The sequence below is a fragment of the Schistocerca cancellata genome, chromosome 5 (genome assembly GCF_023864275.1).
Source record: "Schistocerca cancellata isolate TAMUIC-IGC-003103 chromosome 5, iqSchCanc2.1, whole genome shotgun sequence".
Taxonomy (NCBI): Eukaryota; Metazoa; Arthropoda; class Insecta; order Orthoptera; family Acrididae; genus Schistocerca; species Schistocerca cancellata.
Window position 1 is genome coordinate 275,392,333 of NC_064630.1, and position 144,179 is coordinate 275,536,511.

At 41.6% G+C, this 144,179-nt stretch overlaps 1 protein-coding gene across 1 annotated transcript; it reads right to left on the reverse strand.

Annotated features, from left to right (window-relative positions):
• Positions 1-7,592: 7,592 nt before the first annotated feature.
• LOC126188491 (ovochymase-2-like) lies at positions 7,593-119,993 on the reverse strand. Its single transcript, XM_049930095.1, has 5 exons — positions 119,759-119,993; positions 52,877-53,078; positions 38,711-38,879; positions 28,196-28,350; positions 7,593-7,605 (listed from the first exon to the last, which is right to left on the reverse strand). Exons 1-5 carry the CDS (start codon positions 119,991-119,993, stop codon positions 7,593-7,595), a joined length of 774 nt encoding a protein of 257 aa, XP_049786052.1.
• Positions 119,994-144,179: the final 24,186 nt, after the last annotated feature.

The following is a 144,179-nucleotide window of genomic DNA, read 5'->3' on the forward strand; positions in this document are numbered from 1 at the left end:
TCCATGTCAGTGCACGCTCCGCTGCAGAGTAGAACTTTCATTCTGTCAGTTTAATAAGTATTATATGCTTATTTTATTTTTTATTTTTAAATAACACTCTAAAATATTCCTTTTATTGAAGTGTATTTTACCGTTAGAATGCAGGACCGAATATGAAACACAATGTTGATTATATCCATATTCTGAGCATTGATATTACAATTAACCTTCTGTTCTAATTTGATGTGTCGTCCGATTAACATTCCGGTTATAAAAATCTATCACTCTCTAGTATCTTTAGTGAAAGACAAAAACGGTTTTCCTGTACCTATGATTCTAGTTCTTTCTCGATAGACCTCACACAGCTTTTATCACTGTTTTTATGTCTTGATTGGATCAATCTTTAAATCTGAAACTTTTTTATTATTAGTCTTATGACTGGTTCACACTGCACAACAATATCTCACTAAATGTAGTACTTAATGATGTGTCGTCCGATTAACATTCTGGTTATAACAATCTAACAGTCTCTAGTATCTTTAGTGAAAGACAAAAACCGTTTTCCTGTACCTATGATTCTAGTTCTTTCTCGATAGACCTCACACAGCTTTTATCACTGTTTTTATGTCTTGATTGGATCAATCTTTAAATCTGAAACTTTTTTATTATTAGTCTTATGACTGGTTCACACTGCACAACAATATCTCACTAAATGTAGTACTTAATGATGTGTCGTCCGATTAACATTCTGGTTATAACAATCTATCAGTCTCTAGTATCTTTAGTGAAAGACAAAAACTGTTTTCCTGTACCTATGATTCTAGTTCTTTCTCAATAGACTTCACAAAGCTTTTATCACTGTTCTTATGTCTTGATTGGATCAATCTTTAAATCTGAAACTTTTTTTTATTATTAGTCTTATGACTGGTTTGATGTGGCCCGCCATGAATTCCTCTCTTGAGCAATTCTTTTCATCTCAAAGTAGCACTTGCACGTTACGTCCTGAATTATTTGTTGCTTGTATTTCAGTCTCTGTCTTCCCTTATGGTTTATACTCTCTATGGCTTCCTCTAGAATCATGAAAGTTATTCCCTGATATCTTAACACGCGTCTTATCATATTGTCCCTTTTTCTTGTCAATATTTTCCATATTTTCAATCCTTATATTATCAATCCACTTAATTTTCAACATCTTTCTACTGCTCAACGTCTCAAACACTTAGATTCTCTTCTTTTTCATGTTTTCTCACAGTCCATGATTCACTAACAACAATATCGTGCTCCAGAAGTATATTCTCAGACGTGTTTGATGCCAATGGCCTTTTCTTGTCCAGGAAAGCCTTCTTTGCCTGAGCTAGTCTGCTTTTTAATCCTCTTCTTGCTTCTTCCATCATGTATTATTTTACTCAGAAGACTTCGTGGTCACCTAATTTGATCTTTAGTTTATGCTTATGTCACTTCCGCTATTATCATCTTTCTTCGGTTTTCTCTATGGCCATAGTGTGTGTTCGTTAGACGATTCATTCCATCATTCCATTCTGGACGTCCTGCCAGTCTTCCCCCCCCCCCCCCCCCCCTCACAAAGGATAATGTCCTCTGCAAATTTTACCACCGGTAATATATCATCGTGAATTTTAATACCACTTTCAGTCTGTCTTTTGTTTTCGTCTCTGCTTCTCCGGTATACTTGTATACATTGAACAATAGGAGCAAAAGACCCCTGTCTTCCACCCACTATACTCCGAGAACTTTCTCTGTCCTCCATTCTTATTGCTCCCTCGTGATTCTTATATATACGAGTATTGGATATAAACTCTCTTTTCCTAAACCTGACACCTATTTTTCTTAGAATTTCGAGCATCTTATACCATCTTACATTGTCTGACAGTTTCCAGGTCCAAAAATCCTATAATCTTGTTGATTTTTCATAAGGTTTGCTTCCATTATCAAATACAACGTCAGAATTGTCTATCTTGTGTCTTTATCTTTCCTGAAGCCAAACTGATTGTCATCTTACAGATAATCAGTTTGATTCTCCATTTTTCCGTATGTTATTCTATTCATCAACTCAGATGCATGAGCTGTTAAGCTGACTGTTCTCACACTTATCTCCCCTTGCTATCTTTGGAATTGTGTGGACGACATTTTCAGAAACTCTGGCGGTATGTCTCCAGTCTCGAGATTTTACAAACCAATCTGAATAGTCGTTTTGCTGCCGTTTCCTGCATGATTTTAGAAACTGAGGAGCAATGTTATCAATCCATTGTGCCTTATTTGATTGCAAGTCTCCCAAAACTCTTCCATACCGATTCCCATTACTTCTTCTGTCGCGTTATTAAACAAGTACTTTCCCTTGCAGAGGCCTTCAGCGCAGTCTTTCCACTTATTTGCTCTCTTCACTGCGTTTAACTGTGGAATTCTCATCCCACTCTTCATGTTGTCGTCTTTACTTTTCATTTTTTACCGGAGGTTCTTTTAACTTTTGTATATGCTGAATCAGACCTTCTGTCGACTATTTATTTTTCTGTTTCTTCAATTTTTTCCTGTAGCCATTTTGCTTGGCTTACCTGCACTTCCTAATTATATCATTTCTAAGTGACCTATATTTCTGTATTGCTACCTTCCCTTCATCAGTTTTATACCTCCATCTTTCATTGAACAGCTGAAGTATTCCTTCCGTTACCCAAGGTTTCTTTCCTGTTACCATCATTGTACCTATTGTAGCGGCACCACCGTTTAAGATGAGAAAATGTTAGCTTTGGTGCAACATTTCTGAGTGCACAAGTGCACAAGTTAAAGCCAGGCACGGTCCTGTTGACAGCAAGTTTTGTTACCAGCGGTTGCGAAATAGAATGGAGGCCACAGGGTCGTAGACCTGCTGAAAAGAGTAAACGCAGTGATGTGCATTGCTCAAGTTACAGGCAGAAGGGGCCCTCTGGCCCAAGCCAGATGTTATGAGTACATGACTCTGAGTGTTGTGTTAGCAAAACAGAGGCACGCAGTTGCGTTTAAATAGGCGTCAGTTCACTAACAAGGCATTCAAGTGTGACAGCTCTCTTGGACAGCGGGGTGTGTCACACCACAAGCTATACGCAGCAGCAGATGGAGTGCCAGCGTTCCAGTCCATGGCAGGCTGCTGGTTCGACCCTCTGAGGCCAATGTTGGGTCTGCAGCCAGCCAATGGCGGGCCACGCCACAGTGCACTACTGCAGACAGTCTTGTTGGCTCCCAACACAGCCACAGCTGTACTGGCCAGAAGCAACTTTAGAGTTTTTGCCAAGGCAGAATCTAACCCTGTTAAATCAAACCCTGGCGTCAGGTCTGTTGAGATCTGTAAACAAGTTCATTTTAGAGCAAGAGGGGCGCATATCAGCCAAACAGCTTGTGCAGCATGTTGCTCAATATAGGGAAAGGCAACGACAAGTAACGATCATTTTGAGCACATCTGTGCCAAGTGTCATTGGAGCCTTAACTTTATTGTGTGTTGTTTTCATTCTGATCAGGTGGAGAGTCAGTTGCAAGAGGGAACCAACGGTAGTCCAAATCCCAGTGGATTGGATACTGAGGGCGGAAGGTGGGTAGGTAAGGAGTTGATCGAGCATTAAGTGGAGTGGTAATCCAGTAAGAAGTTTTTGCGTTTTGTCTCATGTCATGTGTTTAAGAGGACTAGCCCACATCTAAGTTTTCTAATAGTTGTAGTAAATATGTCATAAGTATGTGCTGAGCCAAACAGGTTTAAGAGTAGTTAGAGGTCAACCCGGGGACTGAGTCCTTCCAAAGGGGGGATAATGTAGTGGCACCACCGTTTAAAATGGGAAAAGGTTAGCTTCTGTGCAACATTTCTGAGCGCACAAGTTACAGCCAGGCACAGGCCTATTGACAGTATGTTACGCTACCAGCAGTTGCAAAGTAGAATGGAGTCCAGGGGGCTGTAGACCTGATGAAAAGAGTAAATGCAGCAGTGTGCATGGTGCAAGTTACAGGCAGAAGGGGCCCACTGGCCCAACCCATGTGTTATGATTACATGAATTGGAGCAGTGCGTTAGCAAAACTAGGCACACAACCGCATATAAATAGGCGCCAGTTCACTAACAAGGCATTCAAGTGTGACAGCTCTCCTGGACGGCAGGGCGTGTCACAGCACCAGCTACACACAGCAGCAGATGGGGCTCCAGCGTTTCAGTCCACAGCAGGTCGCTGGTTCGACCCTCTGAGGCCATCACGGGGTCTGCAGCCAGCCAGTGGCGGGCCACGCCATGGTGTGCTGCTTCGGGCAGTCCTGTTGGCTCCCAACACACGCCGGAGGCATCCTGAGGTAAAGGCCACAGATTCGGATGCCAGATCGTGGGCGCCTGTTGTCTCTGCGATATTAGCCATGCTGACGAGGAAGCATGCCACGGGCTGCCATGCAGCTCCTAGTGGGGGCGCTGAGGCGGCAGGAGTGAAGACCACTGAGTCGACTGCCGGTGCATCCTGACTTCGTCACAACTTGGTGGCCGTACAAGGCCGATACACAGCAGTGTGCTGCACTGCTCGCTGGTGCAGCCATTCCACACCAAGCCGTTTTGCAGATAACGACGTGGTGTCCTCAGCATTGTGGCACCCAGTGATGCAAACTGAGAGGAACAGCGGCACTGTAGCTAGAAATAATAAATCACATGGGAAACTCGGACGAGTTTTAATACGGCGCATCCTGGCAATTTCCATCCTCATCCAACATACCCTCTACACTATGTTTGTCCGGCCAACTTCTAGGATTCCCATTCCTGGAGATGTCCATTTCTTTTCATCTGAAATATCTACCGTGGTATTCATTGTCGCTATATCTACAGCCTTAGACAACTTCATAGCGACCTCGTTATTGCTCAATACTTCAGCATTCCACTTCTTTCAAGAGTGATTTTTCCGGATGATTCCCTTCAACTTCAGTCTACATTTTCATCATTGCTAAGTGGTGATCCTCTGTATCTGCTCCCGAGTACCTCTTGCAATCGAATGTCTGCTTTCAAAATTTCTGTCTAACCATAATGTAATCCAGCTGGAATCTTTCTGTATCTGAGGGCCTTTACCAAGTATGCCTCTTGAACAATGTATTCAGTAATACTAGCTGAAATTCATTGCAGAACTCTTTTAGTCTTTCTCCTCTTTCATTCCTATTACCAAGCCCACATTCTCCCTCAACCGTTTTTCTGTTTCTTTCCCTGCTACCACGTTACAACCCCCCCCCCCCCTCCCGTGTTTGTCCGATTATTATGTCCCTTTACATAGCAAATTACACGGCTAATAGCCTATTCTAGTGTCTCTAACTCTTGATCTACCGCTTGTTTCGTCAGTATCTATACCTTTGCTGTTGTTGTTGGCGGTGGTTTGTTGTTGATTCTGATGAAAACAACTCGGTCACGGAATTGTTTACAGTACCTCTCTCTCTGCCTTACCTTCCTATTCATAGTGAGTCCTCTCCTCATAGTACGAGATACTGCTGCTGTCAATATTACCCTGTATTTGTCTGACCAGAAATCACGATCTCCTTCTCTTTCACTTCACTGCACCCCCTATGTATCTACGAGGGCTATCCACGAAGTACATTACGTTTTGGAATTAAAAATAAATAAAGTATTGGAAATTTTTTTTATTAGATACAGATGAAAGCCACACTTAAATACTACTTTTCTACATAGTTGCCATTTAAATTAAGGCACTTATCGTAGCGATGGACGAGCTTGGATATTCCTTCGTCGTAAAATTCGGCCGCCTGCGCCTTCAACCACGTGGTTACCTCTTCTTGAAGCTGTGCGTCGTCATCAAAACGCTGGATAGCCAACCACTTCTTCATTGCTGGGAATAAGTGGAAGTCGCTCGGTGCCAGGTCGGGACTGTACGGCGGATGAGGAAACAACTCCCACTTAAAAGATTCGAGAACTTCACGAGTGGCATTTGCCGTGTGGGCCCGGGCGTTGTCGTGAATCAGCAAGATCTTTGAGCCCAACTTTCCCCTGGGCTTGTTTTGTATTGCTCTTCTTTGAGGTTGTCCAGAGTTTGGCAATACCTTTGAGAGTTTATTGTAGTGCCTCTTTCCAGGAAATCCACAAAAATCACACCTTTTCTGTCCCAAAAGACAGTCGCCATCAGCTTCCTTGCCGACATTGTCTGCATGCATTTCTTGGGTTTTTGGGGGGAATTTGTGTGCTCCCACTGCATTGACTGCAATTTTGTCTCGCAGTTCACATGCTTAACCCATGTTTCGTCACCAGTAACGATGCGATCGAGTAATGAGTCGCCATCTTTCTCGTAAGCGTCCAAAAACGTTAACGCTGCAGCAATTCGCTGATTTTTGTGAATCTCTGTCAAGATTTTTGGTATCCATCTTGCACAAAACCTGTGGTAACCAAGCTTTTCGGTAATGATTTCGTGCAACAAACTTCGTGAAATTTGTGGAAAACTCATAGAGAGTTCCGTTATCGTGAAATTACGGTTTTCACGGACCGCGGCATCGACTTTTTCGACAAGTTCGGCAGTCACTATGCTGGGTCTTCCACTTCACTCTTCGTCGTGAACGTTAGTTCGGCCATTTTTAAATTTTATGACCCATTGACGCACTCCACCTTCAGTGATTATGTTGTCCCCATACACTTCACAAAGCTGCCGATAGATTTCTATCGGTGTACAGTTTTTTGCAGTCAGAAACCTTATTACAGCACGCACTTCACACTTCGCGGCATTTTCAATTAACGCTGACATTTCAAACTGTCACAGCAACTCAACGGAGTACAGCACGAACCTCTCACTAGCACGGCAGGATGCCGACTGAGCGGCGGAATGCCATGACACCAAGATGTCCGCGCTAGCCCCGTCCCCAACGGACACAAACGAAAACGTAATGTACTTCGTGGATAGCCCTCGTATATTGAGTCTTTGCATTTCTCTTTTCAGGTTTTGTAGCTTCCATACCATGTTCAAACTTTTGATATTTAATGCTCCGACGCGTAGAATGTTAACGTTTTGTTGGTTTATGAATCTTTTTCTTGTGGTGACGCCCTGCCCCCTCTTGGCAGGGGGGAGGGCGGACTAATCCGAAGTCTTTTGCCAATGGAGAGATCATAATGCTAATTTTTTCAATTAGAGGCCACATGTTCTGTGGATATACCTCATGCGTCTTTAATGGAGTGTTTTTCGTTCCTCTGCCTTTTGCATCCATACACCGTCGATCACTGCAGGTTCTTCCTCCTTTCGTTTCAGTTTCCCAGTTCAAGGGCAAGAGGTTGTTTTGAAACTCTGCCCTCTCCTCAACCCTTTCTATAGAAGCTGCTGGTGAAAGAGAATGACTCATTACACTGGAATTCTTCGAACGTCTTCGCTGATGATTTTTAGCCATAATTTAAGCAGTGGCTGGGATCAAACTTGGGACCCTGGACGTTTGATTGATAACCAAAGACGCTATTCCTAGACCACTATTTTTCCCTTTTTTTCTTTAGCTAATCTTGTTTTAAAAACATAATAATTTTCCAGAAAAATGGAAGAAAATAAGTGGCGTAACAATTTCCTTTTGTGCGGAACTTCATTGCTTCTATGTTTTTATTTATTTAGATTGAAAATTAAATCAAAAGGAAAATTATTCATTTCTTGGGCCTGAAAAAAAACAGTAATAAAATATTTAAAACCCTTTTATTGCAGTATACTTCTTCAGACTTAAATTTTAACGTAATTTTTCCTTCTTCTGAAATACTTTACCTCACTGTCTCTCTCTGTTCAAAAATGATATTTGGCGTCTTTGTAAATGCAATATACTGTGAATGGAGTAAATGATTGCTAATATGAACTCCGCCCATGTTGTGTTGTGGTCTTCAGTCCTGAGACTGGTTTGATGCAGCTTTCCATGCTACTCTATCCTGTGCAAGCTTCTTCATCTCCCAGTACCTACTGCAACCTACATCCTTTTGAATCTGCTTAGTGTATTCATCTCTTGGTCTCCCCTTACGATTTTTACCCTCCACGCTGCCCTCCAATACTAAATTGGTGATCCCTTGATGCCTCAGAACATGTCCTACCAACCGATCCCTTCTTCTGCTCAAGTTGTGCCACAAACTTCTCTTCTCCCCAATCCTATTCAATACTTCCTCATTAGTTATGTGATCTACCCATCTAATCTTCAGCATTCTTCTGTAGCATCACATTTCGAAAGCTTCTATTCTCTTCTTGTCCAAACTATTCACCGTCCATGTTTCACTTCCATACATTTCTACACTCCATACAAGTACTTTCAGAAATGACTTCCTGACACTTAAATCTATACTCGATGTTAACAAATTTCTCTTCTTCAGAAACGCTTTCCTTGCCATTGCCAGTCTACATTTTATATCCTCTCTACTTCGACCATCATCAGTTATTTTGCTCCCCAAATAGCAAAACTCCTTTACTACTTTAAGTGTCTCATTTCCTAATCTAATACCCTCAACATCACCCGACTTAATTCGACTACATTCCATTATCCTCGTTTTGCTTTTGTTGATGTTCATCTTATATCCTCCCTTCAAGACACCATCCATTCCGTTCAACTGCTCTTCCAAGTCCTTTGCTGTCTCTGACAGAATTACAATGTCATCGGCGAACCTCAAAGTTTTTATTTCTTCTCCATGGATTTTAATACCTACTCCGAATTTTTCTTTTGTTTCCTTCACTGCTTGCTCAATATACAGATTGATTAACATCGGGGAGAGGCTACAACCCTGTCTCACTCCCTTCCCAACCACTGCTTCCCTTTCATGCCCCTCGACTCTTATAACTGCCATTTGGTTTCAATACAAATTGTAAATAGTCTTTCGCTCCCTATATTTTACCCCTGCCACCTTCAGAATTTGAAAGAGAGTATTCCAGTCAACATTGTCAAAAGCTTTCTCTAAGTCTACAAATGCTAGAAACGTAGGTTTGCCTTTCCTTAGTCTAGCTTCTAAGATAAGCCGTAGGGTCAGTATTGCCTCACGTGTTTCAATATTTCTACGGAATCCAAACTGATCTTCCCCTAGGTCGGCTTCTACTAGTTTTTCCATTCTTCTGTAAAGAATTTGAGTTAGTATTTTGCAGCTGTGACTTATTAAACTGATTGTTCGGTAATTTTCACACCTGTCAACACCTGCTTTCTTTGGGACGGGATTATTATATTCTTCTGGAAGTCTGAGGGTATTTCGCCTGTCTCATACATCTTGCTCACCAGATGGTAGAGTTTTGTCAGGACTGGCTCTCCCAAGGCCGTCAGTAGTTCTAATGGAATGTTGTCTACTCCCGAGGCCTTGTTTCGACTCAGGTCTCTCCGCCCAAACATTCAGAATAGCAGAAAAGTGTTCCAGTGCTATAATTCCTTAAGGGTAACCGATTGTACGTTTGCTATTTAAACACTTGTTTGACCTGGCGGCACTTTAAAGGAAGTGGGGTAATAAATCAGAAATAGCAAATAATATATGAGTATGTTGAAAAATGGGACTTAACTTTGGTACAATTTTATGCAAGGTACTTGATGCTCTAAGCCTAATACAATGAAATTTAAATAATTATTGCTCTCACTTGGCAGTCAGTGATACAGTCACTGTAACTGATAGTAGTGATCACAGACTATCTTAGTAGTTCAGTTACTCCGTAAACAGCGACTCTTACGTCGGAAAGTAGTCACAGTACTGTGCTGAGCTGGCTGCAGGCATTGAAATGAAGTGTATAACTGCTGGTTCAGTACTACGTGAGTGTCCACGGCGCGTCATGATTTGGTACCTGTCGTCGAAAGAATTTCCGTGTCTGTCGGTGCAAGTCGGAAGCAATTTAGTCCACGCTTGACAACACTTACTGTTGAGGCTGTCTACACTATCGGCAGATGTACATGATGCGCTGCGGAAACGGGAAGAAATCCAGGTTTATTAGTGCCGTCTGGAGGGTGTTGTGCAGAACTGAGAGGTGCCAGGCGATCGACTATGCCTGTGCGGTGGCGGCTTCTCGTGGTATTTGTTGTGTAGCGCTTATTTGGTACAAAACATTCCCTCCCCTGTGGATGGAAGGGAGATGATGAAGCCGGTTGGTTTCATTAGTTCATGCTTCCTCGCCGTTGTGCCTATTTGGTAGGTTCACAAACGCTGTTCATCACAGTATTCGCCCATAGTACTGTGGGAAACCCACACAATACCATGGTGAGGGAGTGGCCGATAAAACTTTTGCCATTTCGACTTCCGTAAGCTGGTCTGAAGTGGGAGGCATGACGTCCTCTTTCAATGGCGCATCGCAGGCTGAATGCAGCCGGGGGCCCGCATCTCGTGATCGTGCGGTAGCGTTCTCGCTTCCCACGCCCGGGTTCCCGGGTTTGATTCCCGGCGGGGTCAGGGATTTTCTCTGCCTCGTGATGGCTGGGTGTTGTGTGCTGTCCTTAGGTTAGTTAGGTTTAAGTAGTTCTAAGTTCTAGGGGACTGATGACCATAGATGTTAAGTCCCATAGTGCTCAGAGCCATTTGAACCATTTTTTGCAGCCGGGGGCATTTGCTCTAGGCATTGGTGGGGCATCTTTCGACTGCATCGTAAGATCCCTCAAATGGCTGGCTGCATATAGGTCTTCTGAGTTTGTAAAAGAAAACAACCTAAAAGTTCTGCCTGACCGTGATGTGGGATGATTTGCTTTTTATGTTGTGTTGCGAATCCATGTGAACATATAATCTTAAACTTAACATTGGCAAGGTGCTCTATGACTATGTCTGGTACCAATGGTTTTTTTTTCCACGCGTCTTGTACATTTAAATGTGGAGTGGACCATTCATATGAAAAAATTTTTGTTTCGACTGTTGTTAAAGATCGACTTCTGGATGCATGAGTGGGTTTTAAATTGACATTAATGTTGGATGCGGTCTTCCATGGAGCTTCTCCAGCGCAGTTTGTACATCATGAGGAGTGGCTCTTACAGTTGGACCAGTCCAGTCGTGTGCGACTTCAAAGTTCGAACGAATCTTTCAGCGAGTACATTGGCCTCAGGATGAAACGATGCAGTGCTGATGTGTGAAATGTTGTTGGGTTCACAGAATAGTTTAAAATCTGAAAAGAAAATTGTGTGTCATTTTCAGTGACATTAGATTTCGGCAGTCCTTCAATAGACAAGGCCTTAGACAAAGCCTGAATGGTCTTTTGTTGAGGATATTCCTGACATCTGTATCACAAATTGAAAATTGAAGAGAACATCGATGAAGATGAGCCATTGGCTTCCGAGAAACGGTTATGCAAAATGAATATGCAGACGTGGCCACGGTTCTAATGCCTGTGGCCACGGAAGATATTGTTGAGGCGTAGGTGAGTGGTATTTTTTGACATTAGCGGCATTTAGACAAAGCGTTTGAATGAATTTGTCAATATTTTCCAAGTAACTTTTCTCTCTATCAATGCGTTTGGTACAAACTACGCCCCAATGGCATTCATGTAGCATCTGTAGTCCCTCAGATTTAAGCACCTGATTTCATATATAGTACAACGACACCTTTTTACATTCTAAGTGCATCCCTCAAATGCCATTAAGATTTAATATCTTGTTGATTAAGTAACTTCTTATCATCAGGCCACTCCGTGTGAATATACAGTTTCAAGTGGTTCAAATGGCTCTAAGTACTATGAGACTTAACATCTGAGGTTATCAGTCACCTAGACTTAGAACTACTTAAACCTAACTAGCACATATCCTTGCCCGAGGCAGGATTCGAACCTGCGACCGTAGCAGCAGCGCGGTTCCGGACTGAAGCGCCTAGAACCACTCGGTCACAACGACCGGCGAATATACAGTTTGATCTTAACAAAACAGAATCTGTAGGCACAAGTTTGGCAGATAAATTCGTGTTTACTGGGAAATTTTCCGCAGTGTCTTGACTGCTGATACCTACTGCAAACAGACATCAGCTGATGTGTCAAACTTTTTGATTCGACCTACTGGCAGAGGTGACAGCAAACTTAGGTTCGAGTGTTGTGCTGTGGACTTGGATGCAATTTCATAGTCGTAGTTCGACAGAAGAGCCCAGTGCTGCAAACTTTGAGCTGTCCGTATAAGAACGGTATTGTTCCGTACAAATACAGCCACTAAAGGTTTGTGTCGGTGAGGAGTGCGAATTTACGTCCATAACTATAATCATGGGATTTCTTGAGTGGAAGTACAACTGCGAGAGTCTTCTTCTTGACAGGATTGTAATTTCTTTGTGCCATTGTCAAAGTATTTGACACGAACGCTTTGAACCCAAAGCCGTGATGGCGATGTGATAGTACGGTGCCTATACCACAGTCTGAAGCATCTTCAGCAAATGTGAGCATTTTACTTGGATCACACGTCGTAAGACAATTTGCGTCAAGCAAACACAGTTTTAATATGTTGGCATTCACTGTTACAGTTCCATTTGGCGCTCTTACGTACATCTTGTACGGGGCTCACTGATGGAAGCTACTTGAGGGAGTAACTTTCGATAATAATCTATTTGGCCTAACATCGAACGTAATTGCTAGACGTCCTGGGGAGCGGAAGGATTCAACGGCCTCAGAGTGTTGCAGCGTCGTCTTCCTGCCGTGTGCAGAGGTATTGCACTCCACGCTGAAACAACATACACTTGTCTTTGCTGCATTTCAAAGTTTCGATTGTAGAATTCTGAAAATAGATTCCAAATTCTGTAAAAGAACATGTGACGTTGAGCTTGAGACAATTATGTCGTCAAGGTAATTTACAGAGTTCAGAGTTTTCTGAAATAATTGTTCTAAATACCGCTGGAACCAACTTGGCAGCCTGGTTGTTCCAAAGGATAATCATTTGTTAATGATAAAGACCAAATGGAGTATTTATCTCCATAAATCCCAGCGTATCTTTCTCCACAGACATTTGCAAATATGCTTCTTTGAGATCCAACTTGAAAAAGTACACATCACCAGCTTGACATCCGTTCTTCTGGCTTGGGAATAGGATAAGAATCAATAATGGAATTAGAATTAACCGTCGCTTTGTAATCTCTGCAAATGCGAAGTGAGCCGTTCGGTTTCTGGACAACTGTGATCAGCTCTGCCCACTGGCCACTAGTTATGTCTTCAACAACCTCACTCTGTTCAAGACGGTTGAGTTCATGCTTCACTTTATCTTTTAATCCAAAAGGAATGTTGCTTGACTTGTAAAGTTTCGATCCCGCGTTCTACTTCAGCGTAATGCGTACTCTGTAACCTTTGAGACTGCTTTTTGCTTTGGAAAAAATCTTATCACATTTTGTAGCAGCTGATTTAACTTTCCATTCGCATTATCACTTTGAATCTGATTTGGTCCCTCGTGAACAGTGAAACCCAAAGCGTTGAAGAGATCCAGTTCTAATAAATTCGTTGCTTTATTGGCATTTACAACCACGAATGTAGCCTGTTTCGTAAACATCCGAAATTGTCCTTTCACTGGAATCTTCAGACTGTTGGAACCGAACAGCGAGATTTGAAAGTCTGTTAACTTTGGCATACCTTAGTTTTGGGACAGTTTGCAGGTTAACGATTGAAATTGACCCAGTGTCAATTTGAAAACTGATTGGCATTTTGTGAACTCTATGAATTACAGCTGATGATCTGTTATGGCCAGCAAATTGGCATTAATGTGACTTTTGTCCGTCTGATGTGTGAACTATCCTGCTCCAGACGCTGGATATAGTTCCAGGACTCAGTTTCCGATCAAATGCTGGAACGGGTGGCAGCGGTATTTTGAACTGCGGAGCTTGTGTTTGGTCTTCGAATTTGTTTCTTTCAAGTCGGGCCAAGCCCGCTACTGTGAGCTCCTGGATCGCTTAAGGTCGTTCCTATAAGTTTAGCGTTGGCTGAAGAACGAGTTTCAGCTCGGCCATGTCTGAAAAATCTGCTCAGAACAGTTTATAAATAAATAAATAAATAAATAAATCTTCCTGGAAATCAAACTGGGTAGCTACCATAGAATGTACCATGAACACAAATATTTTAAGCCATGCAGTGGTGCCACAAAAATCAATGAAAATAATCATGCGCTCCAAGTCGAGTAAAAATAAAATTTGTCCTGCTTAGTAATTTTTCTCTTTTTGTCGAGTACTGTTTCTTTTACTCGTTTCGCCGGCCGGTGTGGCCGTGCGGTTCTAGGCGCTTCAGACTGGAACCGCGTGACCGCTACGGTCGCAGGTTCGAATCCTGCCTCGGGCATGGATGTGTGTGATGTCCTTAGGTTAGTTAGGTTTAAGTAGTTCTAAGTTCTAGGGGACTGATGACCACAGATGTTAAGTCCCATGGCGCTCAGAGTCATTTGAACCATTTTTTTACTCGTTTTCTAGTGTTGAGAATACTGTGAGTTTGCATTGACGAAATTCGTAATCCAGGTTTTCTCGTCGCCAAAATGTTGAGACTTGGCGAAAAGAACGAACAGTCGTTAAAGTTTTTCCGTTGTTGCCAAAATGTTGACTGGAAAAAATTGTAAGCAATTTTTAAAGTTTTTCTTGACACCAAAACGTTGTGAATTTAGTAACTGAACGCTATTATTAATTCAACCCAAACATCCAAGGTAGTAGGAAAGTGTTTCCTTGCTAGAGTTCCTTAAAGCTAACTGCTTACAACCTTGCTAGTCAAACACTTGTTTGACGGAGTGGCACTATAACAGAAATGTGGCAAAGCGGTAAGAGAAAACAAGCAACATTTATTTAGAGATGTTAGAAAATGGTACCTAACTTTGGTACAATTTGATATGCAGCATGTGATGTCCTAAACCTAACAGTAATACAATGAAATCCAAATAATTCTTAGCCACTGCTAAGTCGGAAGCTAGTCGTCAGAGTATTGTACTGACAAGGGAACCATCGCACCCCCTCAGATTTAGTTATAAGTTGGAACAGTGGATAGCCCTTGAGAAACTAAACACAGATCAATCGAGAAAACAGGAAGAAGTTGTGTGGAACTATGAAAAAATAAGCAAAATATACAAACTGAGTAGTCCATGTGCAAGATATACAACATCAAGGAGAGTGTGAACTCAGGAGCGCCGTGGTCCCGTGGTTAGGACGAGCAGCTGCGGAATGAGAGGTCCTTGGTTCAATTCTTCCCTCATGTGAAAAGTTTACTTTCTTTATTTTTGCAAAGTTATGATCTGTCCGTTCGTTCATTGACGTCTCTGTTCACTGTAATAAGTTTAGGGTCTGTGTTTTGCGACCGCACCGCAAAACCGTGCGATTAGTAGACGAAAAGACGTGGCTCTCCAATGGGAACCGAAAACATTTGATCGCAACGTCATAGGTCAACCGATTCCTCCACAGGAAAACACGTCTGATATATTCTATACAACACAGGTGACGGCATGTGCGTCACATGACAGGAATATGTTGTCAACCCACCTATCTTGTACACTTGGCGAATGGGTAAAAAGATTCTTCTACCTTGCCCGATTTAGGTTTTCTTGTGGATGTGATAATCACTCCCAAAAAAGTGATGAAAACATAAGCGTTTGTCACATAAACTGAAAAAAAGTTAAACTTTTCACCCGACGGCAGACTTGAACCCAGGACCGCTCTGTCCGCAGCTGTTCACGCTAACCACATGACCAAGGCACTCCTGAGCTTGCTGTTTCCTTGTTGTTGGTTATCTTGCGCATGGACTACTCAGTTTGTACGTATATATTTCCACACATCTTCTTCCTGTTTTCTCGATTGATCTGTGTTTAGTTTTACAAGGCCTATCCACTGTGCCAACTTATAACTAAATCTGAGGGGGATGCGACGGGGTGGTTCCCTTGTGAGCTGGCTACGGGCGCTGAAGTGAACTAATTGCTGGTTAGGAACTGTGTGAGTGACCTCAGCGCTTCATGTTAAGCTGATTATCGGCGGAAGGATTTCTATGTTCGCAGTAGACGTCGGAAGCAATGTAGTTCCTTTCAACATGGGATGATCACGGTGGGGTGGGACTGTTACACTGCAGAGAGCTAAACAGAGATCATGTAGGCCAAGAAACACACATGCAGGTTGAAAAAATCATAAACAAGTAAAAAATATAAGGCTCTAACAGGAAATTTCTGTGGTAAGGATACACTTTTGCAATACTTAAAGGTATGATAATTTAGAAATTAACAAAGTTTAGTAAAAAGTTTCATCTCTGGTGCTTGGACGTGCGAGATCTCAGCGATGTGATACGTAAATATGACGTGATATACATACTGTAAGTAGGTACTTGAAAAGCGTAAAAATCGCAACAAAGTACATACTTAGTAAGTACTGTGAAGTAATGACACTGCCATGTCCAGTTCTATAACCTGTCGGGCAGAATCCCTACTCGCGAAAGTTTGGAAGTTAGAAAGGATAGGGAGGGGTTGAAGAGGATCTCACCAGTGCAACTACAGCCATAATTTGATCAAACTTACAGCATATGAAGATGGGCTAAAACATCTTGAAACTTATTGGAGTCTGGTGGGAAAAGAGTACAGCAAATTCTTTCTGTGCCTAACGCACCGTTTTAGCTCACCACCATAGATGTACGTTGCCTGAGAAAGAAAGTGAAGTGCCTAGAAGACATTGTCCATTGTCAATGTAACTTCGTTCATGTACACATCTTCAGTGGGTACATAAATGATTGAGGATGCAGTTTTCTGTCGCAGGTGTCAAAGTTAGCGTAAGGAGGGCTATGCGTGAAGCGTTCAGTGAATTCGAAAGTAAAATACTAGGTACCGACTTGACAGAAAATCCTAGGAAGTTCTGGTCTTACGTTAAATCAGTAAGTGGCTCGAAACATCATGTCCAGACACTCCGGGATGATGATGGCATTGAAACAGAGGATGACAAGCGTAAAGCTGAAATACTAAACACCTTTTTCCAAAGCTGTTTCACAGAGGAAGACCGCACTGCAGTTCCTTCTCTAAATCCTCGCACCAACGAAAAAATGGCTGACATTGAAATAAGTGTCCAAGGAATAGAAAAGCAACTGGAATCACTCAACAGAGGAAAGTCCACTGGACCTGACGGGATACCAATTCGATTCTACACAGAGTACGCGAAAGAACTTGCCCCCCTTCTAACAGCCGTGTACCGCAAGTCTCTAGAGGAACGGAAGGTTCCAAATGATTGGAAAAGAGCACAGGTAGTCCCAGTCTTCAAGAAGGGTCGTCGAGCAGATGCGCAAAACTATAGACCTATCTCTCTGACGTCGATCTGTTGTAGAATTTTAGAACATGTCTTTTGCTCGAGTATCATGTCGTTTTTGGAAACTCAGAATCTACTATGTAGGAATCAACATGGATTCCGGAAACAGCGATCGTGTGAAACCCAACTCGCTTTATTTGTTCATGAGACCCAGAAAATATTAGATACAGGCTCCCAGGTAGATGCCATTTTCCTTGACTTCCGGAAGGCGTTCGATACAGTTCCGCACTGTCGCCTGATAAACAAAGTAAGAGCCTACGGAATATCAGACCAGCTGTGTGGCTGGATTGAAGAGTTTTTAGCAAACAGAACACAGCATGTTGTTCTCAATGGAGAGACATCTACAGACGTTAAAGTAACCTCTGGCGTGCCACAGGGGAGTGTTATGGGACCATTGCTTTTCACAATATATATAAATGACCCAGTAGATAGTGTCGGAATTTCCATGCGGCTTTTCGCGGATGATGCTGTAGTATACAGAGAAGTTGCAGCATTAGAAAATTGTAGCGAAATGCAGGAAGATCTGCAGCGGATAGGCACTTGGTGCAGGGAGTGGCAACTGACCCTTAACATAGACAAATGTAATGTATTGCGAATACATAGAAAGAAGGATCCTTTATTGTATGATTATATGATAGCGGAACAAACACTGGTAGCAGTTACTTCTGTAAAATATCTGGGAGTATGCGTGCGGAACGATTTGAAGTGGAATGATCATATAAAATTAATTGTTGGTAAGGCGGGTACCAGGTTGAGATTCATTGGGAGAGTCCTTAGAAAATGTAGTCCATCAACAAAGGAGGTGGCTTACAAAACACTCGTTCGACCTATACTTGAGTATTGCTCATCAGTGTGGGATCCGTACCAGATCGGGTTGACGGAGGAGATAGAGAAGATCCAAAGAAGAGCGGCTCGTTTCGTCACAGGGTTATTTGGTAACCGTGATAGCGTTACGGACATGTTTAGCAAACTCAAGTGGCAGACTCTGCAAGAGAGGCGCTCTGCATCGCGGTGTAGCTTGCTCGCCAGGTTTCGAGAGGGTGCGTTTCTGGATGAGGTATCGAATATATTGCTTCCCCCTACTTATACCTCCCGAGGAGATCACGAATGTAAAATTAGAGAGATTAGAGCGCGCACAGAGGCTTTCAGACAGTCGTTCTTCCCGCGAACCATACGCGACTGGAACAGGAAAGGGAGATAATGACAGTGGCACGTAAAGTGCCCTCCGCCACACACCGTTGGGTGGCTTGCGGAGTATAAATGTAGATGTAGATGTAGATGTAGGTAAAACTGTCACCAGTGTGCCTTAGTGATTTTCGGGTTTAGTGTTGTTACCAGAGCTGGTAGGGTACATAAAGAGTGTGAACAGTCTCAGATGTTGAGTATCACTGTGAAGGACACGGAAATACTGCTTACTCATGTGAGGCAGCGTTTCAGCACCTGACATAGTCTCAAAGGGGGCCTCGTTGTGGGTCTGCATTTGACTGGCTGTGCAATATCCAGATTTTTAGGACACTCAGATGTGAAAGTGGACCGATGTGGGACTGCAAGGGACCTTTAGGGCAGGCATACTCGGCGTCAAGGCTCCAGTCGAAGTTTGACCACCATTGAGGGAGCATCGCTGTTCTGTGCATCAAGCACACTGTAACTCCTTCGCATCTGCACCTGTCATCCAAGAACAAGTAACGGGCTCCCTGCAACATTCTGTGTCATGTCATACCATTGGATAGAGATTAGCTGCAGCCAGAACCACAACACAAACGGCTGCGTTTGGACTTGTGCCGTGACTGGAAGCATGGACCGCTAATGAATGGCGTCGCATTGTGTTCAGTGATTAATTGTGGCTTTTCACTAATCCAGATGACCATTGTATGGCGGCGACTTAGGGAGAGTTCGCATACTTACAATGTTTTGGAGAGCATAGTAGTGTTATTCCCAGCGTCATGGTAAGGAAATCCGTGGTGTATGACTTTGTTAAGTCAAGACTGGTAGTAACTCAGGGATCTCTGACGACACAGTGGAGCGTTAAAGACATCGTGCATCCTCATCTGATACATCTCATTTGACAGTACCATGACGTTATTTTCCAACACGACAATGCTCGTCCACACATGGGACGTATCTCTATGAAATATCTGCTTTATGAAAAGGCACTCCCGTGGCGAACACTATCCCCGATCTGCCCCCCACGGAACATATATCAGACCATCTCGGTCGTTAATTTCGTCCCACTGCCAGTATCCAGGACGTCAAGGACCAGTTACAACAGATGTGGGTCGGTTTGATTCAGTAGAGTATACGACAGCTTTTTGACATCGCTCCTAACCGAAGCAGTTCATACATCCAGGCCAGAGGGACTGTAGTGTCATACGAATAAGTGGGTTCATATTGCCGACTTCTTTATACATTTGATTCAATTTTGTAATCATTGAAATGGCACAATACACCCTCTCAACCAGTGAAGCTTCATTTCGTTTCCTCCTCCGCCTCTGGGCGCTTCACGTTTTTGCCAGACAGTGTATTTTTTAAGTACTCACCTTGTTACTGTCTAAAGTATTTGATCTATTTCTACCATCTTGAATTTTCATGCAGAAAACTTGGCTACTTCTGGAGTCTTGGATGTTTTCAGCATGTTTCACTAGGACCATTGTCACGGTGCCCATGTATAGGGCATATATATGACTGTAGGTGAGAAGTATGTCGTGGCAGCCGCCTTGAATTGATAAACCTAAACGATACTTGTGACTGCGCCAAACTGAAGACTACCTCACTGCTGTATATCGTCTATTCTTGTGTTTCTGTGGCACACACCCTTACAGCCAACTGTCTTCACCTCTTGTTTGTTACAAACGTTTTCGCTCACTTGATCCTTGAAAAACACTGAAATTAAAAGAAAACAACCTGTTGTGAGATCATGAATATAGGCAGGTATTTTTCAGAATGTACCAACGAGAACTTAAGAAACGGCCGTTTGCATGCCTCGTCAGGCCGAGTAGACTACACTGAGGTGATAAAAATCATGAGATACCGATATGCACAGATACAGATGGCGTACAGGAGGTATAAAAGAGCAGCGCATTGGTGGAGCTGCCATTTGCACACGGGTAATGCATGTGAAAAAGTTTCTGACGTGATTATGGCGTCATGACGGGAATTAGCAGTCTCTGAACGCCGAATTGTTGGAGCTAGACGCAAGGGACATTCCATTTCGGAAATCTTTAGGGAATTAAATGTTCCCAGATCCATAGCACCAAGAGTGTGCCGAGAAAAGCAAATTTCAAACATTACCTCTCACCATGGACAATACAGTGGTCGACGGCCTTCACTTAACGACCGAGAACGGCGGCGTTTGCATATAGTTGACAGTGCTAACAGACAAGCAACACTGCGTGAAATAACCGCAGGAATCAATGTGAAACGTACGGCGAACGTATCCGTTAGGACAACGCGGCGAAATTTGGCGTAATTGGGCTGTGGAAGCAGACGACCGATGCGAGTGCCTTTGTTTAGAGCACGACCACGTCCCTTTGTTTAAAGCACGACGTCTTACGCAGAGCCTTTGCTGGGCTCGTGACCATATAGGTTGGACCCTAGGCACTGGAAAACGTGGCCTGGTCAGTTGAGTACCGATTTCAGATGGTAAGCGCCGATGGTAGTGTTCGAGTGTGGCGTCGCCGCCACGAAGCCATGGACCCAAGTTATCAGCAAGGCAATGTACAAGCTGGTTGTGGACCCATAACTGTATTTACTTGGAATGGGTTGCGCCCTTTGGTTCAACTGAACCGATTATTGACTGGAAGTGGTTACGTTCGGCTTCTTCGAGCAGTTATTCATGTACTTCATCTTCGCAAACAACGATGGAATTTTTATGGAAGACAATGCTCCATCTCACCAGGCCACAACTGTTCACAACTGGTTTGAAGAACATTCTGGACAATTCGGGCGGCCGACTTGAATCCCACCGAACATTTATGGGACATATTCAAGACGTCAGTTTGTGCACAAAATACTGCACCGGGAACATTTTCGCAGTAATAGACGGCTATGGAGACAGCATGGCTCAATATTTCTGCAGGGGACTTCCAACAATTTATTACGTCCATGCCACGTCGGGTTGCTGCACTACGCAGCGTAAGAGGAGGCCCGACACAATATTTGTGACTTTGTCACCTCTTTATATAATAGTGCAATAAATATGCCCTCATCGACAACCGCTCTCTTCTCTTGTTTTAATGGCTCGATGAAGCTTCTTGATGCCACAAGAGTGCCTACTGGCATTTATACAGCGAGCTGAGTAAAAAACGATGACGGATAAAATTCCCTCTAGATTAAAAGAGGATATTAGGCTCTTTTGGGAGTGATAGTGAAATTTGCTAATCAATTTTTCACAGATCTTTTTCCATTAGAGGCCCAGTAGGCACCAACTGCATGGATATGGTTCCTGTGTGTAGCCTGAACGCAGGTTCAATTCTAACCTTTATAAAGTCGGGTAGTTGGTCACTGTTCGGCTGAAACAATAGAGAAACACCTGTGCCACATCAATGCGATTTTCTTTACGTTGATGTATTACAACACTCAGTTGACACACAACTAAAATCATCGGATCTCGTGAGGGGATGATAAGAATGGTATATCCAGTGTTTTCTTTGATTTCAAATTTAGTGCCCTTACAGATCGGTGCTTGCTTTCTGGAAGCCCATTTACGTTGGTGATCGCCATGAAGTCCTGCGAGCGCTATGTATGCAGACTGGCCAGTAGAAGCAGAAACCATTGCTCGTTAATCTATGGTTTGTCTCTTTTGCGATTTGAACTGCTAGGATAACTAAACTCCAAGACTTGATGCTTTTAGAGTTCATCCCTTATTTGTCTTACGCACATTCATTTTCAAAACAGTTTTTGTGAGCGGCTGTGCCAGTGGAAGGACTACTTTAACGAATGGTCTGAAATCGACATCCAAGTCATTTTTCTGCCGCAGCCGTAACTTCCTACGACGGCAAGAAAGGTCAGCTTATGCTATATCAATCACTCAGCGGAATCGGTTGTAACTGTGACGGCCCGGGCTCTTGTTTAACCTACTCGTAGCCATGTTTCGAAATACAGACTTGCCCCATCGTATATTTTTCTTCGACATTATCTTATCTCCTTTGTTGTAGGAACAGGTGAGCACCAGGATGTTTAGATACGTTCCCGCCTACGACAAATGTTTGTCGTTGCAGACGTTAACGTGCAATTTCCGTACACCTAATCCTAAATTCCTTGCAGCTCTTACATTGTTCCATTGCGACCCTTCCACATTACTTTGGAAGAAGAATGACATGAGAGGAACGTCCCATCCGATATGAGTTTCGAAAATTGTAACTTGACGATCACCTGAGACTGCTGCTTGTACCTGTACGCGTAATTCGATCGTACCGTTAACGGCCGAACCAAATGAAAACTCGTTGTGACGATGATAGAAACCGTACTGGTCGCTTGTTAAGAGAAATGAAAAGCGTACTGGCACTAGCACTTGTACGTATGGGCATAGAGTTTTTGCCTTTTCCACAATACGGAAAAAGGCAACTCATTGCAGTAGAAAGAGAAGGTAAAATTCGAGGGGAGCAGGAAATATGTTCTGAATATACAAGAGAATTTTTCAGTTCGCTACAAAACTGCAAAATATTCTAGAGGCCACTTCAGAATAAGTATGTTAAAAAGTGAACTAAAAGTGAAAGCAACTCGAATGCGATTTTATCAAAAGAACGAGCAAGAAAAAAAATGACCAGGTGGTGGAGCGATGCTTCTATTAGTGGAAAGCTCATAAAAACACCGATATTTCTCCCCAAGGTTCCATCATCATTCACATCCCGACCCATCATGTCATACTGAATTCTCTTTCAATTCCGACTTCCAGTCTCACAGAGTTCGTAGCCCTCATAATTCCTTGAGAAACGGTTTAAAACTGTCGTGATCTTTTGATGCTAATTCGTCATTTGACATCATGCTCTTCTATTGTCGTGCAAAGTGCGTTGTACTACTGCAGTCGAAAGTGGCATTCAGTTTCGTGATAACAGATTTATGGATTGCGGTCCTCTTACTGAAACACACTGCACGCGTCTCTTGATGAAAATCACCTTCAGATTCCAACCACAAGTCAGTTTAAAATAGAATTCAAGACGGTGACACAGTAACATGTCGACATCGACGCTTGTCGTGTTTCAAACCTTTTTACTTCCCCATCCGATACTATTAAGAGCTCAAGTTAATTTATCGATCTTTACTTTTCTCACAATCGATTTCTCTAGAACTGTAAAAGTCTTTCGACCTGAGCTTAGACACGTGGCCCGCTTCACATTGTAACCTGGAAGGAGACGTCATCTTCCGTCGTCGAAAAGTCACGTACGAGCTTTGTGAGAACGACTACTCCACTGATCGCTGTGGTGGAAGGAAAGCTCGTCAGATGGGCCGCATTGTGCCGCCGCGGACATTCATTACTACGCCTTTACCCAACCTTTTCTTTTAACAAGAGAGTGCAAATATTTCGTCTGCTCACGTTATAATCTTCCAGCCATTCGAGATTTATTTGAGCCGTTTCCTAGTATGTACATAGGCTTATACTGAGGAGCTAGCATATGATACGTGTAATCAGTATCTTCCACATTTATCCTTATTGCTCATGCTGATTACAGAAAGAAACGAAAGCTACAGCTTGGCAGATCATAACTGAGGATTTGCAATTAACAGGCATTCGCTTCGTAACGTGTTTAACGGCCGACTAGTAATTCAAGGCATGAACAGGCCAATATGAACATCCTGTTTTTCGTGTTCTTTGTCTATATTATGTCTTATACTCCTCCCACCTTATGTTTTCTTGGTGCTTTTAGTAGTTCCAACAGATGCAAAATATTGTGTATATTGTACCTCTGCAACACAGGGTCATGCATTTTGAGCTTCCAGCTGTTAGCTACGTTATTAATGCCTGTAATTGGAACTTTATATCTTTGCTATTTTTATTTAAAGTATCAATACAGAGTGATTAGAAAAGTTGCACACAACATTGAAGAAGTTGATAGAGGAGTCGAAATATAATAACTTTGGAACTGGAACTTATGATCTTGGAAGTAACCCTGAGCCTGTGAAAGCTTTGGAATGTCAAGAACAACAGGAAAAATTAATGCACACGCACCGTAAGTTCAGCAGAGATAATGTACTTTTTCTCGGTACGTGCAACTGCTCGACATTTAAGTGCATTCTGTCTGTCGTCATGCTGTTAAGGTCTTGTGTATCATTTGCTGTGTACGTACATCAGTTTCTGATTCTTGCGCTCTGAAATAGGGCTGTTTACATTGCAGTACTGCTGTGGATCGGTAGTGTACACTGCGTGGTAAGTGCAGTGTTTGTGATGTATGTACACTAGGGCTACTCTGCGAAATGGAAGAGCACACGTCTGCAGAACTGGGAGACGTACATTACGGCTATGGTTGAGCTACTGGCAATGCACACAAAGCTTAACACCAGTACCGTGCTCAATATCCAAGCAGTCCTAAATTACAGCCTCGAACATCTAACCGTCCACCACCATCTCGGGGATACAGGTGCTTCAGGGTTCGGATATGGGTGATTTCCGACAATGCGTTCAGTTTTATGAATTAATTCTTTGGCGTTGTAAGAATGAGCCCAACTTTATAAGCAACGTGTTGTTCACAGATGAGGCACGGCTCGCCGGAGATGGGTTCTCTAATTGTCCTAACAGCCACATCTGGGCACAGCACCACCAGCAATAGCAAATTGTTCAATTGTTCAAATGCCTCTGACAAGGGAGCCTCCCCATCGCACCCCCCTCAGATTTAGTTATAAGTTGGCACAGTGGATAGACCTTGAAAAACTGAACACAGATCAATCGAGGAAACAGGAAGAAGTTGTGTGGAACTATAAAAAAAAAAAAGGAAAATATACAAACTGAGTAGTCCATGCGTAAGATAGACAACATCAATGAGAATGTGAGCTCAGGAGCGCCCTGGTCTCGTGGTTTGCGTGAGCGACTGTGGAACTAGAGGCCCTTGGTTCAAGTCTTCCATCGAGAGAAAATTTTAATTTTTTATTTTCAGACTATTATTATCTGACAAACTCTTATATTTTCATCGCTTTTTTGGGGGTGATTATCACATCCACAAGAAAACCTAAATCGGCAAAGGCAGAAGAATCTTTTTACCCATTCGCCAAGTGTACAAGTTAGGTGGGTGACAACATATTCCTGTCATGTGACGCACATGCCGTCACCAGTGTCGTATAGAATATATCAGACGTGTTTTCCTGTGAAGGAATCGGTTGACCTATGACCTTGCGATCAAATGTTTTCGGTTCCCATTGGAAAGGCACGTCCTTTCGTCTACTAATCGCACGGTTTTGCGGTGCGGTCGCAAAACAGTGACACTAAACTTATTACAGTGAACAGAGACGTCAATGAACGAACGGACAGATCATAACTTTGCGAAAATAAAAAAAGTAAACTTTTCACATGAGGGAAGACTTGAACCAAGGACCTCTCATTCCGCAGCTGCTTACGCTAGCCACGGGACCACGGCGCTCCTGAGCCCACACTCTCCTTGATGTTGCTGATCTTGCCCATGGACTACTCAGTTCGTATATTTTCTTATTTTTTTCATAGTTCCACACAACTTCTTCCTGTTTTCTCGATTGATCTGTGTTCAGTTTTTCAAGGCCTATCCACTGCGCCAACTTACAACTAAATCTGAGTGGGGTGCGATGGGGAGATTCCCTTGTGAGCACTATGGGACTTGACATCTGAGGTCATCATCCCCTAGAACTTGGAACTACTTAAACCTAACTAACCTAAGGACGTAAAAAACATCCATGCCCGAGGCAGGATTCGAAACTGCGACCGTAGCAGTCGTGCGGTTTTTTTTTTGTTCGTTATTGATCGTTGTGTTTGGTCGTTGCGGACGTCGCAAGACATCCTGTTCAAGTTCGGGGGTTGATCCTTCCACTCAGTTTTTTACTATAGAGGCCAACCGGCTCTCTGACCGAACACGCTGAGCTACCGTGCCGGCTATACTGTAGAAGAAAATTATATACTCAGTGCCACATATCCCAAGCACTGAATTGGAAGGGGAGTTCCAATTGCATGGCCACCTCGCTCCCCTCATCTGACAGCTCTTGAATCTTTTTATTTGTTTGTGGAACATATCAAAATTCTTGTGTATATGACACCCATTTTCTGACTAGGCAACATGCTAGGATACTTACAGCGTCTGATGAGGTTCGTGCAATACTTGGTGTCCTTGGCAGAGTGCAGCAGAATTTTCTGTGAAGATGTTAGGCCCATACTGAATGTCGTGGATGCCATTTTTAACATCTTTTGCAACGTGCAACATTGCTGAGGAAAATGTCCGTTATTTTTGTTGAAACTAAAGTGCTTGTGCAATGATTGTTCTTGTTGTTCCTGATATTACAGACCTCTCATTTACTCAGGATGACTTCCAAGACCATAAGTTACAATTCCAAATTTGTTGTATTTCGACTCCATCACCTCCTTCAATTGCATGCATCCTTTTGAAACACTCAATACATTCAAAGTTGCTAGAAATGTTTTGCACACGTCGAGCATAACTTTCCATAGTTGTATCAGCGTTCTTCCCAACATCGTAATCATGTCCTTCCACATATGTGAAGCCGCTTATTTGCGTATAACGAGGTACATCAATGTATTTTCTTACAGATGACAAAGTAGGTTTCCCATTGTACGAGTCCAAGCGATGCAGAACAGGAGCAAAGAGAAATTCCGTTGCGGTAGTGTCACGTGTCAAGCGTGCAAGTCATCCCGCTTTCAGGACATAATTTAAAGGGATTAAACTGTTGATACGGCTTAGGTATGTATAAATTCTTTGCTAGAGTTCAGGATTTTCAGTGGCTAACATTCTTAGATTTGACTAATTTCCGATAGCAGTTCAGAACTTTTCTAGGGATGAGCTCACTGCATCTTCATAACTCTTAGTACAGTTCAGAGCAGTACATAACTGACATTCATTGAATTAGTTTCATGATTGCAGTTCAGAGAGTTTACATGACCTATGTTTCGTCACGTAACATTAAATAGCATAAGCATTCCTTTAGACAACGTTTAAACTCCCTGGTGTTATTATTACTGCGTAACTGGAGTTTTATCACGTAGCCTAAGACATTATGGAAAAGAAAGAATAAAAAGAAAAAGAAGAAAGAATTTAATTTTAATATCAATCATGCGTGCAAGAAAAACAAAAAGTAATGCCAAAATCTAAAGATAATCTAAGATAATATAAAAATAATACAGGGCCGATCAGAAAGTTTCCGTCTGAGGGCGTTACTGCAGCATTTGTGCAACGAAGCACGATTCCAATGCGGGTATATAAGCATCGACATGTAGGCAAGGAATTAGTGCGGAATTCGTGTCTGTCCGACGTGCGTGTGGTAAATGTGGAAACGCCAGCTATGGCTACGTCATAATCTAATGCGTCCAAACAGGACCTACGTGCTGTTATTCCTTTCTTGACTACCGAGGACAAATACCGATAGGCATCTATCAGGGAATAATGAATGTGTATGGTGCAGGAGGTCTGTTAAAAACCACTGTTGTGGAACGATGCGCCAAGTTCATGATAATGCACGTCCCCAAATTGCACATGTTGTAACACATACGTTACGCCAACTCAAGTGGGAGACATTTCAGGACCTGCCCTATGGTCCTGATTTCTCCTCATGCTATTAATACGCCTTTGGTCCCTTAAAACGGCCTTGAAGGTTTGACGATTCCCTTTGAACAAGAATTGCAGCAGGCAGTCACAGACTTTTCCACGAAGCAGGACGCCCTGTTTTATCAAACGGGTATCTTAAACCTGGTGGTAAGATAATTACCTAAATGCTCACAGTGATTTAGCCAGATTGACCTACCGATTTTGGAATATATGGCCTTCGAACGGAAACTTTTTGATAGCCCTTTATATTAGGGAAAACGAAGCACTTGTAAGTAATGAGAAACAAAAGAAAAAACTATCACACGCCGAACAGCAGGAATGATACAACATACTGACCGGAAGAATCCGAGGAAGGTGACTAAGTTCCACGCTACCGGCGTCTCACAACACTCCTCTTCTGGCGCAGAGCTAGCCGACAGCAGGCCGAATAGCTGGAGACGCCGGTTGACAAGGCACACCACTGGCCCTCCCGCGTCGCCGCTGCACATCGTCTGCCGACAAACATATAAAAAAATCTGAACACAAATCTCTGATTTTCTCTGTTACTGGAATTCCTAGCATTTCTAGTTCCATTACAAAGAATGCTGTGATTGATAGTGTTGTCTGTTTTATGTGTAAATTAACAAAAATACGTTAAAATGTGAATAGTTAATCTGGACATCCTATATTACTTAAATATACACAAAAAGAGTATTCTAGTCTACAGACTGCCACCAACAATGTCCGCAACAGTGTTCCAAATCCAACGTTTATACGGGTACTCTACTATCTGAGTATCCACTCCTGACCTGGTATGTACACTGTGTGATCAAAAGTATCCGGGCACCTGGCTGAAAATGACGTACAAGTTCGTGGGACCCTCCATCGGTAATGCTGGTATTCAATATGGTGTTGGCCCACTCTTAGCATTGCTACCAGCTTCTACTCTCGCAGGCCTACGTTCAATCAGGTGGTGGAAAGTTTCTTGGGGAATGGCAGCCCATTCTTCACGGATTGCTGCATTGAGGAGAGGTATCGATGTCGGTCGGTGAGGCCTGGCACGAAGTCGGCGTTCAAAAACATCCCAAAGGTGTTCTATAGGATTCAGGACAGGACTCTGTGCAGGCCAGCCCATTACAGGGATGTTATTGTCGTGTGACTACTCCGCCACAGGCCATGCACTATGAACAGGTGCTCGATCGGTCGAAAGATGCAATCGCCATCCCCGAATTGCTCTTCAACATTGGGAAGCAAGAAGGGGCTTAAAACATCAATGTAGGCCTGTGCTGTGATAGTGCCACGCAAAACAACAAGGGGTGCAAGCCCCCTTCATGGAAAACATGACCACACCATAACACCACCGACTCCGATTTTACTGTTGTCACCACACACGCTGGGAGATGACATACACCGGGCATTAGCCATACTCCTCCCCGCCATCGGATCGCCACATTATATACCTGATTCGTCACTCCACACAACGTTTTCCACTGTTCAATCGTCCAATGTTTACGCTCCTTACACCAAGCGAGGCGTCGGTTGGCATTTGCCGGCGTGATGTGTTGCTTATGAGCAGCCGCTCCACCATGAAATCCAAGTTTTCTCACCTCCCGCCTGTCATAGTACTTGCAGTGGATCCTGATGAAGTTTGGAATTCCTGTGTGATGGTCTGGATAGATGTTTGCCCATTACACGTTACCACCTTCTTCAACTATCGGCGGTCTCTGTAAATGAACAGACGAGGTCGGTCTGCACGCTTTTGTGCTGTACGTGGCCCTTCACGTTACCAGTTCATTATCACATCGGAAACAGTGGACCTAGGGATGTTTAGGAGTGTGGAAATGTTGCGTACAGACGTATAACACAAGTGACACCAGTCATACGGCCACGTTCGAAGTCCGTCAGTTCCGCGGAGCGCCCGATTCTGCTTTCTCACGATGTCTAATGACTACTGAGGTCGCTGATATGGAGTACCTGGCAGTAGGTGGCAGCACAATTCACCTAATATGAAAAAGTATGTTTTTGGGGGTGTCCGCATACTTTTAATCACATAGTGTATTTGTTCCAACCTTCTATTAGTCCGACCCCCTCCCCCTCTCTCTGTCGGTCTTCACCTTCCCCCTCTCCCTGTACATCTCCTCCTTCATCCCCCCATCTGTCCATCCCCTCCTCCATCCTCTCTCTGTCCCTCTCATCGTCTTCCCTCCCTCTGATGATTTCCTCCTGCTCCTTCTTTCACTACATTATCATCCCTATCCTAATAGGAAGTTGCTCATTCTTACCCCCACGGTATTTCTTTCCAGATAGTAAGTAATATGTGTACCAAGTTTGGTTGAAATTTAATCCAAGGGCTTAGGAGGAATTTTTTACTGGCGGCTTTGCCGGTGTGCACACTTGTCACATATATTTCACATATTTCACTCACCTTTCTACACATAGTCCACATGTATCTCTGGCGAATTTCGCCTTGCAAGTTTGTTTTCACGCATCTCAGTGTTTATGACTTCGTATCTCCTGAGCTATGTATCGTGCAATGATATAATTTTGCTGGTAAATTTATAGGTATATGTGAATACTGTCTGAAAAATGTGGTGCGAATGTACTCAATAGTGAAGAAATAATAAATTAAAACGTCACGTTCCATACGGCTTCCAACATTTTGTTGTGTGTTTCAGCGAGAAGAAGTCTTGTAAAGGCTTGAAATTGTGTCTAAAGTTTGTTGTAAGTCACTAAGAGCCATCTTCTCAAATATTGGATGAATTTATTCTGGCTATTTGCGCGTCGTGTGCTTTTATACGTTTCATCCTCACCCTTTTCAGAGGGAGGTGGCTGTTATCCTGCTGTGGTTCTTTCCTGACAGTAACTGATATGTGTGCGAAGTTTGGTTGAAATCGCTCCAGTGGCTTAGGTGGTATTGTGGAATATCTGTAGACTGGTATGATGTACACTGTCTTGTAGCTGTAAAGAGCGGCCTCAGTGTTGACCTTTTGACATGGTTAGTCCAGTTGAGACTATCTATATAAGTGGTTTTAATCTTTTAACTTCAGCTTACTGGTATATATTTTATCATTGTCTCACATTTATAGCTTATACAACTGTACACATTATAAGGCATGCGTGCTACCTTGTTGTTAACTGATTCTTTATATACTTTTTAGCACCGATGACCGAAATCTAAATTTGTAACAAACATTATTTGTGATTCATTGCAGCAACCTTCACTACCTATGAATGACGTTTTCCGGACCATGTTGCTTTGGTGTGCTGTAAAGTGGAATCTTCGAACTGTACGTCGGAACATCCTAAGTTTTTCTCTTGTCTTTAGATCAAACACATTGCTTTCTAAACTCACGTTTTATGAGTTCATTTTACTGAGAACCATATGATTTTTTGTATTTAATCTATTTGAAGGTCCCACGCCTGCTGGCGGCTGTATTCTTGCCTTATGGAAGCTGAATAGGTTCGTCACAGACACTCTGATAAACAGTCGCTCAACTAAAGAGAATTATAAATAATAACAAGTATAATTTCTGGCTCTTGTAGTTAGGCTCCACATGCTGGTGAAAGGTAGGTCACCGTCTGCTTAACTGCTGACTGCTGCTACGACACATCGTGTGGTGTCGTCTCATTTATCTATAATAAAATGCTATGTATGAAGGAAAACAGGATAGCAATTCATTATTTTGATAATTAAGTATTTTCTGCGTTCTGAGGTCATGTATACACAAAAGGTGAGACGGCTGGACGCTATGTGTAAAGTAATCTATTGCATTTATGAACGTGCTCTGCTACTTACACCCATTAGCCTACGTATACAGGCTAATTTTCTTTCGTTGCGCTGAATTTACAAAAGTGTGCTGCGTGACTGTTTTCTACTTGCTTTCGAATCAGATCGCATTAAGAAGTTGTTCTTTTGGGCATTAATTTCAGTCTGTCGATTTGGACCTGTAAAAAAGAAAAGAAAGAAAGAAAGAAACATGTTGAGTTGTTTCTGATAATAAGTCCTGAATTCAGTCAGAAATATGGTGCAATACTTGGTAATCTCGTATTTTGTTCACGTAAAGACAGGGCTGAACTATCCAAGCGTCAAGTAACACATCAGTTTCGACATCTTTGTTCATAATGCATTGGATCTCATGTACAAACATATGGGGCAGAGTTTCTAAGAATCCATGTTGATTTTTGTGGAGATTTTCGTTCTCCCAAAAGGTCGGAAGACATGAAAATAGAATATGTTCTGTAATTCTACAACATTCTGACAGCAGCGATGTAGCCCGCATCTCGTGGTCGTGCGGTAGCGTTCTCGCTTTCCACGCCCGGGTTCCCGGGTTCGATTCCCGGCGGGGTCAGGGAATTTCTCTGCCTCGTGATGGCTGGGTGTTGTTTGCTGTCCTTAGGTTAGTTAAGTTTAAGTAGTTCAAGTTCTAGGGGACTGATGACCATAGATGTTAAGTCCCATAGTGCTCAGAGCCATTTGAACCATTTTTGAGCAGCGATATGGGTCCACAATTATACTGATCAGTGAGAACATTATGACCGCCTGCCTAATAGCTGGTATATCCACTTTGGCATGGATAACTGAGGCGACACGTCGTGCCTTGATAGGTCGCTGGAGATAGTTGGAACCAGATCTGCACACACAAGTCACCTAATTCCCGAAAATTCCGGGGATGGGGGCGTGACACTAGCCCAATCACATCCCAGATGTGTTCGATCAGGTTCAGATCTGGTGAGTTGGGGGAGGGGAGCAGCATATCAATTGGAACTCGCCACTGCGTTCCTTGGCACGGTGGCATAGCGCATTATCTTGTGTAAAAGGCCACACTGTCAGGAAACATAATCGTTAGGGTGTATGTGGTCTGCAACCAGTGCATGGTACTCCTTGGGCGTCACGATGCCTTGCATACGCTCCATTGGACCCATGGACCCTCATGTGAATGTTCTCCAGAGCATTATGGAGCCGCCACCAGCTTGTCTCTGTCCCACAGTATAGGTATCAAGGAGCCATTCCCGTGGAAGACGACTGATTTGCACCCTCCCATTGGTATGATGAAGAAAGTTGAGAGGTGGCATCCTACAATACTGTCAGTCAAATTAATATTCATATGTTAGGTCATCATCTCGGTGTCCTCCCCGTACTACATTTGGTATGTATGGTATATGAATTTTTACATGAGAAAATTGTGGGTAGAATGTTCATATAACTGCAGGTGTAGCCTGTAGAAACTTGTTCCCAAGGGTCCATAGTGGAGGCGACAGAGAACAGGGAGAGTGATTGATTGCAGGCCATAAATACTGAGTCCAGTGACTTGGCTGTACGAGTCATTCTGGGAAGCAATGTTCTATGGCTTGTAACCTGCAGAGGGACATCGGGCTGAAGCACTCCCCTGTTTCCACTTAAGGTCAGAGCAGGCGGGCGCCGGTTCGCAAACATTATATCTACGCTAGGTGACAGTCTGTCACAGAGGTGGCCAGTTGGCAGAAAGTTGGTGGAGGAAGCCATTTAAGAGAGACTGCTGTAATCCGAGATTCTGTGCAAACGGTGGACAGGTCATACAACTCAGAGCATTCTTATGTTAGAAGCGGGGATGATACGGACAGAGGGGCTGGGGAACATGTTTAGTGGAGGCAAGACTGTAACTCCCCTGACGCCAGGTTCTTTTAGAGAGCGGCAAAAACATATACGTCATGAACACGACTGTCTGGGAAGCTTAACAGCCATCTCTCGGAAACTGGAACCGTTTGGCCTTGAAAGATTAGGATCTCTCCATAAATGAGGGACTGTGGTCGCTGAATGATTCCTCTCAGTATATGCAAAGCAGAGGCTTGCTCCTCCAGTGTGGGAACGCTGGTGCTGTGTCTGGATTGCCTACCAGCCTAACAGAACTGTCAGGACGGGAGATTCAGTGAGTAGAGGACAGTTTGACTGGTTTGTACAATGGGGAGGGGGTTTCGTTTTTGCTGATTCAGCTATGGTACCGAGGCTTGGTGGAAGGTGGTTGTGTTTCTTTGTGTTCTTCATCGTCTGTTTCTCCCCTGGTGGAGAACATTAGGTGTTTCCCTAGTGGGTGAGACTCATGGTCTGTAACTTGTAGTGAACTAAGAGCCAGTGGCAATTCCCAACTGTACCAACAGTGGAACTTCATATCATCTTGAACATATTGCATGTCACGAGGGTGAATTTATTTGTCCTGAGTCGGCCGTTCCAGCAAGCACCGTCGTGACTGTGAGTCAAACTGGTTTGGCCAGACCAGCGAATGGGTGCACCTCACACTGAAATCTGCTGAGATTTCAGGACTCTGATAGGAAACTTTCCCACGTTCTACTAATCACAACGCCAGCCCGTGTAGTTCGCAAATTTTCGCGAATGCGTCAGCATTACAGCTCCGCTGCACGCCACTCCTCGCCTGCAGCGCACTGTTTTCTGCTGTCGATTGAATCAAGGTGGGATGATAAAGTATTGCTGCACCTGTGTAGGGTTGTTAAATGATATTTACAGCTCTATGTTCTCCGTGAACCATAGTTAGTGAATAGAATTGGGCCTCACAGTGGATTCAAGTAAGTAAAGTCAGACTGCGTTGTAAAAGTGATTAATTCAGGGGAGAATTTGTATAGCTTCCACCCCAATAAATGCTCTTCCAGTCAAGCACAGCCCCTTTTCTGATTTGTGCTTGACATTTTTTACTGAACAATTTATCATCTTGTTGTAGTTATAAAAGGATTAATAAAAGCTTGTCATTATTTTTCTAAATTTAAATACTTCATTGGTCATTCATGCTCCCTCAACTATTCACTGTTTTTATTTTATTATGGTGATGCATGGGAACATCAGCAATTCAAGGTTCACTCTTATTAAATTATTTAACTTTATTATTAATTTGAGTTCTGAAAGTGATCGCAGACATAGGCAACAAAAGTGTCACTAATTTCGTATATAAAAATTAAGGGTTCAGGTCACAATTTTAAGTTTCTTGAGAAGATAATACTTTTGTTTATGAAAAGATAATAACATTTAGCATCACTCGGACATATATCTGTGACTAAAGCACAGCTTGCAAGGTATCGGGATTCATCAGACCATGTAACGCTCTGCCACTGTGGCAACATCCTGTGCCAGTGGTCAAGTGCCCATGTCAATCATAGTGGCCGATGTCATGGTATTAACATTGGCACATGCATGGGTCATCGGCGACAGAGGTCCATCGTAAGGAGTGTTGGATGCACTGTGTGTTCAGATACACTTGTACTCTGTTCAGTATTAAATTCTGATGTTAGTTCCGCCACTGTTTGCAGTCTGTCCAGTTTTACCAGTCTGCCCACCCTTCGATAACCGACATCTGCAGTGAGGGGTGGCCACACTCATTCCATGACAAGTGACGCTGTTATCTCCTGGATGGGTTTATACTGATAGTAGGTCGGTGGTCAAAATGTGCTGACTGAGCAGTGTTTGTGTATCTACCAACTGATCCTTCTTGAGTAGGGAATGATCAGCGCTTTTTTTCCAATCGCCTGGTATCCATCGGTGCTCCAGCAACTTATGATGGAAGGGGAGTAAGCTCTTTCACATAACCAGTGCAAAGTCTCAAGGATGCCTCATCCAGTCACATGTCTTTCTACTGTTTAAAGATTTTTATTAGTTTGCTACTCCATGATCACTTAGCTCAACACCTGACATCCCAGTGTTCGTGCTGTGATTGAGAGGAGGAATCATATTTTGATCGTCCTCAGTGAAAACATTTTGGAAGACCAAAAGACTGAGCAGCTGTGTAGATAACTAGCTTTATCTGAGGCTTCCCCTCTTATGTGCATGCAACATACACTGAAGAGCCAAAGAAACTGGTAAACCTGCCTAATATCATGTAGGGACCCTGTGAACACGCAGAAGTGCTGCAACACGATGCGGCATGGACTCAACTAATGTCTGAAGTAGTGCTGGAGGGAACTGGCACTATGAATCCTGCAGGGCTGCCCTTAAATCCGTACGAATACGAGGGGGTGGAGATCTCTTCTGAACAGCACGTTGTAAGGCCAGCGGAAGTGTTTAAACTCAGAAGAATTTTCCTGGAGCCACTCTGTAGCAATTCTGAACGTGTGGGGTGTCGCATGGTCCTATTGCAATTGTCCAAGTCTGTCGGAATAAGCAATGGACATGAATGGATACAGGTGATCAGGAAGGATGCTTAGTACGTGTCACTTGTCAGAGTCGTATCTGGACGTATCAGGGGTCCCATATCACTCCAACTGCACATGCCCCACACCATTACAGAGTCTCCACAGCTTGAACAGTCCCTCGCTGACATGCAGGGACCATGGATTCATGAGATTGTCTCCATACCTGTACACATAAATCCACTCAATACGACCAGGCAACATTTTCCCAGTCATTAACAGTTCAATGTCGGTGTTGATGGGCTCAGCCGTGGTGTAAAGCTTTTGTGTCGTGCAGTCATCAAGGGTACAAGAGTGGGCATTCGGCTCCAAAAGCCCATATCTATGATGTTTCGTTGTATGGTTCGCATGCTGACACTTGGTGATGGCCCAGTATTGAAATCTGCAGCAATTTGCGGAAGGTTTGCACTTCAGTCACATTGAACGATTCTCTTCAGTCATCGTTGGTCCCGTTCTTGTGGGATCTTTTTCCGGCCACAGCGATGCCAGAGATTTGATGTTTTACCGGATTCCTGATATTCACAGTGCACTCGTGAAATGATCGTACGGGAAAATCGCCACTTTGTCGCTGCCTCGGAGATGCTGTGCCCCTTCGCTCGTGCGCCGACTATAACACCACTTTCAAACACACGTAAATCTTGATAACCTGTCATTGCAGCAGCAGTAACCGATCTATCAACTGCGCCAGACCTTGTCTTATATAGGCGTTGCCGACAGCAGAACCGTATTCTGCCTGTTTACATACCTCTGTATTTTAATACAAATGTCTATGTCAATTTCTTTGGTACTTTAGTGTATATTGCACTCATATTTGCGTGATTCTCTGCTGTTTTACACCGTATGACTCCAGACAGAATGTTAAATTCACCGTGGTGTTCAGGCATGCGGCATGATCTTAGCTCCTACAACCCATCGACAACATTATTGGTTCACTGCAGTGCTCATTCTCGCAAACTGACTAACACAGGGAATAGCACGAATAAGGCACAAATTGAATTTCATACTTTAAAAGTATTGCAAGGGAACTACATACAGGACACAAATATTAACAGATAGTTTTAGAAAATTTTTAAATATCACCCCATTCTCAACCCCTTATTCACCATCATCCTTTGGAATAGTAAGGATATCTTACTGCCACAATACTTTTATACAAATAATGAGTCATATTTGTACCCAGTTTGCTTGAAAATGCTCCTGTTTTTATGTCAACACCTCTGTACCTCCCACCTCCTCCCCACAGCTGAAGTGAGTCTTGCCGTCACAGTAATTTTTTTGTAGGTTGCAAGTGATACGTGTGCCTAGTTTGATAGAAATTGCTTCAGGCGTTACAAAGGTGAACCTCTCAGCCAAATGAGTTGTCGCAGTCTCATTCTGCAGCAGGTAATTTACGCACACTGGAGCTGTAGGGGATGTCACGCAATCTGCCAAGCACAGCTGTCGTGTATGAACTCCAATTCGACTGCATTATGCTTCTTTGTCACCCAGGTTTCACTCTCACCCCTACCCGCATGGGAAGTCAATGGTTCTTACCCCAACAGTTCACCTTTGCAGAAAGTGGATGATATGTTTACCAAGTTTGGCTGAAATCGTTCAAGTGGTTTAGGAGTATATATATATATATATATATATATATATATATATATATATATATATATATAGTGTTTTAAAGTCTTGGCGACAAACGTCTACCGGTGATAGATTACGTCACGTGGAGGAGCGTCTTTTATTAGAGATAAAATGTTTGCTGGAGGTTACAGACGCTGTAGCATTGTATGCAATGTGGTTGCCTGTCCTCCAGTCACATGCTCAGCGTAAAAGACGTCTAAGATATCTGCCTTGGCTTCGAGACACTAAATGTCAAGGTTTTCTTATTGAAAAGCACTCTATCAATTTAATGGGACCTGCTAGTTCAGTGAAATCTGGTCATCCCAGGGCCAACCAATACTAAAGGACGACTGGCATCGCCGGGAAATGTCAGCGAATATTTTATCTATGAAAAACGTTGTTACCCATGACATGATCTGTCACCCCTAGACGTTTGTCGTGAAGACATTGAAACACTTTGCATGTAGATTTTGACCTGCTTATTGATTTTACATTAGTCACAAACTTGTTACGATTTCTGTCACATGGGAAAGCAAAATTTTACTACCTAATCCAGTGAATGCTTCTCACATTGCTCTCCTTACGCTCACGTTGGCTTCTTCAAGCATTTGTTTGCCAGCAAGGCTTTTACTTTACTTACATATGTGATGCAGCTGCTTTTTCTTTCATCGCAGATTTCTGTCACGGTTATTGAATGCCAGCAGATCTTTCCTATCGTTCATATACTTGAATGAAATTTTCACTCTACAGCGGAGTGTGCGCTGATATGAAACTTCCTGGCAGATTAAAACTGTGTGCCGGACCGAGACTCGAACTTGGGACCTTTGCCTTTCGCGGGCAAGTGCTCTACCGACTGAGCTACCCAAGCACGACTCACGCCCCGTCCTCACAGCTTTAATTCCGCCAGTACCTCGTCTCCTACCTTCCAAACTTTACAGAAGCTCTCCTGCAAACCTTGCAAGTGAAAATTTCATTCTAGACTAGACAATTGCGACTGTGCCTGCTCACTAGCCAATTCAGAGTGTCTTGTGTCCTAAAAATTCTTCTCATACACCTGAAAACATGTATGGACTGAAGTGAGTCTGGCAACGATACCTTGTTGCTAGTGTCTGTGGTACACATGAACTGCTCGCTGGCAAAGTCCCGGCAGGCCCTCCAGGTCTCCATGACCTGCCGGTAGGCATGCAGGTAGCCCACCGCGAGGCCGGTCTCCTTCCTCCCAAAGCCGGCCACCTGGCACCTCAGCTTGAAACCAGGGTTCAACCTGCAACAGCGACATCCATATTCACAGCCGTGTTTGCCTTCCGACCACCTAGACTGTGATGGAACAGGAACAGGATGTAAAACATGTAACAAGAAACGATACTTCCATCGTAACATTACGGTTGTATTTGCTGTCTAGCATCCCATATTTAACTTCTGGACTGATGACCATAGATGTTAAGTCCCATAGTGCTCAGAGCCGTTTAACTTCTCGAATACGTAGAAAAACGCGTAACAAGATACGGTGGTTAATATCTCTATTGCTATATTTTGGCTGTGTTTGTTATCTGACCACCTGCGTTATGATATTTCACTTCTTGAGTGCGACGAAAAATATGTAACAAAAAAAAAAAAACATTGACATCTTGGGTTGTCGGGTGTTCTGCCGGATATCAGCGTCGTACTTGCACGATATTTCGGTCACGTAGCTCGAGACCTTCATCAGGTGCGACCTGAGACTGTCTCAGGTCGCACCTGATGAAGGTCTCGAGCTACGTGACCGAAATATCGTGCAAGTACGACGCTGATATCCGGCAGAACAACCGACAACCCAAGATGTCATTAGATCGCCGGGAAAGCCTGAAGAGTTACAAAAAAAAACATTAATACCTCCACTGCAATATTATAGCTCTGTTTGCGCCATCGCCACCATGATACTTCACTCCTTGAATAGGATGAAAAACGCGTACCAAGAAACTTTTAATACCGCCATTGTAATATTACGAGGGGCGTTTAATAAGTAATGCAACACTTTCTTTCTCGGCCAGTTTAGGTTGTAAAAACGCGAAATTTGTTGTGCGATATCGTGGAATATTTCCGCTTCAGCGCCTATAGTTTCAGGAAGTTACGATAGCTGGCGGCACCATATGTAGCCTTCAAAGTGACGTCTGTAACGAAGGTGCATTCCAGGCAGACAGCTGTCATTGAGTTTCTTTTGGAGGAAAACCACAGCATCGTAGATACTCATGGGCGTTTTCAGAATGTCTACGAACACTTACCAGTAAAATAAAAGCACCGTGAGTCGTTGGGCGAAGCGTCTGTCGTCATCGCAGAAAGGTCGCGCAAACCTGTCTCATCTCCCATGTGCTGACCAGCTGCACACAGCTGTACCAACTGCAATGTTGGAATGTGCGGACACTCTCATTTGAGGTGATCGACAGATCACAATCAAACAACTCGCTGCACAATTAGATGTCTCTGTTGGTAGTGCTGGTACATTCATCCACCAGTTGGGGTGCTCTAAGGTGTGACCCCGCTGGGATCCAACCTACAGCCCAGATCTCACACCTGCCTACTTCCATATGTTTGGCTCAGTGAAGGATGCACTGTGCAGAATGCACTACTTGGATGATGGGGGAGGGGGTTAACGATGCAGTAAGGCGTTGGCTCCGACGTCTGCTAGTAGAGTTGTACCATGCATGCATATGGACCGTCCCAGCAAGGTGGCGTAAAGTCATCGCACTGAAAGAAGATTGTGTTGAAAAATAGGGTTTTATAGCCAAAAATGTGTGGAACAATATGATGTATTGGAATACATCATACTGGAATAAAACCAACCTGCTTTCAGAAAAAAACATGTGTTGCATTATTTATTAAATGCCCCTCATATATCTTTTGCTTGCGCCTCATAAATCCTTAGGACAGCAAGCTGATGAGTGGTTGCCGTGCCTTTGTCACTTGTTCAGTTCTCAATCTCTCTCTCCCTATGGAACTGTTTTTCCTTGGCACAAACTACAGATACACACACACACACACACACACACACACACAGAGAGAGAGAGAGAGAGAGAGAGAGAGAGAGAGAGAGAGAGAGAGAGAGAGAGACTCTACAGAAGGATGCTCAAGAGCACGTATTGGATTGAACTGGGCAAAAAATTAATTTATGGCTCAACTGTACTAAATGAAGGATATGTTGATGTGAAACATTCTCAAGCACCAAGGAATAGTCAATATGGTAATGGAGGGAAGTGTGTGGGAGGAGTGGGTAAAAATTGTAGAGAAGGACCTAAGCAACAATATAGCAATGATATAAACAGTTGCAGTTAGTCAGAGATGAAGAGTCTTGCACGGGATGGACTAGCGCAGAGACCTGCATCAAACCAATCTTTGATTTAAGACCACAATAACATGAACCGTCTACAAATTACTTAGAAGATAGTGTTGACCAACATTTTCACTATCTTATTCCCAATTTTCAGAATTTTTTCCTTATCTGAATTTGACAAATTCAAGTCAGATTGCCATGGACCTTCTCTAAATTTTTTCCACGCGTTTCAGTCTTCTGGTGTTAAATATTACCGAATACTACACACATAAATTGAAAATCCAATAGGAAAAGATAAAGTAACATCCAGCATCATTGCTAATATCAATATCAATCAAAAAGTATAGAAGAGCACAGTCCATAGTTTCAGAACGTAGAAGTGCATGCTCAAACAGTGTCAGATGTTTGTTCAATCTTGTTTTCCCTAATCGATAAAAAAGATACAAAATATTACAATTTGGGCCTGTGAATGAGATTTTCAGTTTAAAAATACTTAACTGCAAATGTGAAAATGGTATTTTATCACAGGGTATTAAGGAAGAGGGACTACAGCTAACTAAATGAGAGGAAAGGGGTACATCAACTTACACATGCGATCCTAAGTTCGTGGTAGAATATGACTGATGACTTGTGTGTTATGCGCAAGCTATGCGTTCGATAAACGATACTGGAAAATAAAACAGAGGAATTGTTCTGCTTTCATCACTGCACACTACTTAACCGCTGAATGCCATAAATATCTCAAACGTTATGTGACCAAAAGTCTCTGAACGCCGTCCGTAACACGTTGTGGCTGTGTCTAACCAAGCACCTGATAGTACGTCCAGTGTAGTCGTGCCAGAAAGAGCCCTCAGAGGGAAATGAGAGAGTTCGGATAGGGCACGATTGAGAGAAATTACTGTCTAGTGAAGAAAATGACTCCTTAGTGAAACGAAACTAAGCCATAATATGCGGTTACCTAGTCCTGTCACGAACTGAACCACATATGAAAAAAGGTTTCTCAGAGATCTACATTGCGTAATTTTGACGGTGAAATTCGATTACTGAAACTCAAAAGAAACCCGTTTTACTTCCAAAATTAACGGAAGTAACCATATCAGAGTTTAGCAACAAAGACAAAAAGAACATATAACACGAAAACTCTCGTAAATAATTAAATAAATGACACTAATTTTTTAAATTAAAATTGTAAGAGGCAAATAAACTCTCAGTTGGTAATGAGAATGCCGTACTATGACTTCTTATTGACTGTAAACACAGTTCACCTAGTTGACATCTGTCAGATTCAAAGTTCCCACCCATAATGTGCTTTTCACCAATAGTGAACGAGCAGCTTGGCTAGGATTGGTCGGCGATCGGATTCTAATGGCTGATGCCGCAACTTACAAGGGATAACACCTAGCACAAGAAACACGTAAATTCAACCAATAAAAACACTGCACATATGCATGAAAACATGTTCCTCCAAAAGAATACGTAAAAACATAGGCAATAACTGCTACAATATAATAAAGAAGAAAGGTAGAGATAGCAAATAGCAATAACTACAGTTTTGATAGATCAACAATGTCAACTCAGACTGTAATACATTTCCCTGAAATTACATTACTTTTTAAAGAAAGCAAATATAAAGAAGAGTTTGTCACAGGAAAAAAAGAAATTTATTTAAAACTTCACGAAATGCCTTGAGTCTTTAAAGAAATAGAGTTTGGCGTTGCAGCTTATCTGTATACTAACGGTATTCACAGTCTAAGATTTTGTTTTATAACGTACACGACGAAATTTAGTTTATATCGTGACCAAATTATAAGAACGCGGCCTTTAATTTTCGTATGCTTTTGTCTGGAGCGAATACAAAGCGCAAACCTCTCGTACCCTACATTACCAAGCACACTCACCACGTTGACATGAGGCTCCCAAAACCGGATTTCGTAAACCTATTTCCCAATACCGCTTCTGGATGATCATGTAAACACTTCAAAATCGATTCTGGAAATCCATTTCTAGTTTCCCGTTTTCAAACTTCGAAATCGATTTACGTGTTTTGAAACGTGTTTGGACTGTCAGGTTTCGGCATGTTGTCAAAAATTTTCAGCTAATGTGGACGGAGTGACTTTTCATGAAGTGAAGGATAAGTAGAAATATTAGACTGAAGATATTTACATATCGCCTAATTGAAGAGAAATAGTAGTTGTGCTGACTGCATCATAAACTGTAACAGCTGTTTCCCAGGCGCCATATGTAACTGAGCTAGCAAATCAGCTTCAGACTTTAACATGCAAACAAGATAGCGAAAAACGGTTTCCGAAATCCGGTATTCGCCTTTAGGAAGATGTGCCGCATGTAAACGTGGTGAGTTTTACACAGCGCATTGCACATTAGCATTACAGAAAAAATGTAATATGCACTGAAATTTTTGCATACTCATTGAAAAGTAGATTCATGTATCAGTACAAATAAAGCAAAACATAGTAACGTTTCATATTACAGAACAAAACAAAAAAGTATTGTAGACCATCAAAGGTACATGTGCAGAGTAAATGAAGCAGAAGAAAAGAAATAGGAAAAGGAAAAAAAATATCTCTCATAATTAACAATATTTTCGCATGTGCCCCCCATTTTATAATGAGATGTTCACAAGAACATTTAAGATAAACTGATTTTGAAACATACGAGACATCTGACTTCATAAGACTTATTTTTTTATTTTTTTTCTGTGCACCAATTTTAAATATTGAACCTGAAATTCATGATGACAAACGTTATTCATGAAATATGTCATGGATAATGTGAAATTCATCTAATAAGAATGAAAAGTCGTATCATACAGAGTAATGGTGCTCAGGAATTCAACAAATGTAGAAATAATATTGTGTTCTCAAAATTAGCAATAAGTAACGTGTTCTCAAAATTAACAATAAGTAATGTATAAACTGCCACAGTTAAGAAACTGAAGGCAATGTTTAGTTCCTACCTGCAGTAAATACCACTTTTCATTACGCACTACCAATGGCCTTTATAATTTGTCCATATATGGTTCCATAATCCCTGAGAAAAAGTCATAATGATTTTCTGTACTTTAATGTATCTACATAATAAATTCCCTTAAAATTTGTTATTGCGTGTATCTTCTCATTTTATCTCATATCTGTTTGGAGGTTAATGCTCATCATCGTGCCTTAAAAATTCAAATCTGATTATCAAAGTTATGAATAAAATGTCTCATCATATTACCAAGGGGAGCACTCATCCTCGTGATGCCAACTGAGGAGCTACTCGACCGAATAGTAGCGGCTTCGGTCAAGAATACCATCATAACGACCGGGAGAGCGGTATGCTGACCCCACGCCCCTCCTATCCGCATCCTCCACAGAGGATGACACGACGGTCGGATGGTCTCGGTAGGCCACTCGTGGCCCGAAGACGGAGTGTTTTTTTTATCATATTACCAAACCTCTCACACCATGAGGCAGCTTTCCTTTCCGCTACCAAATCGATTTTTTAGTCCAACATCTCATAAAATGTTTTGTACAAGAACTTATCTATAAATATCTCCCTCAATACCAATATTGGAAATGGGATAACATCCGGAGTGAAAAATAAAAAAAAATTAAAATGGAGCTAACATAATTCAAGTCTCTATATCTTTGTTGGATTCTTTCTCGAAGAAGGGCTTTGCTCGCCCTTTGGTAGATATTCCTGGCTTTCATTGTCCGCATATGGTGACTGATTCTGGCGAATTTGGGGATAACATCAGTATCATGACACAGAGAGAAAAGCCAGATAACTAAGTAATTTACCTCTTCCTCTGCGCAGGTCCTCCTGTCTTCTGAGGCTGGTATAAAAGGATGCAACTGATTACCTCCACACTATGGGCTTTTATGAAAAGATGTGTGGCTGCAGCAAAGTGAATGTGGGCGAAAGGAGAAGGAATGTTAAAGAACGTGTAAACGAAGTATGAAATCAGCGGCAGAGGAACAGTACGATAACTGTGGCTTTGATGTCGACTGCAAAAACATATGTACTGCCTAAGGAAACCAAAATTTATAGAACAAAAGTCCAAGAAGCGACTGAAATTTCTAAGAACGCATCTAACATCAATAGAGAGGACAGCTTATAGGCTTCTGGCATGATGGCTCCCCGCAATCAAGGATGTGAATACGTGGCTGCGGCGTGTGAACAACGCAAATATCTCACTGGGAGCCACCTCTATGGACTATAATATTTTGGATAAACATTGCTCCTCTCTTTCTCTGCCCATTTCGCTTCTAGCCACTGATGATGCCCAGTATTATGGTGGATGAACGGAGGAGGCATGGGAGGCTGGGTCTCTCGCTTTTCTATTGTATCAGTAGTGATACTACCAGTAGCAGTATTTGCAATAATTATTTTTACAATAAACCTCTATGCAATAATGTCAGTGAGTGTGAAGCAATTAACTTGTGTTATTTCCTCTAAACCACCAGCACTAGAAGCAAGACAAAGTGCGAAATCGTCGCCCTAAAAGAAAGCAGACGGAGGTGTGAAGCATATAGTGAGGAGGCCACATGCACACTCTCGGTTGCCATAGTAACCATTATATCACTGCTGGAAACAAGAGACAGGGTACAGGCTGCCTTAACGGTGCTGCCACGCGCCTCTGTGCTATGGAAGGACAGTTGCCAAGGTGCCGCCTCTCTTGATTTCCCTTGCATTAGCTGTCCCACGTGCAGTGAATATGGATGAAGCCCAACCTTCTAAAAGTACTGATGTAACGCTTTTGAGTGAGGACATCACTACTTCCCTGAACAGCTTTCGCTTAAAGACATGAAATTTTGAAGAAAGGACGTCCCAACACCGGCATTACAGCTTCCTTAGAAAGATAAGTTGAAAAAATGTGCATTCAGAACTTCATGGCACAAACAGCACAAGTGGTTATGTGCTAGCCCTAAGGCAAATTATTCTGCTCACGATGTTGGCTCTTATACACGAGAAAAATCTTGTGGTCTGCTGAGGGTTTCGACGATCTGAAGAATCTGTCTAGAGGCTTAGCTTGGCATGTTTCTTCTAAAGATTATCTAAGTAATTTTATTCCAGTTAAAGAATTATCCAAAGAGATGTTTAATATTTTAGACCTACTTAATGAACATCAGAAAACAATGACAATCAGACGCAACAATGAAGAGAAGGCTAACAGCGAGTTCATGAAAATTCTGATTGACGTACAAGTCTTTTGTGTAAGAAGGAGCTAGCTTTCAGAGGTCATATGAGACAGAAGATTTCCCGAATCCCAGAAATTCCAGAGCCATTGTTAAACATGTGACAAGCAGTAACGAAGATTTAAAAGTATACTTGAAGAAAATAGGCGATATCTGGCGTTTTCAAAAAATAAGCAAATAAATTGATTGAACGTATAAATGAGTCCATTTGTGAATGCATATATTCAAGTTTCAGTAGAACCTCATGTTATGGTTCAAATGGTTCAAATGGCTCTGAGCACTATGCGATTTAACTTCTGAGGTCATCAGTCGCCTAGAACATAGAACTAATTAAACCTAACTAACCTAAGGACATCACACACATCCATCCCCGAGGCAGGATTCGAACCTGCGACCATAGCGGTCGCTCGGCTCCAGACTGTAGCGCCTAGAACCGCACGGCCACTCCGGCCGGCCTCATTTTATGCCTGCACTGTAGACAAAGCAACAATCGTTTTGGACAAGTCACTATCTTCTGTTGTTGTGAGGCTGACGGAATGCAACGGTGAAATTGAAGAACATTTTCTTGGTTTTCGTGATGTTAGCCAAGCTATAACTGCTGTTGTTTTATTCGCTGTGCTGAGTGAAGTGTTTTAGAACTTTGTAACTAAAAGTCTAAGAAGCCGACCTTGCCTAGGGTATTGGATGGGTCACAGGTGGTGGATAGTGAACGTTCCACCAGATACTGTGGACAGTGCGAATAAAGAATAAGCAGTGCCGTCCTAGGCAAAATAAAACCAAATCCACTTTGCGTCTGTATTGTAGCAAGCGGAAGAGTGGGCAGTGTCTGTTCATCAATGGTGCGGCTGAAATTTATATTCTGGATGTTGTGGCGTAGCAAGACAGCCACGCCACTCGGAGGTAGCCGAAAGGCACGCGTACACACACGCCGGCTGGCGTGAGTGCTGGAACAGGATACTTGTGAATGCTATAAGAAAAGAATGCAGCTTAGGTTATACTTAACTTTAATGCATCCTTGTGGTACATCGCTATTGACGATACAAATGAGACTCTCTCCAGATACGGTTAATTACAATCACTGTAAGGCTAATGGCGCCTTGCTAGGTCGTAGTCCTGGACTTAGCTGAAGGCTATTCTAACTGTATCTCGGCAAATGAGAGTAAGGCTTCGTCAGTGTAGTCGCTAGCAAAGTCGTCGTACAACTGGGGCGAGTGCTAGTCCGTCTTTCTAGACCTGCCATGTGGTGGCGCTAGGTCTGCAAGTACTGACAGTGGCGACACGCGGGTCCAACATGTACTAATGGACCGCGGCCGATTTAAGCTACCACCTAGCAAGTGTGGTGTCTGGCGGTGACACCACACTGGAACTAATCCTTTCAATCTTAACACTCTGAATTCACTCAATGAGTCTACTCAACCTCACCTGATTCCAGGTACAATCATCATGGATCATTTTGATAATCACGATATTACACCAGGTGGTCAATCCACCGCCAGTACTAATGGCGCTACTGGTCTTTCGGCCAAGTTAAAATACAGTGTGATTCAACAGAGGAAGTCGGAGTTCTCTAGCCAGCTTAAAACCAAAACAAATACATTTTTTGCAACACTTAACATACAAACACTTCTGCAGCCAGGTAAATTTCATAAATCGGGAGATACATAAAAGAACAGAAGATTCAAATTTTGGCACTTCAAGAAACGCAAATGACGGACAATAACACTATGGATTTCGTAATTATCGTCTTTTAAAAAGTAAAACTGATAAAAGAATAGTTAATAATACACCACATTTAGGAGCTTATTTTGCCGTCTCCAAAAGTATTGTAAGTCCAATAACGGAGGTAAAATCCATTAACGCTAGACTAATGCCAATTTCTCTAAAATGCGCAAATAAGGCATACACTTTAATTAATGCCTTTATGCCAGTTAATGAGGATAACTGTAAAAAAACCTGAATAAGTTAATGAAACTTGAGAAATATTAGAAGCATCATCTCGGAAATTCCCTCAAACCACGTTAAAATTTCAATGGGTGATTTTAATGCTCAATTAGGTAAAGAGAAAGAACATAAGAAAACGGTGGGTGGATTTCCTGCGCGTAAATGGACAAACCAAAATGGCCATAGACTTGTTGAAACGTGCAAAAATTTTAACCTTAAAATCATGTTAATACATATTCAAAATAACCCTTCTAAACAAAAAAAGAAGCTTGTTGGTCACCCAATACTTTTATTGGGAAATTTAAAACAGATCATGTACACACTTCGTACCCTAACTACAAAGAAATTTTAATTGTCCAAGTTAGGAAAGGGACTAATATAGATTCTGATCATTATTTAATGCGAATAAAAGTAAAACTTCAACCTCAAAAATTTTTCAAAACAAAAAGTTTTCATACTAAAATTTTACATTGCTAAAATAACCCCAACTCTAACAAACGAACTAGACAAAATACAAATCAACAGTTGGCGAAGCCTAAGAGAAAAGTTCATCACAACAGCACAAAATTCAATTCCGCTTCGAAAGAAACAGAAACACCCCTGGTGGAAAGCGGATTGTGAAACAGCACTTAAGTCTAGGCATGTGGCATTCAAAAATTGGAATAGTGGCAAAGCTGAAAATACGTACACCTTTCTAATTGTAAAAAAAGAGACATCTAAATTAATCTGACGGATTAAAGAAACTGCGAAAATGCTCAACTTTTTAGAAATCGAAAAGGCTTTCAAAAGAACAATACAAGAAACTTTTATAAAACATTCAAAACAAAACTAACTGGTTACCAACCACAAAGTCGTTGCTTAAAAATGAAAATGGCTTTTAACAACCAGGAAAATTGTAAGGCACTTTCCACTTATTTTGAAAAACTATAAGACTGTCCAGAACCAACGAATAAATTCCAACCACAGCAAACTAATAACACGAAGCTTAACTCTAAAGAACCTGACGAAATCGAAATAATTAAACAAATTAAGAGACTTAAAAACAATAAAGCATCCGGAGAAGATGGTATAATTCCAGCCAGAACTACTAAAATAAGGTGACCCTAAAACTATGAAAGATATTACTCGACTAACACGACACATCTGGCAAACTGTCTGAGAACTAGAAAACTGCCCTAATTAATCCATTGCATACAAAAGGGGACAGAACCGATGTTAATACGTAATTACCGGGGAATCTCTATTGTCGCGGTCACATACAAAATTCTTTCTCATTGTTCACTAGATCGGGCCCAAGAACAGTTAGAACCGAAAATTGGCGAATACCAAGGAGGCTTTGGATCAAATTCTTAATTTAGAACTAATCCTTAGGCACCAAAGAATTTATGGTAACGATAATGTGTGTACATTTGTAGATTTTGAAAAGGCCTATGACTCAGTTGAACGTGAATCTCTTTTCCAAATTTTAAGGGAGCAAGGGCTAGATAATAAAACTGTAACACTGATTTAAGAAACGTTAACTGACAGTAGCTCTAAAGTTAAATTCGTGGGAGAAATTTCTGAACCATTTGATATAAGGACTAGTGTTAGACAGGGAGATGGATTCTCCACATTAGCGGTTAACTGTGTTTTGGAAAAGGTGATTACAGAATGGCGAGAGCAAAAGACGAATCAAAACATAGATCAATCACTCAAGTTAGGCAGAAGTAATATTAGAGTAGACTGGCTCTTCCTTGCAGATGATCAGGCAGTTTTAACTCGGAATATTACCACAGCTCAAAAACAAATTGAAATTCTTAAAGAAATTGCGGAAAAAGTAGGACTACAAATATCATTCGGAAACGTGGAATATATGACAGACAACAAACAAGCACCAAAGTTTTTACACACAAAATATGGAAAAATAGAAAGCGTTTCTCAGTTTAAATACTTGAGGGGAAATCATACAATAAAACGGTATGGAAAAAGCTGCAAAAGAAGATCGCTGTCAAAAAATAGCAACTGCATTCAGATTAACACAAAATATTTATAATAAAAAACTACTTTCTAAATTCAGTAGACTTAGGCATTACAGCACTGTAATCAAACCTGAATGTATTTATGGAGCAGAAACTTTATTTTTAAATAGAAAGAGGGCTATTGAAGAAATTCAAAAGAAAAAGAGAAAGGTTATTAGGAAAATATTAGGTCCCAAAATTACTGACCGAGAAACTTATAGGCTGAGAAGTAATAAGAAAATAGATGAATACACAGACGTACACGGTGACAAGAAAAACAAATACTTAAATTTTATTCGCACATTAAAACAATGGCACCCACAAATAGTAGAATTCTACGAAAACAGAAGTAAGGCCAAAACTGGGCCAATTAAATGGATCGCTGCGATTAAGGAGGATCTTAAAGTAGCCGATATAATTCAGGCAGAAGTTACTGATAGAAAAAAATTAAGGCAAAAGATATTTCCTTGGAAAGTTCGTCAGAAGGAAATTAGAAAACGGACTGGAATACCGTGGTCTGATAAAAAAAAAAAAAGATACTTCTGTCTGAAAGGATGAAACAAATTTCGACAGAAACGAAGGCCAACCATCAAAAGTGACATTGATGGATTGTACCTCGCGTGGTCCTATTGGGACCATACGTGAATAATAATAATACGAAGAACCAATTAGTGGTCCAAAACTATGATGGTGCTTCTGTTCTGGCAGAATAATTAAATGACCTGAAATCTAAGGTCTGTGGAATTGCCTCCCAAGCTGTTTTTACTCACTGTTTAGCACATCGTTTCAATTTAGTCTTGCAGCAGAGCTGTTCTTGTACAAAACCAGTAAGGCTTTCTTTCTTCTCGCTTCAGGGTATTCCTGCTTTCTTCCACCGGTCTTCCAACCAGACAGCAGTTCTGAGTACTGGACAGTACTTTTGGTTAATGCACTCCTTCCAACAATAAAACGAGATGGAACAATAACACCAGTGCAACACTGTCATTATCCGGAGCTAACTAATGTTTTTAAATTAAATAATTGACAGTCCAGTGTCCAGTGCAACAACTACAAGAGACGTCTGTGGTTTCAATAATACCCTCCTAGACTTTTAATTTGTTTTTATTCTCTCTGTTTTCAAAAGAATATTTTTAAAAACTTGACTGCTTTTCAACACACTTCAGAAAAAACCAGTGAGGCACAGTTTTGCAACAATGCTGTCTCAGAATGCAGCTCACACGAAAAAATTTAGGAAATGAAGATAAATTGATCGACTTTTTAAGTCCATGCAATGTTTGACTAATTCACAACCGGAATAGAGCTGAAATGATGGATAAACATATTGGCAATCCTTTTCTGTCAAAATACTAACAGGTGTACTTCGAGGTATTGGATAATATTGTAACACAACTGGAATAAAATTTACATTGTGATAAACTGTTCTTACTTAAATTAGGTAATGCTACTCTTTTCTTCAATTATGCTCAGTAGTTCCCTGTAGACGGTGTGGATTCATTACTGCAAACGTATGGTACGTCTTCAGGCGCTCACATTTGCGTGTGGAACTGGAGACCGTATTTTCTTCCCAGTTCAAATAAACATTTCACTCTGGCAGTTTAGGAGACGTAATAAAACACAAATGACTCAGGATGAAGCGGACCAAATCCTTCCAGAAGCTTTCAAAATATTTTATCTTTTTTATCATGTTTGCAATAAGTTCTTCAGCTCAAAGCAGTTTTTGTTGTCTGAAACACGTAAAAACATATTTGAGGGTCAGTATGACCCAGGATCGCGTATTAACTCTTTGCTCTTGCTTGCACCCCAATTGAAAAACGAGTACGCGAATACCTGAAAACCGAGACGCGTGGTATGTACAATTCGTATTAGCAGTAGCACTGGTAGTTGTAGTTGTCGTCTTAGTACTAATAATAATAGTGGTGCTGGTCGTTAGGAACGCTAGGTATGCGTACATTAACAGGGAAGGAAAGGGGAATTTCCACTATGTTTCCTGGATTCCCCAGAATTTAAGCCCATGATTCACCACTGGCCCACAAATAGCAGTAGGAGGAATTGTAACCAATAACTCATCTCCTGCATAATTGCATTTTTCGACTTCAGCGTGAGAATACTTCTCTTACCACGCAGTGACGATGGCCCACCAGTGGTAGCCCACTTCCCCAGCACAAGGGCGGGGAAGGCTCCCTTTGTAATAGAACGCGACACTGGTCTCTGACAGTGATCAGTCTACAGCGGACACCACAAGATCCTGAAGTAGATCTCGGCAGAGGAGCCGAAACGTCAGTTGTTTAGAAGAGGTTTTTAACTTGCATTTAGAACACATCATCCCCCCTTACACACACACACACACACACACACACACACACACACAATACGAAAAATATACACACACAGACAGAGGAACAGCAGACACTTCCACAACGACAAAAACAAAACAAAAGGCGATCACATCCAACATCAAAACAATTTACAAGAGTTGTATGTGGAGCTACGCAACATGGAAACGAAAATATACGCTATCTCAGCGAAGTGCAGTGTGCTACTAAAATCGAATACTAACAATTTAATACTGTTTAATAATAGTAAATCAAAACAAGAGAACTGTTTAATGTCTTCAGAGATTTGGAAGAAAAACCACATTGTTAGAGTGACTATTTAAGACGATTTAAAATAATGCGGAACGGGTAAGATCTAAATACGGCTTTTATTACATTCGCAAAAAACGGTATATAATCTAAGTTACTTGTAAAACTGCCACTTCAGGAAAGAGACCTAAAAACAAAAAATACAAGCTGTACTTGAAACGCCTTGGACTTCGTACCTCTCAGTGAACATGAAGATCTGCACAGGTGACACGAAGTACTTGTCAAAGTTCCACGGTTGCTCGTGGCGGCAGATCATGATGTCAAACTCGCGGACGGCCAGTGCATTGTAACTTCGGCACAACTTCAGTCGTCGGGTCTGCGTCGGCGGCTCGAAGTCCTCCTTGTTTCTGAACCACACGTTGCCCGCGAATACGTATGCTGCCAGGCAGAAAGTCAACTTTTAAGTTACCTTGTCAGTCAAGGAATCGTGACTGAGGGGGCAGGGGGTGGACACGGATGAGCGTGTTGCAACATTAGTATTTCGTCGCAACGTAGCAGCCAAAGAAGTGAGACTAGTGCGTTGTAGCGTCAAGAAACTTATTTGATGAAGAGTTTTCGTTGTTTATTTAGTTTTTTAGTTGTTGCTAGTGCAGCAAATAAAGTAGCATACTAGGTTATACCATGTCTTGCTATTCTGCATTGAAGGAGGCACTTACATAACGGTACACCTTATCACCGGAACTCGGAGGGCATTTAACGATGAACTAAACTAAACTCCACCCGAACAGGCCATGAAGGCTCAACGGAACCGACCGACCGCCGTGTTATCCTCACCGACAGGCGTCCCAGAGATGGAGGGCATGTGGTCAGATTTGTTGCCTGGACAGTCATTACGCATGCTTCAGCTAAGGAAGTTGCCTGTAAACATTCGCGCAGCAATAGCAACACATCAAAGTTTGTTTTCTGAGAAGCTGCGGAAAAAGCAGGCGGTATAGGGAATAGCTTGGTGGAAGTCTCCCGAAGCACCGCCATCGGAAACAAGAGTAATAATTTATAGGAAGAGGCACGGAAGTTCCAAAGGTAGAGGCACGGAAGTTGCACAAACTGTCAACGAGTTATGCGGACACCCAACGGAGGGGACGACGCAAGAATAAAGGGTGGATCAGTTGGGCACACATGAATCTAAAATAGCAGCGCAAGGTACTACGCCATTATAAACGTACTCTGGAGAAGCAGACCGATGGATCAGTGGTGCTCCTATCACAGACGTTTTGGGGAAGTCGCATGTTACTATACTACTACCCGCGGTTACCCGAATGCCATGAGCGGACGTTATGTGTCGCTGACGTCCGCCACCAACAGCCTGTGCGTCTCCACAAGAGGATGCGAGAACAGCAGGGCAGAAGTCACACAGATTATCTGTATACAACCGCGTCTCCGGTAAGAATATTTTGGTGGATTATAGCTCTGAGGTGAGCATCTATCTGGAATGGCTAAATGTCAGACCTATTATACCGACGCGATAGAGATTCATGGCAGCAAAAGAGTTGGCCATGGAAACCTATGGAGAATGGACGCAGACATTGGACTTGGATTGTTCATTCGAGTCTGCATGGACGTTCGTAGTCACAAATGTCACTAACCTCATACTTTGTGCCAATTTGTTGTGAGATTTTCGCCTATTACCAGATCTAGCCAGTAGAAAGTTCATTACACTGAATCACAGCTATGATCCAATGAACCTGTTAACCATCCTGGCATATGAAGAAACGCCTCCTCAACAGGTTAAAAATGAATTGACTGCACTACACAGTAGGATGTCCGACAGATTGGACCGAGCGAGGTGGCACACTGGACTCGCATTCGGGAGGACGACGGTTCAATCCCGTCTCCGGCCATCCTGATTTAGGTTTTCCGTGATTTCCCTAAATCGCTTCAGGCAAATGCCGAGATGGTTCCTTTGAAAGGGCACGGCCGATTTCCTTCCCCATGCTTCCCTCACCCGAGCTTGCGCTCCGTCTCTAATGACCTCGTTGTCGACGGGACGTTAAACACTAATCTCCTCCTCCTCCTCCTCCTCCTCCTCCTCCGACAGATTGGAGGTTTTTCGGTTGTTGCCAGCTGGGGTGGCCGAGCGGCTCTAGGCGCTTCAGTGTGGAACCTCGCTGCTGCTACGGTCGCAGGTTCGAATCCTGCCTCGGGCATGGATGTGTGTGATGTCCTTAGGTTAGTTAGGTTTAAGTAGTTCTAAGTTCTAGGTGACTGATGACCTCAGAAGTTAAGTCCCATAATGCTCAGAGCCATTTGAACCATTTTTCGGTTGTTGGGAATGGATACTACAGCACATGAGCATAAGCAGTTCAGCCGGATAATACTAAACTTCCTATCACTCACCCACAAATTCTCTACCAAGAGAAGATGCAGACACTCTGTGAGGCAACACATCCGTGTGACACCTGGCCTGTTCATTGTAGCTCGTCCAACAACACTACCACCGGACAAATTCTTTGTGGTGCAGGATGGGTCTGGAGAGCTCTTGAAAGCAGGTAGTAGACAGCCTGGATAGCCTGCGGGTATCTCCTTCACACATAGTGAAAAAAAAAGATAGATCGTGGCGATTATGCAGAGACTATAGAGTACTCAATATTCGGTTAATACCCAACCGTTACCCACTGCGAAACATAACAGACTGCAACAGTGCTATCGCCCTATTTCCAAATTCCCATAATGGCAGCGACATACCAAAAACCGCAGTAACAGCACCTTCCAGGCTTTTTCAGTACAAGTCTATGCCCTTCAGGTTCACGAATGTTGCAGACATGGCAGAGTTTTATGCACGCTATATTATATATTTCTGCTGTTACAAGGACAGTATTTTCACCAACAGCTGAAGAACGCATATCCCATTTGCATCAGCTTTCCCAGTGTCTGCAAGAACTCGGCATAGTAATTAATCAGGATAAGGGTATATTTGGCAAACAAGAAGTGCACTTATTTAGATATGTCATCTCTTCTGCCGGGTTAGTGCTGCTGCCGGAATGGGTTGAAGCAGTACAGAATATGCCCATACCTACAACGTACAAGGAATTATATACATTTTTCGGTATGGTGAACTTATATCAACAACGCCTTATGGGGGTCGCTAGGCAGCAGGAACCATTCACCGCATTGCTTGGATATCGGCTAGCGAAGCCGCATATCTCTCTATCAAGCGGTGTTTGCCACGAGTGGCACAACTGGCTCGTCACTGAATTAACGCTCTATTGGATATCGTGGTAGACGCAAGTCAAAATGCCATAGGAGCAGAACTGTAATAAAAGATGGAAGGCAGACAGCAACGCTCACTTTTTATTCATGTAGCCTCACGCCGCAACAAACGAAATGGAGTGCTATTGACTGGGAATTGTTATCAATTTATGTGGCTGTTAAACATTCCCAGTCATCAGTAGAGGGCAGATACTTCATGATTTTCACAGATCACAAGCCACTAACATTGTTCATGCAACGCGCCGCAAATCTCAGCTCACCGCCACAGTGCAGACAGGCAGAGTATATAGCACAATATAGTTACACCTGACGGTGTGCCCCATTTCCGGCAAGGACAACATCGATTTGGATTGTCTATCAAGGAATTCGGCTAATCTACGAGCAAGTACTATGGGGGGAGATGGTCGTAAAGCAGTGAGATGATACAGTACTAAATGACTTGCTCGCAAGTGAACCTACAGCCCAACAAATACGACGGATTCCTGCCCGATTTGGTGATACAAGATTGGAAGCGGAACACTGTGAGTAGTACAGCGACCTTACATTCCTGCGAAATTTAGACATAGGGTTTCCCAAGCACTACGTAATTTGGCTCACCGAGACGTACGTGCTATGGGAAAATTAGGGGCAATTAAAGTAGTGAGGCCTTGAGTACAGAAGGAGCGCAGAAATTGACCATGCTTGTGCCTCTAGTGCCAATACCGCGAAGTTCGCCAACATAGTTTTACAGCAGTTATACAATTTCCAAAAACCACAGTCAGATTTTCTCACATACATGTGAACATCATGGGACAGTGGAAAGGCTGCATTGTACACTATTGGCCTCACTGATGTGTTCTTCATCTACGTGGATGGAGGCGCTACTGTCGGTACTGCTGGCCTGGGCACGGCGATCACGGAGGATTTACAATGTTCGACGGCTCCAGCGGTCCCCAGAGAACATTCCAGGGTGCTGGGGGAGTTCACAACCAAAACAACATTTCAGATCCGAACATGAGAAGTAATGGAGTTTAAATGGCTGCTCAGGATATACACAAGATGTTTGTGGGAAAACCTACCAAATGGTTCAAATGGCTCTGAGCACTATGGGACTTAACATCTGAGGTCATCAGTCTCTAGAACTTAGAACTACTTAAACCTAACTAACCTAAGGACAACACACACATCCATGCCCGAGGCAGGATTCGAGCCTGCGACCGTAGCGGTCACACGGTTCCAGACTGAAGCGCCTAGAACCACACGGCCACACCGGTCGGCGCAAACCTACCAGTCAGACATTGAGAAAGACGGAGTTTAAAGCTGGCAACAGCACTACAACCTGCCAGGTATCTTCTTTCACCGACTCTATTATAGATACCAACAGCTGTACTGTGTTTCATTTATGAAAGTCTTCCAATAAGGTATATCATTCCTTTAGATGCAGTAGGAGTTCTCAGTTTAGAAATGAGATAATCTACTTGCAAGAGGAAATATTCAGACCAAATCACCAGTCCTCCTAGAACTGACATTCAGTATAGCTGCTGACAGTCTTGAACATTAGTTGTGTGAGGGTACATGGACATGATCAAACTGAACCAGCTTACCAACTGTATGGAACTCAGCTCACTGTAAAGTATACCAAACAGCCAAAAAGATGTATGGACATACATACTGCATCACAAGTCTGGCTCCAAGATGATACTGTGCATCCACCATTATTCCAACCATACGCTGGGCTGTAGAAGATACTTTTGAGGCACACAAACACCTTGAAACCTGAACCGAACGGTAGACCCTAAACAATCCACATAGACTGATTAAAGCCAGCACATATAAACATGGAAGAACAGGCACAACACCAATCTGTGAACTGTGCACAGATGCAATACAATCTGACAGCACTGAGTGAATGGGAGGGTTCCATGGGGACTCCAGAAGACGTTGCTGTACCACTCACTGCTACCACGCCAGAACCTCCACAGGTCATTGTTACAAGGGTCAGATGTCAAGTCAAGCAAAAGCACCCCACCATTCCTGGGGCACTGGGCTTAAAAAGGGGTCGGGGGGAGGGGGGAGGGACGTCGCAAAGTAGCAGCCAAAGAAGTGAGAGTAGTGCGTTACAGCGTCAAGGAACTTGTATATTTGATGAACAGTTTTTGTTGTTTATTCCTTGGTTGTTTGGTTGTTGCTAGTATGTCAAATAAAGTAGCATACTAGATAATATGGCGTCTGGTTATTCTGGCTTACCGCAACTGGAAGAAAGTATCTACTGTGTACTGGTTAACAAGAGGGCACCTATAGGGAGAACCTTGACCTTACACGCTCTAGCTTGTACCTCATACCACAACAAAGTATCTCCCAAAAATATGCAAGGTACAGTAACTTGTAGAGATTACAGAACCCAGAGTGGTAGATTTTTCCTTATTATTTTTTATTATTATTTTTATTGGCTCTCTGTTTACCCTGAAGGCAAATGCTAGCAGAGAGTAGCGTTAATACTGATGATTATCTTCATGTCATCTGAGCTACATATTACACCATTACACTTGTCGCTATACTAGGCTTATAAAATTACTGTTTGCTTTCATGATATCTAGATTTTAATGTCCAGTCATTATAAAGGCCTCAGGGTGAGTGTGGATGGACAATGTTGCACATCTCTGTTCAGTGTACAGTTCTCTTCCCTTGATCCTAAACTTCTCTTTCTGTGTGCAGAGTACTGCCTTACCACTGAATAGTCTATGTGAGTAAAACATCTTCAGTATTTGGGCATATATGCCCATACCTCGTCGTGGTAATTTGATGCCTCAAATTCGCGGAAATTAGCCAGGATCTTCTAATGAACAGTCTACTTACAGTGAAAGCAGTCTTTTATTATAGCATTGTGTAGGTGGATGTTGTTGTTGAAATATTTGCTGAGTGTACATATCTGCGTAAATCAGTGAGTATTCCACGGTCTCAGGGTTGAGCAGCGAGAGCAACATCTGCAAAAAAATCATCGAAAGAAGATCCTGAAAGTCGCAATGGGCATGGTGCAGTTGTTTCACATCTCTGTGTCAACCAGTCATGTAACGCGATTTTTTATGCATCTCTATGACAATCCGTTAGTGTTTTCGTACCTTTATAGACGACCATTATCTTTTCCGGCAGCAGTTTGCAATTCATAGTTTAAAGCTGGCAACAGCACTACAACCTGCCAGGTATCTTCTTTCACCGACTCTATTACAGATACCAACAGCTGTACTGTGTTTCATTTATGAAAGTCTTCCAATAAGGTATATCATTCCTTTAGATGCAGTAGGAGTTCTCAGTTTAGAAATGAGATAATCTACTTGCAAGAGGAAATATTCAGACCAAAACACCAGTCGTCCTAGAACTGACATTCAGTATAGCTGCTGACAGTCTTGAACATTAGTTGTGTGAGGGTACATGGGCATGATCAAACTGAACCAGCTTACCAACTGTATGGAACTCAGCTTACTGTAAAGTATACTAAACAGCCAAAAAGATGTATGAATGCAAGTTATGATGTAATCTCCCATACTTTGGTCCTCATGGCTCTGAGCAAAAGCAGAGGATCGTTGTGAAAAGACTCGCCATATCCATGTTCTGGATAAGATAGGAACAGATCTTTTTCACAAAATATGAATTAATAAATGACCACGAAACATAAAATGCTCATAGTACAAATGAGCAACAAGGAACACTCCATGAAAGTGCCCTCCTAAAATGCTGTGGAGCCAGTTGCACCACTGAAAAGTTCAGAATTCAGCTGCTGATGTGGGCAAAGAAGCACACAGGTTTAGCTGGGACATAGCAAGTAGATAGGTCAGGAGACTTCTGGAACAAAGGATGAAGTCACCATCGTCCTCCTTTCCCACCTAAAGTCCTCAAGGTCAAGGTTACCTATCAGTCCCTTCCATTGTTCTGCAACAAAGGATGCCACCAACCTCTTCCCCCTGTATTGTTTTTTAATAAAGGGTATCCTTATTCCTCTGTACTGTTCTTGAACAAAGGGCACTGTTCTGTCCTCTATTGTGCTGGAACAAAGGGTATTGTTCTCAAGGTCACACCTCCTATATATTATTCTGGAGCAAAGAAGATAGCCACTTCCCCCCTGTGGCTATCCCTTCCCTCCTGGAGTTACCATTTCTGGAAGAAAGGACACTCCTGGTGTTTCCTCAGATCCTCATACCAGTCTGAGCTTGTGTGGGTTGTTATTCACAGTCAGGACAAAAGCTGTTTGTTTTTCCTAGAGGTTTAAGCCTGCCTGTTAGATAAAAAATGTTTTTCTCTTGCCAGTCAGAACCTGTTGGCTATTTCAAAGAACCTACTTATGATATATATAAAAATGTTTTTCATTCTACAGATAGCAACCAGTTTGAACTTGCTTTATGTAGTTGAGCTACTTTCACTGTCATGAAAAACCAGGTGAAACCTATTAGTCACTCACATATGTACAGATTTCGAGGGCTATTTATAGCAGTCATGACTGTCAGGTCGCTGATGACCATTGTGTAGCCTCCCTTGACATCATATGTACCTCTCGTCCTAAGCTAAAGACCATTAGCACAGTATTTGAACAACTCCCAGCTGATAGCAATTCAGTTCAATTAATTTCCAAATCAATTCAGTTCAAATTCAACTCTTTATTACACCAGAACATTGCGGGACTCAGAAATAAAGTTGATGAACTACTCATTTGTATCAATGAAATGAATTAATCTAACCTAATTGACATAATCTGCCTCTCTGAACGTCAAGTGACCACTGGTATAGATGTGTTAGACATTTCAGGATTTAAGCTAGCTTCCTATTTCTGCAGAGTAGATATGGATGTAGGAGAAATTGCCACATTTATTAAAAACTGCCATAAATTCAAGAACATTGGCATTAACAAATTCTGTTTAGAGCAGCATCTAGAAGCATGTGCAACAGAAGTAGAGTTCCATAACAGATCCTATATTATAGTATAGGCAATTATAATCTATTCATAAATCATCTAGAAGCTCTTTTGCGTTATTTAACAGGAAGAAACAAAGAAATTTTGATTGCTGGTGACTTTAATACAGATTTCCTAATCCAATCTTCCAGTAAACGTCTACTGCAGTTAGTAATGTTGTCTTTCGATCTAACTCACACTGTAAACTTTCCAACTAGGATCACTAAATCCTCAAGGACAGCTACTGATAACATTTTTATAGACAAATCAAAGGAACAAAATCGTATCATAAAACCTGTTATAAATGGACTATCAGATCATGACAAGCACCTCCATGTTTTAGATGTGAATTCTAAGCAGATTATCAAGACTGCTAAATCTGAGTACAGGAGAGTAGTCAATCAACCAAAATTGAGTGTTTTAGAAAACTGCTCAAAGATATGAACTGGAAAGATGTTTATGGTGCTCATGACATGAATGAAAAATATAACACATTCATGAACAATGTCAGTACCATATTTGAAAACTGTTTTCCTCTAAAAGTTACTCAAATTAAACAGAAGTCTATAATAAAACCATGGATTACACAAGGAATAAAGATTTCCTGTAAGACAAAAAGGAAAATGTATCTGTCGACCAAGAATATCTCCAATGCTGATGATTTAGCCACATAAAAAGAATACTGTAAAATATTAAAAATAGTAATTCAGACATCTAAACAAATGCACTACGAGAAGAAGATAGCAATGTCAGGGAACAAAATAAAAACAATATGGGATATAGTGAAAGAGGAGACTGGAGGAACCAGAAAGGAACAGGAGCAAATAGCACTAAGGGTAGATGACAAATTAATTAACCGATGGGCATAGTGTGGCAAATCTATTTAACAAGTACTTTATATCCACTACGGATAGAATGGGATTGTCAGGATCAGTAAATAATGCCCTTGAATATCTGAAACTAGCCTTTACAAAGAGCTTCAGGTACATGAATATGTCACTCACTTCACCAAAAGAAATAACTTCCATAATAAAAAGCATTCTAGTGGTTACAATGAAATATCAACAAAGTTAATTAAGGCATGTTCTTGTGAGTTTAGTAGAATTCTAAGTTACTTGTGTAACCTATCAATTATAACTGGGACATTTCCTGATTGGCTAAAATATGCAGATGTTAAACCTCTATTGAAGAAAGGGGAAAAGAGATACCATCAAACTACAGACTGATTTCACTTTTTCCAGCATTCTCAAAAAAATTAGAAAACGTAATGTACAGGCAGCTTCTCAACCATCTGACCACAAATAACATATTATCAAGAATACAGTTTGGATTTCTGAAGGGGTCTGATATCGAGAAGGCTATTTACACCTACAGTGAAAATGTACTTAATTCATTAAATAACAAGTTACAAGCAGCAGGTATTTTCTGTGATTTGTCAAAGGCATTCGATTGTGTGAACCACAACATCCTTTTAAATAAATTAGAATTCTATGGTGTCTTACATGTGGTGTCCCACAAGGATCCATCTTAGGCCCATTGATTTTTCTTGTGTACATTAATGCTGTCTCAACAGCTACACTGGCAGAAGCAGAGATAGTTTTGTTTGCAGATGACACAAGTGTTGCAATAAATAGTACATCGAGTGTAGTTCTAGAAAGATGTGCTAATGATATTTTCATGGATATAATAAATGGTTTAAAGCCAACTCACTGACACTAAACTTCGAAAAGACTCACTATATGCAATTCAGAACCTGTAAGAGGTTTCCACCCAGCATATGCATAAAGTATGAAGAAGAGCAGATAGATGAGGTTGACAGTCTTAAATTGCTGAGATTACAACGTGATAATAAATTTAGTTGGGAGGAGCACACCACAGAACTGCAGAAATGCCTTAACAAATCTGTATTTGCAGTTCGAGTGTTAGCAGACATTGGCGACATAAAAATGAAAAAGCTTGCATACTTTGCCTACTTTCATTCCATTATGTCTTATGGTATAATATTTTGGGGTAACTCTTCAAGTCAAACAAAAGTTTTCAGAGTCCAAAAACGTGTAATATGTATTATTTGTGGAGTAAATTCATGGACGTCCTGTAGAAACCTCTTCAAAGAACTGGGTATACTAACTACTGCCTCTCAGTATATTTACTCCTTAATGAAATTTGTCCTAAATAATATATCTCTTTTTTCAACAAAAAGCTCAGTTCATACATACAATACCAAGAACAAAAATGATCTGCACAAGGACTTAAAAGCACTTACTTTAGTTCAAAAAGGAGTCCACTACTCAGGAACACTCATCTTCAATAATTTGCCAGCAAACATAAAAAATTTATGTTACAAATAAAGATCAGTTTAAAAGGAGCCTGAAAGACTTACTAGTGGCCAACTCCTTTTAATCCATTGACGAATTTTGTAATAGAAACAAATGATGTATTATATATGTTCATACTATTAGTATTGTTATTTCAGCTTTAAATAAAAATTAACATGTTCCACATCCACGAGGTTCTCCTCATCACAGATCTATGGAACGAAAAACTAATCTAATCTAATCTCTATCCAATGAAAAAATCAGAGGGCACTTTAATAAGTTTAAAAATGTTGTGAGCTCAGCTATCCATAGTTTAAACAGTTGCCACTCTGTTGTTAGAGATTAAAGAATTTCCCTCACCTCTCTTACAACACACTTTCACCAACTCCTACCATCCTTCTGACATCACAGTTTAAACAAATTCCCCAACATCAGTTACCTCAACTTTAAAGCCCTTTAAAATGATGGAAAGCCCTAAGATACTTGTCCACTCTTCAAAACTCAATGATGCAACATCTATGGTTCTCAAACACTTGTCACTCTCATGTGTGGTAGTAGTAGGATAGAAAGGCTTATGTGTGTATTTAAACAAACACAACATGGGGCAAAGCCTCTTTTCATACTCCCAAAGTTCATCACCAGGTGCCATCAGCCACATAATGCAGCATGTCTTGTCGAAGTGCTGAGGTCGCTGCTATTAGCCATGCCGGGCTGACTGTCTGTGTTCCTAGAGCCAGTGTCACCTGGAATTACTGCTGTGGCCCATATGATATTGCGTGGTGCCTGAATGCCATGGTTTACACATGCTGCTAGAGGAAGCTGCTTTACCAGCATGCGTAAACTGGCATTGCCATGTCATGTAATTGGAAATGTGGGCAGTTGTCTATGCAGTTTGAAATGTGGGGTAAACACCCATAAACACCCACTGTTCGCTGCAATCTGGATATCAGCCCATACCACCTACATGGCTTCCCACTAAAAGAGAGGTTAATTTTAGAACTATATGATGCAAAATCTGCACACCGGACCAACTTAGCAGTATAACTGCAGCCAGTCCTTTGCACTCCCATCTCCACCACTGTTCACTCAGTACAATACCATCATAATGTCTATCTTGGTCATGCTGGGATATGGGATATGTAAAGTGTTTCAACATAGGAACTCACTTAGCAGGCACTCACACAGATGCAGTGCTGATGTCTTAACCATGCCTTAATTTTAGAACAGTGGCTTCCTACAATCTGTTTAAGAGAACCATAAATCTGGTGTGATATTACATATTTCGCACATATAGTGACATCTTGGAACTGTAACGAACACTAACCAGCAGTTGAGGAACACAGTACATCTTCTGAGTCTCACAGACGAATAGAGTGAGGTGACTTCCATATGATCATTATTTATGGAATGCACATTGATATTCTACCCCACACCCCCTCCCAGACAGTACATAGTACATGAGCATAACATGTACTCAAAAATTTCACAGATAGGCCTTTAGTTGCATGTATCAGCTCACTAACAGTTCGTGAAAAAGAATGGCTATTTAACAATGTGTTGAGCACCTTTTTTATGCACAATTCCTCATCAATTCAGTGTTATCTGGTATGTGGATTAGAAAATGTTTTTGATATATTGAAAGGTACTGAAACGTATGATTTTTAAACTAGCAGATGATTCTTCACCGAAATATATTCAGATGAAAAATTTCCATGTTAAATGCACCATATGCAGGGTGAATCAGCTGTAACTTGCACCACAAATATTGGGAAAATGGAAAGTGCTATCGAAGTGCCGTTTTGACAGTATGGATTGGTAGTCTGGGGCTCCTATTGTTAACCAATAAACAGATAGTAATAATACTTAAAAAGTATATTTTTCGTGAAAACACACACTTTTTTCAATAGAACAATGCCTATTGGCATTAACAAACTAAAAGTACAGTAAATTAGAATGTCAGCGGTGTGAGTCGTTTACAAGCTATCGTATTTTGAAAAGTGTCCACACTGATACTTGTTTGTGCCATTCAACTAGTGCAGCTTCTAATTATGACGTTATTACATTTGCTTACTCAGTGTTTATGTGTTCCTTGAGTGCACTGAGACTTGCTAGTCAGTTAGTGTGTGAAAGTCTATGCACTATGTCGTTAGTGGACGATGGGATTTACCAATGCAGAAAAAGCCGACATGCTCATAGCTCATGGTGTATAGAGAGTGTAGGAAGAATGCAGTTCGTTCTTGTGCAGTGCATGCAGTAATATATTGCAAAAGACGTCAACCATCTCGGTAATTATTTACCAAACTATTCAAGCAGCTACTTAAAGACATAGTGTAACACATAGACAATGTAATAGACAGAAACAAGTGACGACAGAGGAGGAGGACATTAATGTTCTTGCTGCTGCTGCAGCTAATCTGCACGTTAACTCCGCACAGTCGCATGAGGAAGTGGAATGAGTCAGGCAAGTGACCTCTACATTCTCCATCAACATAGGTTCCATCTCTCTCACTTCTCTCTCTGCATGGAAACTATTATGAGAATCATGTTAACTTCTGTACTTGGGCATTAAGGCAGGATACTCCAGATGTGTCATGTATCTTGTTTTGTGAAGAAGCCACATTTACCAATCATGGCCAGGTAAACCGCCAAAACTTGCACTACTGGGCTGCTGACAATTCCTGTTGACTTCATCACGTGGAATTTCAGTGTCCATGGAATGTAAATGTATGGTGTGGGATAGTGAACCATCAGCTCATAGGCCCATTTTTCGTAGATGGAACACTGAATGTGCACAAGTATCACAGATTCCTAACAGACCATCTACCATGGATACTACAGAAGTTCCTCTCCAGACCAGAAGGAACCTGTATACTAATATGATAGCTGTATAGTCCATAGTGCTTGAAGTACTGCAACATGTCTTCACGAATTGTTTCCAGATCATCAGATTGGGCAGGGAGGACCCACACTTTGGCTGGCCCATTATCCAGGTTTGACACATGTGGACTTTTTTCTGTGGGGATAACTTGAAGATGTTGTCTACAAGGACATACCAACTACGCCTGATGATAGGTAATGACTTATTATTGAAACATTCTTGGGCATCTTGGCTGAAATGCTAGTACATATGCATCAGTCATTCCATACCAGACTGGAAACATGTATTGCCACTGGTGGTGGTCGTTTTGAACACAACATGTAAAGGCAAATTGTCCCACTACTGGCCAGGATCCATATAACTAGGGTATGCACTTGTGCTGTTCTTTAGTGTGTGCTAACACAGGTAATGTACAATTGTCAGTGTGGGAACTTTTCAAACTACGATATCTCGTAAACGACTCACACTAGAATCCTGCAACAAAAACCACTGACATTCCTATTTCAGTTACTTTTTGTTTGTTAATATCAATAGGCAATGTTCCATTTAAAAACTGTATGTTTGCACGAAAAATACACTTTAACATATTATTACAATTTGTTGATTGGCTAACAATATGAGTCCCTGACTACCAATCCACTCTGTGAAAAACGTTCGGTGTAAACTTTAGGTGGTTCGCCATGAATACACAAGAGGAGAATTCAGCACCCAAAACACACATGAGATGATAATCTAACGCCATCTGGCAGACTTTACATCCATACTTTCTGGTAAAATTCAGCAGAGCAGTACTCCACTAGTCCATTGTCGGCACACTTGTAAGCAGAGTATAGACAAGGGCCATTTACCCTCACAACACAGACAAAATTGCATCATTTGGTTACCCACAACACCCAGAAATTATGGATGTAAAGATGACATCCAATAGCATTCTAGATGCGTTCAAATCAGATAAATTTGGTGGCAAAGACATTATGTAAAGATGACATCCAATAGCATTCTAGATGCATTCAAATCATATAAATTTGGTGGCAAAGACATTAATGTGAGTGCTCATCAAACCACAACAGCATGGTCGATTATAAAGATGCTTGTATGGGAAAATGCTCTATAGTAATCCTTAACAATGTGTGGTTGATGTGGCTCAGTTGTGGTTCTTGTTGCTGTACTATATACGTTGTATAGAATCAAATATTCGGCCTTCTGGCGAATTTAGTAATGTAGTAGCAGCAGATTCATATTATGGATTGCAACTATCTGTAGAGTGGCAGTAATAGTAGGCAGTAGTAGCTGCAATAGTACATTCATTCTCGACTTGCTGTACCAAAACGATCAGACATTTTTGGGTAGGTGGCAGTTTTTTTCTTTAACTAACATTAATTTTCCAATTCAGTTCAATTTAAATTCAATTCAAATAAAATTCAGTTCATTCTCAACTAGCTGCACAACAACCACCACACACTCTCTTGACGGCTGACAGTGTTATACTATAAATAACACTGATTTTCGCTGTAGGTACACCTTGATGCAATGGAAATTTGAAACGTTAAATTCCAGTCATCTTTCCTATAAACAGAAAGTGATTGAATGCACTTTTAGGTGATTCCTTAGATGAACTGTAAATATTTTACGTTGTACATAATACACCTAACATTTCCAGAAAATTTGTAAGTAGTGTCAGTTGAGGAATCTGAGGATGTGATCGATATGTGAAACATCTTTGCAATCGACTGGCTTTAATGAGCTTACACACTGCCGTAGCATTTCTAAACAATTATCTGACGAATGGCTGAATGGTCTCTCCAATAAGGGCGCATGTGCAGGAGATCTTTCTGCTGCTCACAACATTGGGTGTCAAGAGACAAAATATGAGACGATCATGTGTGTGATCTTAGGGAAATTCTACAAGCCTGCTAGGTTGTAGGACATTGCAATATGTTTGAATGTAGTGAAACAGTTCCGAGAATCGTCGAACTCAAAGCTGTTAAAGGTCGTGAGATGCTCAACTTTATGAAGCCTACTCTGAAATACTTCGGGCAGTTTGTACTTTGATTATTTCACATCAAGTGGAAATGTAAATTCAACTCTCTGAGACAAATTACCTCATAACTATAACAAATTTACCTAAAACTGTAAACAAGATGACTGACTTTAGTGCAGTCTTTATAGTAAGCAATCCAAGACAGCAGTCCTGACAGTAGTGGTGCAGTCTGCATGTTTCTAAGGCTACAGTTTAAAATGGTGATCCAAGATAGCAACACCTGAAATGGATGACATGAGAACCCATGATAGTGATATATGATGGTGGACATGGGAACAGAGTCACAATCCAAAATAAATGTTCCATTTTCCATGGTGCTGCAGTCATCTACCCCATCACTCATCCTCTGTGTCCAGGCTTACTAGCCAGAAAGTGGACCCACCACACTTGCTCTGTACAGCACAGTGAAAGCTCATTCATCAGTATGACATGTCATCAGAGACCTACCGCCTCCAGGCAGAAAAAAACTGACTCAAATTCTTAGATGTAAGTACTTACTCATTCCTACCCTCCAATGTTTATAATTGTTATTGTTATTATTATTCACCATATGTGTTTTCATGGTTTTCTTGTATATCTTCTTGACTTCCACAACTCCTTGATGTAGACAGTGCAGTGCCTGACACATTCGAGCAGCAAAAATCAACTCAGAATGCAGACACGCTTCCTAAAGCAGCTCCCAACACATTGGAGTAGGAATGAAGTTAGCATGCCAAACTGTTTCTAGACTTTGAGTTTACACTATATACACCACCGACCCCACTAAGTCGGAAGCACTCTCATATGGAGTGCCCGATAGGTCGGAGCAGGACACAGAATTGTTTCCAGACTTTGAACTCCTTTTATATCCAATGCCTACACCATTGATCAAGCCTCAGCTAAGTCGTTACAGAGTGTTGTTGTTCAACACTAATCATTAGTTGACCGCCAGTGGGTCAAAATAAGTTAGTGTTGGTATAGCATTTGATTAAACTTCGATGTTGTAGTTGAAATGGAAGATATACGGTGGGATACAAAGATACAGTTCAGTGATATGGAATGGGGTCAATTGTGCAGCAAGCTGAAATATATGAAGGATTCCATGACAACCGAGTACAATAATCTGTCTTCGATATGTTTGGAGGTGATATGATGAAGTTCACATCTCAAAACCCAACACAGCCTGTATCTTAAATGCATCCAAGTGTCGCTAACCTGTGTGATAAACTCAGCCTATGGCAAAGATATGTTAAACTGCTCTTCGATGGTATTGTCAAATATGTATTGGGACATAAAGTTCAAAATGAGGAGGAGTTAGATGTGTGAATGAGTGTGTGTATGTGTGCTACAGTTATGTTAATATAGCGTCTATAAACAGAAATTCCATAAAACCAAAGTTTACAGGTGGAATTCCTAAGGATATTACAGTTCCAATTGGTTTATGTGAAATATGCACTGAATTTAAAGCACACAAAACAGTTATTTGGGAAATATTAGAGTAATGAAGAAGTGTGATGAAGCAAAAAAGTATGACAATTTTTTAAGGATAATGATTTATTTTCCATAGTTCAGAAAGTACAAAATGTATATCAACGGCGTATTAAATTTGTGTCGTTGTATATGTACAAGGTGAGTCACATAAGACATAACGTCCCTTTCATTTCCTTAATGGTCTTAGATATCGAAACGAGCTTTTCGCTGTGTGATCGCATGCTAAGAGGCTTGTACTTTGGTATGTAATAAAGAATCTTAACTCTTGTATCGATCGAGATATTGCAGGAAGTACGATTTTTTTAATGCAATGATATACTTTTTTAATGGCATGTGGAAGCGCTTGAAAAGACGAGCACAGTAATCTAAAGCTTGTTAATTCTGAGTCTAAAACTCTTCGCAAAATAATCTGAGAAACATTCTAAACTTTAAAAGCAAGTCAGCCGAAATCGGCTAAACACGCTCAGCCAGACTACGTCGGTGTATCAACGCTTTAAACTGTCTGTCTGCACTGCAGAACTAGCAGGAAAGGTGATCCTTATCATCAGGTCCATAATGCTTCGACGTTTCCAGCATGCAGACATGTACACCAATGACAATAAGATAAAAATGCTGCTTTTATACGGCGAATGTCAAGCAGATGCTTCCGTAATGGCAATGGAAAACTGACTGACGAAACTGTAGTTGCTTCCACAAAAACCTGGAAACATACGTTTTCCTAAGCCGCATATGATGCGCCTGAAGCCAGCAGATGCCGCGGGTTCGTTTATAAAACTCTTAGCTGACCCTGAATCTACATCGTATAGGGAATGAGGTTTTTTCTTAGTAGCGTAGGCGTGTCTTACTGCATAGAACTATAACGACAGCGTCTGGTATGAGAGCTCTGCTTGGCGTTCTTTACACCGTAATAACCGACTGTGGTCGCACTGCTTTCCAATTTTAGAACACTTACCGGATTCTTTCGTGAAACGTTTCAGCGTCAATACTAACAAACACAATATCACAGTAAATATTTTTCCAAGAGCTATGGATGCAGTTACGAAAAGTAAACAGTTCCATCAAAAAAAAATCACTCTTGTTTCAGTATCTCGGCTGATACCAGCGTTCAGAACATCGTCCACACAAAACATTACTTGCCCTCAGCACACTATCAAACTGCACAAAACCTCGTTTCGAGCCGGCCGGAGTGGCCGAGCGGTTCTAGGCGCTACAGTCTGGAGCCGCGCGCCCGCTACGGATGCAGGTTCGAATCCTGCCTCGGGCATGGATGTGGATGATGTCCTTAGGTTAGTTAGGTTTAAGTAGTTCTAAGTTCTAGGGGACTGATGACCTCAGAAGTTAAGTCCCATAGTGCTCAGAGCCATTTGAACCATTTTTGAACCGGCGTTGCCTGGTGAACCTTGTTGTGATGCCTCTTGTAAGGAGGACAAATGCGTACCATCACGTTTCCGACTTTGATAAAGGTCGGATTGTAGCCTATCGATATCTGAAACCGTTCAGGAAACAAAAGGGGTGTTACGTCTCACATGATTCGCTCTGTATACACAGGATGGTCAGAAACAGTCTGAAAAGCTTTTAAGGGTGTTCCAGGATGAGTTGTGCTACGAAATGACTGCTCAGAAAGAAATTGAAACGTTGCACTATTACCGAGTTAATTAGCATCAAAGTTAGCCAGTCAGGCATTGCATGCGCAAATTCAAGTGGTTCGACAGAGATGGTGTTGCCAAATGTGTTCTTTGTTTGGTTTCCTAAAATCGAACAAGAGAGCGATACAAAAATTGGACATGGGATGGTAGTAACGATTGAACCCAAGCCAAAGGCTGAGCAGTCTCGTATGCTATGAGAACAACGGAAACGAACTGTATCTGGTGGGCCGCTTGAATCTGCGAGTGCAGTGGCGTGAATGGCTAACTTCAATGCCAATTAACGTATTTCTCAGGAAACCTACCTTGCAACACGTCACAAGCCTTACAAACTATTTCTGACCGCGCTGTATGAGTATGGCCGGCCGCTGTGGCCGAGCGGTTCTAGGGGCTTCAGTCTGGAACCGCGCGACCGCTACGGTCGCAGGTTCGTATCCTGCCTCGGGCATGGATGTGTATGATGTCCTTAGGTTAGTTAGGTTTAAGTAGTTCTAAATTCTAGGGGACTGATGACCTCAGATGTCAAGTCCCATAGTGCTCAGAGCCATTTGATTTTACGTGTGTGTGTTTTTGAACGGACAACTTTTGGGTTATTCACTACCTGTAGTACATATACACGACGAAACCTAAAAAACAATCGAATGATGAATGTAAACAAGTCTACCTGGCAACACAACGCCCTCTAGGATACAACGAGTCAAGTGGATACATAGATAAGTGTTGTGTTGTACTTGGAAAGCTGTTGAAGGCCAACTTTCATTAGTAACGCGAAAACAAATGATTTTTGGTCGTATGTTTATTTAAACTTGTTTTGGTATAAGTAACCAGACCCCAAATTTTGTGAAAGTATTTTTGTAACACTCTCCATGTACTGAGTGAATCACCAAAAACTTGCACCGCAAATATTGCGGAAACTGGAAGTGGTATTGACGTGCAGCTATCACAGAATGGATTGGCAACCAGCGGCTGTATTGTTAGCCAATAAAGAGATTGTAATAATACTCAGAAAGTGTATTTTTAGTGCAAACATACACTTTTTAAATAGAACGGTGCCTATTGACATTTACAAACCAAAAGTAGGGTGAATTAGAATGTCAGTGGTGCAAGTCGTTTACGACGTATCATATTTTGTAAAGTTTCCACAACGACAATTCTTTGTGCCATTGAAACAGTGCAGCTGCTAAGTATGAAGTTGTTATGCTTGCTAACAGAGGGCTGGTGCGCTCCTTGAGGTCACTGAGACTTGCTAGTCAGCTGGTGTGTGACAGTCCAAGCAGTTGGTCGTTAGTGGACGATGGGATTTACCAACGCAGAAAAAGCCGAGATGCTCATGGTATATAGAGAGTGCAGGAAGAATTCAGTTCGCTCTTGTGCGGTGTATGCGGCAAGATATCACAATAGGCATGAATCATCTAGTTAATTACTTATCAACCTCTTCAAACAGTTGCGTGACAGTGTAGTATAACACCTAGACAACGTAACAGAAGAAAACAAGTGACTACAGAAGAGGGGAAAATTAATGTTCTTGCTGCTGTTGCAGCTGAACCGACGTTAGTTCCCGCTCAATCACACGAGGAAGTGGTATGAGTGAGGCACGTGTCCTACACATTCTCCATCAACATACAGGGTGACAGTTACTGAACTATATGAAGTAAATTGGTCATAACTTCTGAACGGTTTGCGCTGGGACGTTCAAACTTCACAGTTGGCAGCGGGGCATGATGGGAATTACTATGCGAATGTAGTTTTGGTTTAGCGGCGAAGCCCACTTTCATTTGGATGGGTTCGGCAATAAGCAACAATTGCGCAGTTGGGGGAGTGAGAATCTGAATTTCTTGATCGAGAAGTCTCTTCACCCTCAACGGTGACTGTGACTGTGTGGTGTTCAGTCTCCAGTCACGGAATAATCGGTGCGATATTCCTTGATGACATGGTGACTACCAAACGGTACATGAATGTTTTGGAAGAAGATTTAAAACCTAGTATCCAAATTGACCCTGATTTCGACAAGATGTGGTTCATGCAACATGGACCTCGACCCCATCGAAGCAGGAGAGTCTTTGATGTCCTGGAGGAGCACTTTGGGCACCGTATTCTGGCATGGGCCTCGATTGGCCGCCATATTCACCGGATCTCAACACATGCGACTCCTTTTTGTGGGGCTATATTAAAGACAAGGTGTACAGCAATAACCGTAAAACCATTGCTGAACTGAAAGCGGCCGTTCAAGAGGTCATCGACAGCATCGATGTTCCGACACTTCAGCGGGTCATGCAGAATTTCGCTATTCGTCTGCGCCACATCACCACCGACGATGGCAGGCATATCGAACATGTCATAACCTAAATCCGGATATCTGTACTGACGTTTACATGCTGAATAAAGTGTGTGCACGCCGTTGTTTTTAACTAATTTACGTTTTTCTCATGTAGTTCAATAATTGTAACCCTATAGGTTCAATCTCTCTCATCATGGAAATGATTATAAGAATCGTGCTGACTTGTGGACTTGGGCATTAAGACAGGATACTTCAGGTGTGTCATGTATCTTGGTTAGTGATGAAGCCACATTTACAAATCACAGCCAGGTAAACCGCCGAAACATACACTATTGGTCTGTTGATAATCCATGTTGACTTCATCATGTGTAACATCAGCGTCTGTGAAGCATAAAAGTGTGGTGTGGGATAGTGTACCACCAGCTCATAGGTCCATTTCTCATAGATTGAACACTGAATGTGCACAAGCATAGCAATCTCTCAACAGACCATCTTCCACAGATGCTAGAGACATTGCTCTGCAGACCAGAAGGAACTTGTGGTACTAATGTGATGGCTGTCCAGCCCACAGTGCGTGAAGTACCACATCATGTCTTTAAGAATTGGTTCCAAATCGTTGGTTTGGACGCAGAGGACCTGCACTTTGGCCAGCCCATTGCCTGGACTTGACGCCTGTAGTCTTTTTTCTGTGGGGAAATCTTGAAGACACTGTCTACGAGGTCACACCAACTATACCTGATGATATACAATGACTTATTACTTCAGCCTGCTGGAACATCTCTGCTGAAAAGCTAGCACATCTTCAGCAGTGGTTCCATATCAGACTGGAAGCGTGTATTGCCGCTGCTGCTGTTCATTTTGAATACAATCTTAGATGGTCAATTGTCTCAGTACTGCTCATAATCCACATAACAAGTGTATGCACTTTTGCCGTTCTTTAGTGTGTGCGACCACAGGTATTGTACAAGTTTCAGTGTGGGAACTTTTCACAATATGATATCTCATAAACGACTCTCACTCATAAAGTGTATGTTTGTGCATAAAATACACTTTCTAATATTATTACAATCTGATAATTGGCTAACAATACGAGCCAGTGATTACCAACCCATTCTGTGAGAACAGCCCGTCAGTAGCACTTTCCTTTTCTGCAATAGTTACAGTGCAAGTTTAAGTGATTCGCCCTTTATTCCTCCTGTGGTGTCACCGCCAGACACCACACTTGCTAGGTGGTAGCCTTTAAATCGGCCGCGGTCCGCTAGTATACGTCGGACCCGCGTGTCGCCACTGTCAGTGATTGCAGACCGAGCGCCGCCACACGGCAGGTCTAGTGAGACGTCCTAGCACTCGCCCCAGTTGTACGGACGACTTTGCTAGCGAAGTTACACTGACAAACACGCTCTCATTTGCCGAGACGATAGTTAGCATAGCCTTCAGCTACGTCATTTGCTACAACCTAGCAAGGCGCCATTACCAGTTAATATTGAGATTGTAAAACCTGTACCGTCAAGAGCGATGTACACCCATTATGGATTAAAGTTAAGTATTCCAGCAACTACGTTCTTTTCTTACTAGACTCAACTACTTTACATTGTTCCAGACCTCACGCCAGTCTGCGTCAGCTTAAACGCGTGCATTTCGGCCTCCTCTAGCAACACGGTGTTGGCTCTTCTGCCAACACATCACCTCCCTCTGTGGCCGAGATCAGTAATGCATGCTTGTGCTGTGGTGCTTGACATGGGGGTAAGTCAGTTCGAATCTTGATGGTGGAAAGTATTTTCATTGCCTGTATTTGGTGAGCAAGGGGAGGAGAGTTGTTGGCATAAAGTTTCTGGTCACCAGACTTTGCACCAATGTCCTGGGTTAAACACCAAACCCCTCTGCAGCGTCTCGTCAAGTGAGGGCATGTGACACCATTTATGCTGATCCATCTGTCAGATGGGGATGTTAAGCATGGCGGCCCCATTGGTATTACTCGTGAGGAGCAGGCTATGTGCTGGCACCAGGTTTCACTCTCTTGCTTGCCTCATCATGTAATGGATATTATTTTTCTCTCGTTCTTTTCATTTTTTAAACATATATTAAAGTGGCAAAGATAATATTTTTAAATAGTAGAGATACGCTTTTCAGTTGATTAATTTCCGTATCTTCACCTGTTTGTCTCTATGAGTGATAGCGGACGTACATATGACGAGTTCCGCCGAGTTAGTATTGCTCAAAAATGTGTATTCTAACCGTACGTTAAAGAAGTGTTATAAAAGTCATTATGGAGATGAAGTTTCCATATGGATAGCTATATTAATAACCCCATCTGTTCATCATTTCTCCCGCGCCGAGAATCCTGCAAGAGGATCGAAGCAGACAAGAGTAATTTGCGTGAGCACCGTAGGGGCGATCCGGTTACAGCATTTTCATAACCAGCTCTGTGCACAATGGAACTATTTTAAAAGAAGTACGTAAATTTATATGACGAATGTTGATCAAAAAAGTGTTGATTTTGAAGGTGTTTTGATATTTGTGCCAGTTAAAGTTCACTCAGGAAATGTGTACCTTCCAATTTCTTTCAATTACTGATAAGTTTCCATTATATTATTTTGCCTGTCCCCTACATTCAGTCATCATCACAAACATGACACTCCACTCCACAAACACACACACACACACACACACACACACACACACACACACACACACGACATTCATGCAGTATTTCAAGCACTGTAATGGAGCAGATTGCAAATAAATAAACAAAAAAATATCCTGTATATAATACAATACAGTAGAATTCAAAGTCCTGAAACAATTCCATATTCTGCCCTGATTTATTGGATGCTCCATCAGAGAGTTGTCCACATGCTGACTTCATATTGCCAGTGATGGATTAGTGGAAACTCAAAGCATGGAAACAGTTATGCATGCTGACTTGATTTCCACTGTAACATATCGGGAGGTGCACCAAGGTGCATGCCTGCATGCTGACTTGATTTCTGCAGTTGCTGCTGGTGTTAAAATGTATGAGCCACTGAATCATCACGTCAGCATCATGAGCCTGTTGAACTGGGGGGACATAAAAGAAAACTATGAAAACATACATAATGAATAATAGTAATAATAATAATAATAATAATAATAATAATAATAAACATTCAAAGGGAGGAATGAATTAGTACTTTCAACTAACTGTGCAAGACATTTTTTTTCTGTTTCGAGGTGGTAAATCTGTCATGAAGCATCTGAGGTAGCAGAATTTTTGAACTTACGAAAATGGGCTTAAAAATGGCTCTAAGCACTGTGGGACTTAACATCTGAGGTCATCAGTCCCCTAGACTTAGAACTACTTAAACCTAACTAACCTAAGGACAGCACACACATCCATTCCCGAGGCAGGATTCGAACCTGCGACCGCAGTAGCTGCCTGGAGCATGCCTGAGTGCTCTGTTCTGCACTTTTAGGAGTAATGCAATGTCACTGAAGGCAGCATTGCTCCATAACACAGCAGTGTATTCATTCGCAAGCCTTGGTTCCAGACTGAAGCGCCTAGAACCGCTCGGCCACCACGGCCGGCACGAAAATGGGCTCTGAAATTTCAGCTGAATTGAATTTCAGGTGAACGGAACTGAACTGCCATCAGAGGGGGAGGAGGGGGTGGAATATTTTAAACAAAGCTTTAATGGTGGTGGTGGTTAGTGTTTAACGTCCCGTCGACAACGAGGTCATTAGAGACGGAGCGCAAGCTCGGGTTAGGGAAGGATTGGGAAGGAAATCGGCCGTGCCCTTTCAAAGGAACCATCCCGGCATTTGCCTGAAGCGATTTAGGGAAATCACGGAAAACCTAAATCAGGATGGCCGGAGACGGGATTGAACCGTCGTCCTCCCGAATGCGAGTCCAGTGTGCTAACCACTGCGCCACCTCGCTCGGTTAAAGCTTTAATGGGCTGCTTAGGATGTATGTCGGTGGGGATAACCTAGTGGTTATCCTGAATTCTGTACTTAGAGCAACTGACCTGACAACCATGACTGCTATAAATGGTCCCTACCTGTCTGAACGAATAACAGTTTTCTACCTGCATGGGGAAGACATGTGAAGTGGTTTTGAATGTTGGCTACATATAGCAAGCAAGTTCAGATTGGTTACTACCTGCATGACTCATGGCTGCAGTACTTGTTCCTTTGGACATGGATGCATGTCCAAAGGAACATTGGATTGTTCTTCTTAACAATAGAGTCACTGAAATATCCTATATATCCGACGATAAGGGGCAGTGACTTTCAATTAAAATGTCCTTCCTCGTACAGCATTTACATGATGTGTGTCTAAGTACATGATGTGAAACAGGGACGACGACATACGGAAGTTTGGGTCAGCCGTGAGTCATGCGCGGATAGCCAAAGTTGTTAAAGCGACCTCTCGTGTAAAGCGCGAAATCCAAGTTCGAATCCCAGTCCAGCAGAAATTTTCATTGATGTCATTCCCTTATATAGCTGATGGTTGTACGTATTCGCAACTGCGAATATATTTCATTTGTATTTTCAGACTGTTGCTCCATTATGTAGAACTGGCGTGCAGTCTATTTAAAACGATCCCTAAGCAGTGGGATTCCGGCAGCACTCTTGTGAGAAAGCGCCGTGGGAGGTGTGGAGCATGCCTGAGTGCCCTGTTCTGCAGTTTTAGGAGTAATGCAATGTCACTGAAGGCACCATAGCTCCGTACCACAGCAGTGTATTCATTCGCAAGCCTTATCACGTCCAGGTACAGAGTGACACCACCAAACGTGGCTAATGTCAATATCGAGTGAAGTAGGGGGTAAAGCATTCGGGAATAAGCCCAGTGCCTTGTCTTTCACTTCAGGTATATGTGGTCCCCCATGTCATGCATCTATTCAGTGTTAGGCAGACGTATTTTCCAGGTAACTTGTAATGGTGATACTTTAGTTCTGTGGTGCGGATGGTAGAGGGAACACTCGATCTGTTACCGCTACCTACGCGACTGTGTGCTCAAAATTTATACTCGCGTAACAATAGATCTCACCTATGAATCGCCCTGGCAGATCAAAACTGGGTGCCGAACGGGGAATCGAACACAGCAGCTTTGCCTTTCTCAGGCATGTGCTCCATCAATTGATTTAACAACTGAGTTAACCAAGCACAACCCACAACACGTCCTCACAGCTTCACTTCCGCCAGTACCTCATCTCCTACCACCCAGACTTCAAAGAAGTTCTCTTGCATAACTTGCGGGGCTAACACTCTTGCAAGAAAGGATATTGTGGAGATATTCCGTAGCCCAACCTGGAGGAATGTTTCTAGACTGAATTTTCGCTCTGCTGTAGAATATGCACTGGTATGAAACTTCCTGGATGATTAAATCTGATTACTTAACTAAGTGTAACATACAGAAAAGGTGATTGTCATTCTACTTGCGTAGCAGACACTAATTTTTATCAAACATTATCTGAGGAATTAATGTAACTACCACAATAGCGAACCCTGTTGTCATTTTTGTACCATTAGCAGTTCGTGAACTGAGGACTGTGTTTGTAAATTAGATTATTCAAACTAATGGCAACTGGAAACTGACATCATTTTCAAATTGATTTTGAAGTGCGTTTTGCAAATGGCGGTCCCTGATTTAACTCCAATGTGAGCAATGTTATGTGTCATATAATATGCAAAAACAATATTTACGAAGCAGATGCATAAAGAACCATTACAAGTGCAAAACGGCACTGAAACAGGCAAGACAAATTGTGAAGAAAGTTGCATTGACTGGTGTTATTAGGGGCACCGGAAAATAATGTCACTTTCATGAAATGTAGTCGCAGTTGCTAATATAGACAACCATCAGCTGCATAAGGGAAAGTCGACCACAAAAATTTGTGCCGGAGTAGGTCTCGAGCCCGGAGTTGCCGCGCTTGTCGTGGGCAGTCGCATTACCATTAAGTTATCAGATAACGACTCGCCGCCAAACTCAAACCTTCATACGTTGTCAATCACGTGTCTACAACCTGTATTCGTACATCCATTTTGTATATTCCCGTACAAGGGAGACATTTTAATTAAAATCGGTTGCCCGGTGTCGGCGGATAAATACGATATTGCCGTGCCTGTGCTGTTCTGGAGTACGATGCTATATTTCTTTGTACGTGTATGTATGTCCATTATGCAGCTGATGTTGATAGACCATCCTCGAACTGCCTTAGCAGATTGGTAATGAAAACCGAAACTAATCGCTGCACCAAATGCTACTTACTGCTTCCGTGGCACGTTTACAGAAGCGTTTTTTGATCGCTTGATCACTGCAGATGAAAGTTGGATCCCTATGATAATTCAGAACGCAAAAGACAGTGGTTTGCTCTGAATGAATCGCCACGAAGTACAGCTAAACCACATTTCCATCCCAAAAAGGCGCTTTTGTTTGTTCGGAGAAGTATTCGCGGGATTGTTCGTTTTGAAGCGCTGAAACCTGGACAAGCTGTGAATGGAAGCCTTTACTGTGAACCATTGGGTCAAGTAGATCAGTCTTTAATGAAATCGTGAATTTGCAAAACATGTTATGCCCACTTTTCCATGGTTTTGAGTTATGGGTACAGCAATGTTCCAACACGCAACTCGCAGCGCCTAATACCAAAATGACTTTAATCTGTAACTTCTGTACATTGTTTCCTGTAACAGAACATTCGTGTTTACCGGCAAAATAGCCTTAGTCCAGGACCTAACGTTGGCTTGCTTGTCAGGTAACGATAATTATTAACAGATTCGTGTATAGCTGTAAGCTGGTGAAATCTCTACATTACTTTTGTTTGTGTGGCAGACATGTGATACGTAAGTTGAAAACGAAAATGGTATCTAATAGCAGTGCTTTATGTATTGGTGTTGTTGGAAACGAAGAAAATAATGACCAAACAAGAGGGAAAGGAATTAAAAGGGATGCAGAATACAAGAGAGCTACTATAAAACGTGCTAAGGTTAAAGGTTTGGAGCAAGTAAATCATGCAGGGAAGTTAGTTTCACCTACACAAAAAGGACCTGCTTGAGGGTAAGCAATTTGGATTTAATTTTGTTTCGCCATATTGTTGTACACAATATTCTTATGTACACCATTTAGCTTACCGAGACTGGTAATGACAATAGTAATGCAGTCGCTTGTTTATAAAACATTGTCATATATTTCAGATACAGAAAAAAATGTTTCAAATTGATTTCCGAAAATGCATTGTTAAAATCAGTTAATTACACGAAAGATTTTGAAACTAAGAACGAACAATATGTGTTCTTACAGGAACAAATTGGAAGTACTGACACAAAAAGACGAAGAGAAAGGAAAGACAAGCCTAGTATTAGGGCAGCTATGTTCAAGTATTATGTCAAAGATTAAAGAGAAGCGGATAGAGGTATGTAAGAAAGCCTTTCTCAGTTTTTTTTGTGTTACCGAATCCAGGATGAAGCGATTGTGCAAGTTTCTACGTTGCGGCAAGTTTCTTGAAGACCAGCATGGAAAACACAAACCAGGAACCGCAAAAGAGGGTGACGTAGTTGCTTCTGCTCATGCTCGTATTGCGTCATTTCCAATAAAACAAACCCACTGTGGAAACACGGATGTTTTCTACTTAAACAGTGAACCAACTGTGAAAATAATACATGAAATGTTCTTTGTCCAATACCCTGATAGTAATGTGTCTTTCCACTATTATCACAGATATTTCAGTAACCATTTCCGTTTGATGTTTGGTAGGCCCAGTGTGTGCATTACGTGTGAAGAACTGAATGTTAAAGTGAAAAGCAGTGTACCTAATGATTGTGCTAAATATGTAGCTGCAGCAGAACTCCTACTTCACAAACATCGCAGTTAAAAGTTCTACAAAACACTGGAAGATGCCACCAAGTTAAGCGCTGAGATAGAGGATTCTCTTGCTTTGACATTCGACTACATGCAAAATGTATGCTTCCCTTGCCATGCGTTATTATCGACTGACAATTCCAGTTTTCTCTGTGCACAACATGAAAATTAACTCAGTATCCATCTACATCTACCATGAGGGGCAATCCAAGAAAATCCAAATGAGTTATGCAGTTTTCTCCTCAATTGTTCCAATACCTGTGTCTCATCTACAATCAAAGAACAATGGTTGTTTCGTAACGGCTGTTCAGGCCAGAATAAGAACAACACTCTCATCAGGTTTTTAACGACTATAAGAGCCCAGAGGCGTTTTTTGAACATCAGACTTCTTTTCCCTATGAGAGGACACTCCATTCTGCAGTAATAAAAAGACAACTAAGCTGTGTGTAGACAGACTGCACAATGCAGGATGGTTGTGAACATATAGTCAGTTCTAATGATAAAGGAAATTTTACAGCTATTATCGTTGAAAGTGAGGATGTTTATGATTTGGTAGCCACATTATTACAAAAGAAATGTCAATTCCATAGAGACTTCCGTTAAGGACGTTCCTAGAGGTAAAATGCATCTTTCAATGTTTCGACTTTTATGGAATTCTGCTTTTCTGCAGAGCAGGTCAGAATAGTTGTGGCAAAATCATTCATAGGAGGAATCATTCAACATTCTTTCATCCTTGTGCCAACATATCCAGGTATCCCATAACAATCACACAGACATGCTTATCCAAATGATGGCGTCCAATCAATGGAAATAACACTAAAGATATACGCAGAATGCTGAAGTACATGCCGACAGTAACGAATCCGAAACATTTCATGAGAAAATTTCAACTTGGGAAACAAAGACTAACGAATAAAACTGCAGTTTCGTTTTGCAGAGTTTTTCTTGTGTGTTAGTTCCCTGGATGATTTGCTGTTCTATATATTCTGAATGTGTTTTTCGATAAAAAAATATATTTTTCTTTGAATTTCAGAATTTTATTACATGAGAAGCACAACTCAAGTTAATTTGAAACACGACTTAAGTCCTTCGTATTTAAACCAGAATTTGAACATGAAGGGAGTACAGGATCATGCATGACAGTTTTATGTAAATTCGATGTATGTAACATGTCATGCAGAACTTAGTGCAATATTCGCTTCAGTAAGATACTAGACAGTTTTTTGTTGTTTCTGAAAATTTACCTCTAGAGACTTAAGTCGTTTTGCAAATTCACGATTCAATTGAAAAGTGCCCAGTGACTGTCAAGAGCAAAGGCGTTATTCCGCATCACGGTAATGCAAGACCGCACTGAGATAGACGAACCTGGGAAAAAATTAATGAACTTGGGTGGGAGTGCCATTGTATCTCAATTTATTCCGTGTGTGCTTGGATCTCGATTCATTCCGATCGTTACAACATTTTCCCTGAGGCAAAAATCGTGAAAATTTATACGATGCCCAAAATGTCTTCTCCAGATATTTTGCTCCAAAACTAATTGATGTTTATCGACCTGGAATTCAAAATTTGCACACTAGATATAAAAGTTTGTTTATAACGAGGGTGATTACATCATTGATTAAAAATAGGAACTTTTTAACAATTTATCTGTTTAATTTAATGTGAAAGAAAGACATTATTTTCCGGTCCCCCTAATACTACAGTAATCAATTATCGCACGAAAAATTGCAGTTACAGTCTGTAAGTATTTGTTTGACTTAACTATGGGAACCATTACACCGCAGTCTATTTGCCCTGACATGCCGATTTTATGGCGATAAAAGTTTTTAGCCAGTGGAATGTCACCTAGATGTCATGTAATAATGGTTGCTCACTTATAAATGTTGAAGTTCGGTTACTTTTAGGACATACGCCTTTCTTTCGGATAATTATTGCATGGTACTGACTATGAAAGCAGGGTTTTCGCCCAATATGTAATGTATATCATGACTTGACTCCAGATTGCATCTGAAGATGCAGCTGTAGTGCCTAACAACAAAAGGATATTATAGCGGAAGTATATTTATTTCTCAACACGGTTTATCATGGCGCGGTTACCCAGACTATGAAGTTATTTGCAAACAATGGTATAATATTACAGCTACACAGACAAATTTAACTTTATTTTCTACCACTATTCCGCTGTAAAGAGTGAATGAAATTTTATTCGAAATTTCTCTGAAAGTAAAAAAAAAAAAAAAAAAAAAATGGTTCAAATGGCTCGGAGCACTGCTGTGGTCATCAGTCCCCTAGAACTTAGAACTACTTAAACCTAACTAACCTAAGGACATCACACACACCCATGCCCGAGGCAGGGTTCGAACCTGCGACCGTAGCAGCAGCACGGCTCCGGACTGGAGCGCCTAGAACCGCACGGCCACCGCGGCCGGCTCTGAAAGTAAAACACAAGGTTTTGCATCATTACAGAGATGATAGGTTTTGTCGAAGTGCAGAAGCTGCAGAGAGAACCCTGTTACAATAAAGTGTATATTTGCCAGAAAGTCGAACTTTAGTGGAAGTGGGTTAAGTCAATTTGCCAGAAGCGGTACACAGCACTAGGCTATAGTCAAATATTATCTTTGCTCTGCGCTTGCATTTAATTATTCATAACAGCTGTACACCCACTGCGTGAACACTACCACAACAATCATTAAGTGGCAATGGAGGTGAAATCAATAACGTTGGTGGCAAATATAACTGTCATTCGACATTACATTGCAGTCACTTCTTGTAAAACAAGAAAACTATGACTCCTTGTGACACTGCGATCACATATTGCTATGCAATATGCCTATTTTTGCTATGTTTGAGGAAATCATGGGGTTGGCTAGCTCCGGGGAAAGGTTTCAGTTTGTCTTGTGGTGGGAAACGAGCGAGCGAATCCGTCGCCTAACGGACCTGGCCAGAACATAGGAGTTCCATCACAAAGACTACGACGAAAGGCGGCAGGCCTTGCGGGCACTGCTTTCTGCAGAAGCGATCGCAATAAGCCCCTGGCCTTCCATTTTGGCTGCGGAAAAGGTTTTCTCTTTCAAAGTAGTTGCCAACTATCCCATAGAGGATTGCCGTGTGTGATGAATTCACCTTCCTGCTCACAGATCGCACAAGAGGTCGATATGGCACCGCTAATCCATCGTGGTAAAACTGTTGCCTTCTCTCCAAAATCTGGTAATTCAATCATGTGATTCTGTCCGACATCGTGCCTCGGCGTGGAAGACTCGACCAGAGACCTGAATCAGTCTACGAGTCAATACCAACCTTATGCATATGATAATGCATTTAGAGAGCCGAGAATGGGAAATTAGTGCAGGGCATCCCTGTATTATGGAAAAGAAAGCGAAATTCTCGCTGGTCACTGTGGTTAATGGCTGGAGGTCCTCCTCTCCATGTTGAATTGTTCGAGAAGTACGTAGGTTAAGAGCAGATTTTGCTTCGAGAGTTGTCTTGGGGAAGCTGTCTGGGCCTCTCCTGACATTGTTGGCAGCTTTTCTTTGGCGTTTGCATTCGGTGCGACTTGTGTTGCTTTATTAACTGTCTTATTTTGCGAGTCCTGCATTCGATTATTTTGCATCTGCGAGCTTTGCACATTGCAAAAGCTTCTAGCCTTTCTCAGACAGTTTTCCAATTAGATTTGAGGTATCCTCAAATGTGCTAGCGGTACATTTAGATGCAATTAAGCTTCTAGTGAGCCACTGTACGCTGGTATCGTCAGGTAACTGGCGTTTGCATGATAGTAATCACACAACAGTCATTTTCATGATACATGTAGAATTTTGATCAAAATAAATCAATATTGTTTGATGCAAACTTGCTTTCCAATTATAATTCCGATTGTCCTATAACTCATTCTAAATAGGCGACCCTTACTTAAAAAAATATAGTTAGTTATTAGCATATAAAATTTGTTACCTCACTGTGACGACGCTTCCGTTGCAGAACAAATGTCCACGCTTCGGAGATTTTTGTTAATTAGTTTAACTGATGTATAACGAGCACAGCACTCGCTCATATATCATTTTAATGTTGAAGTCGTAAGTGGCAAACGGAAAACACAACTGTCGAGCCCCAGCACGACATAGACTTAACATCTCACAAGGATATTGATCCTACCGACAATTACAAAATTTCATAATTTTAATAGGGATATGTCACGGCACTCCACAGGAGTTCTGTTCATTTCACAACACAGTTCAGGTTAGATAAAAATTTATTTGCTGCTTTACTGAGCTGTCGCATGGTTATCCCTTCACCAAAGCAATTTAGTATCACTCAATATCTTGAGCAGCATGTGTGCGTGCTTAGTGCTAATGAGACAGGTGCTTCGAAAATTGGATTGAGCAGATTCAGGTGTTTGCTTCATATTTTAGGAGTTTTTCGTTCAATTCTCTGCTTGTTCTTAAGAGTAACAAGAAACGGTGTAGTAGGACAGGTGTTCCTAATTCTTCTTTATTGCATGCTGTATGCTAGCTTGTGTAGGAGGACGACATAGGCAGAGTTTAATTACATTTGTTGCTCATAAGAAGCAACGATGCCACCACGCTATCTTTCTTCGGTAGTCGGCGCTTGATTAAATCACAATCACCAACATTATTCAACGCGGATGGACAGCGTAACACCACCATAGTCACTAGGCAACCATACCTTTCTGATCATACAGTTGTTAATGTCATCTATTTACACTAATTGCAGTATAACTGCTGCTTATACATTACCCAGAAAATGGAAAAGTGATCTCAAGAAAAACATTTTCGAAGTCTAAAATTGTAAAAAAGGAAGATATGTTGCCTACTCATAATGTTTACAATACAGCCATTTTTAATACTCCAAAAGCGTGAATTGCCTCTGATGACAGTATGCTTAAGAGATAAAAACAAAAATAATTCTGACAGCTATTGATTTATGATGTTTAGTTGCACTCAGTGCATCTGAGATTTATCAGTAAGTATACTCTAGTCCTTAAATCTAGTCACAGATATTAGAACAGAAATCATTGGCCACTACTTTATGTACAGTCATGCTCAAAAGTATCCGAACGACCTGAATTGCATTTCGCCTGATTCGCATGCAACCTACATAACGCTGCTGTCTAGCAGGTCCTCTAATCGCTCCTTGGTACAGTCGTTTGACTATTGAAAATGGTTCCAACGAGCCACCACTAGAAAACACTGCTCTGTATCGCAATAACTCAAGATGTAAAGTAATACCACGATACTACAAATATCAGGGAACACCTTATTACAGGTAACACTGTCCTGAAGGCTTGTAAGCTCCCATTTATTACAATAAGTGTCATACCTGAAATGTTACCACTCTCATTATTAAGTCAGATAGGTAATGCACGTAGTAAGTTCATCGTATTCATGATTTCCTCTTCAAAGTAACATACCGTACTTATTATTTAACACAAAATGATATTAAAAATTTAAGTTATTGACGAGCAGCTGGTTGAGAATATGTATGAACTTCAAATGACACGACGAACCGTCTCGTTCTGCATATGGATTCAAACCCAGGTCATGCAGACTAAGCAAAGATTTCGTGACTGACGGAAACTAACAGTCATTCCTGATTAGGCATACAGAGAGTGATATGGGTTTGTTACACCAGCAGCGACATATGAGCATGTTTGAACTAGAAATAATATGACGAAGAGTTCAGTGCTGACCGGGAATAGAGCTCCACGCATATTGTTGTTCACTACACGCAAAGAGACGTCAGCTACCGAATTTTTCTCCACCAGCAGCTCGGAATAACATCTTGAACTTACAGTGATCCAATAGCCATTTAAAGGAACAGGGCTCTTACTTTACTTATACTTGATTGAACTAGAGACGTTGAAAAATTTGGTGCTGGACTGTGATTCGAATTCGTATCTCCTCTTTTGAGGATCTGAATCTCTCGGAACAGTATAGTTCAATCATTTCGTTCCTTTTCTCAAGACTGCAGTCTTCTCTAAGTCTCCTCCAAAGGTAAGTATATGGGTCAGAATCCTGATCCAGTACAAAAATTTTCATAATTTCATTTCAAGCCCTATGACGTGCACACCAGCCTGTTAGTGAAAATTAAAGTGCATTTTTAATGTCTCTTCATGTGTTGCCAACAACAGCAATAGGTGTCGTTATTTCTGGTCAAACACGCACACATCTTACTATTGGTGAGTAAGCAACTGATACTTACGCTATATTCGTGGATGCACGGTAGGTGAGTAGTTCGATTGTCGCTTAGGCACAAAAGTTTGTATCCTTATTTTAGAGTCAGACACCTAGCAGCTGGCAAGAAAAACCGATATGTAACATTTGATTTTACTCAGTTAACAATCTGATTACGTGTTGGGTTTGTATCTCCGTCACAGAACTTCACATCATGCACTTCATCTTTAAATGCATGCACACTTTGTTACTTCAGAATAGAGGTGTATCAGACATCTTTCGTGGTTAGTTAACAGGGACGAAAGGGTCTTGATAGAAGTCCCAGTTTATCACAAAAACTGTCGTCTTTTATTTTCAAGTTTAGATTAGGTTAATGGTATGGGCAAATTTCGGTAATTCATGACTCTTCATGGCTAGTCATCAGTATGATATGCTTAGATTAGATTACATTAGATTAATTATTATTCCATAGATCATGAATACGATATTTCGTAATGATGTAGAACGCGTCATTGTAATGAAAGCTTTCTTTACATACCATGATTCAATTTCTTTACAATTTTTTACTCTCTCTTACTCTCATTCTTTTTGATTTTTATCTCTCTCTCTCTCTCTCTCTCTCTCTCTCTCTCTCTCTCTGTCGCACACACCCACCCACACACACACACACACACATTCTTTTTTATTTTTATTTGTTTGTTGTGCTCGACTATCGGCGAGGCACGAAAACGTCTGTGAATGAATTTCTTTGTTTTGAGTACACTTGCGAAAGAAATCACATCGATTCTTCTTCTTCCTGCTGGTATTGTAACTGAGATTTGGCAACAAGGCAATGTATGTTTGGCAACTCTGCGATCGACGAGTTACTTCCTGGTGTGCACGGAATTAAGCCTCAAAGTTCACTTGATTTTACCTGTCATTTCCATTGAATAATCTGACTTATTATCGCTTGAGGTGTAACAGAAGAATGTAAATTTACGGTTTTCAGCCCAGGAAAGACGTTGCACGTGGAAATCGCAACTAATCTCGTCCTTCAAATATCGGTTTACGAGGTCTAGCCGCTATTCGTCTCGTAAGAGGAAGCTAAGGCACATACTTCTTCGCCAGCGCTGTGGTAACGTGCTGACCTGTGAAAAGGTGTCTGATATGGTTTGTAGTTCCAGTCTCACTGAGTGTAGCGTTTTTATCCCTTGTGTGAAAGAGCTACAAGCAGGCAGATCAAACATCGATAAGGAAATCGCAAGAAAATACTTTCAGCTCATAGTGGAGTGGTGAAAAACTTACAGTGCTGCACAACAGGTAACGCCTCTTTCCGCTGCTGACAAGCAAATTTTGGGTTTCTAGGAATACGTAACTTTATTTATGAAATGCCACATTTGCATACCTCTTGAGTATGACACAGCATACCAATTAAACACAGACCCAATCAAAAGCTAAGCGAGTAGTATTTTGCCAATTCGTGACGATAGAGGCACGCTTGTGTACAGATACTCAGTTTTATTAAAACAGACTTTCGTCGTAAGGTTATCATGGGTAGTTTTATTTCATTTTTTATAATACAGTTCACAATTTTCGTAAGGATTCCTTCAATGTTGTTAAAACAATAGTAAACATGAGAGAGAAATTAATCATCAACGATATATGCGAATTCTCTGATGTTATCTATAACAGTCCGAAAAAGCACATGCAGTTTAATGATTACATGCATGTAGAAAACTTGTTCTGAGTTAAAGCTGTCAAACAAGGTTTGAAGAAGAATAAAATGCCACTACCAGACGACAGCTAATGTATAAAATACTTTTCCGACGTATTTTGGCACGATGCGCACTACCCATACATAATACAAAAGTTTCGAGATGCATCTACTGTCTGGCTGTCTATTGAACCTGAAATGAACAAAATGTCGCAGAAGTTAGCCCTTTTTCCACATACGACTATTTTGGGTTGAGAAGTGAAGGAAATTATGTTACAAGTTCCATTAGATTGATAATTTTAGTAGACAGCAGAATTGCGTTTTAAAAAATATTGTAGTGAACGTACGCAAACTCGCGACGTCTTATCTACCATGGGCGATACTTACCATTACGCCACTAGCTGACACGTAGCTGAAACAGCTCCAGAAGTCAACAACAGTTCCTCCAGAACTTCTGCATTCCTCAGCGCTGTGGGATAATGCATATCGCCAGGTCAATACTTATGAGAGACAAACAGTTATACCCTTTCTTTTGCACTGCACGACGTTTTCAACAAACAGATAGCGCTATAGAGGAAAGGAACACTTCCTATTTAAATTTCTGCAACTGCACTGTTGGCAGTTCTGTGTTGGTGGCAGTTACATGATTTTATTTTGGTGATTACAAAATAAAGTTGAATGCATGCACTGAGTAGCCGAGGCAGCTAGTTCATGGTGATTCGGTCAACCAAGTAAACGAATTTACTGAACATGCTACAAATTGATACAGGGAGCCGGTGAGTCAGAATTCTCAGCCAGTGTGGTACAACGGCGTTATGATAGAAAAATGAGCCACTGAGAACAGGAGTTGGTGGTCTGTTGGGCTGATGATAGGTTCATGGTCTGGGTTTGATTCCAACTTCGGTCAATGATTTTAGATAGGGAGAGACAGATTCCATTCTCTTCTGCCTACACCAAGTGAAGAAGATATAATGGCACTGTGGTCTGAAATTCACATTAAAAATGATATTCCTTCTCTACCAAGTAGATGTTAGGTTGAGCCACAATAAAGTCTGGAGTGGCGACATGTAGAAACTTTATCACCAGTAACCTTTCTTATACTAGCTATTTATTTCTAGTGACGAAACAAACGCTATGTAGGCTCACAGGACATTTATTCCATCTTTTATCTGAGCTTCTGTATATCGATAAAATTGGTTCTGAACTGGGAATGCAACTCAGACCGCCCTTAACGCGGAATTTGATCCCTTCGTGACAATACAGCTCGGCTACAATTTGTTGTTTTTTCAAAACTGCAGATTCCTCAACATCTCCACATATTGCGCGTGAATGGGTTCCAATACTGGCCCGGCACTAAAGATTTCATTATGTATTATCAAGCTCTAGCATGAAAACACCTATCTGCTGGTGGATAATAATTTCGATTTTTAATGTATTTTCATTCGTTGTCAACACTAACGATATTTGACGTTTCTGACTCCCAGTGAGACACAGAACTATTTGCGAGATCACTGTAAGTTCAAGATGTTATTCCGAGCTGCTGGTGGAGAAAAATTCGGTAGCTGACGTCTCTTTGCGTGTAGTCAACAACGATATGCGTGGAGCTCTATTCCCGGTCAGCACTGAACTCTTCGTCATATTATTTCTAGTTCAAACATGCTCACATGTCGAGGCTGGTGCAACAAACCCATATTTAACGTTCGTTTTCTCTTGAATATAACAGCGATAGGTGCCGGGTTGGAGTCCTGAGAAGGAAATAATTAATGTTTCGTCTCGTCATTTCAGTTAAAACAATTAGCTACTGCCGAGAAAATCCGATATGTCACAGTTGATTGTGCTTCGATATCTATCTTATTAGGTTCTGGGTTCGAATCCCTGTCCAACACAAAGCTTTACCTCACGGCATTTCAAATAAGTTACTTCTTAAGAAGCAATATTTAAAATCTCTCGTAGTCCGTTAACAGGGACAATAGGTGTTGGGTAGGAATTCGCGTCCGTTAAAAATGTTTGCGTTATGTAATTTAAAGTTGGAATTTGCTAATTGATACTGTCTAAAATCGAGATATATCACTCTCTGTATGCCTAATCAGGAATGACTGTTAGTTTCCGTCAGTCACGAAATCTTTGCTTAGTCTGCATGACCTGGGTTTGAATCCATATGCAGAACGAGCCGGTTCGTCGTGTCATTTGAAGTTCATACATATTCTCAACCAGCTGCTCGTCAATAACTTAAATTTTTAATATCATTTTGTGTTAAATAATAAGTACGGTATGTTACTTTGAAGAGGAAATCATGAATACGATGAACTTACTACGTGCATTACCTATCTGACTTAATAATGAGGGTGGTAACATTTCAGGTATGTCATTTATTGTAATAAATGGGAGCTTACAAGCCTTCAGGACAGTGTTACCTGTGATAAGGTGTTCCCTGATATTTGTAGTATCGTGGTATTACTTTACATCTTGAGTTATTGCGATACAGAGCAGTGTTTTCTAGTGGTGGCTCGTTGGAACCATTTTCAATAGTCAAACGACTGTACCAAGGAGCGATTAGAGGACCTGCTAGACAGCTGCGTTATGTGGTTTGCATGCGAATCAGACGAAATGCAATTCAGGTCGTTCGCATACTTTTGAGCACGACTGTACAGTCTCCAGTGAACGTCATGGCAGCCAGCACTGCTGTGTCTTTGAATAGTGAATAGAAGAACGAAACTGCTCAAAGAACACGCTGTCTGTTATTCTTCCTGCTGGTAATATAACTGAAAGTTTACAAGTCAGAATATGTTTGGCAACTCTGCGACCACCAGGTACTTTCTGGGTGGCACAGAATTACCCTACTAAATTCATTCTTCATATTTTCTTGCCATTTCCATTAAATAATCTGAGTAGTTTTTAGTTAAGAGGTGACATAAAGTTACCAGTTTATGATTGTCCAGGAAGATCGTTCCACCCAGAAACTGTAACTAATCTCGTCTTTTACATTTTGGTTTATTTGTCCTAACCACCATTGTGGCAAAAAGGGAGAGACAAACACTGCAGCTCTTCGCTAGTTATAAGATAAACGAGTCGCCTGTAAAATGAAGGCTGCTTTGGATCACGATTCAAGATTCGCAGAAGGCCAGATGTTTACCTATTCTATGACAGGGCTAGAAGAAACCAGATAGAAAATCAGTAAGAAAATCTTAAGAAAATTCTTGTATCAAAAGACGTCTCACTACTTGAATTTCCCTTCAGTGTAATGGTGAAAAACTTATGATATTGTAGGTATGATAACACCGCTTTCCACTTCAGCTAACATAATTTTTGGTTTTTGTGAATACATTATGCTGTTTAAGAAAGGCCACATTTTCATACTATTTGAATAGGAACAGGGCAGTAAGTGAAAATCGACTGTTTCAAAGAGCAAAGTGAGTTTAATAGCGTTTTCCATTAGTTTATTGAACACAACAGTTAACATAAGAGAAAAATTAATCATCATCAGTATATTCGCCAAACTATGTAACACAGTCTGACAATGCACAGGTAGTTAACCGATTCCATGCACAAACAAAACCCTCTGATTCTGAGTTAAAGATGAATTCAACCTAGGCATGCAGTGCATTTTCGTCCAGAAAGTAATTTTCCTGATTGCTGTTCGATAACGAGTGGGAAAGGTTAACATTTTAGGGCAAAATATGAGAAGAATAAATTCATGAGCAATAAATCCCAAAATAAATTGCTGGATAGTTTTGTTTCTGGAATAAGCAGAGGGTTTTGCCGTTTAGTAGCAACATTTGATGCACCTGTTTGCAACAAATGCCAGCTGTGCTAGACACATTCCTAGGGAAGAGCTCACGTTGTACAACACTCTTTTTGAGCCACCAGATGCAGAACGTCCACGCTGGCCTTTGCTCGAGTATGTGTCTCAGCCATTAATTTCTTCTGAAGACATTAATGTAAGAGCATTATAACTGATCACCAGTGAAACTGTTGCACAGGCATGCTCAATCAGTGAACTGATGATGCCCCATTGTAAATGCAGTAACAGACACCCCTTTGATTTTTGTTACTTTGAATTAGAGCATGAAGTACTCCTACACCCACATTCTGAACCAAATTGTGCACTGAATGCGAATGTGCACAGAAGTTAAATGGTGCCAGTTCGTCACATACATCAGTTATCGATACATCCCAAAAGTGAAAAGCCGTTCACCACCAGAATGATCTTTCTGAAACAAGGAAATCATTTTCTGATGCGTTTCGCCCAAAAGCACTCACCCCGCACACAATACAAAGTTTTTGAGATGCCTCTATTGCCTTCACCCCTCTGTTAAACCTAATGTGAATAATATGTCACAAATGTTAGACCTTTTTCCACATCCGTCTGTATTTTAGATCATTTAAACAACGTTCATAGGTTTCATGTCCAACATGTAACTACAATGTAAGTACTACTGCTTCAAGGAAGACGATAACAATTTATGAATACAGTCTCAGCACTGCGTCACATTCACCTGGTCGAATGGTGCCTGACAGCAGGTGATGTGTGGCGTGTGGCCAGTGGCCAGTAGCCGCTGGCCGCAATAGGGCGGCGAAATTCTCGAGTGTACCCTGTTTGGATCTCGACACAGACACAAGCTGTTTTGTGAGAGTGTTTCTGGAAGTTTTTGCTGTTACTGATTGATTAGAACGTGAAGTGAATTATCTTCAAAGTTCCATCGGAATGACAACTTTAGCATACAGCCAAAATGCTGTTTTAAACATAAAAGGAGGAGTGGACAAAAACTCGCGATTTTGTGTCTACAGTGCGCCACGTTTACGTCTAGACCACGAGCCGACACAGTACTGCGGTACCTCAAGAAGAAGGCAACACTTCCTTCAGACACTTCCGCATCCTACAGCGTTGCCTGATCGCGACCAGACTTAGAATTATGAGGCGCAGCCAGTTTTATTGGCGTCTTATGTGAACGACTCGGACTTAGTCTCTGCAGCTGATGGCTGGCAGCCAGGCTTTATGTCTAAGTCTGCAGATTTTATATCTAAGACTGTACATACTGAGGCTTCACTGTTTCCGAATGACCCAAGAGAAGGACTGACAGGGGACTGACACATAATTTCCACATGACTCTAGTTATTTATTTCTTTTTTTACATATTGTAGAAAGCGACAGTGTCTCCTACACTACATTATTTCCCCTTTGTGCGTTTTATGAGATTCCCAACTGGCTGCAAATGGTTTTTGTTTATGTGAATATTTCGTTTTCGGTATTTTAGTGAGAAACAATTGACTCTGAAAATCTATATTTGCCGAATTGTTGATCATACTGATATAACCTGTTAATACGAATGTTTGGAGAATACTAGCTGTATCCTACAAGTTATATGAGATATAATTTTATGCATAGGCTTCAGCTGCTGAAATGCATCTTCCGTACCACATGGTGGTCGTTCACAATAGAGCCTCCATCGCTATCACTGTCCTCTCTCCTACTGCGCCGCCTTCGACGCAGCTATGGACCAAATTATTTTGTCGCCACTCTACCTGATGGCACCCCCTGTTACTAGGTATTATATGCCAGGCTGGTACTACCAAGGCACAGATATTATTGCTCAGCCAGAGATCGGTCGTTGGTGGATAGTAAACCATACATCTCCAATTGGAACTTCCGGTGTATATTAGTCCTTTTAGTGAAATAGTGTTACACAGGGGAGAATAAATCAAATGTACATTCGCTGTGTATCCCAGGAGGATTTATCTGTCAAGTGGAAGACGTCGTCCAGCGAGCAATTGAGAACATGGATTTCAGTAAGCTGCAGATTCACGCTCGCATCCAAATATGACATCTGTCGCTGGTATTTGGGATCATTATGACTTCTTTCTGGAGACTGGTACAATGATAAAGTCAGTTAGCCTCTTAGTGGCTCCACATACCCGTTGATTTGCAACATTGTCCTGAGAACTGGCAGGGGCCTTCAGTCTGGTGCGGAATTAAGACATAACCAAAGACATCGTCGGTCCTGTGAAGAGCTCGGCTGCAGATTCTTCGATTTGCACTGTAGGGTGGAGACTTATAAAATCACCCTGGATAGGTCAGGTGTGCACCTTACATCGGAATCAATCATTCAGGTGGTGGAATATGGATGGAATGCACAGTTTTCTAGGTTACACGAAATTCCGTGAAACTCAGTAGAAAAAGCGGCATCAAACAGACCAGTTACTATAACTGTGAGGAAATATTTGTGGTTGACTGCAGGAGAATCCGCAATAAGTCCCAGAATTCACGTCTCTCCCAGGAAACACCTCCTCACACATCGTACTACGAACTGGCTGAAACCCGAAATAGAGAGTATCGAAATTTTACAATAGGTCTAGCGAGGGCCAAGATAAGTACGATTGTGAACCAATATGGACGAGAGTAACTTGTATCGTTAGACGTATTTTAATAATCGGATATTTTTACCAGCCTCCAAATTCAGACACATCAGTCGTGAAGTAGTTCAAGTACAGCCTAAATTCGATAGCAGTGTAACAGCCTGAGCGTACCGCAGTTGTTAGTGGTGACTTACATTTGCCCAGTATTGGTCAATTGTGAAAGATGAGGTAATGTAACGTGAGGTATTCCTCAGAGTGCCGTACTGGGATAGCTTCTTTTCGTGTTATACATCAATGATTTACTTTCATCTCCAATAGATAACAGTAAATGTGTTTTGTTACTTGGTTTACACATGCCTGCTAGCTACGAATTGAGGTAAGGAATTGAATATTATATCAAATCATGTTACAGAGTGAAGTGACTCCTGGTTCACAGCAAGCAGACACACGCATGTTTACAACAATACATAATACATTCATTTCCTCACAGTCAATTCTGCTTCTGCTGACGTACAACTTCATATCAATGGCAATACCATTAGGAAAGTGGAAGACATTAGATTTCTGGGAACGATACTACATGGCAAGCTCTCCTGCAAGGTTTATGTTCATAGCTGAATGCAGCTCTCTTTACGATAGACTGAAACTGTGTGACGAATCAGGATTCGCAGTTATCATTTTGCGGGTAATGTTCTTACCAGCTGAGCTATCCAGGAATGACTGACAACTACTCTACCTCGTTGCTTTGCTTCAATCAGTACCTGTCTCCTACTTTCAAAACTTCACAGAAGCTCTCCTACATGTCTTGCAAGATCACTGTCCGCAAAGGCAGGGTTCCACCTCCGAATCACAAGCCGGTACATCTTTAATGTACCAGGAAGCTTCAAAACAGAGTAGATTCCACTAAAGAGTGAAAGCTTAATTCAGTAAACAAACCCCAAAGACGACGTAAAACAAAGAATTAGAAATGAAAAAGCAATATTCGTAAATAAAAGAAAAATCCTTTGTTCGAAGGTGGTTGAGAGCTGCAATTGGAGCATAGCATTGTGTGGGTATAAAACATGGACAATAGACAAAAATGAGATGAAATATCTCGGAGCATTTGAGATATGGTGCTGGAAACGTCCTTAAGAGATGCAGTGGGCAGATAAAACCAAGAACTAGGAAGCCCTGCAAAGTAACGGCGGGAAAGAACAATACTGCGAAGAGGACACGAGTAGAGTGGTCACATAATACGACACAACCACTTCCTCGTAAATGTCCTAGAAGGAACATTACAATGGGAAAAAGGCCGAGGAAAATCGCGACTGGCATTTTTGAAATAAGCTGTACATAATGCAAGATTGTCTAATTATGCAATAATGAAGAAGTTAGCTTCCAATAAATACAGAGCGAGTGCTGGCAACCAATCGCAAGATTGATGACAAAAAAAGTTTCGGAACAGTGCACACTCCACTGCAGAGTGACAGATTCATATACAGAACGGCCGCGCGGCGTAGCCATGCGGTTTCAGGTGTTTTGTCACGTTCCGCCCGGCTGCCACCGTCGGAGTTTCGAATCCTCCCTCGGGCATGGGTGTTTGTTGTCCTTAGCATAAGTTAGTTTAAGTTAGATTAAATAGTGTGTAAGTTTAGGGACCGATGACCTCAGCAGTTTGGTCCCATAAGACCTTACCACCAATTTCCAATTTTTCAATACACAACGTTTGAAAATTGTATACTTTCCAAGCTTTCATTCCTTGACGTTAGGTGGGGTAAGTCTTTGGAGCCATGTAGTTTAGGCAGAAATTTAATTTTATTCCGAAATCGATTGATTTGGAGCTTATCTGGTGTTAATTCAGGAAGACGATTTAGGACTCTATGTAATTAGAGGTATCAAATGGTTCAAATGGCTCTGAGCACTACGCGACTTAACTTCTGAGGTCATCAGTCGCCTAGAACTTAGAACTAATTAAACCTAACTAACCTAAGGACATCACACACATCCATGCCCGAGGCAGGATTCGAACCTGCGACCGGAGCGGTCGCTCGGATCCAGACTGTAGCGCCTAGAACCGAACGGCCACTCCGGCCGGCTGAGAGGTATCCTAACTCCGCCAATAAAATATGTATAAAATGAGGGCGTGCTGAAAAGGAATGGCTCTGGATTTTTTATGAGAAAATTCTCAAAGCTTTTTTTTTAAACAAGAAACGGTATTAACAATCTACATCTTTATTTCCCAGCATATCCACCCTGGCTACGAACACATTTCTCCCAACGAGAAACCAGTTTATTGATACCGTCACTGTAGAATGTTTGACTTTGCTGACGGAGCCACAACCTCTCCTCAACGTGCACCGCTTCTTCGCTACCAAAGTCAAGTCCTCGAAGGTGTTCTTTAAGTTCTCGAAACGGATGAAGATCGGATGGGGCCAAGTCGGGACTGTATGGAGGTTGATCGACGACAGCTAATCCAAGGCGCTGGATTGTTGCAGAAGTCGCAGCCCTCCTATGTGATCTGATATTGACGTGGAGTAGAAGAGGGTGCTCCAGGTGTGGACGAATTCTTCGAATTCGAAACTCCATTGCAACGCTCTGTCTCTCACTCAACGATATAATTATGTTACACACTGCCACGTTAGCGGCCCTCTAGCGGTACATGGCTGCAAATATCAAGACTTGACTAATAAAGATATAGAATTTTAATAACGTTTGCTTCAATTAAAATGCTTTAAGAGTTTTCACATAAAAAATTCAGAGGTAGTACTTATGAGTACGCCTTCGTAGTTTATGACATTTGCAGTTGACAAAGTTCTTAATTAGCTACTATGTAAAAATGTGTCACCCTCTCCAGCACACACCTGGATAGGCTTCGCAAGAGTTGGGACAGAAAGTTTTTGAATCAAAACTGAACATTTTCTCCTATAAACTCCTTGTTACTGCACGTACACGGTAAGTCTATGCAGGTGTAATGGACTCAAATGAATGCAGTAGCTAACGATACTACTGAAGGTCTCGTTGACAGTGTTATTGTAAAGTCATATTGTCACATCGCAGCTACAATCAAGCCCCAACAGAGCAGGATTCGCTCCTGGAATGAGAGTGTCGCTGTTTATACATACATACATAAGAAATTTCTAGAACCTTCTAGAAATGATAAACACTAAATAACAAATATTTGCTGGTGATCTAACTTATATTGTCGACTCGCAGTACGCCATCCATTGATGCTAACCACCAGACGCTAACCACCAATCCACGTTGCATACAGCACAGCACTTGGCATTGCTCCCTCTCCTGTAGAAACAGTGACCTATGTTTCAGAAGTTCTCACTGGAGCCGACTACAGCATCCAAGATCTAGGTCTGGTCAGTGGTATGGCTACACTGGAGGATCCTCGCGTTTGGATCTTGTAACATCCTATTTACTACGGTGAGCATTGAAGGTAGCCCTTCCCGCCGAAGCTTCATGTTCAGCGAGTGGGCTTTCTGTTTCGTTGAACGAGAAGCCTCCATTGTCAATATGTGTCTCAGGTCTGCACTAGAGCTTCTTGGGGTGACATGAACGATATACCTTGCACTTTTGTCTTCTTGATGGAGGTCATAGTCCTTGACTTCGTGTGTGACGTCAAAAAAATGGCTCTGAGCACTATGTGCCAGATGTGGTCATCAGTCCCCTAGAACTTAGAACTACTTAAACCTAACTAACCTAAGGACATCACACACATCCATGCCCGAGGCAGGATTCGAACCTGCGAACTGTGTGACGTCCAACAAGCATAAAAGATACGATACAGCCCAGAGTAACATTTTAGTAACTTTTCCGATCATATCACTTTCCACACAAGCTTAAAAATCAACAACAAGTCTCCCAAGCTGTATCTCGCTGGACGGTGCTTGGCGTTTTAGCGCTGTGGGTCTCTCTTCTGATCGTTCAGGGACCATATGCGAGAGAGCTGTCTACCTTCGTCAATCATGGCGATGAAATGTTGCATGTAATCATGCCAAGTATCGTCCGTCTGAATCAGCGACGGTGAATCCATTGTTGTTTCGACGTCGCGACCGTGGAGCAGAAAAAACGGTGTGAATCCTGTAGTTTCTTGTTTCGCTTCGTGAAATGTGAATGTCACGGTGGTCAGTATTCTATTCCGGTTTGTCTGTTCGACATCAGTTTACAGCGAGAGCATATCTTCCGCCGCCTCATTAAAGCGTTCTGCGAGGCCATTCGTCTATGGGTGCTAGGTAGTCGTCATCCTACGGGTGACGTAGCAACACGAAATTACCTCTGTCTGACACTGGACTCGACTCGGAAACATTTCCACGAGCAGAGATCTTTCACACAGAGTGCTCCGAGCGTCAAAATGCTGTATACTACCAGGAACCTTGCAATTTCCAGAACTCTCGCAGTTGACACAGCTTTGGCGACAACGTAGGGGGTGAGACACTCAGCGCAGACTATTATCCACTGATCCCCATTTGTTGACTTCAAAGAACCTTGTATAGAAGTCATCCACTCCTATGAAAGGACACTGCTGCAGCCGCCATTGGTAGCAGAGGTAGTTTCGTTCTTGACATTCCTGACAATGGCTCACATAGTATCTAACAGATCGGTAGAGGCCTAGCCACTAATACCTGCGTCTGATTCTGTCTAGGATCACTACGAATACCAGGTGACCAGGTGTTGGAGCGTCATGGAAATATTTCAGGATAGCTGATCATAGATTACTTGGGATGACGAGCAATTATTTTCACGCAACTGGATCGTAGTTCCTCTATATGTCAATTGGAATTCTTCTTTGGTCAGTTACTACCACAGTTTTCAGTAGTTTGGCTCTTCCCCCTGCTCCGCAAAAAAGTAATTTGAGGTAGCAGTGACTTAGATTTCATCCACGCTGCTGCGTACTGCCAAAGGATTCCACGAAAGGCACACGGCATCCTTGTTTTTGAGTCCGCTTTGAATATCACACTGATGTCATACACCCAAAATCTCAGAATCCATTTAACCATTCAACGTGACGGACCCTCCTCAGTCTTGTCAGCCAACAGAGAGACTGGTGGTCTGTCATAACGACGAATGGTTTGCCAAATAAATATGACCAGAACTTGGAGATGGCCCGAACAGCTGCAAGGCACTATTTCTCGATTGCAGAGTATTTCATCTTGGGCTTTCAAAGTACTCTGGAAGCATAAGCTTTCACCTTCACGGCACCCTCATGAATTTGTACCAGAATTGCACCTATTCCATAACCGCTAGCGCCAAGTGTTGTCTTAGCATTCTTGTCATACAATGGTAGGGCTGGAGAAGATGTTATCGTCTCCTTAAGGACAAGGAAAAATCTTCCTGCACCTCGTTCCAAGCAAATCTTGCGTTTCCTTGCAGTAACCTACGCAAGGAACGTGTCTTCCTACAAAAGTCCTTTATGAATCGTCGTTAATACGAGTACATCCCGAGGAAACTCCTCACATCACCCATATGCCAAAGAGTCGGAAAATCTGTGACTGCTCTTATTTTCTCTGGATCATGCTGGACTTCACCGCCATTAAATAGGTGCCCCATAAGTTTTGTTTCTTGGGCGTTGAAGAGACAGGCTTTATCATTCAGGCAGAGGCTGTAGCCCGAGCACACTTCAACTACGTTATCATGTGGCTTAGATTTTCTTCACATGTCTTCAAAAACTGACGATATCATCCAAATAGCACAGAGACGTTGTCCATTTAAAGTGTCCAACGAGTTTGTCCATCGCACATTCAAAGATGACTGGAGCGTTACATAATCAAACGGCATAACTTTGCAGTCATAGAGGCCATCAGGTATTATGAAGGCAGTCTTTGGCTGGCTATTCTTTTCAGCTTTGATTTGTCAGTGGCCTTTTTTTGCACGTCAATATTTGAGAAATATTTCGCCGCTTTCAAGCAGTCTAAGGTGACCAGGAAGCGTAGCAATTGATACAAATCTTTTTTCGTGATCCTGCTCAAGTCGTCGGTAGTCGACGCAATAACGCTATGTGTCGTCCTTTTTCTTCACAAAATCATTCAAAAGCAGCAGGACCTCTCTGAAGATTCACTGTCATCTTGCAGAACCTCCTCGACTTCCTCCTGAATTACGTGTCATACGCCGGTGATACGTTATACAAGTCTTGTTAATTGGTAGATTATCTCTAGTGCTGATATTGTTTTTTACTGCGGATCCACTTTTTATGTCTTTTTTCCAATCCGGATTTGAAGAAATCTGAAAACTGACGCAGAACGGTTAACACCCAACAAAACTACTTCTCGGTTAGGCCAGATCCTATTGGCAGTTCGACAACGGCGTGGTTCTATTTCTTGTGCGAAGAGGAACTTCTGTAGAGAAACGGTTCTGCTGAGCCTGGGATTCTTCCTGGAATAAATTGCTTTTCACAGATAACATACAGGCACACTAAGAATTTGTTTCTTGTCTAATAGTGTAACACAGAGTGCTACAGTCTACGACACATCTTACTAGGGATTAGTTTTACTATACGTTGAAAAGTCGAAAAAACTGCGACCGGTCACTTTTTATGATAATTTATTCGGTCTCTACCTGTTTTAGGCTGGTTTGTCCTTTTTCAGACGAAGTACTTTGATTGTGGGTTAGTGAAGCCAGTAAAAGTGAAAGCAAAAACACCTGGTTGTGGGGACAAACTGGTCTGCAGCTTAGTCCAAGGTCTAGTTTAGGTAGAACTGTGATAGGCTGGTTATTATTTGGCCAACTAAAGTTAAAGCAAAAAAACCTGGTTCTGGTGACAGAATTGTCAGTAGTTTAGCCTAAGGTCTAGATTAGGTTGGAATGTAATAGTTTGGATGTAAGTTGGCGAAGCCAATGAATGTCAAACAAAAAACTGCCTCAGGTGATTGGGATTCGCAATGTCTACACATTCTGTTGTGGCCTGGGGGGGACGGGGGGTGGGGGGGGGGGTGGCGGGGGGAGCGTCCACCTTGATGAAAATCTCCCTGCCACTGAAAAAGACAGATAAAGGTGTCCTGGTAGGACGCATACGTGGCTTCTGGGTTCTAGGGCAGCACACGTACAATGAAAGTAACACAGAATAGAATAGTAAAATATACACTACTGGCCATTAAAATTGCTATATCAAGAAGAAATGCACATGATAAACGGGTATTCATTGGACAAATATATTATACTAGAACTGATATGTGATTACACTTTCACTCAATTTGGGTGCACAGATCCTGAGAAATCAGTACCCAGAACAACCACCTCTGGCCGTAATAACGGCCTTGATACGCCTGGGCATTGAGTCAAACAGAGGTTGGATGGCGTGTATAGGTACAGCTGCCCATGCAGCTTCATCACCTTATCACAGTTCATCAAGAGTAGTGACTGGCGTATTGTGACGAGCCAGTTGCTCGACCACCATTGACCAGACGTTTTCAATTGGTGAGAGATCTGGAGAATGTGCTGGCCAGGGCAGCAGTCGAACATTTTCTGTATCCAGAAAGGCCCCTACAGAACCTGCAACATGCGGTCCTGCATTATCATACTGAAATGTAGGGTTTCACAGGGATCGAATGAAGTGTAGAGCCACGGGCCGTAACACATCTGAAATGTAACGTCCACTGTTCAAAGTGTCGTCAATGCGAACAAGATGTGACCGAGACGTGTAACCAATGGCACTCCATACCATCACGCTGGGTAATACGTCAGTATGGCGATGACGAATACACGCTTGCAATGTACGTTCACCGCGATGTCGCCAAACACAGATGCGACCATCTTGATGCTGTAAACAGAACCAGGATTAATGCGAAAAAATGACGTTTTGCCATTCGTGCACCCATGTTCGTCATTGAGTGCACCATCGCGGGCGCTCCTGTCTGTGATGCAGCGTCAGGGGTAACCGCAGCCATGGTCTCCGAGCTGATAGTCCATGCTGCTGCAAATGTCGTCGAACTGTTCGTGCAGATGGCTGTTGTCTTGCAAACGTCCCCATCTATTGACTCAGGGATCGAGACGTGGCTGCACGATCCGTTACATCCATGCGGATAAGATCCCTGTCATCTCGACTGCTAGTGATACGAGGCCGTTGGGATCCAGCACGGCGTTCCATATTACTCTTCTGAACCCATCGATTCCATATTCTGTTACAGTCATTGGAACTCGACCAACGCGAGCAGCACTGTCGCGATACGATAAACCGCAATCGCAATAGGCTACAATCCGACCTTCATCAAAGTCGGAAACGTGATGGTACTCATTTCTCCTCCTTACACGAGGCATCACAACAACGTTTCACAAGGCAACGCCGGTCAACTGCTGTTTGTGTATGGGAAATCGGTTAGAAACTTTCCTCATGTCAGCACGTTGTAGGTGTCGCCAACGGCGCCAACCTTGTGTGAATGCTCTGAGAAGCTAATCATTTGCATATCACAGCATCATCTTCCCGTCGGTTAAATTTCGCGTCTATAGCTTCTCATCTTCGTGGTGTAGCAATTTTAATGTCCAGTAGTGTATTACTCAACTTTGGTAATTGTGGTTACAGCAATTGTAGAATGTAAGTTTAGCTTATCTGTCCTGCCTTGACGACAGTTCCATGAACACAAACTAAATAATGTTCTCTGAACTAAAGTCAGAAGAAAAATAATCTTCTGTTTTGATGTACTATTCGAAGAACAGTTCTAAACTAAGAGTACTCAGTTACATCTCTAGACAGGTTGTCTCTGTCCACATACGATAATTCTATTCACTTTTTCTGTTTCTACGGAAGACTAACCACTGTCTATCTATCGGCCACTGTTTCTATCTCCCTCCACGACTTGAAGAAGACACGACGAACATTCTGCAGGAACTCCCTAGCGAGACTCGGACTGACTTACAGCTTGCAGCATCTAGGCCGGCCGCGGTGGCCGTGCGGTTCTGGCGCTGCAGTCCGGAACCGCGAGACTGCTACGGTCGCAGGTTCGAATCCTTCCTCGGGCATGGGTGTGTGTGATGTCCTTAGGTTAGTTCGGTTTAAGTAGTTCTAAGTTCTAGGCGACTGATGACCTGAGAAGTTAAGTCGCATAGTGCTCAGAGCCATTTGAACCATTTTTTGCAGCATCTAGATTGACGTCCGGAAGTCGTCTCGTTGATGACGGCGGGATAACAACGTCTTGGTAAACAACCGCCCGGAGCAATCTTTGTTATGTCTGCTTGTTGGAATAGCTTCGTTAATCTGGAGCTCCCCACCCATGAACTATCGAACTTGCCGTTGGTGGGGACACTGGCGTGTCTCAGCGATACAAATAGCCGTACCGTAACTGCAATCACAACGGAGGGGTATGTGTTGAGAGGCCAGACAAACGTGTGGTTCCTGAAAAGGGGCAGCAGCCTTTTCAGTAGTTGCAGGGGCAACAGTCTGGATGATTGACTGATCTGGTCTTGTAACGCTAACCAAAACGGCCTTGCTGTGCTGGAACTACGAACGGCTGAAAGTAAGGGGAAACTACAGCCGTAATTTTTCCAGAGGGAATGCAGCTTTACCGTATGATAAATGATGATGGCGTCCTCTTGAGTAAAACATTCCGGAGGTAAAATAGTCCCCCATTCGGATCTCCGGGCGGGGATTACTCAGGAGGACGTCGTTATCAGGAGAAAGAAAACTGGCATTCTACGGATCGGAGCGTGGAATGTCAGATCCCTTAATCGGGCAGGTAGGTTAGAAAATTGAAAAAGGGAAGTGGATAGGTTTAAGGTAGATATAGTGGGAATTAGTGAAATTCGGTGGCAGGAGGAAAACAAGACTTCTGGTCAGGTGAATACAGGGTTATAAATACAAAATCAAAGAGGGGTAATGCAGGAGTAGGTTTAATAATGAATTTAAAAAAATAGGAATGTCGGTAAGCTACTGCAAACAGCATAGTCAACGCATTATTGTGGCCAAGATAGATAAGAAGCCCACGCCTACCACAGTAGTACAAGTTTGTATGCCAACTAGCTCTGCAGATGACGAAGAGAGTGATGAAATATATGATGAGACAAAAGAAATTATTCAGATAGTGAAGGGAGGCGAAAATTTAATAGTTATGGGTGACTGGAATTCTATAGTGAGAAAAGGAAGAGAAGGAAACTTAGTAGGAGAATATGGAATGGGGGTAAGGAATGAAAGAGGAAGCCGTCAGGTAGAATTCTTCACAGAGTATAACTTAATCATAGCTAACACTTGGTTTAAGAATCATGAAAGAAGGTTGTATACGTGGAAGAGGCCTGGAGACACTGGAAGGTTTCAGATAGATTATATAATGGTAAAACAGCGATTTAGGAACCAGGTTTTAAATTGTAAGACATTTCCAGTTGCAGATGTTGACCCTTACCACAATCTATTGGTTATGAACTGTAGATTAGAACTGAAAAAACTGCAAAAAGGTGGGAATTCAAGGAGATGGGGCCTAGGATAAAATGACAAACCGGAGGTTATAGAGAGTTTCAGGGAGAGCATTAGGGAACGATTGACAAGAATGGGGGAAAGAAATACGGTAGAAGAAGAACGGGTAGCTTTGAGAAATGAAATAGTGAAGGCAGCAGAGGATCAAGTAGGTAAAAAGACGACGGCTAGTAGAAATCCTTGAGTTACAGAAGAGATAGTGAATTTAATTGACGAAATGAGAAAATATAAAAATGCAGTAAATGAAGAAGGCAAAAAGGAATACAAACGACTCAAAAATGATATCAACAGGAAATGCAAAATGGCTAAGCAGGGATGGCTATAGAACAAATGTAAGGATGTAGAAGCATATACCACTTGGGGTAAGATAGATACTGCCTACAGGAAAATTAAAGAGACCTTTAGACAAAAGAGAACCACTTGTATGAATATCAAGAGCGGAGATGGAAAACCAGTACTAAGCAAGAAAGGGAAAGCAGAAAGGTGGAAGGAGTATATAGAGGGTCTATACAAGGGCGATGTACTTGAGGACAATATTATGGAAATGGAAGAGAATGTAGAGGAAGATGAAATGGGAGATGCGATACTGCGTGAAGAGTTTGACAGAGCACTGAAAGACCTGAGTCGAAACAAGGTCCCCGGAGTAGACAACATTCCATTAGAACTGCTGACGGCCTTGGGAGAGCCAGTCCTGACAAAACTCTACCATTTGGTGAGCAAGATGTATGAGACAGGCGAAATAGCCTCAGACTTCAAGAAGAATATAATAATCCCAATCCCAAAGAAAGCAGGTGTTGACAGATGTGAAAATTACCGAACTACCAGCTTAATAAGTCACGGCTTCAAAATACTAACGCGAATTGCTTACAGACCAATGGAAAAACTGATAGAAGCCGACCTCGGGGAAGATCAGTTTGGATTCCTTAGAAATGTTGGAACACGTAAAGCAAGAATGACTCTACGACTCATCTTAGAAAATAGATTAAGGAAAGGCAAACCTACGTTTCTAGCATTTGTAGACTTAGAGAAAGCTTTTGAAGATGTTGACTAGAATACTCTCTTTCAAATTCTGAAGGTGGCAGGGGTAAAATACAGGAAGCGAAAGGCTATTTACAATTTGTAGAGAAATCAGATGGCAGTTATAAGAGTGGAAGAGCATGATGGGGAATCTGTGGATGGGAAGGGAGTGACACAGGGTTGCAGCCTATCCCCTATGTTATTCAATCTATACATTGAGCAAGCAGAAAAGGAAACAAAAGAAAAATTCGGAGTAGGAATTAGAATCCATGGAGAAGAAATAAAAACTTTGAGGTTTACCGATGACATTGTAATTCTGTCAGAGACAGCAAAGGACGTGGAACAGCAGTTGAACGGAATGGACAGTGCCTTGAAAGGAGGATATAAAATGAACAACAAAAGCAAAACGAGGATAATGGAAAGTAGCCGAATTAAATCGGATGATGCTGAGGGAATCAGATTAGGAAATGAGACACTTGAAGTAGTAAAGTAGTTTTGCTATTTGGGGAGCAAAATAACTGATGATGGGCGAAGTAGAGAGGATATAAAATGTAAACTGGCAATGGCAAGTAAAGCGTTTCTGAAGAAGAGAAATTTGTTAACATCGAGTATAGATTTAAGTATCAGGAAGTTTTTTCTATAAGTGTTTGTATGGAGTGAGCCATGTATGGAAGTGAAACGTGGACGATAAATAGTTTACACAAGAAGAGAATAGAAGCTCTCGAAATGTGGTGCTACAGAAGAATGCTGAAGATTAGATGGGTAGATCATATAACTATTGAATAGAATTGGGGAGAAGAGAAACTTGTGGCACAACTTGACTAGAAGAAGGGATCGGTTGGTAGGACATGTTCTGAGGCATCAAGGGGTCAACAATTTAGTATTGGAGGGCAGCGTGGAGGGTAAAAACCGTAGAGGGAGACCAAGAGATGAATACACTAAGCATATTCAGAAGGATGTAGGTTGCAGTAGGTGCTGGGAGATGAAGAAGCTTGCACAGGATAGAGTAGCATGGAGAGTGCATCAAACCAGTCTCTGGATTGAAGACCAGAACAACAACAATCTGGAGATCTGACCCTTCACAGTCTATAGCTGCTTGTGATGCACCTATAACTGCTTGTGATTCACTCTGATGCATGTAGGAATTCCTGTCTGAGAATAACATTGTAACTACATTCTGTTAAATCGACAAATATGAAAGGCTATGGCCTGACATTGATAGTTATTCTTGTCAAACAAGTTCCCATCAGCTGCACAAGTTTCCCGTTTGCGTACTCCAGTACAATCACTTTCGTATCACGAAATATAGTCTTCTTTAGCTGGTAACGAAAAGCATTCAACACTACAGAAAGAGGCCTTTGAGTCGACTAGCGCCCAGTTAGGTTAGCCATGAATGAGTTTTCTTGACATCTCGGTAACTGTCTTCCATGTAGAATTTACAGCTGTGACAGCCTCATCTGCATGGATGGTCGCCTCAGTTAGTTTTCTTCAGTTTGGCCCTAAATCGCGTCAGGAAAATTCCAGGATTGTTCCTGTGAAAGGTTGCGGCCGACTTCCTTCTCCATCCTTCCCTACTCCGATGGGACCGATGAGCTCGCTGTTTGGTCGGCTCCCCCAAATCAACCAATCAAGCAACCAAACCCATGAGTGAGGTTATCAAAGAAGAACAACCCTTACAAGTTCCACTATTTATACAACATCGAATATTTTAGAACATAGAAACATTACAAACATAAGACATTTCGAGAACCTTCTAGAAATGACACATACTAAGTAACAAATATCTCTATTTGATCTTATTTGAACTGGCCTCCCGCTGTACCCTAGTCTACGACGCACATAGGGTAGTTTTCCCTACAAGCTGGACAAAAGTCCACTTTTCACATGCGAGTAATTCCCGGAATGCAAAATTTCTGCGATAGTCCGGTAGATGAGGCAATCAGAGGCAATGTGTTATTTACGTATCGTGCACTGATACGCAGCAGAGCTTGTCTGTATTTACGGCTCGCTTGCAGTGCTTCTGAAGCTTCTCTACAGGCTTGAAATCACTCTGCGTTTGTGGATGTGCTAAAGTCTGTTTTTACTTGACGTGTGGTGAAAATCAATAGGGATTTCAAAGATCTGGGTGTGTATCTTTATTTAAAATTATTTACATTCATATTATTTACTGTTTTTACTACTTATCATTCTCATTCTTTTTGTTATAGTTCAGGGTATTTCCCTGCGTGTGATAGAAAAATCATTCCTCTACTGGAAATTTAATAAAAGTAGCCGCTAAATACCGTAGTTGATTTTGTACGAATGTTTTACAATAATGAGCTGTCAACTATAACACATTTCATCTCCGAAATGAATTGGGAAAGCGTTTTGTTTTTAATCCTATTTTCTTCGAAGGTCAAAATTATGACGAGAAAGGCCTCCTCATGACCTTACGAAGAGATGTTCTGAAAAGGAGTTTGCAAAAAGATTGGACTTTATGGAAAAATAATACTATCAGATCCTACATTCCCTGATGAAGAAAAGAAAGGTTTCAAACATAAACTATCTTATATTAAGCTACAGTTAAAGAAACTATGGCTTGCTTCATAAAAAGTTGAAAGTGCCTTCTTAAAAAATAACCATTACTGGGTGGAAAGTACCCTTAAAATTCTTTGCATAACTCGAGATGGCAGGCAAACAAAGTTAAAGGCACAAGACACAGCTATTGAGAAACAATTTTGGAGCCAAAGAATTAACGTATAACAGTAAAATGAAGCTCCCCGAATCTGGAAATGTTGAGGGTTCCAAAGTTGTTAAAGATGTTACTTCATCTTCTGCACGAGGAGCTAAATACAGACAAGCGTCGTAGAGACTTGAAAGCAGAAAAAAGACTTTCAAGTATACAAGGCTTATCAATCTTCGTGGAAGCTTCGCTGTCAAGGAAATAATGAGATATAATCCGAACAGCTGATAAGAAGGTGTAACCCTGTTACAGTATTCTTCAAGAGGCCAAAGAACGATGCTGCCCTTTATCTGAACCTTACCGCGTGACTGCCACATGAGCGGAAGTTAAACTTCAAGCCTTGCTTAATCACACATTTGAGAGGTTGTTATTATATTTGGAAGAGGTTTTAAATGATATTGCACTGAAACTTATCTATAAAAAACGTTTGTTCGGTTTCCTTGTTTCTTACGTATTATTACGTATTATTAATGGATCAGATGTGAGTAGTAGCATGTTTATTATACCCAGATTGCTTTCTTCTTGTGAGAATTTCCTGGAAACCATTTGTCTCTACAGATAAAAGTGCTTATTGCGGGCCTCGACTGCTTCTTCTGATAAACTGTCTGTGGATAAGAGGACTTGTTCGACGACATTTGGGCCATGCACCAAAACCTTGTGTACAGTGGGAGACATAGGGAGCCGCCGATATAAATCAAGAAACGGTCTTCTGTTTCAACACTATAAACAAAAAAATTGTTTATGTCTCACTTACGTCCACTGGAAATAGCTTCTAGAAACACTGAATCGGCAAGTCTGCACGTGTTATTTCTGATGATGTTCCACGGTCTGCAACAAATCTTCTACTCGTATTTCCATCATTGCTGTTTCCACATAGCGTTGCTTTGGAAGATCTACAGCCAATCCCAATCGGTTTCTCAACATTTCTTGTGTCACGTTTTTTCTCTCTTGAACAAGCTTCTTTTCCTCTTTTGAACGGATTTGTCACTTGTTGATGTTTATTTTACAAGCCAAGTGCAACAAAAATTCGAAAAATGTAATTCGGACATGAATTACAGATAGACCAATCTGAATATCTTCTGTATTTACTACTTTGATTTTTGACAAGTCATTCATGCCTTTTGCGGTAGTTTTGCAATTATAGCATCTCGTCGTCGATGTATCTCTGTTGCTGCATTGCAGACCTTTGCATTTACCATAGTCATAAGCAATGTGAGTTTTATAGATAAATCAGCCTCCGTTCCTGCAATTTTTGTTTCTTGTAGTGTTTCAATTTGCCTGTTGATATAACTAATTTCTTCATTAGTAACATGAACTGTTTCATAAATAAATCTATTCTTATTGGTCAGCAATAGCAAGGAGATGTTGATGTAGAATGTTTCCGAACAATTAGGTGTTTATCCGTGCGATTAATAAGTTGGGGAGGCGCTGAAGATGACAAATATGTTCGCATCAGAATCACGGTTGTTTTGAAATTGTTTAAACTGAATTTGCTGAGAACCATCAGAACCCTAACTGCTCTCAATGAAGAATTAAATAAAAATACGATAGTATTTTTTTATTTTATGTAATAAAGTATGTAAATACATTATTTTTCTTCAAATAAGTTCTACAGGGCCTCAAAGTGTAGAAAATACCGAACAGTAATTTCGGTCAACTTTTTGCATGAAATACCCCGACGTGGGTCGCTAACCACTAATCCACAGAGCTTGCAGCACAGCTCGCGCCAATATATCACTAAAATGCATTCGAAAGTATGACATCTGTCCATGTAAAGAGGATACAGACTTATCCATTTGACCCAGTCATACTATTTGCGTATATGTGCTGACAACATTTTTAACCAGGAGCCACTATGAATTAAAACACAAAGGAATTACAGACATTGGCTGCGAGTGGGCATTGATTAAATTCAATGGGGAAAGTTGAAAATTTGTGCTGGACCAGCATTCATGACCCGGTCTCCTGCTTCCTATGCAGATGCGCTGACCACTGCGCAATCTGGACACACTGGCCATTGAATCTGCGCGATCTACCCTAGCATGGCTCCCGTCAGACCTAAATTCTCATCTTATCCACACACTACTAATGAAGTGCCCTTTACCCATCATCATCATTACTATTTGCATTTAGAATGGTTTGCTTCCAGCAGCCCAGGCGAATGCCAGGGTTGATAGTACTAATAAGTGATAGCCGACACCATCTTTTTCCTTTCTCATTATTACGATTTAGTAAACAAATTTTGACACTATATGTTTATTAGTACAGATTCCCGCATAATTTTGTTCTGGAATTTCATTTTTCTGTATTTGATTATTCCGTTTTCATTTTCTTTGCTGAAGTTGTGTGTGTACATTACGACGTGTACTATGAGATAGTTTCATTGACACAGATGTCCGCCCCGATAGCTGAGTGGTCAGCGAGACAGATTGCCGTCCTATGGGCCCGGGTTCGATTCCCATCTGCGTCGGGGATTTTCTCCGGTCAGGGACTGGGTGTTGTGCTGTTTTCATCATCATTTCATCACCATCCGGCGCGCAGGTCGCCCAATGTGGCGTCGAATGTTATAAGACCTGCACCAAAGCGACCGGACCTGCCCCGCAAGGGGCCTCCCGGCCAATGACGCCGAACCTCATTTCCATTTTCATTGACACAGATGCCCAACTGATTAAATGTTAAATAAACAATGAATAAGAGGCTTCGTTAGTGATTGTCCAGGTCAATAACTGGAAAAAAAAGAAACCAAGGGGACAAGAAAAGACCTGCGATCAGTTAGCCTTTAATTATATTATAAATTTGAAAAAATAAACAAAAAAAATACAAGGAAGACGCGTTTATTAAATCGAATACGATTATAAGATTTAAAAATCTAGAAATCTTTTAGACACCCGTTCACATATTTAGTTTTACTTGAAAAATCATTTATTTAGCTTTAATATTAAGAAAAACTCTTTATTTGTTTACGAAAATCACAACAAAAGTGTCAATCTCACAATCAGCACATTCATTGTGGGCCCACATTTCACAGAGCATACATAATTCACTACTACAGTCCTCGGCATACATCTCCTCACAAAAGAGGCCAGTAGTGTCGTTATTAACAGGCATGCTAACACCAAATGCAGTTTGAGTATTAGACTCAAACCGAATCTGTGTCTGAATGGTATGACTGATCATCAGGATTTTTTGTGGAGAGAAGTAATTTTCACTTGCAGGATTTCTGGGGAATCTTTTTATTTTTTACTAGCATAGCGCTCGCTACTTCGCTCGCGTAGACTGTATGGTCTTAGAGAGTTTTTTTCGTTTTTATTTAATCGAATTTCTTTGTCCACAAATTGCAACAGTTTCTAAGCATTTCATGCTAATTAAAGTCATATAAGCATGGTTTCTTCCGAATGTAATTCTGACCAAAAAGTGATTCTGGTAGCCGGAGCCCAAAGTTCTTGTTAATCATGCCTTTTGCATTCTTGTGGAGGTATTTCCATAGCAAATCATCCCCTAACAAATATTTATTTATATCTAAACTAGAAGTGAAATGCCAATTTTCATAAATTTATCTTTAAAATTTTTTTGATGTAACGCAATATTTTCTTCAAAATTTTGATCCCTTAGGGCTGAATTTCCAGAAACAATGAAACACGTATTTTTTTTATTTCTAAGCGAGAAATCAAACAGCAATTGTCATAGATGTAGCCTTAAAATCATTTGGCAGTTTTTCAATAATTATTTATTTTCAAAATAACTTTCACTCACTATTTCACCCCTTTAGTGGATGAACTTACAAAAATGCTGGAACATGTGTTTTTTATTTTCTGACTGGGAAACCAAAAACCAGTTTCCGTAGTTCCAGCTTCAGAAAACCCTTAATAGCGACATACTTTCAAAAAGCCTTTCACCCCTCTTTCACCCCCTAGGAGTGGCATTTCGCACAATCCCTTCTTTAGTGATGCCTACGATAAAAGTTCACACCTTCTCCAAAGTTCAAGTTTCTATTCTTAGCGGTTGGGCTGGACGATGATGAGTCAGTGAATCTATTCCATGTTCTATTTCACCCCTTTAGGGGTTGAATTTCAAAAAATAGTGAAACACGTATATTTTCATCTCTAACCGGGAAACCATACACCAATTTACAGATATTTACCTTTAAAAATGGTTTCACAATGAAATGTTTTCATAAAACGTTTGAACCCTTATTTCACCGTCTTCGGGGTTCAGCTTCCAAAAACACTGAAACACGTATTTCTTTATTTGTAACCGAGAAGTCAAATACCATTGTTCATAGATGTAGCTTTAAAAATATTTTAGTAGTTCCTTACTAATGACATATTTTCAAAACTACCTTTCATCCACTATTTCACCTCCTACGATTAAATTTCCAGAAATGCTGAAACACGTATTTTTTTATTTCTGACGGAGAAATAAAATTCCAGTTTCCGTAGGTCTGGCTTCAAAACTGGCTTAATAGCGACATTTTTCAGAAAAAGAAAACCTTCTTAAACGACGCCTACAGTAAAAGACAGCAGCGTCTCCAAATCAAGTTTCTGTCGTTAGCGGTTTGGGCCGGCCGATGATGAGTCAGTCAGTCAGTCAATCAGTCAGGACATCGCCTTTTATATACAGAGATTCCTTATTCTTCACTTATTACGCTTGACATTCTTTCACTGACGCACTTCTTCCTAGATTTTTTCAGATCACATTGTTCCCTTTTCTGTCTTTCGTCTTGGAATTCCTGTCCAAACTGTTTCTCTTCTCTCTTCTCTTCTGCAATTACTAACTCCAGTTTATAAGGCAACTATGTTAGGGCAGCATTTGTAGACTTAGGATCTTCGCTTGTTGTCTTTCGTTTGAGCTTCAGAATGGGCCAAATATGTCTTGGTCAAATGTCTGCTTTAGGTTTCTTTCATGTAGAAAATACGGATGGACCAGCTTCTTCTAAATTCTTAGCACGAGGCAAAATATTGTGGCTTTAATTCTTTGATGTGGCGACAGGAAAACTGCTGAATTTCATCTCTTGAGAAGATACAATAACAATTGTATCTTTTGGGGAAAACATTCCGATATTTTGTTGGACACTTCACAGATCTAGCTTTGCCATGTAGATTAAGCTTCCGTAAAATCCTATCGGTTGCAAGGGTAGATTCCTGGCACTCTGAAATTACCGGCAGCGATTATTCCAGTTTGCATAATAGTTCCGAAATGTATGTGGTCTGTCATTAAGACGCATCCATTGTCGAATATTTTCGCTGGAATAATTTTTAACGCGTCCGTACATTAATGATATTTCTTCAGTGATTCACTCCTGCAACTACCATCTATATGCCGACAACATCCAACTGTACATAAGTGCAAGCCCCAAGAACATTGCTGACGCAGTAGCGAGTATTAACGCAGAGCTTTGCTCTGTTTCTCGATGGGCACAGAACCTAGGTCTGAAACTAAACCCCAAGAAATCCCATGTCATACTTATATCTCATCCAAAGTTAATGAGACGGCACTTTCGCGAAACAGTCCCTCAAATACTCCTCAATGGTACCCAACTACCATACCAAAAAACAATAAAAGACCTTGGAATAATCTTGAATGAACACCTAAACTGGGAAGAACAAACAGTCACAGCTTGCCGGAAATCGCTCTCCTCCCTCCATGCAATTCAAACATTTAGAAAAATATTTCCAACCCATGTTAAACAAAAATTAGTCCAAACACTACTCTTGCCTAATCTTTACTACTATGATGTAGTTCAATACGGCACAAATAGTGAAAATTCGAGATGCCTCGAGCTAGTGATGATTGCTTGCATTAAATACGTGTGCAATATACGGTTGTATGATCATATCAGTCCTTCATACTCCCAACTAGGTTGGACACGCCCACATAAGGCACGCGATCTCCACACGATGTGCTTACTTCATCGATTTCTTAGCCACTGGTGCCCCCAATACTTATCTTCTCACATTAAACACCTATCATCATTCCACAACCGCAATACCAGATCGGATACGTCTAGCATCTTGGCTGTACCTTTACATAGCACAAAATCTTTCTCCGTGTCATTCTCCATCTCAGCCATACGACTATGGAACGCGCTCCCCTGTGATCTGCGTCTTATCCAGAACCACTCAACATTCAAGAGGGAACTCAAAACTGACATATTATGGACGGCATAGCCACCATTGTTGTGCCCCTCTCAATCTCTTTCTTTATCCTCTCCATCATATCTTCGAATTTTACCATTCTATTTCTCTTCCTCTAACCTATCTACCTCTTCTATAACTCTTTCACCCCATTCTATCGTCTTATGTCTCTGCTCGATGAGAATAACTCACAAGCTGCAAGAGCATAACGTGAAAATTCCCAACTAGCAATAGGACTGCATTCATAAAAGAAAAATATGTTTACTATCATATACATAGTCATTACTATTATTATTATTCTTGATTGTTATAATTATTTCTTTGATTGTTATAATTATCATTGTACTACTGTTATAATCTCTATTTCTTTTTTCTTTAACATTAATACTGTATAACACGTTATATGTCCTTAATGTTCTGTAGAAACTGTAACTCGTTCAATCTGAGTATGCCCGGTTAGGTGTAAGAGAGGGCCTGAAGGCCCTAATCTTGCCAGGTAAAATAAATACATAAATAAATAAATTAAATTAAATAAATATATTATCCGTGGGTTGCATCTCATGGCTCGTTGAAGGAGGAGGGCATATGATGGTAACGTGATTTTTTTATTTGGAACAGGCCCCAATACAACTTTTTGTAATATTACATGCATGCACTGTATGCACGCGTGCATGCTTGTGTGTGTGTGTGTGTGTGTGTGTGTGTGTGTGTGTGTGTGTGTGTGTAGTGTAATGTAATGTTTGTGTTGTATGATGATGATTATGTGACATTGAAAAGAACGGAGAGAGTGAAACCCGTTGCCGTCACATAGCCTAATCCTCACGAATAGCACCGAGGGGGCCGCCAACCTTAACGTACTCATCCGACGGACTTCATGCGACACTGCGTTAAGGTTTGGCGTTTAAACCAGGACATTGGCGCAAATTCTGGTGATCATGAACTTTACGCCACCACCTCCCCTTCTCTTGCCGATCAAATAGCGGCATTGAAAAGTTTTTCCTCCAGCAGGATTCGAACAGGCTTTACCCTCAGGTCAGGCGCCCACGCACAATCGTGCATTAGCTGCCACGATCATGAAGGCGGGACTGGTAAATTGATAAATGGCGCAAGATTAACATCCTCAATATTTCTTGAGTGCGTGCCCATCATGAATTATGACAGGATCTTCTGCTATTGGCTTAGTCTTCTTAACAAAGTGACTGAACCAGTCTGTAAATAGACTCTAACTGAATCTACCCAGACGGATGGCATCTTCCAATAGCTCTAGGTGAAGCCCCTCTCATTAAAACGTTTACCTTTCCTAGGGAAGTTCATGAAATGATCGAACCATTTTGGTTTAAACTCTTTGTGGGTTTTAGAATGCGTGGTTGGTTTTAGTTATTTGGCTGCGTTTAATGTCTACTGGTCAAGGAAAACTTCAGTCGGAATACCCTGATGATTTGTCACACAATATTTCAACAATAAAAATATGCAGACTATTTTCTATATGAGGTGAAAATAAATAATGTCCACGACTCACTAATGGTCTTAGTTAAATAAATTGAAGTTTATTAATTCCTTTTAATTGGAGTCAATTTAAAGACAGCAGTAAAGTTTTAAATTAAAAGACGAGAGCAGTTTACCATGTTAACTGTTGAGTGGTTCTGGTAAAATACTAAAAACTGTTCGAAGTTCAATCATGTGTGTTCAAATTCAGAAGTCCACACTGGTACACTGGTTAACCAATACAAATCACAAGTCCAAAACTTAAAGACTATTAATCTTACTCTACACATATGTATTATATATCAAATAAAACGGAAATTTTCTCAGCTCTCCCGCTGCTGTCCTTCGTTTTTGGTTGAGCTCATTAGTTTGCTCAATAATAAAAGTCTTTTAAATGTAAGCGCTACTTTAGGCTATTTTACTGTCAATAAATCAGAACCAAATAGAACTAATAGCATTTATATATAAATGCGTAAGCCTAAATTGATATTCTGTCGTTACTTCCATTATATTACTATCCAATTTGAGTGAAACTGGCGTTTACGTGCTCAGAATATATATTCTGGCATGTAGTTTTGTAGTGATACATCCCATTCTTTGGATGAGAGGTATCGTGTCCTTAAATACATATTTCAGAGAAAAGATATTCGTGACTGAGAGTAGTCGATAAGTAGTGAGCACCCTACTGTTGGGAGGTGTTTTAAATCGTAGGTGCTGATACCAGAGCTAACGATCGAGAGAGTGTAGGAGTGTGGGTAGCAGCCAGACGACCCTACCTGCTGAGGTGGAGACGGGAGCTCCATGGAGCGTGCGGTGCGGAAGAATGAGCTCCACGAAATATAAGAAAGCGAAATGTCAAAGACAATAAATTCATTGTAATGGTTAATTATCAAGTTGAACATCAGATCTGTTATGTACGTAGTATAGAGAGGCAGTATTGGTAGCTGTCCTCATTTATTATGTATTGATGTGTAATTTTGAAGATGGTATAAGATGGTGAATTGAATCTCTCTTCTTACTAATGTGATGGTGTGGATGAGAACGACAAGTTGTCTTTCAGTAGCATTATCTGCAGCCTATAAGGAGGCGAACATGGAACCAGCATGGAGGAAGAAGGCACACGGATTCAGGAAACAGACTAGCAGAACCTTGATTAATAATATTTAACTGCGACCAAAAATTCAATAACCAACATTCATTGAATATAAAAGGTGTGTTCAGGTGGCAAGTTATGTAAGTATTTGGTGCATGAGGTGAAGTATAACGAACCACCAGACAACCCAAGTCAACCTGAAACAATTCATTTTGAAAAATATAAAATTTATAAAAATGCTCCTCTTCTTTTCAGATAGAGCCACATGAGCTCTATCTGTGGACACTTAGTTCATAAAACTAGCACAAAGCGTCGGAGATAACTTAAAAAATACTTGCTTGATCGATGGCGCATTTTCACACAGGCACACGTCTCATTTTCCTCTTTTTGAAGATGTAGGTTTTTCTGTCACTCGTTTCCGCTATGTAGGGTCATCCGTCCTATGTCCCTTGCCAACGGCAAGCTATTGAGCCAAAGTACGAGTTTACTTGCTGTGCTCCTGCAGCCGTGGGATTTCTCATATTCTCAGTTTCCGTCAATCACTGCTTCTTAAAGTTACAGCGTTCAGACGTACCGGGCTGTACCCTCATCGTAGCCAAACTAAAATTACGTGACTAAAATACAATGTCGTAGTGGAACGTCTTTCTGAAAGAAATACTTATTCAGCTACAGACCTGCCAATAACGTTCTTCCTGAAAATTAGTGGTGAAGATCCTGAAAAATGGCAAATAATGAGTTCTGTAGCAATGTTCTAAGGCATTTGAGGGCAGACATGAGGAAAACTTCTCAGAAGTGGTGTACGAACAACTGTTTACTCCACGATGACAACACACGACTGTATAAAGCCATCATTATTGACGAAGTTTGTACTAAAAACAAGTCGACTTTTGTGGAAATGATTCTCGGCCGAAACATGAAATTCCCACAATATTTGATTCACCCAACTGACCGACATCTTTAGGTGGGGATCTGACAACGATATCCGACATTTCGCCCTAGAATCGTTCCATTGTGAATACTTCACAACATCGGACGCTTTGCCCGAGAACCATTTCATACTTGAAGACGTTGTTCTCACCAGACAGCTCCGTACGACTGCTTCACATTCACCAAGTGAAAATCAAGTTTAAAGGGGCGAAGATTTGTTATAGTAAGGAATATAGAAGTGTAAACGAACAGGGTATACACTAATAAAGTAAGACCTCGACGACGCATTTCGGAAGTGAGAGATTGGTATATCCTCACCCATGATAGCTGCTTTGAAGATGATGGTCCAGTTTATTATTTAAGTAATACCTAATCATTTTAAATGATATACTGTACAAAGTTTTCGGCATACTAACTTACATTTCATGTGATCATATACTAGCTACGAACTCATGACAGGCACACTGAACTCACCGTTCGTCACATTCTCGGTGTCGATGTAGCAGTGAGCGGCAGTGAGCTCGGATGTGGCTGACACGATGGCTCCGGAACAGTGAATGTCTTCTGTGAAGTGCAGGAAGGCAGCGTACGGGCGGACGCCATTCTCCTCCTCGTAGCCACCCGCCAGCCGCCGGCGCCGCACATGCCTCTCACACTGTGGATCAATCGTCAGTTCCTTTATGTAAGTTTTAAGTAGACCTGTGGGCATTATCCACTAACACAAAGTTTGGATTCAGTGTACACAGTGGCTTACATACTGTATTCAGTGTTTTACTTTGTGACGTGCACTCATGATCAACTGAACTAAAAGATAGCTGCTGTGAGAGAAAGGGAGCACTCCCCTCGCACGCTGAATGGAATACGAGTAGTTATTTGTGTCACATTACTACATTGTTAGCAGATCTAGTGTTGGTAGTCAGCGTTACATGCTATTGCGGGATGCACAAAGTGCCTGTGAATGCAACTGTTCACTTGCAACTGTCTGGCACGTAAGTTTTGAGTGTAGACTATGAAAGAGGTCAGTGTCCTCCTGGCCTCCCCTGATTTGCACTCAAATGATGAAACAGAAAACAACATATTGCACACATAAACCACCTTATAGTAACAAATGACAACGTACCCAATGTGTTCCCGACTGAAACATACGTCCACTTGCTGCGAGGTCTCGTAAGTGCCTAACTGCCCTCAACAAACGTCAAGCCGGCGCACACAAATATAGCTGTAAAGTTCCCAAAATTGAGTAAGGTGTACCGGACAGCACCTAACTGCAAAGGTTACGCTGGATGTGACTACAGGTGGCAAAACTGAGCAAGACAACTCAAAGCGTGATATCACGGCATTTCATCATGACCAGATAAAGGCTGCCAGAGCATATGGAACACACTATTTCCAAGGTGACAGAGTCACAGGGATTTCAGGGGCTATTGTAGCAAGAGTCTACCATAGGTATCACGGTTCGGAGAAAACCACAGGCCTCAAAGTCACCTGGAGTAGAAAACATATTAAAGATAAGGCTCGCCGTCTGCCACTGTCGGTCGTTACAGAGGTCATATGGGCCACAGTGCAGCATCTCATTCGCCGAGCCATTGTTGTATAATGACAACCAAAGGACAGGCACAGTATGCAGAATCACTTTATTACACTACTGGCCATTAAAATTGCTACACCACGAAGATGACGTGCTACAGACGCGAAATTTAACCGACAGGAAGATGATGCTGTGATATGCAAATATTAGCTTTTCAGAGCATTCACACAAGGTTGGCGCCGGTGCCGACACCTACAACGTGCTGACATGAGGAAAGTTTCCAACCGACTTCTCATACACAAACAGCAGTTGACCGACGTTGCCTGGTGAAACGTTGTTGTGATGCCTCGTGTAAGGAGGAGAAATGCGTACCATCACGTTTCCAACTTTCATAAAGGTCGGATTGTAACCTATTGCGATTGCGGTTTATCGTATCGCGACGTCGCTGCTCGCGTCGATCGAGATCCAATGACTGTTAGCAATATATGGAATCGGTGGGTTCAGTTGGGGAAAACGGAACGCCGTACTGGATCTCAACGGCCTCGTATCACTAGCAGTCGAGATGACAGGCATCATATCCGCATGGGTGTAACGGATCGTGCAGCCACGTCTCGATCCCTGAGTCAGCAGATGGGGACGTTTGCAAGACAACAACCATCTTCACGAACAGTTCGACGACGTTTGCAACAGCATGGACCACCAGCTCGGAGATCATGGCTGCGGTTACCCTTGACGCTGCATCACAGACAGGAGTGCCTGCGATGGTGTACTCAACGACGAACCTGGGTGTACGAATGGCAAAACGTCATTTTTTCGGATGAATCTAGGTTCTGTTTACAGCATCATTATCGTCGCATCCGTATTTGGCGACATCGTGGTGAACGCACATTGGAAGCGCGTATTCGTCATCGCCATACTGGCGCATCACCCGACGTGATGGTATGGGGTGCCATTGGTTACACGTCTCGGTCACCACTTGTTCGCACTGACGGCACTTTGAACAGTGGACGTTACATTTGAGATGTGTTACGACTCGTGGCTCTACCCTTCATTCGATCCCTGCGAAACCCTACATATCAGCAGGATAATGCAGGACCGCATGTTGCAGGTCCTGTACGGGCCTTTCTGGATACAGAAAATGTTCGACTGCTGCCCTGGCCAGCACATTCTCCAGATCTCTCACCAACTGAAAACGTAGGGTCAATGGTGGCCGAGCAACTGGCTCGTCACAATACGCCAGTCACTACTCTTGATGTACTGTGGTATCTTGTTGAAGCTGCATGGGCAGCTGTACCTGTACACACCATCCAAGCTGTGTTTGACTCAATGCCCAGGGGCATCAAGGGCGTTATTACGGCCAAAGGTGGTTGTTCTGGGTACTGATTTCTCAGGATCTATGCACCCAAATTGCGTGAAAAAGTAATCACATGTCATCTCTAGTATAATATATTTGTCCAATGAATACCCGTTCATCGTCTGCATTTCCTCTTGGTGTAGCAATTTTAATGGCCAGTAATGTACTATGGCGGTAGAAGGCACAACTCTACACATGCACTTCTGCTCAAAGCATGTCACAGGTTACAGAGGTTATTGTTGGCGCACGTATACAGACACTGAACTCTATAAGCACACGAAAAAATTTCCGGGGCTGATGAGCCAGTAATCGTTCATGCACGCCGACTGCAGGGCACAAGTGCAGAAAAAATCATATCGGGCGTTGGATGCATCCTGCTTGCCAATATATCATTCAAATGAGAGATTTCTTTTACATGGGGATTGTTTACATTGGATGAAATAGGGTCCCTGACAAGTCTGTCATCGCCTTTCATCGATGAATGGTTCAGAAATCCACTGCCTGATCATGTGTATTCTATTTCATTCGGATACAAGGTTTCCTTTATTGGCGGATTGTTTACATTGGATGAGATGGGGTCCCGTAAGTCTGCCATAGTCTTTCATTGGTGAATCGATCAGGGACCTACAACCTAAACACATGAATTTGATATCATTAAGGTAAATGGTTTCCTTTATTTGGGGGATTTCTGCATTGGATGAAATGAGGTCCTTGGCATTTCTACCACCGTCTCTCACTGGTGAATAGTTCGGAAACCTGCTGCTTGATAATGTGTATTCGATTCATTCAGATAAGTTATTTGCTTTATGTAGTGATTGTTTGCATAGGCTGAAATGGGGTCCCTGATAATTACGCCATACTCTCAATGGTGAATGTATTCGATATAATTTAGAGACATGGATTCCTTTATTTGGAGGACTCTTACATTGGATGAAATCGGGCCCTTGTAAGTCTTCCGTTATGTCTCACTGGCGAATGGTTCAAGAGTCTGCTACCTGATTATCTGTATTCGTTTGTTCGCCCAGCTGAAATGTACCTTCAGCAAGACAAAGTACGAGCCTGTCACTCCCCATCTATACCAGATTGGTTTGAGGCAAACTTCACAAGAATGAGGGTGCTAGCAGCGCCCTCAAGTCCTCTTTACTCAGTCCCTTTGAGTACCTCTTCAACCACCATCGAGTAAGTAGTACGTGACTTGAATGCAGCTTCGAGAATTCTCTTTTAGTGACAGGTGGAGATCACGCAGTTCAAGATATAATACCAATGCTTCCATTAGTAGTGGAACAAGTGTGGCACCACACCACTCTGCATTGTTTGCAAATTTATTCAAGATGGCGGATCCAAGATGGAGTGATAGATATGGCAATGTCGCAATGACGTCATTGTGCGAAGTTCAAATTTTGGTGGGAAAATAGGTCAATTGGGCCACCTCCACTATCATAATGCCCTCCCGTCCACCCTTCCGTCCCTTCCCCTTATATGATGGCACATTCAAATTTCAGCAGGACAATGCAACACACCATGGCTACCTCCACTAACCTAAGAAAATGGCGGGAAAAAGGTCACTTGGGCTACCTACTTTACCCTAAGTCATCTGACCACCACCTCTTCCTAGAAAATGGTGGGAAAACGACTCAGCCTGTGCTGGATGGGATGGACATTAGGATTTCTTTTGCAGGCAGTCTTTATTTAAACAATTAGAGGTAGTACCTCTATCCAGTGTGTTCACCACGAGGACCGGAGTCCAACTGACCTACTACACAGTACCGCCACCAGAGGGTTTATTACACTGATAGACAAAACTCGCCCTGACACTGCTTGGGGTCACAGTAAATAGTCTGCAGATCTGCAAACTACTGGTGAACTGTCGAAATAATGCAGTACACTGATGTACAGACATGCAAACAACTCGTAAACTGTCGAAATAATGCATTGCGTAGTCTACACACATGCAAACAACTAGTAAATTGTCAAAATAATGCATGTATAACGCTCTGCCAACATGCTCACTAATTACAAACTGTCGAAATAATGCACTGAACAACATACAGACACTAAATTAACTTGTAAATTGCCAAATATAGTGCATGTGTAATGCTATGCAAGCACGCTCACAAAGCTTAAACAGCCAAAAATAATGTAGTGCTCAAACACTCAGTGCACGTAAAAAACGCAACGCATTAGCGAACTGTTCCAATACCCGCACATGCTTTGCAGGGCCAGCCAGATGCAAGCCAGCGCCAGAGCGTGAGCCATCGCTCTCACGCCACTGCAGATGGCAGCCAGCAGGCGAAAGATGTGTCTTTTTTTGGGTATACAGTTACAGTTCTGTGAGTGTTATACTGATGTGACATGTCTATGTAAATAAGCGCCAAGTCACCTTCTGGGCCACACACACATGGTTACCATTGCTGGCCTGAAACCTCTCTACCTATGGATACTGACGTCACAGGCTGCACTATAGAAATCTGTTCCAATGGTTACCAGAATAACATTGACTGCTTTCTCTCTCTTGCCGGCCGTGGTGGCTAAGCGGTTCTAGGGGCGTCAGTCTGGAACCCATGACTGCTACGGTCCCAGGTTCAAATCCTGCCTCAGGCATGGATGTTTGTGATGTCCTTAGGTTAGTTAGGTTCAAGTAGTTCTAAGTTCTAGGGGACTGATGACCTCAGATGTTAAGTCCCATAGTGTTCAGAGTCATTTGAACCATTTTTTTTTCTCCCTCTCGATCCTAACATGACAGCCCGTCCATCATGTGTTACTCTTCATGGAACTCGTTAAGTCCTGCTTTCCACAAACATCTCCGCAACCCCTACATTCTAACCAATATGTAGAGGTAATCATCTTGTGGTGCAGTTCTTCTTGTTGTCTCCGTGCTTGCTAAGAAAATGGGATGAGAAGTTCCGCCTTATGCAATACACCTTATTTCTTTGTTGAAGAGCTGTGATGGAAATACCTGGCTTGGTGTAGAAATAATCATCTTGTGGTGCAGTTCTTCTTGTTGTCTCCGTGCTTGCTAAGAAAATGGGATGAGAAGTTCCGCCTTATGCAATACACCTTACTTCTTTGTTGAAAAGCTGCGATGGAAGTACCTGGCTTGGTGTAGAAATAATCATCTTGTGGTGCAGTTCTTCTTGTTGTCTCCGTGCTTGCTAAGAAAATGGGATGAGAAGTTCCGCCTTATGCAATACACCTTATTTTTTTGTTGAAGGGCTGTGATGGAAATACCTGGCTTGGTGTAGAAATAATCGTCTTGTGGTGCAGTTCTTCTTGTTGTCTCCGTGCTTGCTAAGAAAATGGGATGAGAAGTTCCGCCTTATGCAATACACCTTATTTCTTTGTTGAAGAGCTGCGATGGAAATACCTGGCTTGGTGTAGAAATAATCATCTTGTGGTGCAGTTCTTCTTGTTGTCTCCGTGCTTGCTAAGAAAATGGGATGAGAAGTTCCGCCTCTACATTTAAACTCATCCGTCAAAGTGACGGAATAGCTGATGGTTCTGCGTTCCATTTCGACTGATTCCCCACATTGCAGTCATGTATGCGATCACTGTTTCAGTGCTAGCAATACCCAGAAGGTGTTGCCCCTCCACTAAACCTCTTTCTCCAACTCAAACTAGCAATGTCAGTCAGTCATTATGTGGTAACCAACAGTGTACCAGTCGACGGATGGGATGGAAAAGACACCGTCGATGTACTGTAATAATAAGCATTACAGTTGATAGTGTGAACAATTTTAGCAATTTTACAGTAATTTCAACAATGACCAATGATGCGACAGCATGTTACCCAATTTCCGTATAATCGCTAAACAGTCCCTTCCCTACTTTGCGAGTACCATTGCGAATGTAGATAGATGACTATGCAGTACGTCCATTCATTGTTAATTCTCGAATATATACATCATCAAGGTATACCAGACATCGCTCTAAATATTTCTAGCACCTCGAGCATAGTGCATAATTTACGATCTATCTCTACGCAGATGGGTGTCACAGAGCATTCTCGCAGTTTTAGGATAAAATTAGAGACTAAAGACCTCCTTGCACTGTCTTTGACCAACCCGCTCTGCAGCACCATTACCGATTTAATCTGCAGCTGACCAGAAGTAGACCGCTACACGCTGCGTCTCGTGAATGAACGGAGCTTGCCGAGTCCTCGGCCATCCAAGTGCACAAGATTTCTCCAGATGCCCCCATGTCGAGGAGGTTAGCAGGTCTTATTGGTGCATAGTTGTAGATTTGAAAGTGCTGTGATGTAATAGCAGACAGTTAAGAAGAACAAGAAACGGGTGGTTTTTATGCATGATTGAGCTCCAGACGGATGGAGTTCGAAGCATTTTACATAAATCAATTACGCTATCAATTTTAAAGTATTGTTCTAGGTCTGGAATCAGTACCAGGAGGGTATTAGTAAGAGGTAACATAAACACATGCACTCCTAAGGCTACACACTTCTGCACTTAAAACAGGCTATAATGTTAGATCGCTTCAGTTTCCGACATATCAGTCATGTGGAATGCAGCCCTGTTAAAATTCCGATGTAAGAAATATATTTCCAGTGCATGACACACATCCTTCCTGCAGGTTTCTTTACGATAAACTTCGGTAACAAACTGTAAAATGAAAAAAACTTCTTCCTTAAAATATCGATCCTGTGTGATACATTCACAATGTGGCTTTCCAGAGATGTATATCGTCCACTGTTCGCATCCGATCATGGTTCAGAAATTATATACGCTCATATCAGCCTACATAAAATGATCATTAGTAACAAAGAGCATCTCTTACAAGGAAACAGATGAACGCATAGCAGCGGTGTTCGACATGTGAAAATGCGCATGATGCCGCCATTAACTCTGTAAACACGACATCTGTCAAGCAGATGTATACATGGGTATTGTAGTGTCCCACAAACAGCTATCGCTAACTTACAATCATCTTAGTTATGAAACTGAAGTCTCGATTTTATACCTAAGATGCGACAAGGAAATAAATCTTTGTTCGTTTACTGGAATGTGTCGCAACAGGACGGTCACGTTTCATCACACATGAGATGGAAGTCCTCTGATGATGGAGAGGTTTGCTATTAACAACCGGAAGTAGACAGTGCTCTAAGTCAAATACAGAACACATGGTTGTATACGACTCAAACGCAGGCTGTCACACAACGGATGCATCCTGACAGAACAGCGGAAAAAATGGTCAAATGATCTGGTCTAACATCTCCCTTCCTCTCTAGAATGCATCATCAGTCTGCCATTATATCATACCTCGATACAGCTCCAGCTCAATCGATCACCCTGTCCACTCTTTGTCATCCTTTAATGGACGGGCTGTCCCATTAGGATCGCGAGGGAGAAAGCAGTCAATGTTATTCTGGGAACCATTGGAACAGATTTCTATAGTGCAGCCTGTGACATCAATATCCATAGGTAGTGAGGTTTCAGGCCAGCAATGGTAACCATGTGCGTGCGGCCCAGAGGGTGACTTGGCGCTTATTTACATAGACATGTCACACCAGTATAACACTCAAAGAACAGTAACTGTATACCCAAAAATAGACACGTCTTTCACCTGCTGGCTGCCATCTGCAGTGGCGTGAGAGCGATGGCTCACGCTCTGGCGCTGGCTTGCATCTGGCTGGCCCTGCAAAGTATGTGCGTGTGTTTGAACAGTTCGCTGATGCGTTGCGTATTTTACGTGCACTGAGTGTTTGTGCACTACATTATTTTTTGCTGTTTAAGCTTTGTGAGCGTGCTTGCATAGCGTTACACATGCACTATATTTGGCAATTTACGAGCTATTTTCGTGTCAGTGTGCTGTGCAATGCATTATTACCACAGTTTGTAGTTAGCGAGCGTGTCTGCAGAGCGTTATGCATGCGTTATTTTGACAATTTACTAGTTGTCTGCATGTGTGTAGACTACGCAATGCATTATTTCGACAGTTTACGAGTTGTTTGCGTGTCTGTACATCTGTGTACCGCATTATTTTGGTGATTTACGCGTAGTTTGCAGTTCTGTAGGCTGTTCAATGCATTATTTCGACACTTTACAATTAGCAAGTGTGTTTGCAGAGCATTATACATGCATTATTTTGACCATTTACGAGTTGTTTATTTTGTGGCGGCGTTCGTAGCGACAAACAGTTCGCTGTAGAAACGGCTTACGAAGTCACCGCCACACTTTTAATAGCGGGCCGACCGGTCCGCTGGAACAGTGAACAGAAAGATGAAAACCCAAACACTCTGCTTAAATAAAAGTCGGTACTTATCTTTATTAACGAAGATACAGAAACACAGTAGTGAACTCCGTGTCTACAGAAATCTGTCTAGTTCGAGTCGGAGCGGCTAGGTTAGCGTCGGCTGACGACAAACAACAACTCTGCTGCGATGAACACACAACTGACTAGCAAGTACACAAATCGGTGGCGAGTATACAACTGAGCGGCGAATCCAGAACTCCTAGCGCTCGCGACTCCAGCGCTTAAGAAGCCAGAAGCCAGCGGTGGCGCGCGCAGACTTGCGGCGATTTCCTGTATCGCTGGCGCTGCTTATGCGGACGGCGTCCGGACTTTGATGCTGCCAACCTTTTGGCAGCGGGCTCGGTTGGCATTACTGGCTAGGATATAACAGTTTACGTGTCTCTACATCAATTTACTGCATTATTTCAGTGATTTGCAAGTAGTTTGCGAGTCTGAATGCTGCGTACTGCATTATTTCGGTAATTTACGAGTTGTTTGCGTGTCTGTACATCACTGTACTGCATTATTTCGGCAGTTCACCAGTAGTTTGCAGGTCTGCAGACTATTTACTGTGACCCCAAGCACGTCAAGACGAGTGTTTTCTATCACTCTAATAATTAAACTACGCGAAATCGGCGTTCCAAAACATCCCAAAGGCGTTTTATAGGATTCAGGTTCCATAGGATTTGTTCCAAAAATAAATAAAGTACACTCCTTCCTCTCTCCAGCAGCCCAGTATAGACTGCCCCCCCCCCCCCGACCACCATCTTGGATTCCGTCACAGGAGGGACAACGGCGCCCTCTGGTGGCAGTACTGTGTAGTAGGTCAGTTGGACTCCGGACCCCGTGGTGAACACACTGGATAGAGGTACTGCCTCTAACTGCTTAAACAGAGACTGCCTGAAAAAGAAAGACTTATGTCCATCATATCTTCCTAGGAAGAGGTGGCGGTCAGATGACTTAGGTTAGTAGAGGTAGCCCAACTGACCTATTTTCCCGCCATATTCTTAGGTTAATGGAGGTAGCCATGGTGTGTTGCTTTGTCCTGCTGGAATTTGAACTTCCTACCATTTTCTGTGGGGAGGGGAGGGGGGAAGGGAAAGGGTCATGTTAGTGGAGGTAGCCCAATTGACCATTTTCCTGCCAAAACTTGAACTTCCTACCATGATGTCATTGCAACATTGTCATATCTATTGCCGCCATCTTGGATCCACAATTCTGAATAAATTTGGCAACAATGGAGAGAGGGGTGGCGTCTCACTTGTTCCACTACTTGCGTCATGTAACGTTAAGCAAGTTACAGCAAGTCAGTGCTGTCATCAGAGTGAAATCAGCTGCTGCATGCTGTAAACAGGTGGTTTTAATTCGACAGCTCATGATTTCAAATAGTTCAACTGGCTCTGAGCATTATGGGACTTAACATCTGAGGTCATCAGTCCCCTAGAACTTAGAACTACTTAAACCTAACCAACCTAAGGACATCGCACACATTGATGCCCGAGGCAGGATTCGAACCTGCGACCGTAACGGTCGTGTGGTTCCAGACTGAAGCGCCTAGAACCACTCAGCCACAATGGCTGGTGCTCATGGTTTTATTTATTCAGTGAACACATTAAGTTCGTACTATACTCCAGTTTAGTAAGTTTATTCAAGAGATTTTTTTCTCATAAAAAGTGGTGTTGGGAGGCCATTTATTGAGGAAGGCGAGTGGAGAGGTGTGAGAGATGCAAAACATACACTGTGCGATCAAAAGTATCCAGACAGCCTCAACAACATACGTTTTTCATATTCAGTTCATTATACTGCCACCTACTGCCAGTACTCCAACCAGCGACCTCTGTAGTCATTAGACATCGTGAGAGAGCAGAATGGTACGGTCTGCGGAACTGACGGACTCCAAACGTGGGGAGGTGATTGAGTGTCACTTGTGGCATATGTCTGTAAGCGAGATTTCCACACTTCTAAACATCCCTAGTTCCATTGTTTTCGATGTGCTAGTGAAGTGGAAACGTGAAGGGATACGTACAGGCCGACCTCATCAGTTGACTGACAGAGACTGCTAACTGTTGAAGAGTGTCGTAATGTGTAATAGGCAGACATCTATCCAGACCATCACACAGGAATTCCAAACTGCATCAGGATCCACTGCAAGTACAGTGACAGTTAGGCTGGAGGTGAGAAAACTTGTATTCATGGTCGAACGGCTGCTCATAAGCAACACATCACGCCGGTAAATGCCAAATGACGCCTCGCTTAGTGTAAGAAGCGTAAACATTGGACGATTGAACAGTGAAAAAATGTTGTGTGGAGTGATGAATCACGGTACACAATATGGCGATCCGATGGAAGGGTGCGGGGATGGCGAATGCCCTGTGAATGTCATCTGTCAGCGTATGTAGTGCCAACAGTAAAATTCGGAGTTGGTGGTGTTATGGTGTGGTCGTGTTTTCCATGCAAGGGGCTTGCACCCCTTGTTGTTTTGTGTGGCTCCATCAAAGCACAGGCCGACATTGATGTTTTAAGCACCTTCTTTCTTCCCACTGTTGAGAAGCAATTTGGGGATGTCGACTGAATCTTTCAACACGACCGAGCACCTGTTCATTATGCGCGGCCTGTGGCGGAGTGGTTACACGACGATAACATCTCTGTAATGGACTGGCCTGCTCAAGGCCCTGACCTGAATCCTATAGAACGCCTTTGGGATGCTTTGGAACGCCGACTTCGCGCCAGGCCTCACCGACCGGCAGCGATACGTCTCCTCAGTGCAGCACTCCGAGAAGAATGGGCTGCCATTCCTCAAGAAACCTTCCAGCACCTGACTAAACGTATGCCTGCGAGAGCTTACGGTGGGCAAACACCGTATTGAATTCCTACATTACCAATGGAAGGTGCCACGAACTTGTAAGTCATTTTCAGCCAGATGTCCGGATACTTTTGATCACATAGTGTAGCTATTGTTTGCACGACCTATAGCTTCCTGACCGATAACATTCTTACGGTTGTAGTAGATGAAAATAACAGTATTATTCTTCCTTGTGCCAACTTCAATGATGGGTATGTGATAAAGTTTTTGAACATACGTAACACAGTGTTAGGGAAGTAAGCCTTTAAAAGAAAATCGGGCAGATTGGAAGACCGCAGATTGGCAGCCTCAATGTCCAGCTCTACTTAGCTGCCCTCATAAGGCGATTAGGTGATTTTTCCCAATTCCTACTAGTATTCAAAACAGCCTCAGATCAAAGTCAGATATGCTGATGACGAACCCAACGATGAGAAAGTTTAAGAATAAATGGATTTCTAATACTATTAAGGAAGCAACGTGTAATATCGGAGGATTAGCAAACAAAGAAGAAGAGTTTGCATAAATTTTAAAGAAGGTCAGTGTACATACAGACTCTGTAACAGAAACAAAGAAAAAGCTACAAGGTAACAAGTAAGTAGGAGAATATTATTTGTTATACTACGGAATGCGAAAACAGGATACAACAAACAAAGGGGTTCCTATTTACATACATAACTTGGGAAAGAGAATTGTATAATATAGTTATATACACTGATCATCCAGAACACTATGACCTCCTACTTAATAGCCTGTATGTCCACCCTTGGCACGGACATAAGTGGCAACATGTCGTGATGTGGAAGCAATGACTTGGCAGGTTGCTGGAGGGAGTTGGCACCGCATTGGCACACACAAGACACCTGATCCCCGTAAATTACGGGAAGGGGGACGATGAGCACTAACGCCACTTCAATCACGTTCCAGATGTGTTCGATCGGGTTCAGATCTAGCGAGCTGGGGTCCTGCAGATCAAGTGTTCCTCGAACCACTCCATCACACTCTTGACTTGTGACATGGCACATTATCCTACTGAAAAATGCCACTGCTATCTGGAAACATGATCGTCGTGAAGGGGTAGAAGCGGTCTGCAACCAGTGTACGATAATCCTTGGCCATCATGGTGCCTTGCACAAGCTCCACTGGACCCATCGACGCCTACGTGTATGTTCTCCAGAGCATAATGGAGCCACCGCCAGCTTGTCTCTTACCCATACTTTAGGTGTCAAGGTGCTGTTCCCCTGGAAGACGACAGATTCGTTCCCTTCCATCGGCATGACGATTCATCGGACCATGCAATGCTCTGCCACTGCGCCAACGTCCAATGCCGACGGTCACGCGCCCACTTCTGTCGTAGTTGCCTATGTCGTGGTGTTAACATTTGCACATGCTTGAGTCGTCAACTGTGGAGGCCCATCGTTAGGAGTGTTCGGTGCACTGTATGTTCAGACCCGCTTGTACTCTGCCCAGCATTAAAGTCTGATGTTAGTTCCACCACAGTTCGCCACCTGTCCTGTTTTACCAGTCTGCCCAGCCTAAGATGTCCGACATCTGTAATGAAGGGACGTGGTTTCACCTTGATTTCATTATGTGTTGAGGACACTCTCCACAGCACTCCTCGAACATCCGACAAGTCGTGCAGTTTCCAAAATGCTCGTGCCCAGCCTCCATCTGCCCTCGGTCTCATCTGAGTTTGACCGAGGGCAGATGATTCATCTATCACATACCTTCCCCATTCTACACACAGCCAAACGCTCACTGAGAGTACATGTACCGTCCGTGTGTCTGACTAGCGGTCATTCCTCGCCAGGTTCCACTGCTATCGCCTGGGAAGGTTTATATCGATAGCAGGTCGGTGGTCATAATGTTCTGGCTGATCAGTGTAAATGGAAGCGTTATAGCTTCAACTGCGAAAGAGAAGAGACAAATCTTGACTATCATTGCAGATTAACACCGGAGGAAGGAAAAAAGAGGACTCTATTGATTTCTATGGTAAACGGGAATTATTTTTGTGCAAGTATAACAATGAGCATCATATAATATCGATAGGTGATTTAAACTTACGGGCAGGGAACAAACCTATCCCGAAGATTGTTGGCCGAGTGGTTCTAGGCGCTACAGTCTGGAACAGCGCGACCGCTACGGTCGCAGGTTCGAATCCTGCCTCGGGCATGGATGTGTGTGATGTCCTTAGGTTATTTAGGTTTAAGTAGTTCTAAGTTCTAGTGGACTGATGACCTCAGAAGTTAAGTCCCATTTTGCTCAGAGCCATTTGAGCCGAAGATTGTGGAAACGATGGGAGAAAGCATTAGAAATAACAATGGAAGGTTGCTTAGAGATTTAGGTTCTTTTGATTTACTACATCTACGTATACATCTATATGAATAGTCTGCAATTCACAATTAAGTGCCTGGCAGAGGCTTCGTCGAACCACCTTTACGCTACTTGTCTACCGTTCCACTCTCGAACAGCGCACGGAAAAACGAACACCTAATTCTCTCCGTGGGAACTCAGAGTTCGAAGGCGGAGTTAGAAGGCAGAGTGAGAGACAGAAGAGTGTACAGGGGACATATCATCGGCCTAAGGCGCTGCAGTCATGGACTGTGCGGCTGGTCCCAGCGGAGGTTCGAGTCCTCCCTCGGGCATGGGTGTGTGTGTTTGTCCTTAGCATAATTTAGGTTAAATAGTGTGTAACCTTAGGGACTGATGACCTTAGCAGTTAAGTCCAATATGATTTCACATAGATTTTAACATTTTTTTGGACATAACATAGGTTTTGATAATTTCTTGCTGATATCTCAAACAGATATGTACGCAAAATGGAGAAAGAACAAAGAGTTAGCCCAAAAAAGATGAAGAAATAATTCTACAAATAACATCTACTAAATGAAAATAACAAGTGAAACCTGAACCAGAGCAGACTTACTCAACTACTAAAGGAGAAAGAAGATGCAGAAGAAACAGAGAAGGAATGAAAAATACAAAGTGCGTATCATAATTAATGGCTTAAACGCATACAGTTGAAAGTACACGATACTAGAAGCAAAAAATTCTCCGTAAACATAGGGTCGAAAGTCCTTACCTTAAGAGCTACGAGCAATTTTTCATCTTCGGTGCTGTGAAACAAATCTCTTCTGCTGCAAGTTCTTTGCTTTCCATATTTTGGGAACTGGTAGTATGGATCAAAAAAAGAAAAAAAGTCCAGTAAACATGTGCCCTAAAATGCATTCCTTAAGAGCTATGAGCACTTGTTCATCTTTGCTACTGTGAAACACAACTCTTCTAATTAACAAGTGCTCGTAACTTTTAATGTATGCGTTTTAGAGCACATGTTTGCTGGACGTTTTTTTCTTATTTTGGCCCATGTTACCACTTCCCAAAATATGGAAAGCAAAGAACTTGCAGAAGAAGAGATTTGTTTCACAGTATCGAAGATGAAAAAATGCTCGTAGCTCTTAAGGTATGCATTTTCGACCCTATGTTTACTGAGACTTTTTTGCTTCTAGTGTCGTGTACTTTCAACTGTATGTGTCTACGCCATTAATTATGATACACTCTGCATAAACCGCAGTTAAGAAAGTAACTGAAGAGGACATAGGAAGAACGAAAAAGATGAGAAGGAAGAAAGGATTAAAATTTGGTCACCACAGTTAGATAAAGTTATAAATAAAAAACAAGACGTTTATCTTAAGTATCTTAATGAAGCAACAGAGGAGAATCGTCAAATTTACAAACAAAAGAGAAATGCAGTAAATCTACCAGTGAAACCAGCTCGTCAAGAATCTTGGGACAGGTTTATAACCGTCAAACAACACGATTTTCATGGAAGGCGAATGATAGCCTTAAAACAATGAAACAGAAAAAGAATTTGCTCAAATAAATAACATCCAACATACAAAATGGATAGCACATTACAAGAACCTGTGGTATGAAGAAACATTGAAAGGTGGCTACACTGAGCCACAGCGCCAAAAATCGCGCCAGAGAGTATTGTTCCGCCGCCTCCACTGGCAGTGATTATTGAGACGCAGCGACAGGCAGTGCTTGCCGAGAAGTTGTGGTGGACACTGCTTGTAGCTGAAGTCAGAGTGAGATGCGGTAGTGGAGAGTGTTGTTCCATGTTTATGCAGTTATTTGATGGGAGAGATAGCAGATGTTGTTCCAATGGAGATATTGTAATGATCTGAGTGCTTTTCGTCAATATAAATTAAGGTAACTAACTACTGTTCTTTATTTTCTTATTATTTGTGTGTCCTGAATAATGCTTCATTACAGGTTCAGTCAACAAAGCATCTGGCGTGTGTTCTTGTATTAGAGTGTAATTCTGGGTTTCTTGCACAATTATAGTATTTCTAATTTTCTTTTATCACGTCAGTATAAATGATATTTAAAAATTCTTGTCTTGTTGAAGAAGAACCGTGCCAGATGTGCGTTGAGTCATACTACCACATACAGAATAGCTACACTTGTGCTTGTTGTTTCGTAGGTTTTATAGTTGCTGGGGGCTTAATTAATTAATTGTGTTAACGAAAATTTTCATTTCATTCTTTGTGGTTGTTACATGCAGTCAGATTGCGTACAAAAACTAGTCAGGGCCAGCCGTTTACGATACAGCGTAATCGGACATACAGCTACTAAAAATATTTGCATTCATATTTATTTTAATAAAGCCCCCATGCACGTGGCGACCGCTGCTTCGGATCGTCCCTTGGAATTCTTCTGATTGGAAAAATAGTAGACAGTAGTATTGTTGTAGTAATTTGTAGTTTAGTAATTGTAGTTTGTATTGCATGTGTAGATTTGGTGATTGTCATTCTTCTATTGTTCGTTAATCGTGTTTGAAGGAAGCATTTCGTGTGATTGATATTGTTGGTGATAAAGTGTCATTGTGTATAAATTTCATATAGTGACGAGTTTTGTATGTTTTGTAAATGATTACGCGATCAATGAAAAAGGCAAAAATGATGAATAGTGAGAATAACGAAATTGTTGACATGGCGAACTCGCCAACACAGGACAACAGTATGATGGATAATGAAGTGGAAAACAATGTAATAAGTCGGGAAAATAGTCCAGAACCATTTCAAAATTTTTCTCAATCAGAAAATTCACAGAATACGAGATTAACGATAGAGGATTCTGAAATAGTATCGAACACAGATAGCCTTACAGCTATGCAGAAGGAAGTTAGTTTTGTGGGAAATGTTAGGGGCGAAAAGAATTTCGAACAACTTAACACGGAGCAGTTGATGAGTGCAATATTAAATTTGGGATCTCGGTTAGAATCACAAATAGGAACAATTAAAACAGATATGGGAACAATGGAAACACGGTTTAGATCTGAATTAAAAACAGAGATAGGAACAATTAAAACTGAGATGGGAACTTTGGGATCTGAATTAAAAAATGGTATGGGAACAATGGAAACACAGTTTAGATCTGAATTAAAAACACAGATGGGAACAATGGAAACACGGTTAGACTCACGAATAGGGACATGATTCAAAAATATGAAAGATGAATTAAAGAAAGAAATCAGAGAAGAAGTACAACCGATTTTGAATTCTCACAATAATAGATTAAGTGCAGTAGAGATTAGACAAAGGGAACAGGATAGAGAACAGGAAGAAAGAGATCGCGTGATAGTACAGAAATTTTCAGAGTTAAATTTACAACGTGCAAAAGATAAGGAAGAAATATTTGAGAGAATCGAGGAATCCGTACCAAATGACAGATTAAATAACCTAACACAACAGTATGAACAGTTAACTACTAAATGCGTTAATACTGAAACGCGAGTCGCGACACTTACGGAAGACGTAAATAAACAGAAAGAACAAATTGGTGACTTATCGGAAAGAGTGGAGGAGATTTCAGATAAATTGACAAATCTTAGTTTAAATGGGGACAGAGATTCAGATGACACAGCTCCATTGCCATTTTCAGAAACCGAAGAGTACCAGAGCATAAATAAACATGTTGAAAATCAGGGAAAATTTAATGAACGCGTGAAAAGGGAATTTGAGGCATTAAAAAAGCAAGTCAAACAAATTGAAGGCGAAATCGTAGGAAAAGACGGCAAAAGAAATTTAGAATCACAGATACCAGAGGGGTTTGAAGAAAATAATTTGTTGCATTTACGGGATGCAACAAGAGAGCGCCAGGCGCGCGAACTTGACAATAATCGACATTGGGACTGGGACAGACGCGGTAGGTCTTTGTCGCCACGAGGCGAAAAATTTGACTATAAACACTTTTTGACTGTTCGGAAATTTAAGATCTTCCGCAATTCTAAGAATGACATACATCCAAGTGCATGGTTAGATCAATTTATGTACGCACTCCCACCAAATTGGCCACTAAGTCACAAACTGGAATTTATGTGTGGATATTTAGAAAACGAACCGGCGACGCGGATGCGCGCACTCATTAGAGATTGTAATAATCTGAATGATTTTTATCATGCATTTCTATCGGCATATTGGTCCGAAAACACGCAAGATAGAGTGAAACATAGTCTGATTATGCAGCGTAATTTCAAACAGTCTGAGTTCCGCACGCCGGCAGAATATTTTGAAGACATGATTCGAAAGAATCAGTTCCTTTCCAACCCTTACAGCCCGACTGAATTAATTCGCATTTGTTTAACTAAGCTGCCACAATCCATAAGACAAATTGCTTTAGCCGGAAGATGTAAAGACGACATTGAGACTTTTAAGACTTTGTTGCAAGAACTTGAGTATGACAACGACGACGGGACTTCTTGTAACTTTTTCAGTAACAGTAATTACAATATATTTTCAGAGAAAAGGGATGGTGATCGGAACGGGCGTTATATGGGTAACTTTAAGAATGACAGACGTAACAGACAGGACAATAGATACCAACCTTATGACAATAACAGACGTTCTAACAGAAATTACACAGACAATTATAATAACGGTAATTCGTACCGGAATGATCAATCATACGGAAACAGTAATCGGTATTATCAAGACAGAAATTATTCAAACAGTAATAGAAATTCTTACTACAGAAATAATCAGGGTAGTAGATACAACAATAATTTCAGAAGTGACAGTCGAAATTATACAACAAGTAGTTATGCAGACAGACAGGAAAACAGAAATTTTAATAACAGACACAACCAAGAATTTGTATCTAACAGACAGGAGGGACCTAATTGGCATCCTCCACGTGACAGAACTTCAGAGAGACAAGTGCAAATCGTAGAAATGGATCCGCGAAATGACGCGAATAATCAAAGACGTGACGCAAACAATCGACAATGACCAGCAGCTTTGGCTTCTGGCAGCAATATAGACGGTTCAGAAAGTAATGACACTACGGTTTTACACTACGTACGCCTGGAAGACATGAGAGACATTTTGTTAGACGAAAAGGAAAATAATGTAGACGCATTTTTACATCCTGTTATTGAAGTATGTGTGGGTAAGAATAAGTTCACTGCAGTTTTAGACTCTGGGAGACCATTGAACGTCATTAGTGAATCAGTTTTTCGTATATGTGAAAGGACTATTGCCTGTCCTGTGTTACCTATTTCTAAAACTACAATTCGAGGAGCGATTTCTGGAAAAGGTGTAGAAGTTAAACAACAGACCAACCTAAATTTCAATTGTCAAGGATACGAATTTTCTGCTAATTTTATTATTGTTCCATTACTCAGTACACAAATTATATTAGGTATGGAGTTTCTTAACGCACATAAGGCAATTTTGAACTTTAAAGAGGGAAGTGTGAATTTGACTGTTGCCGGAATGCCGAAATGTTTGAAATTTTTCGAGTGTTTAACAAGATCTGAGTCAGATACAAAATGTTTAAGGTTTCTTACTTCTGATGTTTTCGTTGAGCATTATGACGACAATGTGTTTATTCATGACAATGACAATAGACACAGAGACGCGATGGATGATATAATTAATAGCGAAGAACTGATTAATGAAAAGGTTAAGAAAGCTGAAGTGCCAGATGACGTTGCAAGAGAAGAGCTGCACCAAATTTTGACTTCACATGCTACAGTGTTTAGTCATCACACGGGAACTATACAAGGCTTACAATATTTATTTAAAGTAAAAGAACACACACCATTTCGGGGGAAAACGTACGCTATTCCTTTGGCTTACAGAGACAAGGTTAAGAATGAACTTCAGTACATGTTAGATCAGGGCATTATTGAGCCTGCAGTCAGTCCTTATACTAGCCCATTACACGTTGTTCTTAAAAAGGATAGATCAATTCGTTTGGTTCTGGATTCCAGACAGATAAATAATATCATCATTCCTGAAACTGACCGTCCACAAAATTTAGATGAACTTCTTCAACATTTTCATGGAATTAAAGTTTTAACCACGATTGATATGCGCGCAAGTTTTTGGCAAATAGAACTCCACCCTGATTGTAGAAAATATACTGCCTTTTTAGCCTTTGGTAACTGTTACCAGTTTCGGAAATTACCGTTTGGACTTACTGTATCTTCAGCAGCATTCATTCGCAGCTTAAATGAAATTTTACCTGTTTATCTTCGTGACAATATTACTTCATATGTTGACGACATTCTTATTGCTAAACATTCTTGGAGTGAGCACAACAAAATTTTGGATTCATTATTACGTATTTTTGCAAGAGTTGGCATTACGGTGAACTTAGAAAAATCTGAATTTGGTCGTTCTCAGATGAAATTTCTCGGTCACATTATTTCTACAGAAGGTATTCTTCCTGATCCAAAAAAATTAGACGCTATTCGTAATTATGCTGTTCCTACCACAAAACGTGATGTTCGTAGTTTTCTTGGTGTCTGTAATTTTCTTAGACGCTTTGTTAGATTGGACGATTTGGCCACACCTCGTTTATGTGAACTATCTGGAAAGAAATCTAATTGGTGTTGGGATGAGGAAGCTCAGTCAGAATTTGAACAACTTCGTGATGCTTTAGTTGCTGCTCCACTTCTTTCACACCCGGATTTATCTAAAGATTTTTGTTTGGCGACGGACTCATCATACAAAGGCCTAGGTGCACATTTATTTCAAGAGATAGAAGAAAACGGCGTTGTAGTACAAAGGACTATTGCATTTGGAAGTCGTGTTCTTTCTAAATCAGAAAAGAATTATTCGATTACGGAACTTGAAGCTTTGGCTGTTGTTTGGGCTTTTACAAAATTTCGGACATTCTTGTTTGGCAGACATACTAAGGTTTACACCGATCATCGAGCTCTGGAATTTCTTATGTCAACAAAATTAACTCACGGCAGATTGTCACGATGGGCGTTGTACTTACAGGAATTTGACTTTAGTATTGTTTACATACAGGGTTCTTCAAATATTGTTGCTGATGCTTTATCACGTGCATCTATGGGTTTGAAACAAAGTGCTGAAGAGGACTGCAAGGAAAACAATTATTGTTTGATGTATATTCAAGGTGTTGCGTTTGAGAACTTTATTTCGTCTTCGCTCTAGGACATTGCTAAGGAGCAAAATAAGGATCCAATCTGGAAGGACATTAAGGAGAAGTGGAAGAGAAAGGAAAGCGTAGCGATTAGACAGCATTATTTAGTTCGCAATGACATTCTTTTTAAACGAAAATCGGTCGACAACTCTGTTTGGTTAGTTTGTATTCCTGATGAGTGGGTTAATAAGCTGATTTGGTATACGCATTTCAGTTATGCACACTTTGGTCCCAGAAAATGCTTTCATAAATTACGAGAAAATTGCTACTTCAATAATATGGAAAAACGTATTCGATCTGTTCTTGCCAAATGCAAATTATGTCAAAAGGCTAAGCCGCCGACAGTTTCTCACAGAGCACCGTTGTTTCCTATCATTCCAGCAAAATTAAAGGACATGGCTGCAGTTGATTTGTTCGGTCCAGTGGTTCAATCTACTAATGGTTTTGCGTACATTTTCGTAGCAGTGGAGTTGACATCAAAATATGTGTGTTTTACACCGTTACGCAAAGCAACAGCTCGTTCAGTATCTAATGCTTTCATTAACCATTTTCTTAAAGAAGTGGGTCATGTTGATAAGGTTATATCAGATAATGGATCACAGTTTCGTTCTAAAATTTGGCTTCGTACTCTACGGCGTCGTAAAATTAAACCAATTTTCATTTTACTTTTTCACCCTCAATCTAACGCTTCAGAGAGATGGATGAAGGAAATCAATAAATTGTGTCGTCTTTATTGTCATCAGAATCACAGAACTTGGGATCAGTATCTTCATATTTTTCAAAACATTCTGAATGAACTTCCTAACGACTCAACTTCTTTACCACCTATACTGATATTAAAAAACAAAGCACCGACAAATCGCATTTCTGAAATCGTTCCTTTTCCGCCTACACGGAAACTGCGGCATTCTGAAGTTGTCAACCTGGCTCTACAAAATATTGCATCTGCGGCTGCTAGAAGAGAGAAATCAGCTAAGCGTCCTGGTCATTTAAAAATCTTGTCAGTTGGTCAGAAGGTGTTAATTAAGGCTCATCGTTTGTCTCACAAAGGAAAAGGCTTGTGTCGGAAATGTTTTCTGCTTTATAACAGTCCATATAGAATTCGCAAAATTATTCATGATAACACTGTCGAAGTAGAAACTCTTAAATCACGACGCTCTAAGGGAATACATCATATATCTAACGTTAAAATTTTTGTGGAATGATATACTTTTGAAAAATTTTTGTAGAATGACATACTTTTGAGAAACTAACAGTTGTATGTAAACACACTGAGAGTACAAGGATACCGCGCTGTGTTTTGGCGGCGGCATATACTCAAAGCAACAGTCAAGTCTGCGCGCCGCACAAGGCAGTCGTTGACCGCAAACAATCACTTCCTACGTCACGCGCCTACAGCTGATCGAGCGCTCAGTGCGAATGCACTGACAGCCGTAAATAAATACACAGTCTAATTTCTCCGACTAAATTCAGTATAAAGCTATAGTGACTTGATGAATTCTGTTATTAACATTCAGTATTTTTCAGGATACGGTTCTATAAAATATTTAAGAACTTCAGGTAAATTCTGTGTGTGTCCGACGTTAAGACGACTTGCTATCGAGAAAATTTCAGGAAAAATGTCATTTCGAAGAAGAAAGTAATAAACTAAAAAGGTAATTATTAATTGAGTTTATTTTTCAGGTAACATATTTCCACTTAGGTACGTACTTTAGACGTAATTTGCTGCTCGCGATTACATGATTCATACTTTGTGCTAATTACATGTTCAATGAAATTACTTGTGAAGCGACGTGCTTGCGTACGTTAACTGATTTTGACAATGATTATTAATGAACTGGATTGTTACTTGTGTATATTATGCATCGCTTGGCTGCACTGCTTTTTCACTGATGTCATATTTTTAATTATGTGCCTGCTGTGCCTATTTATTTAAATTATAATTGTCACCTGATTAATTGTGCTGATGTGGTTAGGTATGTAAGTTATACTTTGTGATTTATCTGCTTGCGCCTTCATGTTTACTTATTAAGATATGATGCTAATGACCTGTTTAGTACGTAAGATATATGTTTACTGCTATGCGTATGGATTGCACATTTACACATTTCTGCTTGTTGTCATAACTATACTTTAATTTGGTATATAGCAATGCTGATGTACAGTGTACAAACATAGAGTTTAGGTTACACTATGGTACTAGTTACAGATTGTTCGCTTGGCAGAGCCTCGTTGTAAGAATTGTGCTGCATCCACTTGTTGACATTCTGTTCACTACTGGTATATTTACTCGCTATTGCTTGCCTTGCTTACGCTCAGTGCCTTATATTTTTAAGATAAGAAAATGAACTGCTATAATTCGACGAACGACATTAGTACAAGAAACTTCATAGAAGTCACATGAGCTGGAGGTTTTATGGAAGCTGTATAAATGTTTGCTAATAGGAAGGAAGCTAACGACATGACATACCAAAACTAGGTTTAGACCATTGACAGTTATTACACTGCATTTTTCGTGAGCAATTGAAATAGGAAGTGGCACTTGACACAAGAAATACTCCACATGTTTGCTTCTGTTTGCCATAATTCTTGAAGTGGTGTACACACTGTGAAATATTAGGATCATTTACACTCCGTAATCGTACTTAATTACTGAGAGTTATTCGAACTAAGTCTGTTAGAGGTCATGTATGCATTCTTTGTTTATAATTCATAATGAGTAGAAGATTTTGGTCAGATGGATTACACAGAGGTTGTGTGTTGACAGTGTGTCTTCGGATTGTATGGGATGAGGAGGTTTGCATTAGGATTTTATCTGTACTCGATCGAGGAGACTGACTAGAGGAAAGAGTTGTTATGGAAGTGAAATGATACTGGCAATAAGGTTTATATGTATCGACGTATTGAAGAGGTATTATGGAGGTATTGAGATTATATGAAGTTGATTGGAGTTATGGTGTATAAGAGGTAAAATAAGTGAGGTGCATATTTTTTTTTTTTTTTTTTTTGTTGTTGTTGGTCTATATGGAACAAGGAGGATGAAGATAGCAGACTAGAACACTAAAATGGAAGGAAGATTGTCTACACACACTTTGTTAAATCACTAAGCAGTATGTACTTTTTTTTTGGAGAGAGGAAGTTGCATATCTTGGCACACTGACAGTTGTTCAGCAACCGTACATTTTGATCTGGCTTGGCAAACATTGGTCTTGACATGATGACTATGACGTTGACTTAACTATTATTGACTGTTATACATTGCTGTCACTACTACTTGATACACATGATGAACATGAAATTTTGACAGAAGTGGATTCACACAGTTAACACTATTCAATTACACAGTAGTACTTAATGTGGATGAAAGATGAGTGAGTGTGTTTTGTGTGTTTTCCTTTCCTAATCCTACCCACCTATCTCCTAAATATTATTTTATTTGTTTGTAGTGGCTTGCACTGACACCCATAAA

Coding starts and splice junctions, on each gene's coding strand:
- LOC126188491 (XM_049930095.1), bottom strand. CDS start 119,993: ATGCCCACAGGTCTACTTAAAACTTACATAAAGGAACTGACGATTGAT. Junction 38,880..52,876: donor ATCTTCATGTTCACTGAGAG/GTACGAAGTCCA, acceptor TCGCTGTTGCAG/GTTGAACCCTGGTTTCAAGC. Junction 28,351..38,710: donor CCACAGACACTAGCAACAAG/GTATCGTTGCCA, acceptor GTTTGTCGGCAG/ACGATGTGCAGCGGCGACGC.